Below are 144179 nucleotides of genomic sequence, written 5' to 3' on the forward strand. Positions count from 1 at the left end.
CTGATTTAGCTGCAGCTCAACTCCCTCCCGTAGGTGAACAAATACTTGAGAATATTCGTACTGAAACAAGAACTTGCACCAAAACCCAAAGCAATAAAAGAAAACAAAAATTACAACCTCGTCCACCTTCTTCTCCACCACCACCGTATCAACTTCCTCCACCACAGCAGCAGGTAGAACGAAAAACAAAAAAGAAAAAAAAAAAAAAAAAAAAAACCCAAAAAACGCAGGGCTTAGAAGGGACACGACCTAGAGGTATATTTACTGATGATGCTCTTGATAATTTTAAAGATCCAGGTGATCTAATCGATATTGCTGCAATGGACATGAAACACATCAAAATTATTTAAAAAGTCATGATCGCGACGTATCACCTAATAATTGGATTCTTGTGGTATATTTTGCTGCTAAAAATTTACCGATTAATCTGTAAGATCCAAGATACATTAAATTCATACCGAAAATAAAATAAAGGAGACGAGAACTTGACATATCTACCGATGCTACTGGAAGTAGTTTTTCTCCCCGACTACGCCAGGAGGAAATGTTCTTGTAACTTCATGGCCAAACAATATTCTTGACGATGTGCAACGACTAGAAGTTCTAACAGGAAACAAACGAGCTGGTATTAATTCTACGGAAATAATCAATGATGCAGCTGATATTTGTCAACGATTATTTCAAGGCGGTATCATGAATATCAATGTTTATCGATCACTCATTGATGAAATCATTGATGTCTACTACAGTGATTAGATAATGAATGATAAATACGATGATCATACACAACTCTCAACGTAGACCCGTAGTGGTCAGAGTATAAACTCACGGTTGCCCTTTACAAAGCGTTTTACGGAGATGGACTCGGTAATGATATTCAGGGATTATTCAGAAGGACTGCTCCAAATGCAGCGTCAATCGCAAAACAATTATCAATGAAAGCTATCGACGTTATTGGTGGAAAAGCTCCCGGTGCAATCAGCGACGTTGCTGGTAAAGCATTCTCGTCAATCAATGACAGAATAGCACGATTAATACGACGAAAACCACAACCAGTAAAATTACCAAGCCCCGAAGTTATATCCGCAAATGTTAGTAAAATAATAAATCAAGCTGCAAATAAAAAAAAACTAGCAGCGTTAATAAATCAAGAGATTGGCGTACCGCCTTTAACATCCGTCAAGGCAAAAACAAAAAAAGAAAAGGAAACAATATAAAACGCAAGTCTGATAACGGAAAGTGGTCTTCGTGTTCCATTGACGCCGTCAGAATGATCATGATTTAGATCAACGAAGTTATAATAAAATGTTTAAGTGCATATCCGACCCAGCATTTGACATGGACGCACCAGTTCACAAAGATTAATCTGTGCGTGATTATCAATATTATTCTTATGAGGCACGTGTACCTGACACAGTCGAAGAATAGAATTACAGGTTCATGATACATGTAGATATTTCTTGCCCTCCGAGTTCAAGGTAGAATTTTAAAAGCAGATAATACAAATTACGGAATTGGCGATCGAGTTGGTTTTGTTATCAACTGTGTAATGGTGTTATTTAACAGCGCTACATATATGATTACGGAAAAATTATTGAATCGTGTCTTGAACAAGTCGACGTAGCCACTACGATACTTGGTCTTGCAAGATACTCCGACGATTACACGAGATCAGCCGGCCCAATATTGATGTTCCAAAAGACACAACTGATCAACCAGAAAACAGAAACGTAACAATGAATACAGCTGGAACTGAAGTTGCATCAAGGAATGAAAATTTCAATTTAGGATTTGCCGCGAGTCGATCAATGCAAGGCGATGATGAAGAATTTTCGTACGCAATTCCACTGTCTCATATTTTTGGATTTTGTAGAGACGTTAGAAAGGTTATGTTCGGTGCTAAAAATACAATAGTACTTGTCTGAAAACCCAATGATAACGATGCAATATGGCGTGATGCTGAAGCTGATCCTGGCAAAGTAATACTAACAGAACTGTCGTTATGGATGCCAGTAAAGACTCCATCGCTTGCTTAAGAACAACTATTATTTTCTTTTATGGACACAGGTGGTAAATCATTGTTAACATGGTTTACAATGACCACAGATAGTGCCCCAATTAACACCGCTTACAAAAACACAGCGTGGGAAAGGTCTAAGACTTCCCGGAACACTTCATTAACACCTAAGTCAAATTTTGATTTACTTGATGCTACAGAACAACTAAATATAAAAATATTTAGACGTGTTTTTATGCGTGATCAGTTGCCTCAGCGACCAAGCAACACCTGAACAGGTATTATTAATATTGATAATAGCACTCGTTGGGTAGCATACGCGATTGATACAAGTGGAATTGTTTATTTTGACTTATATGGATTAGCTCTACCACAGGAATTTATCAAGTATGTTACGCCTTGCAAAATCCCGGTTTGGTTGCAAACATAAACACTAACCGATCCACCAATATGTGGCCGTGAAGTAATTGCTGTACTTGACACTGTATCAAAATCAGTGTTGCCACCACACAAATTCGTGCACGATTATACACTAGTAGTGTTTAAAAAGCGTGATTTAGATGCCCGTAGATATATAATGCAAGATATTTACGGAAGAACCCGCGGCGACACTAAGAGTAAAAAAAAAAAGATTCGACGAAATAGGCTTGTCAAATGACTCGACAAGGGATGAACTTGCTGATATCATGAACCTTAATGGAGTTGACAGCGACGAAGATGCTGTTTTTTATGATAAATACGGCGCTTTAGAAACCAGCAATATTAAATACAAGGACATCGTTCGCAGAGTTCTTGGTGCTATCACGGATAATATTCCTGTATTTACCGGTGACGGTAAAATCAGAGACTCAAGCATATCAATCGCGGCTATCAGAAATGAAATTACAAAAAAAACGTTGAAAATCGTTTCAAAAATACCGGCGACACAATGATAGGTGAACATAGCATGAACGGAAATAAAATAGTGGTGTTAAGAGAGCCAACATCCAATGAAGATTCCGCAACAAACAAAATAAGTAATTGTCGTAGATGGTAAACAATACACGTTGCGGGCCGAGTGCGATGTTAATTTAGGCTCGTTTAATAATACTCGTCGTAATTTTCAACAGCTTAAGGAAGTAGCAGAAGATTTCTTTGGAACTCCATATACCGTGCCTGTAAAACTCAGTGGGATCATCAACGACGTTGACGTAAACAAAACAAAACAAAAATCAACGGCATTATCAGCGGTCTTCCCGCTATTGCCGAGCGACTTGATAAAATTAAAATACCACTCAAACAAAATATTAATCTTGTGTATTCGATGCAATGGGGTCTTTTACATGGACACCTCAAAGTAACACTATCAGATACACCGCAAGGTATTTACAGATTCACAGTGTTCTTCGCTGTACAATTTAATGTGTCATCGAGCACGTCTACTGATGTTAATAACGTTAGTGCAATAATAGAAATTGGTTCCAGTGAAATATTCAGAATAACACCTAGCAATCCAAGGTTGACTACAGCGTCATCTACATGGTATGTAGAATTCGTAGTTGATTTCAGTTCATCAAATTAATAATAATGGATGTGCAGACGTTTAGATACAATCATGCGCGTGAAACACTGAGTTCGCTGAGGACCATCGTAGACGAGTATACAATCAAGGTATAAACAAATATCGTTGGTGCTCGGTCATCATCGACGTTGTGGTTAATTCGGTATCCGCGATTGTTGGTGCTGTGGGCATGTCATCGTTATCAGCAACGGTGGTGGCGCCGTTAGCGCTTACTATTTGCGTGAGCGCATCCTCGACAATTCTTAATATTATCGCGAAAAAATATCCGCATGATTGCAAAAGTAAATGACTATCTGCGTATTCTAAATTATCTTCGATGATATCATCAAGCTTTAACGATGGAGTAATATCAGATTCCGAATTTACCGAAGTGATTAAAATATACAACGAAGTAATTGATTTAGATATTCGTGATAATCATAGTGACGGTATTGTTACAGCAGATAGCCACAAATACAGCGCCATTGAGAACCATGATGATATCAGTAAACTCAACCAACCCTGAATTCAATAAAGTTTTTTCCAACAGCGTTTCTAGTAGAGGAAATAGTTCTTGGTCAGTTGCGAGTATAATATAGTTGGCCCAATATTAGATATGGATCATTTGGTGGATTACAGGCGAATAATTCGCTGATATTTGCAAGTAAAAATAAGCCAGATGGTACTCCCGACTGGCAGGTTGTTAGAATACCCAAGGGAAATTATCAAATCTAACAATCAATGATGAATTTCAACGTAGAATAAAATCGACAACGGGACGGGAATCCAAGATAGCTATAACGGTTCATGAACCAACAATCTCGGCCGCGATAGAGATAAATTCTCCCGATTACGCTGTTGATATTTATCAGTCGTCGATTAGAACCGTGTTAGGTTGGCCTGAAGTTTCACCTGAATATTAAGGATCGCCAGAACCAAAACAGTCTGATTTTATCACCGATGAAATGAAATTTATAAAGGAACCAGAGAAGAGAAAACAATTTTGGAATCTATTTCGATCTAGTCGTGAATTAATAAGGGAGATTTTTACTGGTTAAAATTACCGATCCATCATCGTTAGACCGTCCTGTTATAAGAGTGGAAGATATTGATAATTATCAAATAATATTAAACCCGAGTGAAGACAAGAATTTAGCAAATTACAAAATGTATTTATTAATTTTACAGAGTATTATTCTGATGACTTAAAACAAAATATTATTAAAACAATACGACATTTAAATCAGGTTATAGACGATCTTGAACTTATTAATCGACAAATTCGTAATGATATAATAGATTTAGGAACTAGTGATCGTATCTCAGGTTAATATCTAGAATACCAACAAACCTTTCTTGATCATTATAAAATAACTAAAAACACAATAGCCAACATTTGTTATACCATCGTTTGCAATCGACAGAGTCAAGAAATCACTCAGCAATCTAATCAACGAAATCTTTACAAAAATACTCGAGTCATGAAAAAAATAACCCCACCACCAAATATTCTTCGCGCCAACAATGACAAATACGGTGAATTCCGTTATATTTCACAGGGAATTGTAAATATAACCTCAACGATCGCGGTTAACCTTGTATGCGATGAAATTGCTAGCAGCTATCAGACAAATACTGAAATATCAAATCAAGCTCAGCAAGGATATATTCTATTTAAGTTTACACCGCAAGTTTCACCCGGATATTTGATTGTGCAAGAACCAATTAATCCGGTCTATCTAGATGTCATTATCCGATATTATCGTGAATGAATTTCAAATTCGTTGACCAACACGGACACTTACTTGATTTACGCAAAGAAGTGTCAAGTTTATCGTTATATGTGCAATCGTAATGATGAGTAATCATAGCAGTAATCATGGAAAGGGTAATCATGGTGGTAATCATAGTGGTAACTATAGTGGTAATTGTGAAGGTAATCATGACGAAAATCATGGCGCCGTGATTTTCGCCGTTGACTAAAAACACATTCGTTGTCACTGCATCTTGCAGCACTGGGTTTTTTTTACGTGTTTTACGGAGATTTTACCTACATAATTACTATAATTACCATAATAGTTCCATAATTATTGCTATAATTACCACCATGATTACCAATATAATTACTCTTTCCATGAAAACCGCTATGATCATCCATAATTATGCGCGTATAATATGCCTAACAAACCCACATATTTGTCTGACAAGGATGGAAAAAGATATCGACGCGCGCGGAGTTGAAAAGCCAGTAAAAATTGCATCTGAATATTATATCGAGCTAAATCGGTTAAATACAATTTGGACACGCGTGGGTGTATACGAGAGCTACCCAGCGGGATTAACAGGAGTTGCACACGGCGATAATCTTACCAAGCGAGTTCAGTGGAAAAACAAAAATATTAAAAGTATTAAAACACTGAAATCAGTAACGCCACACAGGTGTTAAAAAATTAGCTGCGGAAAACGCAACATAAAAAAATAAAATCCCCGAACTAGAAACCAAAAATACAACGCTAAAAAATACTCTCCGAGCTGGAAACCGAAAATACAACGCTGAAAGATCAATACAATCAATTGACTAACGATTGTGAGCGCGCTTGTGATGAAATTCAGCAACTGACTTATCGTTGTAGCGCGTTGTCCGAAGATAATAAGAAGTTAACCGCGAAGAATGAAAAATTGACGCGGAAAATAAAAATCTAACGCTGAAATTATCACCGAGATATCTCGGAGTCGTTGGATTTCTTTTTTTTTAGGACATCAGTAGTTGTTGGGTTCATATACTAATATGATTTGTCTAAGTTAATATGGTCAATAACGAGATTATCACCAACTGGTCCATTAAATCACGTAAATAAACCGATGAGAAAGATAATTTTTACCACCAATGCCAACCATATAATAATTAAAATTATCAAGCCAGCCTATATTTTCCGTCTGCAGTTAACTACGAGGCGTCTCGCGATGGAACTGTCTGCAATTTCTGATAGTTCCATCGCGAGACGCCTCGTAGTTAATTAATACAGGGTGTTTTACGAATTTGTTCTCCATCATATACAAACAAATGTGTTTAATTAGTGCGCGTAAACTTATTTAAGTAATCGCACGTGATATAATCTTGTTTAGACATATCAAACCCGTATTTGCGCTTGCAATATCTAGATAATTTTCCATATTACTTATCGACAAACGCGCTGCATGTCTGTGTTTGTCCTCGTTTTCCTTTTCGACAGTGTACACATGAGACAGGACCATTGATTCCCCGTCGAATATACTGGCTATAAAACAAGCATAATTCTCTCTTGCATCTGCATTTACAAAGTTCTGTTGATTTAATCATTTTCTATTTGTAAAAGTTTTGCGCAATCATTGTAACTTATTATCAGCATTGCATCTAATTAGAGACAAATTTGTGTAAATGTTTTTTGAGTGCATCACAAGCGCCAAAACAAAAAACAGGGTTTCCAAGATTATCTCGAGTCACTGATGTTGCTGTAGCAAAAAATCCTAAACGTCAATTTGACCTTGACAAAATAACCGCGTTGCCACTGATTAGGATTCCATTAAGACTACCGATTAGGTCCAAGTTATTAAAAGTATCAAAGAAGCTAAGAAAAGATTTTATCATGACGGCTCAGCTCATACTTGGTCAACATTCAGGATCAACGATGAAGTTAACTCCGTCAAACGAGTCATCGATGCTACAATGAACGAAAAACTATCATCAACGATTATTAGTTACTTGCTTGACACAAGCAATATTTCTCGAAAATAAAGTTTGCTCCACTGGCTCCGTCAATGAAATTTTGGACTATCCAAGACAAATATGATCCCGTGTATCATAATCAAACAGCTGCTGTGTTAAGTAAAAAGTCCAAGCTAGGAATGCTGATTGGAATTGACAAACCATATTAAGAACGAGCATATCCTGTAACCGCGATTATTTATGGAATTTATACTATTAATGATCCCAAAATTGATGATTTAGCGTCGATGAGATTGTCAAAGATAAATTGTGTAGCCGACCGAGCAATCGAACATTTTACAAGAGAGATTTTCCGCGATTCAAAACATAATAAAGGCGGAGTTCCAATTCAAATTATTGATCATAACTCGCACGCGTGGACATCCGCAATAACAGTATTTGCGCGAGATCGAACCGTTAGATTTTACCGCGGAAATATGTTTGATTTTATCGCTGACACGAATAAGATTGATTCTGTATCAGTATGGTTATTTCGAAGTTCAATCGATGATGGAGAATGAGATCAATTTGTGCGGCCCAACGGAGAAATGTATCGTTTAGAATCCCTTCACGAAAAAATGAAAAATCTTGCGTGGCGATATACACATGACAACGCCTTGTTGAGCAATTGTTCTACTGTTCCTTCTGTCGCCGCTTATTTTGCCCAGGAAAAGAATTCATGGAAAACAACACGAAGCGAATTGATTGAAGATTTTAGACTTAGTTGTGTTGAATACGGACACGGAGGATTGTGGAACACTAAGTATGATTACAACGACGTTATTTCCGTGGATATAACAGCGTGTTATCCGGAGAGTGTTTTGGGAATTGGAGATTGTCATGAGTATTTTATGCGGTTTGGACACCCCAGTCACTAGATGACCAGAGTGGCAATAAATGGACCATTACCGGAGTTTACATTCACTGGATCTGCTTGTGTCGAGTCATTTGAGGTTGGTGATGGTCTTCATCCTATTTGTTATGTCTGGTTTGTTCGGCATTTTTCAGAAAAAGAATGGGTACCAATAGTTTTGTTACGATTTATGCTTGACAGTAAATACTGTTATTGTTATCGGTCAGCGAAGCAATTATATCATATCGGGTACAGACCGAAGTTTGGTTACCAGTTTCCGATAAACCCGACACCAACAAGGTTATCAGCGAGATCAAAGCAAATTGCCCTTCTCTGATCGAAAATGAATTTACTGAATTTCTTAATAAAACACTCAAAATCAGAAATGAAAACTAGGAAAAAATTGCGAAAGATCTTGGTAGAAAAATAATCGGTAAATTTACTCAAGGTGGAAGTGATCAGCAACGACACTGCAAGATTAATCATGGATGATGCCGAGTTGGATTTTATATTTGCGGATACAGTGAATAAAAATGCATGTATAGGACGGTAAATAGCTTTTTGGCAGATGGATCTAAATTAGGAACAATTGTGAGTTATACCGATGGTGAATCACCTCAGTTTGTTCATTTAAGATATTCGATGCTCGGGTATGTTACGATAAATTTCCTGTCGAAAGTGAATAGATTTCCTGACACCACATTCAGAGTCGCCACGGATTCATTTTATACATCACAAAAATATTCAAACTTACTGTTGAGTGCCGGGATTGATAAATCAAATGATTGGGGTTCGTGGAGAATAAAACAAGAAAAACTACACTGCTACGCAGGATCCACTGATGTTGAAATCAAGGCTAATTATCGCTTATCTGTATCGGTGATATAAACGGCAACGGCTCCCTCTGTGTATGATCCGGTATCCAGACACAAGACTTTATTTCAGCGGACTAGGAGGATGTAAAACAACGCTAGTTATTGAATTATTTCGGTGTTATACAAGTAAAATGATAGTTTTAACACTTACACACAGACTTACAAGAGAAATGAAGGAACGAGAGTGCAATCGTGTACTTATATCTTTTTTCCGATGGAACGGAGACGCATGGACTCCTGAACGAATGGGTGAGAAATATATACCCGCGATTATTATCTGGGATGAGATGTACACCGTTTCATTGGATGTATTGAAAGTTTTTCTTCATTGGATATTAACAAAACACACAGCTGTGATTATGTGTGGAGATCATGGCCAACCACCACCGCTTGTTGGAAAATCTACGCAGATACGTTTGAAGAATTTTATAGATTATTACGAGGAAATTAACAATGATCATAGATCGCTCGGTGAAATATTTAGAAAAAAATAATAGTTAATCAGATTAGAAACAAATGATGATCAGTGTGAGATACTACGTACGGTAATAAAAGAAACTCCCATTGATACATTTTGGAATAGATGGAAACCAAGTGGTAAGAAGAAAGATAGTTCGTGATGAACTTCTGCGGCAAATATTTGAAAAACACAAATATTCTCAAATCTACCAGTGCCGCTATGTTATAGACCAGCAGATACGCGACCGCAAGATGCCAACGTTGATATACCAGGACGGACCGAGAAACAGAATCTTGTACCAAATGATGTTGTCATAGTTGATATCAGTGTTGTTGAGGATGCGCTAAGAATGGATAATCTCCATGGAAGTTAGGATACGCAATGACGATCCATTCATCTCAGAGATTAACTATTACTGATACGCGAGTTTGGATCGTTGATGATCGTATCGAGGGGTCAAATTTAGTTTATCTTGCAGTGTCGCTAGTCAGGAAAATAACTTAGCTGCGGGGAATTGTTGTAAATTTTACAGAAACCGCCGACAGCAATAGTGAAGTTGTTAGCGATGATACAGTAAGAAAAAAATTAGATAGTATAAACAAAGTAAAAAAACAAAAACAATCGCGACTTTGATCTTGATGCTAAATTTATCATGGCGCTAAGACAACAACAGAATATTGATTGTGCCCAGTGTAACACAGTAATTTTGTGGCAGTACTCAAGTAATAATCCAAGACAATTTACCGTGGTTAGAAAAGATAGTCTTGGTCATACACGCTAAAATATGATGCTACCCTGTCTTGAGTGTAATCGGCGTAGGGGTGCTGAACATTACAAAAGTGATTGTGGTGGTAATTGTGTGTCTTCAAGAATTACCTGTAATTGTTCAAGCGTAAATCCGCGTTGAGGAGCAGTTGAATCTAACCTGTAGATTGCAGGTCTACCCGTGGATATAACTACGGTAGAAATCTTACGCGAGATAATAATTCAAATAGGATCAGTCGCTCTTTTTTTTTTGACCACTTTCAAGTTCACAGGTTTCATATAAATATCTTACGGTAACATTGTCTAATACTGGTTGTTTTGAAAATGTATGTCCTTGTACAGGTATATGTCTTTTTTTTGTAATTGCAGGTTTCAAAGCAATTGTTCGAGTAATTTTATTGTTTAATACAGCTATCACACTTGACAATGTTGCAACCCATTCTTGAGATCTTTTGTCGCTCTGAATTATTTCCTTCGCGTATTGATATCCAAACAACCGCTCAGCAAGTGTTCGATTAAATCTTTCAACAATTGTCTAATCGCGATCAATTGCGATATGTCCTCATTGTATTTTGACGTTATTTTGCTTCATCAGTGATGATACAGCATCCTGAAATTCTTTACCAGGATCAACTTTTAGTAGATGTGGCCATCATAAGGGTCCTTGTTGATTAATTCGTTCAAACGCAGAAGCTACTTCAGTTGCTTTTTTAGTTGATAGCGGCTCTGCTTCCTTGTATCTACTTGCAACGTCAATGACGGTTAGTGTGTATTTGTATGTGCGCTGGCGTCTATGTATCTTGACAGTATCGCGTGGTATAAACAAAATATCTCCTTGATGAACTGCATTTGGGGTGCTGCATCAAAATGCGCTTACTCGATTGGAATAGGTGGTGGTATTTAAATTTACCATAATGCATGTCGTGTTAACCATTTCAGCAACAAAACGGGTAAAATTTGCCGCGATGGCGAGTTTTCTAATCGCTGATCTATATTTCCAATATCCTCTTGGACAATAATAAATGGATTCCATTAAAATAATTTATTAATTACCGTCCCTTAATACTAGTTTACCTTTCATCGCGGATCTTACTAACCAACTAGCTAATGATTCTTTGAAGGATTTTTTATATAGAATTTAACGCATGAATTACTTTCACTTCTGCAATATGTGACTGTTGTAAATCTTTATCTCTGTAAGCTAAATAATGAGCGTGACATACTTTATCAATAGCATTTATTGGATATTCACCAGGTCTTGGTTGGTCTTCTTTATCGAGTCGGATATCAAGTCTGGTACCACAATAACTGTATCCTGAGAGCTGTTTTCTCTCCTGGGTACTTAGACGACGGAGTTTCTGGTAACTTTGTTAACGAAGTGGCAATATCACTTTTTTAACACTGTTTGGGTCAGAAACAAATTTAAATTTTTGTGTACACATCGTTTACACTTGCCCATAAGTGCTTGTCATTTGTTTTTATAGTTATAGTTGTTACTGTATCTGTAGGGGTGGATGCTCTACATTTCACACAATATAAATCCATATCATAAGTATATGGATGTAATTGATTTTTCTGCAACAAAAAAGCGAGATCCGGTTAAACATCATCCAGCGCTACTAAATTCTGTCCGAATGATAATATATGGACTGTCCGGATCTGGTAAGACACAACTGTTACTTAATTTGATAATGAGGTGGTTAAAATGGGATAAGTTGTATTTGATAGCTCTGTCAGTTGACGGTCAACGATGTTATGATGTACTCAAGGATTTTAATGAAAACGCAAAATTGTTCAGTGAAGACATAATTGAGTTTAATCGGTGAAGCACTGTCCGTGGATGACCTTGACCTTGATGGCATATATATATATATATATATATATATATATATATATATATATATATATATATATATATATATATATATATAGATATATATTATAGTTACATGGAAATCCTCCTGAATACATTATTTGCATGTGTACCAGTCGATGCGGAGTACAAATCAAATTTGCAAATATTGTAATTGTTCCCATCCTTCATCCATGTACAAGTCGATGCTCAGTATACGATAAAGCCAGATAAATACCTAGGCATCATCTTGTTCACTATAGTTCGTTCCACAAAGAATCACGAAATTTGTGTCATCTGTAAATCAGTAAATTTTCAGGTCAGCATCATTAAATGTAACTTCAAGTATCTAATTCGTTTAACATTAAGTATTCAAAACGAATTATATATGTTTAGCTACATGTAATGAAACTTCCAGTTTAAGGAATTAATGGTATCACATATGCTATTTCTGATTAACAGCAATAAGGAAAATATATCACTAATGCTAAACTGCTTTTCCAAATTTTGTTTTGGAGAGAGAGAGAGAGGCATATGTATTGCATTGCTTTTTTTGTTATTGCACAGATATCAAAATAAAATATGCTCCAATATGAGAAATTTCAGCCCTTCTTCATGCTATTTTGTATTTAATGACCCTACTTAGTTGAAACTGTTATCAAAAAGAGAGAAAACAGTAAAAACATTAAATAGTAAATGGAAAAATATTAACATACTCCTTCAGTTTCAAAGCTTAAATATTCACAATATTTATAACCACACAGACGCCATTTGGGTTAAATCACAAGAATGGTCAGTTAGCAAGCTGTCTAATTTTCTTGGCAAGTACAACAACCTTTCGATTCCCAACAAATAAGATTATCCTTTAAGTAAATTTACACTTCATGTAGTTAGGCAGCATTTGGTTTTAATCTTTGTTCATGCTAGTTGGTACACTTAATTGTACTCACACTTCTGTATGCGAGTACATAGGTATTAATTGACAATGAAATATAGTATTGCCCCTGTACAGGAACAAGATCACAATCATCAGGCAACTAAGCAACACAGAGTACAATTCTTCTGACCCTTCTTCCATATTGGGGCATATTTTATTTGATCTCGAGGTGCAAGAAGAATACTGTGATGGAATACACATATTTGTAATGGTTAACCTTCCAATTCACATATATGTAATCAAATTTAAACAATGTATATTGCTAGTGCAATTTGTTTTTGCGCAATTATATTTGATGCACATGAATTTAATACTCACGATCATGTAAATGTTTTAAAATCTTATCTCGAGTCCTATATTTTTTATACACAATTTCTTCCCCAACATCCCCAAAGTGATAATTATTTATATACATTATTTTCTTGTACTGTGGCAAATATGTATTTTCTTTAACATACAAACAACTACATAATACATGATACGGTGTTGTTTATGTTACCTAATCAATATCCTCAAAATGTGGAAATACAGTAGTCCAACAAGGAGAAAGGGGAGACAACTTATATAATAATAGATGGCTCTATTAGCACATTATGTATATAAATAAAAGTATATGTTTGTTCAGTATATCATCAGATAATCTAACTTTAAAGCTCTCGACAATTTCCAAACATATAAAGAAAGGAAAATATATGTGTATATACATAATGTTTATTGACCAATTGATCACACATGCAATATATTACAGTACAAAATCAAATCCAAAATTGACAGATTACACTATTTGATATTAGAATTTGTCAAAGTTACCAGGCACCAGTTTCACTCAGCATCTCATATTTTCTCTTCAGCCTTTTTATGACCTTTTTAAAGACATGGTTGCTTTTGGTTGTATAAATTTGGATGTTTACTGGATTCAAGCAAGTCTTAACCCTTTTTAAATAAAATATTTACAGGGTATACAAGTTATAAGCTTAATAAATATTTTCAAATCCTTTCTACGATCTATGTCCCTTTCAAAAACCTAAATATTGTCAGAACTGGCTTAAGAAAGATAATGTAAATCTTGATTTGCGAAGAAATGTTTATAAATTTAGTGAAACCAGGGTGAGGCATACATGTTCTGAGAAGTAACTTTCTGATCAAGGAGCAATAAAAAAGGTAATGGAAAGTTGCCACCTCGCCACCAGAAATTGACTGAGGATGAGACATTGGATGAAAACTCAAACTGACCACTGGTGGTGGTACTGGTGACCAATATACAATGACGCACTTTATATTTGATGTTATAATTTATGTTCAGAAATAAAGAATCTTCATAATAATGACTTAAATGTTTACTCATCTCCACTGTTGTTGTGTTGCATGGCTTTGTTGTTTGGTATCTAGTCTCGTAACTTAATACTGCCATGAATTCAAGAGAAAACAAATCAAATTTCAACATTATCACAATGTCTACATGTAAAATTATGTGATTCATATAAAAATAAATTATTTGTGAAGATCATATACATACTGTTCAAGTATCTTATGATTTGTCCAAAAAGTAAATGAACAATTTGTTGATTTTCAATTCCCTAATGACAGATGAAGCTCAGTTCTCACTATCACCCTTGAATCTGTTAAGTAGTGCCACCAATAAATGGGTCCACTAAACAAAGAAAAAGAACACTTGCCACTGCTATAACCATTGTCATACATGGTGAATTGTTCAGGTTTGTCCTTTCAAGTTCATTGGCAAACATTTACATGAAGCAATCATGTTATAACTGGCACTATTTAATGATGAATCGTACATGGTTGGTCTATACCATGTTTAATGGTAAACATTTACACAAAGCACACACTGTATAATCATTATTATTTTATAATTAATCACAAGGTACACAATACCAAATGACTGCAGAAAAGATGTTCAAACTCAAAAAGGTACTCAACAATTCATACAATTTTAATGATTGAGTAGCGGTGAGATCTTAAATTTGCAGGCATCAGTCCAACTAAAAGTGGTGTTATCATGTAACAGTATCAAATTAAACGATTGTGTAGTCTTCCAAGCAGCTATTAATGATAACCAAGTGAAGAGAGTAAGACTGGCAAAAAGTCTGATGTATGACCAGGACATTATTCAGAATCACTACTCAATAACAGCTAGCTGTTAATTAAGTAAAGAGAATAGAACCAACATAAGATCTGTGGCAAACAAATCATTATTCTGAAACACAAATCAATGAGAGCTACAGGTTCATGAAGTGGTAAAACAATACAATTATCCTGGAAGGATGACCATTGAGAGCCAGTGGTTGATGAAGTGAAAAGAAAACTATGTGGAAAAAAATAACCATTCTGAAACACCAATCAATGAGAGCTAGATATTCATGAAGTAATGACAACAGGACCAGTATCTGAGGTCTACCGTAAAAAAACAATTGTTCTGAAACACCACTCATTGAAAGCTAGATGTTAATTAAGTGATGGCAACTAGACCAGCACCAGGTCTGTGGTAAAAGTCATTATTAGGTTCATGAAATGAATAGAATATGACCTGTATCAGGTCTGTGATAAACATCATCATTCTGAAACACAGACCAATGACAGACCGTTGATGAATTATAAATGAGACTTCAAATTACACGTATACTTGCTTTTAGAAGTATAATTGATTGTTTCAGATGTACAGCTTTAAGAGTCTTTGTTAAAACTGGGAATTAGTAATGATGATGATAAATCATAAATGAAGTAAATTTTCATTATGATTATAATTGATAGTTTACTTACAAATTATAATAGAATTAGCAGAAATAATGTAGAAATTATATTAGAATTTGTAGAAATGATGCAGGAATTATAATATAATATTAGTAGAAATTATAATAAAGGATAAGTAAATATGATGATAAACAATAATTATAACCAATCTGTATTATGAATTTAATTACTAATTTATATACAAATTAAAAGTTCTGTAATCAAGGTCATTAACAAATTTATATTTGTCCCAGAGACAGTCAAACAATTTTTAGCACAATTCAAACTCGGGCTTAAGGTTCAAATTTGAAAACATCGTAATTCTTGATTTTCTAATAAATCCGAGACAAATGGAATCATTGATTTTTTATAAATTTGAATACATTGAGTCCTTGATTTTCTAAATTTGAGACAAATGGATTCTTTTATTGTCTGAGAAATTTTAAACAAACGGAATCTCTGATTTTCTAATAAATTTGACACAAATAGATTTCTTGGTTTTCTACACAATTTGACACAAATAGAGAATTATTTATCTAGATATCCTGCATCTCTGAATACTGTAGCTCTTTGTCTGCAAAGGCATGAAGATTTAGAATTTGTGTATACTTAGATAGATATATATATATATATATATATATATATATATATATATATATATATATATATATATATATAATCACTTTCTCATGTCATTTATACAGCCAGCTTTTTCCTCTAGATCTCTTCCTCACCCTGTGGATCATGTCCTGACTTGCAAATCAGAACTGTTTCTTGCCCCACCCTTGAAGTATAGATGGTAAGAGTAGTTACTCTGTGGGGTCAGCAAAGATTTCTGGATCTGTCCTGATGATATAAGCTTACATACCAAATCTAATCAAAATAAAATATAATCTGATCAGAAATTAATGCTCTAAAGTGTTTGAAAGCGCTTGTTGGCAGACGGATGGATGGATGGATGGATGACAAATGACTTTTTATGGACAGAGTACCATATGATAAGCAAATCTTTTGAATTATAAATGTCCAGATAAGGGACTGCAAAAACAAGAGGCACAAGTTGGCAAGATATCACTTGCCTCTCCTTCATAACTTAACAGCTGACCATTTCACTAAGCAGAATTAATTAACATTATACAAACACAATGTAATTAAAGCATTTTAAAATATGTAACATTATACAAACACAATGTAACTAAAGTATTTTAAAATATGTAACATTATACAAACACAATGTAACTAAAGTATTTTAAAATTTTATGTCATGTTGATTTTATCTAATTTACTATTATCAGAAGGAAAATCGGTTCTAAATATAATGACATAATTAATATGAACAGTCATTTGTTAATATTAAAGTCATCCAAGATCTTGATGATATAAATGATGATATAAATGATGATATAAACTCATCTACTGCATTTTATGGAACTGGATGTGAAATATAGTCTCTAGATCTAGAGAGGTAACAAGCTCAACCAGTCAGATGCAAGGTATCTCTGACATTAATATCCACTAATCTCACTGTTTATACCATATGTCTAAGACAATGATATTTCTGTCTTTAAAGTGGTTAAAAGCTCATCCCTTGTCCCTAATCAACTGCAAGTCAGGCTCATACTGGAAGAACACATGGCTTTATGATCAGATGAACTAAAACAATCTTTAGGAATACAATGGCTTCCAAAATAAACATCAACATGTAGTACAATAAGATAAAAGATAAAAGGTATATTAAATTTTAACAAATAAATGTACAATTATGTAAACAATATAAAACAGAAATGATAAAGTACCAGGTAACACATATGTAGATCAATTCTTGATGCTGACCATTGCCCTGTGCTAAAACCAGATATTAATTTTGAAGCAGTTTGCGAAGGGCAAAACAAATAACAAAGACCTGTCGCATTTAATAATCGTGGGAGTTTTATCAATGTTTCAATAAACTGTAAAATCAATATGTCGTGGATCTGTTGCTTCAGTTGAGGAAAAGACTGATACCAAATCAGACCCAAAATATTTTCTTTCCTTCTCTTAAAATATATTACTTTTTTATTTTTGACATGTTTAAAGCAAATGACTTGTCTGTGTTTTAGGCTGGCGAGATAGTGCAGTCTCTACATCTAGTGGTCCAGTGTTTAAGACTTGCCATCACAAATGAATCTTTGGCAAGACACAAGTTTACAATAGTCACGTAAACCAGTACGTAAAAAATACATTGTTTTGTATGAGTAGAGCACAATCCTATATTCTGTCGATATCAATAATAAATACAATTTCACAAATTGACAAATCAACACAAATGTCTACAGCATGTATTCACACTGAACGATGTCAACAGCATGTATTCACATTGAACGAGGTCTACAGCATGTATTCACACTGAGTGAGCTTTGCAGCATGTATTCACACTGAATGAGGTCTACAGCATGTATTTACATTGAGCGAGGTTTACAGCATGTATTCACACTGAACGAGGTCTACAGCATGTATTCACATTGAACGAGGTCTACAGCATGTATTCACATTGAACGAGGCATACAGCATGTATTCACATTAAACTAGGTCTACAGCATGTATTCACACTGAATGAGGTCTACAGCATGTATTCACACTGAATGAGGTATCAGGAGAATTAAAGATTTTACGATTGTTGCAGGACAAATGCCGATAAAATTTGTAAAAGGAAAGAATGCATGCAAAACAACTTCTGAAAGTGACTGATGGAATTGCTGTAGAAGTTAACTCAGGCACAAGTGCAATCATGTATTGATTTTATTTTATATCGTGGACCTCATATACATGATGAGGTGAACAGTAATTGAGGTTTGACAGTATAATGATTGAAACATATAAGTAATGAGGAATCGTGTAAATAAGGTTCTTATTCATGTATATACCTGTTGAAATACAATGTCACAAAATACACAAAATATAATTATTTCTTTAAATTGACATTTTAGATAATTTTGTTTCAGTGTATACCTTTGTTACAAAAATGCATGTATGACACTGAATTTCTAATTTATTCTTTTTCTGTCAGCAATCACCATACTGGGGTTTGTTGGATCCTTGACCAGACACCTTTTTGTAGTATGTACTTTTGTTCTTTTCAAGCAAAGTTTTCACCTAATAGCTCATTTTAGTAGATATTTCAATTCACTTTGTTTTTCTGCCCTACACAAAATGCGCATAATTTCATTTATGTTGCTATAACGTTAAAGGTCAGTGAATTGATCTATACAGAAAACTGCACTTCAGGTTGAACTACAATCAGATAATATGCAGAAAATAATCAAACTGCTCCCCATGATGACTTACAGTTAGTTAATATACATACATATATAAACAAAACAACCAAACTGCTCCAAAACTTGATGTACAATCAGGTAAGATATATACAAAAATAACCAAACTGCTCCCCATGATGACTTACAGTTAGTTAATATACATACATATATAAACAAAACAACCAAACTGCTCCAAAACTTGATGTACAATCAGGTAAGATATATACAAAAACAACCAAACTGCTCCCCATGATGACTTACAAATAGTTACAATACTGCTCCAAAAGTTGATGTACAATAGGGTAACATATATACAAAAAATAGCCAAACTGCTCCACTGGTTGACGTACAATCAAATAACACATGTATATACAGAAAACTAAACTGTTCCCCATTTGACATACAATAAGGTAACATACATTTATGCAGAAAACAAATTGTTCCACAGGTTGATGTAGAATCAGGTAACACAAAAAATATAAGAACTGATCCATAGGCTGCTCTACTATCAGGTAGCGTATATATTCATATATACAATACAAAGAAACTGCTCCACAGGTTGGTCTACCATGAAGTAACATTTGGTTGAAAAGCAAGATGCTGATAAGAACGTAATGATAAATTAATAGCGACATTTCCTTCAAGTCTAACTTAAGGAATTAAAAAATACATTCTTTTTCAATGGAGATTAGATCTGATAATCGTTTTTCCCTCTATTTTCCCCAATCCAAGAGCTGCAGTAATTTATATGATGAAAGTTGAGTAACAAAATCCAATGGTCTGCCACCTCAGTGTGTCCTTGTGAAATGTGCTTGGCTCCCATTTCCTGAATAATGTGCTCAAAATAGCATTCACCCAACACACATTTAATTGAAAATACAAATACATTAGAAATAATGCTGATGCATTGGCATTACTTGTATAGCTTTGTGTTACAACCTTTAGCAATGATGTTATTGATATATGCCTGTCAGTATTAAATGTTGTATTGTTTTCTTAACAGATTCCAATGATCCTGTTAATATTCTGAATGGACTTCTAATAGTAATAACACATTCAAGTAATCATGTTAACATTCTAAATGGACTTCTAACAACACATTCCAGTGATCCAGTCAATATTCTAAATGGACTTCTAATACAAATAACACATTTAAATTATGTTTGTACTCTATATGGACTTCTAATAGTAATAACACATTCAAGTAATCATGTTAACATTCTAAATGGACTTCTAATGCTAACAACAATTTGCAGTTACTCAGTCAATATTCTAAATGGACTTTTAACACTATCACATTCCAGTGATCCACTTAATACCCTAAATGGACTTCCAATTCTAATAACACATTCCATTGATTCAGTCAATACTCTAAATGGACTTCTAATGCTAACACATTCAAGTCATCCACTTAATACTCTAAATGGACTTCCAATGTTAACAACACATTCCAGTGATTCAGTCAATACTCTAAATGGACTTCTAATACTAACACATTCCAGCGAGCCAGTCAATACTGTAAATGGACTTCTAATACATGCACTAACAATATTCCAATAATCCTGTTTATACTCCATATGGACATCTAATACTAATAAGATTATTCAGGTCTATCACTGTTAGTGATGCAAGACTCCCTCATGAATCAGTAGATCTTGCACATCATACAGCCTTTTAGCATAAGCCACTTCTAATGCTTTAAATGCATGATCACCCTTGGGATCCCAACTGTTAGTATCTTTCAAATGTTGAATTACTTTCTTAGCAGTTTCCAGTTCCAAATCATATGTACTAAAAATACTAATAAGATTACTCATTGTCAGTGAGACTCCCTCCTGAATCAGCAGATGACACACATCATACTTCTCTTTGCCATAAGCATTTTCTAATGCTTTGGATAATAATAATAATAATAATAATAATGACCTTATTTAAAGAGGGTAACACAATTAGCTAAAAACTAATCTACCTTGAGGCCCTCATACAAAGGAATTCATTTATTTAAGCTGCATCTCTGAAGCCACTGGATATATTGGGTTTGGAAGAAGGAAATAGAGTGGGCATTTCTAATCTCAGCTGGAATACTATTCCAGAGCAGAGTTCCAGAGTATTGGAAACTTTTTTTAAATAACTCCTTATTTGGTTTGGGAATTTTATACTGTTTGGTTGACATGGATCGCAGGTGGGGAGTATTACCAGGTAGCCTATACTGGAATAGTGATTGTAAATATTCAGGAGCACTATTCTGAGATATCCTGTACATTAATTTGGCTTTTCTCAAACAGATTCGGTCTTTAATAGGTAATATTTTTAACCTACCAACTAAACTTTCCTTGCTTTCTTTCTGGATTGATATTAGCCCAAATGCTCTTTTTTGAAGATGTGCCAGCTTTGCTATGTTTTTATCATTTGAATTACCCCATACTGTACTACAGTAGTCCAAATAGGGTTGTATGTAACTGTTATAAAATAGTTTCCTGTGCCTTTCAGGGAGAAAATGTCTTATCCTACTGAGAAGCCATAAACTTGAATTGACTTTTTTACTGGTATGTTTGATATGTTCAGTCCATGATAGGTTATTATCTACCAGAACACCAAGTAGCCTATCATGACAGACTATTTGCAGATTTGTATCCTTCCATGTCAGACATAGTTCATCACTATCAAGATTTGTCCTTCTTTGCCGTGTTGAGATAAGTAATATTTTAGTTTTACCAGTATTTACCACCATGCCATTACATGTGCACCAGTTTTCCAGTTTGTTTAGGGCATTCTGTAAAGAAATTTCGAGCTCATGCTTTGTGTTTTGGATGTCTGACAATGTTGTGTCATCTGCATAGAGATCTGTAGATGTTATTGAGTCTCTTAGTAAAAGTGGTAGGTCATTAATAAATAAAATGAATAGTAGTGGACCTAGAATTGAGCCTTGTGGTACTCCATATCTAATTGTTTCAGGTTCAGACAGAACGTTATTTATGTAAACATGTTGTGTTCTCTCATTTAAGTACGAAGTAAACCATCTAATTGTTCTTTCATCACACTGGTAGATTTTCAGTTTCTTCAAAAGGATTTCATGATCCACCATGTCAAAAGCTTTCCTGAAATCTACAAATACAGTTCCTATTATTCTACCTTGGTCAAGTGCTTGAAGCCATTTATCAGTTAGGGAGATCAAGGCAGTCTCACAGGAATGGTTCTGTCTAAAGCCTGATTGATTAGGGTGTAACAGCAAGTGTTTGGTTAAATATGACATGAATGAGTCATGGACATGTTTTTCAATCAATTTTGACAAGTTTGGTAGTATTGAAATTGGTCGGTAGTTATCAGCATCATCCTTAGAACCAGATTTGTGAATAGGAGTTACTTTTGCAGTTTTCCATATTTTGGGGACAGATGAGGTTGCAATACTTAAATTAATTATGAATGTTATGCTATCTACAATAGCAAAGGCAGAAGATTTAATGAGTCGTGGACCAATCTGATCAAGTCCTGTAGCTTTCTTGGTATCAAGTTCACTGAGACATTTTTTAACAAAGTTTTTTGACACTGGTGGGATAGAGAAACATACCTCCTTTGAGATTTTACTGCTGCAGAACTTTTTCAGTTCATTAAAGTTGTTTTCTATCACTGGCTCTTTTAACTTTGTGGTAATGTTGATGAAAAAATCATTGAAAACATTTGCAATGTCAGTTTCATCAGTGACTATGGTGTCATTTACCAGAAGTGAGTGAATTTTATTTGTCTGTTTTATGTGCGTTCCTCCAGTGAGTTCATTGAAGACTTTCCAAATGGAGTTTGTGTTGCTCTTTTTGTTTTCAAGCAATGATTGATAATAAGTTTTTTTAGCTTTTTTGATCATACTTGTTATTTTATTTCTCCATACTTTATATTGTGCATGGTTTTCCATAGCCTTGAATTTGTCTCGTGTTTTCATAGCATCTAGGATTTCAGTAGTAAGCCAATTAGGTTGAATATCAGTCTTTACTCGATGTACTTTCAGTGGTGCATGCTTAGATACTACATCCATAAACAAGTCAGTCCACACCCTCATGGCTTCATCTATGTCATCCAAATTTTGGATCATACTCCATGGAACTTTATATAGGTCATTGAGAAATTGTTCTTCATTAAAAGTTTTGAACGATCTGTAAGTGATCGTTTTATGTGTATTTTTCTTATTTTTCTTGCATTTAACCTTTCTTGTCAAAAAAGTAGGATAGTGGTCACTAAGACCAACATTCGGTACATTAACACAAGCCACATTGTCTGGTAGGTTAGTATAAATGTGATCAATAAGAGTGCTTGATTTTTCTGTTACCCTTGTAGGCTCATTTACCAGCTGGTCTAGGCCTAATGATTCAATAAATTCCATCCAGTTGTTCCTTATTTGAGTATTGAGAAGGTCCTTATTTATATCTCCGAGTATATATGTTTCTTTCTCCTGTGCTAGAACATTTTCTATTTGTTTCAAAAAGTTATCATTCCAAAATGCTTTGGAGGAAGGTGGTCTATAAATGAAACCAGCTAGGAAAGATTTTGCATTATTTTGAAAGATTTCCACCCAGATACTCTCAATTTCATGTGACTCCAAGTCAAGTCACCTTTTTACATTTACATCTTCCCTAATGTATACAACAAGACCCCCCCTGCCGTCTCTCTGTCCCTACGAAATGGTTTATTGTAGCCTTGACAGTGAAATAGATCATCATTGTGGTTAGCATTTAATTTGGTTTCAGTGAGTCCTAAAACATGTATATTATTTTCCATGGAAGACAACATTAACTTAATCTGGTCTATCTTTCCCACTATACCTTGTACATTTAAGTGACCTATGTTAAAACCTTTTGTATTTAGTTTCATATCAATTACATGTATGTCATCATGCAATGGGGTACTCACTGAGATTGTCTCCATACTACTTTTGTCATTCTGACATCCTATTTCTATATTTAAATGTTCATATATATTAGCATCTTCAAAGTCACATACAAACCCTGAAAATCCATTTACATTTGCATCTACAATAGTGTCCATTGAATAGTTAGAGTCAAGAGTCCCACTGGGTACATTTAGTTTTTTTGTAAATGATCACACTTGGGATTCCAAATGTTATTATCCTTCAAATGCTGTACTGCTTTCTGAACTGATTCCAGTGATTCTCTTAACGTTATAACACCAGGAAGATTCTGCATTTTTAATGTGACTCCCTCCTGAATCAACATATCACACACATCATTCTTCTCTTTCCTAAAAGCCTTTTCTAATGCTTTAGATGCATCATCACACTTTGCATCCCACCTGTCAGTATCTTTCAACTGTTTTACTGCTGTTTTCACATATTCTATTGATTTCAAAGGCATACAGGAAAGACACTTCATTGTTAGTGAGACTCCCTCCTGCATCAGTAAATTACATGCATCATATTTATGGTTCATATAAGCCTCTTCTAATGCTTTGGATGCATCATTACATTTGGGATCCCAGCTTCCAGTATTTTTCAAATCCAGTATTGCTTTTTGAACAGATTTAAATGATCCTATAAAACTCAGATTCTTCATTGTCAGTGAGACTCCCTCCTGAAGTAGCAGCTGCCACACATCATACAGCCCTTTCCCATAAGCTTTTCCTAATGCTTCAGATGCATAATCAGACTTGTGATCCCAACTGTTAGTGTCTTTCAGATGCTGTATTGCACTCTTAACAGATTCCAATGATTCTCTATCTGTATGAACGTAATTTAAAGAGCCTCTGTATGTAATAACACCAGAAAGATTCTTCATTGTCAGTGACACTCCCTCTTGAATCAGCAGTTGACATACATCATACTGATTTCCCCCATAAGCCTTTGCTAATGCTTCAGATGCATCATCACACTTTGCATCCCAACTGTTGGTGTCTTTCATATGTTCCACTGCTGTTTTCACTAAATCTTGTGATCTCTGTACAATATAAGGAAGATGCTTCATTTTTAATGAGACCCCCTCCTGAAACAGCAAATGAAATAGATCAAAATTAGTTCCTCTAAAAGCCACTTCTAATACTTCAGATGCATCGTCACGTCTAGGATCCCAACAATTAATGTCCTTCAAATGTTGTATCATTTTCTTAACAGATACATCTGATATACGATATTGGTAACATTCAGCAAGGAGTTCATGGTCAGTGAGACTCCCTGAATCAATAGATCACACACATCATACCTGTTGACTTCATCCCTGCAAACATTTTCCAGTGCTTCAGAAGCATAAATACTCTTGGGATCCCAACAGTCAGTGTCTTTCAAATGTTGTATAATTTCTTTAATAGATTCCAGTGATACTCGATATGTATATGTAACACTTGCAAGATTCCTCATTGTTAGCGAGACTCCCTCCTGAATCAGCCAATGGCACACATCATACTCATTGCTCCTATAAGCCATTTCTAATGCTTTAGAAGCATCAGGACACTTTGCATCCCAAATGTCAGCATCTTTTAACTGTTTTACTATTATTTTAGCTAAATCTAGTGAAAACATAGTCACAACAGGAAGACACTGACTTGCACATGAGACCCCTTCTTCAATGAGTAAACCACATACATCAGAGTATTTACACTCATGAGCCTTTATGAATGCATTAGATGCTTCATCACAACTGGGATCCCAACTGTCAGTGTCTTTCAAATGCTGTATTGCTTTCTTTACAGATTCACGTGATACCCAATGTCTACTTGTAATACTAGCAAAATCCTTCATTGTCAGTGAGACTCCCTCCTGAATCAGCAGATCACATACATCAACCTTGTTTTTCATATAGGCTTCTTTTAATGCTTCAGATGCATCATTACACTTCACATCCCAACTGCGAGTGTCCTTCAAATGGTGTATTACTTTCTGAACAGATTCAAATGATACTTTATCTGCGCTTATAACATCAGAAAGATTCTTCATTTTTAGTGAGACTCCCTCCTGGATCAGCAGATGACATACATCAAGCTTACTGCTTCCATACACAGCTTCTAATGTTTCTGATGCACCATTACAATGGGGATCCCAGGAACCAGTGTCTTTCAAATTCTGTATCACTCTGGCAACAGCCTGCTGTGAACTACATTCTGCTACAAAATAAAGCATGTCCAGTGTTACCTTTACTTCATTTTTCAAAAGATAATCTGCCATATCAAATCTCTCTTTACAGTAGGCTATGTACAGTGCTGCAGAAAATGGCAAAGCATTCTTATGTTTCCTGTCTGGAACAAGATACACGTAAGCCTTCCATTCATTACCCTGTTCTAAATGTGGATTCCAGTTTTTATTGAGTTTCAGATGTTCCACCACCTTCATTAACACATTTATAACTCCATCTTGTACAGCAACTATTACATGACTATGACAAAGTGTGATTCCTTTTTGTATTAAAATCTCTATTACATCCTGGTTTCCTTTTAAACAGGCTCTATATAATGCAAGTTTTGCCTCAATACATTCTGGATTGAAAACCTGTCTCCTCTTTAAGTCCTCCAGGATAGTCTGAACTCTGCTAAGGTCACCATGTCTGGCAGCATTACAGAGGCTTGCACGTGTGTAACAGGTATTCATAGTGATTAGCTGGTCTGCAACCTCAAAATGGTGGTAGTAGAGAGCTAATTCCAGTAGTTTCTGCTTCTCAATACACTGCCAACATTTAGAATTGTTATCATGTGTACATTCCAAGAATTCTATGAACTGACTGTACACTAATTTGACTGTATCTTTATCACTTTGTAATACACATTGTAAAAATGTGGTGCACTCTGGTTTTAAAATGTATGGTAAATACCTAAATATCTTAATTTTAGAGAATGACTGAACCATAAAAAATTCCTTGATCCTTTTAACTTTGTTCAACTCATCTTTCAGTTTCAACACAAACTGGTACTGTTTGAAAGCTGGATGTTTCACAACACTCTTTACAAGTCTTTTCTCTACAACATCATGAATCATCCGCTCCACCAGAAGTCCATAGACAGGTACAGGTATAGACACATTCTGGGAGGTATTGTCCTTGGCTGTTGCTGCGTAGGTCCTCGCATATAAATATCCTGAGTCAGCATATTTTACAACCATCTCTGGACAACTATCCCCAAGGACTTGTCCTACGGCTTCGTATATTGTAGCATGTGAGAACTGGATACAGGATTTACTAACATTCTCTCCAGAATGATCCTGACATGATGATACCTTTTTGACATACAGTCCTGTAAAATGTTCATATGATTGTCTCAGTGATATTACTGTTGATTCATTAAATGGAATATTGAGATACTGAGCTATATCCTGCAATACTGGTAAATATTTCTTAGATTCTTTTATTTTTGAAAGTGATAAGTACTCTTCCCCTATTTCTTCATTGCAGAAAAGAAAAGCCAGTGACAGAAAGCTGTCTGCCTTTAAATTCATGATATTGTCAACTAAGAATTTCTCTGGGGATTGGAAGAAATCTGGACCCTGACCAAATAAGTCATCATAACCTGCAAACAGTGAGCAGCCTTCAAAATTTGCTATGCACTGTTCTATTTTATCATCAGTCATGACTTTTTCATTTCTCTCAAGTTCTCTTTTTAAAATACTGATCTTATCTGAATGTTTCAGTTCACCTGAACACAGTGTCAGTGACCTATCACTCTGAAAGAGTTTAAACGATTTAAGCTTTGGAAAAGCCTTTGAGAATATATCATTTCTGATGGTAATGATAACCTGCAATTTTCCTTCATCAACATGATCCTGTATCTTTTTTAGATAAGTATCTATCCACTCCTGCAGACATCTAGAGTCAAGGTCATATTGTCCAAATATATCCTCCAGAACAACAATCTTTACACAATCTGTGTCAACTTTCTCCCACTGTTCTGGCCTAGTGATCACCACACGCTGATCTGTATAGTTATTATTGTCTATCAGGTGATAGGCTGTTGATGTTTTTCCTTCACCAGGATTCCCTTTGATGACAACAGACTTTTTTTCCTGTAGCAGTTTCTCCGCTTTCTTTGTCTGTGATGTTGGAATAAACCCCTTCTTTTTAAATGTATCAAGGTCGTCCTCAGTCTGATCTAAATAGGAAAAGTTTTATTAACTGTCAACTTTATAAAGTCTCAAAAGAAGGACATAACTGTGTCTTTTATCAAGAACCCCTCACATTGATTAGTGTTCAAAATATCTCCAAACAAAATTCATATTTTGGTATGATGTCACACCATCAGAAATTTGTTTCTCAGAATATAAACTAGTCAAAAGGTGAGCAATTGCTCACAAAATATACATCCACATCCCACCCCTGCCCCAAGAAGTTTACAAAATCCGATAACACTTCTGAAAATAGTGCGAATGCAATGACTTGTCAACCTGTGCACTGACGATTGTTATAATCCAAGAAAAGTTCCCAAGAGTAATTGCATTCACACATCTTCTGTAACACATTGCATACAGCTGCCAATCAAACTGGCAGAAACTCAAACAACGAGGGTGGGATGAATGATTACATCTCACTTCTACTTTTACCAGTCTCCAGTATCCATTGTACATATTATCATGCAGACAGTAAACTCAGGCTACAGTTATTTGTACCCCTTTGGCAAAATTGTTTCTTTACATTTGAACTTTTAATAATTTTAAAATTTAAATTTGTAACTTTTAATCAGCCCTATATAGCCGGTATTGTGTTAATATTATATATCAGAGATACCTACCTAGCTACCGTCCCAACCATTCACCAACCTACCTACCTATTGTGGCAGGGTATAAAAGACCAAAAATGCATTCTTTGCAGGGACATCAAAATAAAGGTACTATAATGAGATGATAAACACAAGTGATCATAGCTGTGTTTTTAATCCATTAGTTTTGGTTAAAATCATTGGAAATAAAAATCTCAACAAGATATAATCATTGTATGCTCCTAATAAATAGACTTTAGTGGGTAAAATTCATATTGTAGTGAATGCCAGAGGTAAATAGTTTATGCAGCAATAATTACCTGGATTAGCCACTACATGCCAGGCCCCATATAAAAAGTATCCAGTCTAGTCATCTAATTTCTATACTATTCACAAAAATATATGTATATTTATTTATTATATGCTCATTTTCTTCTCCTGTTAACTTTACATTGTCAGAATCCTGCAGTGTTTATCTATCCTGCACAGCTGAATACTGCACAACACATGTCTACAAATAGTATCATGCATTAGGCATTACTCTGTAAACAAACAGTGTATGCTCATATTGAAAACACTTAGCTTTCATGCATGCCCTATTCCCAGGCAGTGTTGTGGGTTGGTGGTGGTGGTGTGATATCCAACAAGTTTGTTGTAAGGGCCCAAAGTGGGGGGTGTAATTGAACGTGATGCTCCAATAAATCAGCAAAATGAGAATAAACTATACTTTCTATATAAAACAGGTTTGCATCATTCATAACTCACGTCTCTAAAAGTTCAAATAATCAAAGATAGAAGACAATGTTACAGGAGAAGGTTTTATTTACATTGATTTTAATTCATGCCATTATCAAACCAATTTATAAATAATACACTGCTTAAAATAAGTTAAATAATGAGATTCACTAAAAGGCTGATTTAAAATGTACTATTAAAGTAAACTGCTTACTAAGATTAGATTTAAAGTAACACAAATTAAAAATTTTTTTTATAATTTACAGGATGATGATTTGGTTATGAAACATGACATAAAGTTGTTTTATGTACATTTCCACAAATTATATTAAGAAGAGAATCTCAGATGGGAAACGAGTTAATACTGAATTTATTAAACAAGTTTAATAATATCCAGCTTTTGCAAGCTTTGGTTGAGTCTATGGGATGAAAACAAATACTTAACCCAGTTAGTGAAGCATAAAATGTAAGTCCCAGTGACCTTCTTTGGTTTTAAGGGCATAGTCATATGAGACATATCAATTATCAAGTTACATGACTGAACAAAAACAGCGCACAATAAATGAACTTTTAACACAAAAGTTCAACAAAGTCACTGAAGTATAAGATACCAGACACAGAGACTTTAAAATTTATCAAGATGCACCAACTCAAAGTTTTGAAGGTTGGAGAGTATGCATCAAACATGCCAAAAACTCACGTGGTCATCATACAAATGTAAAAACATAATTAGAACCAGTACAAGGTGCAATATGGGTCATGATGAGGGTCCTTAAATTGCTGTTTACTATTCTAGCAAGAACAGTGAAATTCATTAATCTAGTCTAGTCCCCAGGTGGTCAAGTTGTCTAAAGCACTCACCTTTACAGATCACTGACATCTCACCTCCATCCTTGTTGGCTTTAGTCTTGGCTTGACTAATGTGGGTATGTGTGAAAACATGCCAGCAGCTTCCTGTGGGACAATGGTTGTTCCTGGGGTTTTCCCAGGTTCTTCCTTCACGAAATATACTGGCTGCAATGTATAGCTAAAAAATGGTGTTAAAGCCATAAAAAAAATCAATAATCTAGTTTGGTGATTGAAGCATCAACAATAAAAACATTAAAACAAACAAAAGTCAGTTAAATGTCAAATATGGGTAACACAGTTACCCCTCTTTTATGATGAGGGTGAGGAATTCATCAAGAAGCATCCTCTTGCCAAATTTCATGACTCCATGTATAACAGTATTATGCAGCAGATAATCAATGTGGTAATCAGCTAAATGTCAGAATTGAACCTAACCCAGTAATATATTGAATGTAGGTCACAATGACCTTCTTTTGTTGTAAGGGTGTGGTAATAACAGAGATACATACAATCATCATACAATCTCTCATAATCATACTTATGGTTTCCAGACAAACTAACAGCACAAGCAATCCAAAGCAAGAAAACATCATTAATATGCAGATGCCAAATTATACCATAAGCATGCATGGATTTTATCACTTACTGAAGATAACCAAAAACTACTTTCATGTGTGGAAGCTGACAAGGAGGGGAGAGGGCTACAATACCTTAGTCTTATTTCCTAAAGGTGAGTCAAATAGCATAGGAAGGGATTGATTCCCTACAGGCTGAAAAGACTTTCCAGGAACTGAACATAAAACCATTTCTTCTTTTTAACAGCTGAATTCTGAAAACTCACTGATATTCTTCAGTGATAAAAGAATTTAAAATCAGCTGAATTGACAGGACGTCACATTATAACCATTTTCATTTAGGATCATGTAAGCATCAATAAGAGTTTTCGTGAAAATATGACCATGCATTCACTCAAAAGTGTGTGTGTGTGTGTGTGTTTGAGAGAGAGAGAGAGATTTATTTATATTTATATTGTTAACGTAGCTTTAACAATTTTAGCCATATTGCTACAATATATGAAGTGATGCTGTAATGTCTAGCACTGGGGCATCATGTTGCAGACGTGTGGCATCATGTCCCACCCAGTCACATTATCCTATTACCAGGCCAACCAGTCCTAACACTAACCACTTAATGCTGAGTGCCAAGCAAGGTAGCTGCTAGTACCTTTTTTGTAACTCTTTGGTATGACTCGACCGGGGTTTGAACCCAATGCCTCCCGCATCCAACGTAGATGCTCTAACTACGTAGTCACTGGAGCCGTTACGTTCAAGAAAAGGATCAACAACAAGATTTTCAAGCTGAACCCTCTGGTGGCCATATTGGACGTCTGAGTAGCACTATTTTCATTTAGGACCAACTAGGTATTCTAAGAAGTCTTTTAGAAAAAGATTTAATAATTTATTGTGGATTTGCACGAACAAGATTTTCAACATGGTCACTGTGGTGGTCATTTTGGATGACTGAGCAGCACCATTTTATAAAATCATAAGAAGCCTTTTAGTAAAATACCCTTGGTGATATGACCAGACATTCAGGAACAGTGATATCAATTTCATGATGGTTGCTGTGGTAGTCATACTAGATATACAAACAGTACCATTTTCATTTAGGACTAATCAGACATTAGAAGTCTTCTGGCGAAATCTCCATGAAAATCTGATTTTCCATTTAGAAGCTGCAATAACTATTTTCAAAATGGCTGCAGTGGTGGCCATACTGGAAGTATGTAAGGGGGCGTTCACCAGTTATTATGTACTTTTGAGAGAGTGACGTATATAAGGTGAAGTTGTTTGCATTTAAAACATGCACAGTGGAGAGAATGTTGGCATACCTTTATGCTACATTAATGTAATGTGGATGATATTTCTTTGGATATTGTACTTTTGGAAATTGTACATGATTTAAGCACACTGCTAACTAAAATGACTGCTCCCTTGTGCTAAAAAATCAGCCTGAATTAGTCTAAAGTACACTATACAAAGCAGCTATTAAAATAGGGAAAATGAATTTTGCCAGACTAGAAAATACCAGCTTCTGAAAGTGCAATGAATGAATTACCAAATATATAAAATGTAAAAAAAGTTATTGGCTCTTTTTTATACAATTTACCTCTGAAGTTCAAGAAGTGAAAATGACCAAGTAGAGTTAGCACTTTTTTGAAAGGTGCACATCTGAAGTAAGGCCAAGCTGTATACTCTATAACCCATAGTACACCCATCAATCATACATGAAAATAAAGGGAATTAAAGGTTCTTTGAATTATACCTAAGATATACAAGGTCTTTTTTAAATAGCCAGTATAACCAATGAGGAAAGCTGGGGAAATTCTTTATCTTTAAAATTCTAACCCTATGCAAAATATGAAACTGTAGAGCGCCACCTAAGTATCATATTTAATTTAGGACCAACTAGACATCATAAGTGAAAACCCAATTTTGATCAAACCATCTTATTCAGGTTGAGTAGTGATAACAAGATTTTCAACCAGAGCATGGAATGAAATATGTCTGTAAAATTTCATGTCAATCCTCCAAGTATTTTAGAAGTAACATACTTGTGCTAACAGATGGACAAACAATCGTGAAAAGGCTCTTTTGATATATATGACTAGAAAAATTAAAAACTGCAACAAAAGATAGTGGATCCAGCAGTGCTAACAATTATGAATCATGTACTGCCTTAAACTACATAATAATAACTCTAACGAAAAGAGTCAGAGAAACATGATTTGCTGATATGTAGATCATGGCATGAACTTAATATTTTCAAGATATGTCAATCCATCAAAAACGAGGGGATTAGATACAGTACAAATAGTATTATACGTTGCATTAAGCTACAAATAAAATGAACATCAGTTCTCACAAAAATATTGGAAATCAAAGCTATTTGTTCATTTAGGCATCGTCAATTGATGACAATGATATTTATTTATCAAGTTCAATGGCAATCCATAAAAAAAAATTACTTGAATGGACTGACACATTATTTTTACTGAAATAATTTATAACTTTAAGACAAGGTCATTACTTCTTTTTAACATGCGATTGCCAAATCTGCTGCTGTGGTGGCCACATTAAGGGCTGATAAAATTTTGTTTTCACCCACTTTTCCAAGGTAAGTGGTTTCTGAAAATTCACTAGTCCCATCTTATTTTTCACCTGTTCCAAAATCGTAATCACCTGCCAAAATTTGATGAGATGTAATCAAAAGAAATAACAAAAGACAAGTACACTGGTTGAATTTCCACCATGTGCCAGTTTGGGATATTGTTTACAATAACAGCAAAACATCTTTCCTTTGAAGTCAATAAATTCTATCCAGGGATAAGAATCAACCCATGCGCACATGGAACATTTATCAATCACCACCAGTTGTAAATGTATACATAGAAAAGGGTTACATCAAATGTTTAGTACTCCCTTAAGGCATGAATGGCCAAGAAAAGGTAGAAAAAGCTACTAAACCAAGACAATATAGACGTGCTCGACATTTACAAATTTAAAATGCACTTGTCCCGGACTAGCGACTTGAAAATATTTACTTGCCTGACTTTGAAAATGATTTGTCCAGGACGTCAGGCTATGGGATTTGATGAGAACCAATATTGGATGTAAGTTCGGCACTGGGCCCTTTTATGTTGGACAGACTATTAGAATGGTAATATGCATCTCTCAGATCAATTGAAGCAAGATAAGAATCTTGGTAAACCATGGCTAATGCTGTTTTTAATTTCTCCATTTTAAATTGGTAATGTACAATATGTGAATTGAAATGAATATTTTAAACAAATACTTTCTACAAGCCAAATTTGTTCTCTCAACTACTCCCTTACTCAGCAGTTTATCAATTTCTATTTTAATTACAGTGGATTCATTCTCAGAAATTTTTTTTCTGTTTTGGAAAACAAGTTTGGACTGGGCTGCTATTGAGTTTAAGTCTATAATCATTCTAGATAAAATCTATGAATCGGAGGTTATCTTCGGCCAATATATACCACACCGACTAACCTTACCAGCATATCAATTTTCTAACGTACTGCATAGGGCAGGGGAAGAAACTGTGCTCTCATGAATGGGAAAACTGCTACTTACAGATTTTGTGGAAGAAACAACACTGCCTCTGATTGTAAATCTTGACAGGGGTTGTAATGTCTTGTCTTTTTAAGGTTTTGTGGTCCAAGTTGACTGGGTATTCTCTGAGATTTTGATGCGACTACTGGTTATCAGTTTTCACTGTTGGTCCCCCTGTGGGAATCATTGTATTCTTTTAATGGAAACCCTATGCTGATAATGACCATCCAATCAGGTGGAATAGCAATAACAAGATTTTCAAGATGGCAGGTATGGTGGCCATTTTGGATGTGTGTGACACCATTTTCATTTTCATTTGGGATCAACTAGGCATATGAAGTATTTTGAGTAAAACAACCTAATGTGACCATCCATTCAGGAGGAGTGAGAACAAAAATTTCAAGATTACCACCATGACAGCCATAGTGGCTGTCTGAACAGCACCACCTTCATCTAAGACTGACCAGACCTTCAGATGAATGTGTGTATAAGGTTACATGGCAATCCTTTAGGAGGAATAGTGATCACATACTAGTGCTAATGAATGGGTGGATAATGGACCACATATGATCCTATCATCTCTTCTGGTCTATGACCAGTAGAGCAAAAAAGCCTTTGGGATTAGTTGTACTAACAAGATTGTCATACACTACTATAAGCTACAAATACAAAAGGCCATAACCCAAACAAATGCCTGAGCAGAGTGATACACACATATTCAGGTCATGACCATAGTATTGTTCATGTTTTAGGAAATTCATCGAAACATTTATGCAGTTAATGAGGTGCAATTAAGACATGTTTAACAACCAACTCCAAGCAGCTAAAAGGAAACATCACTTGCTAACTTTTTATAATAAGTTTTTGACATGATACACGGAAACTTGAATAAACATGACCAGCTGCTATTTGTCACCCATATACCATTATAATCAAGGTACCATTATAATCAATTACAAACAATGCACATTTGATTGCAAAAACCTCATGATTATGTGTGTGTGTGTGCATGATTTGGATATATAATGCAGGTTTAACAGTTTTTCAGTCATATCGCCATAATAATTGCAGTGTGGCAGTTTATACTCTGTGATTTCTGGAACTGGGGCATCTTATTGCAGACATGTGGCATCATGTCCCACTCAGTCACATTATTCTGACACCAGGCTGACCAGTCCTAACACTAACCTCTTAATGCTGAGTGCCAAGCAAGGCTGCTGCTAGTACCAACTTATAAGTTTTTGGTATGTCTTGGCCACAAGATAGCTACTAGTACAATTTTTGCAAGTCTTTGGTATGACTTGGCAGGGGTTCAAACCTACAACCCCCACATCCGGGCAGTCCCTCATGACTGAATAGAATAATAACAATTTTAAGTCACTATTTGAACTTACATCACAATAGTATATGAAATTAATGGATTAATTAGTTATTAATTAGTGCTGATTGCAAACTAAGTGACAAATGAAAATTGGAAACAGCATCTGCTACCAATCTAGACTACAAGCTTGCCAAAAATCCTTACAAGTAAACTCACAATTATTAAAATCTTTTGTTTAAAGATGTTCTGAAGTCTGTATGAATACAGTCTTTAATTTGGCAAAATACATGGTTGAAGCAAGATATGTAAAATTGTAGAAACTTCACCATCCCAAAATTGTTTTAATATTAAGGAACATCTATTTATTAATGTTGCTGTGTAGCTGTTAATTGCAGTGACACGTAACAGTGAAAATGCGTGCACATCAATGTTTTTTGCCTTTAAAATGTTTTTGGGTATTTTTTGTGGCTGACATACAGAAATATATTATGAGTGAAGTGGAAACATTATGTATTGTTACTTGTAGATTTGCCACTCATGACAATACATTTCCACTTCACTCGAGAAATATTCCCATAAATCAACTAAAATAAAGTAGATATTCTCTATAAATCAATACCAACTGATGGCATTTCATCAAGCACACATTCTTCCAATTTTCCAAGAAAACCTTGTTTTAAACTTATCATAGCAGAGCAAGGTACTAAGTTGAACATATATATTTACTCACCAAGAGGAGCACACTTGGAGTAGTGAACAATATACACACTGGTAGGAAGAATTTATGCTAAAATTATTGGAGTAAATTGCCTTTCACAGACATAAACCAGAACTGTCCTAGTAGTTCTGGACCATCTGCTATAATGTGAATCAACATCATTTTGTATTTTAATATAATATCAGATCACATTTTTGGTGGAACATCACTCAATATAATACTCCCTCACAACATGGTGGGATATCACTCACTATAATACTCCCTCACAACATGGTAGGATATCACTCAATATAATAATCCCTTACAACATGGTGGAACATCACTCACAATAATACTCCCTCACAACATGGGTTACCTTTATGGCTTCAATGAAGAGTATTTAAAAGTGGAAGCACTGCACCAGTCTTCATAAACAATGGCAAGTTAGGTACAGGATATTGATGGTGTAATTACAAAAATCATTAAATCATATAAAAATGTCATTAAACCGTAAAGAACAGATCTCATTTATGTGTGGTTGAGATAGGCTTGTCAAGATGCATCCACAAACCAATTTTCATGCATGTAGCTTAAATGGAGTTTTAAGATAAAACAGGTTGTAAGAAATGAATGAATGTACCAACAAATGAAGAAAATTAATTAACATATTACATGCCCTTCCAACTTTGTTGGTGTGAGGATCATCAAAGAACCCTGCTAACCGCATGGCCAGCCTTTTGCAATGCATTTAATTGGTCACTGCAATTTTAATTTCAGCAAGTAATAATAAAGGTGACTGCAGATTTAAAATATAAACAAGGCACAGTTAGAAATGCCTGGACTCCATTTAAACAGAGATGTTGATCCCTACCAGCTGTAGAGTATACAAACAGTGTATCCAATAAAAATCTCTATCTTTCCAATTAATGCTGCTCTTAGAGATCTTTGGATCAGATTGGATGATTTCTATTATCTGATACTGAACACAGTTTATGTTTGGATCAGACTGGATGATTTCTATTATCTAATACTGAACACAGTTTATGTTTGGATCAGACTGGATGATTTCTATTATCTGATACTAATCATAGTCTATGTTTGGATCAGACTGGATGATTTCTATTATTTGCATGATGCTGAACACAGTTATGTTTGGATCAGATTGGATGATTTCTATTATCTGCATGATGCTGAACACAGTTATGTTTGGATCAGATTGGATGATTTCTATTATCTGCATGATACTGAACACAGTGTATGTTTGGATCAGATTGGATGATTTTCTATTATCTGATACTGAACACAGTTTATGTTTGGATCAGATGGGATGATTTCTATTATCTGCATGATACTAAACACAGTTTATGTTTGGATCAGACTGGATGATTTCTATTATCTGCATGATGCTGAACACAGTTTATGTTTGGATCAGACTGGATGATTTCTATTATCTGATACTGTACACAGTTTATGTTTGGATCATATTGGACGATTTCTATTATCTGCATGATACTGAAAACAGTTATGTTTTGTTCAGATTGGCTAAACTGTCTATACAATGGATTATCCTTATAATACAAGTATCCTTGAGATGTTTTTTTATTCTCACTTGTAATTCCAATTTTAGTCTCAGCTACATATTGTTTGCCACATAGGTGACAGGTGACAACAGAATAAAATTATATATAGTACAATGAAACTTTGAAACTTCTGATGCAAAGTCAATTTAAATTTCAAAAGTAATTTAAATATCTCTTGAATATTTTTGAAAAATTCAGATCCTTGACAAGCCCCGATTTCTGGTAAGACTCTATCGTCTTAAACTATGTAACATAGAAAAGCAAAACCAATAAGTTTCCTCAAATTCAACAAAAGGTTTATTTTCCTATAACACAAAATGAAAATTGCAAAGGAACTTAACAGTATTGTGCGATAAACCCCAACTAATCCTAAATGTTCTATAACAAGCCCAAAAGTATAGAATGCTCAAAACAAATTCAAATAGTCTTAAATGTATGGATGTACCAATAGTCTTGGTTTTATTCCCAGGAATTCAAGACAAGATTATTTCTTCTTTTTAATTATGCAATTTTGCTGCCATAGCAGCCATATTATATGTCAAATTGGCACCATTTTCATTTTAGTACCAGCTAGGCATCATAAGAAGGCTTCTGCTGAAAACCCAATGTGGATACAACTTTCCATTAAAGACGAGTAGTGATACTGTTTTCTGGAAGGATTATGCTGGTCAAATTAGACTGGCTTAAATTTTGCTTAAAACCATCCAGACATCATAATAAAGTCTTTCTTTGAGAACCCCATGTTGATATGACTTTCTGTTCTGGATGAGTAGCAATAACAATATCCTCAATATGTCTGATGTGGTGGTCATATACTGTACGTCAGATTGAGAACATTTTCATTAAGGACAATTAGATTTTTTCTTCAAGTGAAAATTCCATGTGAATATGACCATCCCGGTCGAGATGCAATAACATGATTTTCAAGATGGTGGTTATGTTGGCCATTTTACATGTTTGTGTGACACCAATATTCAATTTATTTAGGGACCAACAAGACCTCATTACAAGTCTTTAAAGTATAAATGTCATGCTGGTGTGGCATCCGTTCAGGAGTAGGGAGAGAATGAGTTTCAAGATCGCACATATGACAGCCATCTGTCTATATCTGTCTGAAGAGCACTATTTTCACTGTAAAGATCCCCCGTCAATACATGTACTCGACTGAGTGGCTAACCCTACATGAATAACACTTTAATCATCAATTTAAAAAATAACAACCTACAAGCAATTATTGGATCACATAGTGTAAGCAAAAATAATTTTGGAGAGGATTAGAGACAATAATGGATTAAGAATGGATTACTGAAGATCTCAGGTAGCATAAAACAATTAACATTAGTTGGATTCTTTCTGCAGGGTTGCTTTGGCTTCAGTGTTTCAAATTTTTTTGAGGTGTTATGCAATGTGTGATTGGAAGTAATTATGAAAGGGAAAAGGACACTGATGGATTACAGTTAGATTAGGCATTACTACAGGGCTTAGGTTGGTTTCAATTCTGTATATGTAAGAAGAGTTTTAGTGAAAACCCAACAGTCATGTGACAATTTGTTAAAGGTGAAGTAGCACTAACAAATTTCAGGATGAACACTTTGGTGGCCATGCTGGATATCTGAGGCACACAATGTTTGTTTAGGACTGACTAAATCTCATGATCAAACTATGTGCAACGGTTCATGACTTTCCTCAAAATAGTTCAGAAGCAGTGTTAACAAATGATGCGCAACAGATGTCATTCACTGGACCATCAGACAATCTCTTCTGAATTGATCTTTAACACTGAGATCTGGATAATGGGGACTGGGTCTTATACCTCTTTAAGATTATGAGGTGTCCACAAAGCAGGTTTGATGAAAGTAAAGTGGAATTTGTCTGATTTAGCATTGCCATCATTAGATGAAAATGGATTAGGACATTGTAGGTGGACAGCTGACACAGACCTAGCTATTAATATTACTACTAATAATAATGTGCTAATGTTCAGCAGATTATCCAAATAGTTTCTAAAACTACTTGTCATTGTGGCCATTGTTAACACAAATGAGGTTTTACATAAGCTCATCTGCCCTTGGTGCCAGTGCTGTCAAATACCAGTGAGCTCAATAAGATAATTATGTATGTCTTTGTTTGGACTTACTTTTAAGTTGTCGCAGGCCATCACTCTCTGGTCTTTTTCTTCTTGTAGGTGATTCTGAAGATACAAAATTGATAATTTTCAGAAATTATAATTTCATTCATTAAATGTTGCTGTTGTTGGGTTTAACGCCATATTTCAGCACACGATAGGCTATGCATGGCAGCCAGTAGTAATGGTGGAGGAAGAACCCGGGAAAACCCCAGAAGAACCACCGACCCACGAGAAGCTACTGGCAAGCTTTCTCACATACCCACATTGGCTGAATCCTAGACTTGAACCCACGCAGACAGAGGTGAGATGGCAGTGATCTGTAACGGAGAGCGCTTTAGACCACTCGGGGCCCCTCATTCATTAAATGCCTATACGATATTTTTATGGAACAAAATAATATTTTCCCCCTAGTTTCACCACCATTTTCATGATAATATTTCATGCGAGTTGTTACTTTGTTTAAATATATATTACAAATCAACTAAAAGAGTACCACAAATAAAGATGAACAGCAAATTCATCACCATACAGCCTGTGTTGATGTTTTTGCAAATTAGTATGCTTTTATGGTAAAATCAGCTGAACAGAGTAAACTCTTAAAATTATGAATTCCATATAAATGAAGAGGTGAATATAAAATATCTAATATCAGATATATCTTGAAAGCAATGAAATAAAACTGGTATATGTATAACTGTACAGTCCATCTGTGAATAAATGTTCAAGACATAACTTAATGGATACGAACTGGAATACATGTCTGTAAAACAGGAATGTCCCCAACTAATATCTTAGATGACAGTTACACATGTCAGATGCTGGATCACAATATAAACTCATATGGGTCTAAAATCATGTGAGCTAAAAACCAACCTTTGTCCATCTCCATGGCAACTGCAGAAAGCTGATATCTGTAATCACTTTCTGCTAATCTGAATGGGTCATCCACCGATAGTAACTATTATATACACAGTACTAAGAGAAAGATAGTGTCTATTATATTCACAGTACTAAGGGCAAGATAGTGACTATTATATACACAGTGCTAAGGGCAAGATAGTGTCTATTATATACACAGTATTAGGGCAAGATAGTGGCTATTATATACACAGTACTAAGGGCAAAAGAATGACTTATATGCACAGTACTAGGACAAGATAGTGACTATTATATACACAATACTACGAGCAAGATAGTGTCTATTATATACACAGTACTAAGGGCAAGATAGTGACTATTATATACACAGTACTAAGGGCAAGATAGTGACTATAATATACACAGTACTAAGGGCAAGATAGTGTCTATTATATACACAGTACTAGGGCAAGATAGTGACTATTATATACACAGTACTAAGGGCATTACCATACAAACATCTAACACAACCCCCACTCCCCAAATATTGTTTTTGTCACATTCCTGAAACACAGGTCTAAATTAAATTCATCCTTCAGTTTAATGAAACTAAGGCAACTTGACTTTTTCTTTTTGAAAGTTTAATAATCCAGACAAGAGAAATGATGCTAAGGTTGTGGAGATGAGATCATCGTATTCCAGGATTCTTAAAGACTGCTGGTCCATTAATTAATCACGTATTTAATATTCTTAGAACTGAAACTGGGTAATTCTCAAACATATGGAACTCACCTAAAATTACTTCTATTCATAAAAAAGGGCTAAATGTCCTAGATGACAGTAAGCTGGCAATCACCAACTTGAAGATTTCATGAAAGCTGTGACCTAATGGACCATTAAATTCTTCTTGATAAACATAACTTATCACTGTTTAGAAACAATCCAAATGATAGACACTAAAATGTCATCAAATTGGGATCACAAATATGGTTTCCCAAGATCAGTCAATCACAACCAAAATTATATAATTAGTATAACTGGATCTCAGTCATTATTAGACCCATCCAAGACCATGCAACAAAAAACCCCACCATATTTCAAGCTTTATCAAACTGGCATCAGAAATATGGTTTTCACATTAGGGCAACAAGATCAGCCAATCCAATGCAGAAACAACTCCTTAATATGCACACATCATATTCATAAAACTTCAAAAAGAGCTTGATGAAATAAGCAAATATTCCAAGTCTGATTAAAACTGGATCAGAAATATGACAACCATAGTGGAAACAAGGTCATCCAATCAGATACAAGATCATCCCAATAACATGCATTGTCTCACTCATTTCTGAATGTAAGGAGCTCATCCTAAGTCTAGATATAAACATATAAACTTAGTTTGATCAAAATTAGATCACAAATCTTAATTATGAATAGTTTTCTTACTGTCTGGTTGGTAACCATGATTTTCTCACCTAATGTTCATGGATTAAGCTATATTCTTAAAATCCTGAATTTTCCTTAACAAAGTTTTGCCTCATCTCAGGAGAAATTTTAAGGATTTCCTCTAATCTGATGAAATCCTCAAATCTTTTTTCAAGAATAATAGATTTTCATATGTGTAATTTAAAAAACCAATGTAAGTTTGCCTCCTTTCCATTATCACTACCTCAGGCAATGATATTGTCTGAAATCTTAAGAATAATAACACAAAATATCAATCTGAGGAGACATTGAGAATTTTTTGGAAACCAGCCTGTCCAAATAAAATTTCACCATCAGACTTTACTGTCAATGCTTCCTGATGACTGCTAGGTCATATGTATTTTGAGATACATATCTGCTAATTAACTCAATAAGATTTTTTTTTAAAAACAGTAGAGTAGAATAAAATACTGTTGTTGGGTGAAATTCTTTAGTGCTTTGAAGAAAAGAAATGGTTTGTATAAATACTTTGTGATTGTGATTCATGAGATCTATGTGAATTCGAAATAATGCGAGATGGGGAAAAATCTGAAAAAGATCACTACAACTGAGATAACTCTAACAGACATGTAGATGATGCAATCAGCATAAAAAAATTCTGGAATAAAAATATCGCTGAAATCAGCGCTGCAAGGCCCAAATAAACTATCAATGACAGAATGTCAACTCAAGCACTTCAATGACAAGGAACGGTGTTAGATTTAATCTTTCTCCGGGTGCCATTAAAGACACAGCTAAGACGTGTGGTATATTTCCTCTTCTTGCAGCTTTACCAGCATTGATAGCTGCAGCAGCCCCAGCTGTTGCAAAAGCAACTGCACTTGTTGCTTTTGGGACTGCCGCTGGGATGGCATTAAAGAAAGCAACAGACCACGGACTAAAGACTTCCAAAAAAGGGCTTGGTCTAAGATTGCTAGGAACCCTCCATTCATGGAATGGTCAATCCGCGAGCAGATCGGGTCCAAGACTGCATGGGACACTTCGCAAAACATGCTTTCCCATATAAAATTTTGATTTACTTGATGCTGCTAAGAAATTATGTATACAAAACTTTAGGTGTTTTTATGCGTGATCAAGTGATCTGCGTCAAATGCAATATAAATCCATTATACTTATTATATTTCTACAACATGGATGTTATTGATTTCTCAGTGACATGAAAGCAAGAGCCAGTCAAACATCATCCAGTGCTATCAAATTCTATTAGAACAATTATCACAGATCCATCTGGGTCTGATAGGACCCAATTGTTACTTAACCTGATAGAGATGGCTCAAGTGGGATAAATTATATTTAGTGGCACCATCCGTAGATGATCAAACATGCTATGACGTGCATAAAGATTTTAATGAAAATGCAAAGTTGCTGGATGACATCAACAATGTGCCATCCATAGATGATCTTGATGGAAGTATTAACAACCTTGTAGTATACGATGATGTGATGCCAGACAAACAATCAAATCCAGCTTGGATATTTTCCCAAGGCAGACACAAAAACACAGATATTATACATGTTACTCAGCCATATGCGCAAATATCTAAAGTGATCTGAGATAACTACAATCTTCTGGTTGTCTTTAATAGTGTTGATATTCACACACTAAGAAACACAGAGGAGATATGGATATGATGGATATGGATACGATTAACTTTAAAAACTTCTTCTCAAAAGCGCAAGCGATTCCTCATGGCTTTATTGCCATAAATGTACATGATCATCAGGTTGATGTATCACATAGGTCTTGACAAAACTGTTGGTTGAGAGACTTGTCATATTTTTCTTTACACACACAGCAGCAGGGAGGGTATGATCAACAGGTTGGTAAATGAGGATGCATAACAATTTTAAAATACAAGTGTCAATAACGCTAACCCAGTTAGAGACCTCAGTCAGTTAGAAATCTCGGTTTAGCGTTACTAACGCTTGCATTTTCATTTTCGTAGGAAGGTTTATTTTCAAAAATGGACTGATCCAGAGAGTGGTCTGTTCACCCTCCCTGCTGCTCCTTTCCACTATACTCAGTGCACAATAAATTTAGTGTAACTCAGTGTATCCCCCAGGGGTGTAAAATTGAGGGCAAAAAAAACCTTGGCGTCAGAACTGGGGGTCAAATAAAAAACATGGGGGTAAAAAATGTACTGACAAATTTTCATCTCACCCGTACTTTTTCAGCATGAAATAGGATATTGCAACTTGCACAACATACTCTCTCTCTTTCTCTCTCTAAAAATACAAATAAACCAACTTGCACAATTAACAAACAAATGCATTAAATGCATTGTCCATTCATAGATAAATGTATAAGTTCATTTTTCTTTTAATTTAAAGTCGTACTTTTAACAGTCTCCTTATAACCATTTTGTAGCAATATTATAGACCAACGCGTTTACATATAAGCCAATACAAAAAGCCAATTAAATCTTTTTAACCAATTGGCTGTTAATTTACTGCCTGTCAGAAAATGTGTACTATCATTGGTTTCATTCTACTTCGTCCTAGAACACATTTATCCAAAAATCAAAAAGGCTAATGATTAATCTTCTTGCTAGTTAGTTACACTTGAACTTTAAGATCTTTCTTTTATTGCAGCAAGTTATAAACCAACAAAATCTGCAATGACCCACTGACTTTGTAATCCAAATAATGCATTTGTCTCAGCAAGTTTAATGATTTCTTTGTTGTGAAAGAATGTCTTGGGTGATAATGTGTTCTCCAGATATCTTGTGGCGAACAAGGGCAGATTTTTAAAAAATTCTTAACAAAAGCATTATTCACTTTTGCGCTCTTCGCAATCATGTGATCAGAAGTCACACCGGTAATCCTAACGGATGTGCCCTATTCCAGTCAAGGGAATTATTTTCTCCATATTTCATTAAAGTTGCAAAACAAAACTCAAACTTTTAAGGTGTCTGAAACTTGTGTTCTGTCAGTATGGAAAGAATGAGATTTACTGCTTGGCCAATGTAATTAAAAACTATAAAAACATAAAAAATAAAAGTGTAAAATCAACTTACCTTGTAATATTTTATCTTTGTCCATTATTTCACCAACCTGGCTCGCTAGCTGTCAACAGTAAAATGATGAAAAATTTATTTGCAATATTCTTCCAAGCACATAGATGACATAATACAAAGACCGCACCAATGTAATTTAAATGCACAAGTTTGCAAATCACAATAAAATTAATTTCCAAATTGTCAAATAACAATATCCAAAATTACTTCTACAACTAACTTTCATGACAAAGCTATTCCTTTGCAAAATATCACTTGTTGCCTAGAAAGACTAAATGTACATTATCAAACATTTTTGTCAAACAATAATTGTTTTTCTCAAATTTGCAGAAATGTGTTTTTTTGCAAAACTTTTATGATCACGTTTTATCATAAGTTATATTTATAAGAAAACATTTTTATTTTAAAAAAGTATACTGGAATTTTCCAAAACACTGGACTTTAGATTTTCATTTCTTTCTGTAATTTCAAAGGATTGCTTTTCTGTTAAGTGCACATCAAGGTTAGAATGCTGAGTTGATAATAGGTGCTTACACATGTACACTCAATGAACTGTTGAATGTGTATATACATATATATCAACACACATTGGATACATTTATTGAATTGTCTGTGACCATGTAGTGGCTGATAATACCTGGTTTTGTTCCCAACTTTGATCTACATTTGCACAATTCAAAGGCTTTTTCCAAGCTGGAACAAATATATTCTTTCAAATTATTTTTGTCCACATTTCCCTGTAGCATGAGAACTCTCTCTCTTGTACTTTTTATGTATTCACAGTCTGATTAGTTTCTTGTTAGTTACTACCTGCTTGTACATGTAGAAACTATATTTTCTGCCCTAGTCAATCATATTCATGCTTATGTGCCTCTTTCCCACCTTTTCCCACAAAGGAAATATTGCTATATATTTTTTTATATCTCTGATATTTTTTCCAAAATTTTGTCAATAAGAAAAAAGTGATAATTCTACACCAGTAAATGTTTTCTCAGCATCTTGAAGGACTGGCATTTCATTCTTCATATAACTCACATGGACCAATGCAAATTCAAGAACCAATCGAAGATAGGATTGAATGTGTGTGTGTTTGTGAGTTGGATTTTTAACATAGCTTTAACAATTGTTCAGTCATAACGCTATGATGTCTGCAGTGTGGCAGTTTATAGGGATGTCTAGCACTGGGGCATCATGCCCCAGATACATTATCCTGACACCAGGCTGACCAGTCCTAACATTAACCTCCTAATGCTGAGCACCTAGCAAGGCAGCTGTCAGTACCATTTTTATAAGTCTTTGGTATGACTCAGCTGAAGATATGACTGAAAAAGTCAGTACAAAATGATATGCACCCCATATACAAGACAACCACTACTTATTTATTTAGGTATATAAAAGCTCCATCAGTGTGTTTCGTATGACTTAAAATTCTACAAGGTTTAAATCGTGGCTATTTCTGGCATCCAAGGCCAGCAAGATTTTCAGAACAATCATAGATAAGAGTCAACTCGGCAAGTTCATATGCACAATCAGCTTGAAGAAGAAGATACTAGGTCAGTCAGATGTTTTGCAAAACGGGATAAGTTTGCCATCAGATTATACTTAAACGACATGTACTTTCACTTCTATATGCACACACCACCATCATGCAAGCTCCTACAATTTGGTTTCAATGCAGCCTCAATATCTGTTTATGGTCATCCAACAAGATCATCAAAAGTATTGTCTCTTTTAGTCAACTTCATTAGCAGCAATAAGAGCAAATCTCAATGACATTTGCCAAAAACGTAATTCTTGAACATTAGGAACAGAAATGGGCTTCTTTCCCTGTTGAGACAGTTAGCATTTAGGGTTAACTGGGACAAGCCTGTTTCAATCCATGTCAGTACATAAAGTAACATGAACATGTTTACAAACTTCAATCTTGTTTGCTTCTCTCAACTGCACTACACACGGATTATTGAGTTTACGGAGTAAACCTCCATCAGGGAGTTGTTCTTATTGAGAGATTTTGCATCTCCTTGGACAACTTAAAGTTGGGGCTTATTTTTTTTCTTCCTCAGAATTCTTTTCATGCATGCCTAGGAATCTACCCTGCACTATGGCAATGATGGCCATAATAACAGTATTTCATTTCTGAAATATAGGAAGGTAGTCCTCATTCTGACAATTCTGTATTGGTGGCCTACTGCTTCAAATAAGAAAAATGAAATCACCTGAGAATAGGGGGAATGAGTCGGTGAACCTTGACTGTTGGAGCTACACTGGGGGCTACCAGGGTATACCAACCAGTGGAGATGCTGCCTTGGTGGAGCACCTGAAGAATTATATGTAACAGTGCACACCTACAGACAATCCCACCGTAAGCTGAAAGCATCAACTATCCTTACCATCTGATCAGGTACCTGTGAGATATTAAAGACAGTCTTGATGTAACTAAATCTATCAAACGTCTTCCCCCACCACCACTGGGGAATTTGCTCTACTACTGAACATTTTTGTGAGGATGACACAACACACTCTGGGCAAACTGTCTGCCAGGATATTCCTATTTTTGGGACATGGTGAACTTGGAGAGTGATCTAATTTGAGGCAACACATCGAAGGAGGTTCCGAACTTCAAGGCAAATGTAGGTAGCATACAAGGATTGCTAGTACTGATGTGCTGAAGTGACAAACAATGATGCCTTGCGAGGTGTAAACACCTCTGTCAGGTTAGAAACACTGTCCACAATCCAAGTTGTTTATATGAAGAGTCACGTCTTCCAGAAACTTACTGCCTGAAGTACCTTACCCCTTTTCTGCAGGTGAGTACTTCACCCTAAATTGATGTATCAGTGTATAGAAAGGATTCGTGTTTGGGAATATATACTAAAACTATGATCCCAATTTAGCCACAAACACAAGTGGCAGTGAAAACTGGATCGCATGGGATGTGAGGTCATAGATGAAGTCTTCAGTTTGTTTGAAGCAGGTACTATGGAAGGCACAAAAACCACAGCTAAGTTCTTATCCCCAAGAAGTGTGAGGTAAAGAGGAGTAGACAAGGATGGCTTGGCCAGAAGAGGTGTTATGAAGGACAGGATTGATCAATCCAGTCCAAAGGAACATGAACTCTTCCAAGGATGATTATGAAATTCATCCCCAGCTATATAGTTTACAGAGTTTATGTATAATATATGAGGATTTATTTATTAACTATTGTTGACTTTTTGGACCAAAACACTACATTGAGAGTACTGAGAACTCATTTGAAGACTGTAGCACTGTGGTATATTCAAGACTATTGATATATCGCCACATTCAATACTCTTTACACATCAAGACATTCAGGACTATTTGAATTCATTTGGAACATTTGATACTTTTGGACTTAATGTAAGATGTATTCAACAAAAAGTAACTAAACTAAACCTAGTGCTACTCTACTTTTTTTTGCTACACACAGGAATAAAAAAAACTTTTCTGTCTCTATAGGGCAAATAGAAAATAAAGGTGCACAGTCTTTTATATACTATTATAAAGGACTTTTATTAAGTTTAAACACCATAGAATCATTGTGTAAGAATCAATCTTCAAAAGTATTTCACGAGAAACACATTTAAATTTTTTCTGATAAAAAGAAGAGTATATAGTGTGTACTGTAACTGTTTCGGAATTGTTTGTGAATGAATGCTAAAATTTAGGTGCCAACCCATCGTATGCAAAATTGTCCATTTTATGGGTCTTTCAAAGAGATCTAAGTCAAAATCTGATTGTTAAGGCATGTAAAATGCCACATTTAATTTTGCAGGATGATAATTGTTGTTATATAATTTTCTGTATTTGGTCCATTAAACATTGTAACAATATATTTCGCCCATCTTTATGAAGAAAGATAATTATGCTACACTAATCAAACTTTGATGCAAGAGGCATTTTGCAGACTATTATTTTACAATTAATTTCTTTTTGAAAACATTTAACTGCCACTAGTTTTAAATATTTGAAAATATTTACACTACCATTACAATCATGACATCACATCTTATGTCATCTTCTAGGTTATTACATCATATACCCCTCATGTTTCTGTTTAGGAGGGTTCATTTGAAGGAATATGCATGTAACTGTATTAATATATATAAATGACTGTTGGCATAAGAAAACAATAACATGAAGTATGATGATCTTCTTCAAATATATAATAATTAATTTTGGATTTTTACCTTATCAGCTTGGACTGTCAGTTTGCTCTTCATTTCCTCCACATCTGCTTCAACCTGGTAGAGAAAATATAAAAGGAGAAAATACATAATTCATATAGCTTTAACATGCTTTTCTTTACATGTTTCGCCAGTAGTGTCCCCTCAGTGTTTCCTTGTCTTCATGATTTTACAAACATTACTAGAAAACTACTGAAATATTCTGCATTCAATTTTCCAAATTTTGATCCATTTTTATGAAATAGGAATACAAAGGAAGAAACACTGAATTTTCATAAAAGGTAAATAATAAAACATTTAAACTCCTCAAAACAAAGTCCACATGTGTTGGGTAAACAACATTTCTTCAAAAAGTCCAAGATGGTTGAACACCAGGAATTTTCTTCATCGAGTTCCACCAAAGTTAATCTTACTCATCATGAGAGAATCAACATACATGCAAAAAAAAAATGTACACAATGGCAGTGTATGCATGCCATCCCGATTTAATTAATATATGTTGTCAGTATATGAAGTATTCCATCTGGAAACCCATGACTACAGGGCAGCTTTGGTTGCCTCTTCCGTCTTTTTGGTACCTTTAATACAGTATCAATATGACTAGGAAGCCAACAGAAAATACTTTTCAGCTGTATGTTCATGTTTCTCTGATGTCTGAGACAGGAATTGGCAATACCTTCTGAGTGAAGCAATTTAAATTTTTCCCAGGAATTGGCAATACCTTCTGAGTGAAGCAATTTAAATTTTTCCCAAGTTAAACAAATGTTCAGTACAGAATATAAAATTATTATGTACTGCTACTGTCGGTGCAAAACAAGTATTCAAAAAGTGCAGAATTCTGATCTGGGACTTGAACAGTATTGATGTATCACAATATTATCTAGGAAGTTTTTGAATGAATTCATTATAGGCCAAAGAAAGTGCTTTTACCCAAAATGTCAACAAGACATTTGTAGTTATATTTAATTATTTTTATAAATGGTTCCTCTCAAATCATCTATGAACAGAACAGTAAATCATTCTATAATCAGAACTTAAAAGAGGAATGAATAATTTTATTGATCACAACCTTATATACCAAACGAAGACACAATAAAATGAGCAGGATGTGATTTCCAGAATATTCAAGTTTCTTTTTCTTAAAATGACACCTGAAATTTTAAATATCAATAATCAACCTATTATAACTTACAAACATGATAAATGCAAGAGAATAATTATGTGGACAAACCATTATTCTCAATTAAGGGCAAAGGTCAATTATACATTACAAATTCAATATGCATATCAATTCCATTAACTCAAAAATATCTATAGTAAAAATGGAAATAATGATGCAAGCTTTCCCCAAGTTGATACAAATGTCAACTATTCCTTTTGTAACAAATGTTTCAAATCAAACATCTTGGGACTATTTCTCTGGCATCAGAATTACCAATAAACATATGTGGACTCGAGATGGAGGAATTGTCTATTATTTATAACCTGTTTCATAGTGTTACATGTTTAGGCTCCTTTAAGCAGTACAAGATAAAAGTGAAGACCACAAGCTTTGTAAAATTTAACAATTTATTTCCCTAGAAAAACAAGTTAAAAATGAGAAAAAGAACTTACAGTTTGAAGAAACAAACCCAAAAATAATTCTAGAATAATCCAAGAATTATAAAATAGAAGTCCTAGTAATAAAATGTTCTAATGAATTTGAATTCGAGTCACGACAAAAATCCAAAATGGAAGGCGACAACATATACTGTAGTTAGTATAGTACTGAAGTGTCAACAGTTCTTTGTTGAACCACAGAAAAAATATTCCAGTGTTTGAATTCTGTAAATTTTGATAACTATCTTTGTCGAAGAATTAATTCTGAGCACAAGTATTTCCAGGTAAAAAATATCTCTTACAGTCCAAATAATTTGAAGAAAAATTGAAATTAAATTCCAAGTGGTCACAATAAAAAATAAAAAAAAACATCTTGACATCTCAGTGTTTAAAGCCCAACTGAATTTATTTTTCAAAACATCACTATTAAATCTGGCTAATGCACAAAACAGACACCCGAATGAGGGTCTACCTACTGGTAAAACCAGAATTTCAAAATAATAGCTACATGTTTCTAGAACAACATATAAGCTATTTACATGTATAATGTCATGTACTCCCATTACATCCCCAGTTTCACTCTATGTATCCCACACTGATAAAGAATTATAAAAAAATGAAAAAATGTTGTTTACTTTAAATCATGAATTAAAGTTAGGAACTAAATCAGCTTTAGATACAAAGTTCTAATATTAGGTTTTCGAAAAACTGAACTGAATTTCTGGAAAATATCAAATCCAGTAAATCAAATTATATTACAATAGATATAATGGAATTAAGAAAATAATTTTAAAAAACTTAAAAATAACAAGCAAACAATTAAATCAAATCAAATATAAATTAAATCAAATATACATAACAATAGTTTTGACAATACTGCTTGTTAATGATACAGGTCAACAGCTGGTAGTATCGGTATGGTCCTTTCCAGATTTGGGTACTTGTATCACTGTTGCTGGTTGCCAATATTGCAGGAAATCACCCTCTTCCCAAATTTTACTTACAATATTTAAGCAGTGTACTGAGAGCCGTATTATGTATTGTTTCAAAGTTGACAGTTGTTGCTGCTCAAGTATCAAAGTGCTTGATCATCACAGTCTTGAAGTTATCCTAGAGTTTGTTATAATATTCTGCCTTAGTAAAATAAACATTCAGAGGAACCATTTCTTTCAGGTCTTTGGTGTGGTGAACGTTTTCAGAATAATTCTCTCGTACGGAATTTGTTTGTAATGTTTTTGCCAAAATAATTAAGATATCTGATTTCCTAAGTGCTTGACAGCTGCTTTTATTTTTGATATTTTATTTAGCAGCTTCCTTGTGGACTGAATAAATAAGTGATGGTGCAGCCTAGAGAGGACCTTGTACAGTATTTATGCATACTGTCAGGATTTTCAATGGAATTTAAATCGTTAGGAATCTTTTCTGAGTGTGTCTTGGCATGCTGACACATTTAGAAATACCATCCTGTAGTATCTCTGCAAACAGATGCCCTGAATGCACTACATATTCAAAAAGATCATCTGTCACATTTGAATCCAATTTCACTGTCCACTCCACCTTGTTCAATCTCCATCTCTGCAAAAGCTCTTAAGGTGTGGGTGCACTTCTTAAATAGGAGTATCTAGAGTAGTTGGTGGGAAATATATTTCTCATCAAGTCCTAATATAGATTCCAAGTAGTCTTATATAATAGTATACAAGCTGACAATGTCAAGTCATGCCTAGAAACAAGAGATAGACCTCTCTTAAGTTAATTCTTAGAAGACATGCAAAGACTGTCACTATTCAGCCTAATTTATTCATGCAAAATATTACAGATATATTTAAATGATAAACCTTATCCTGTGACTGTACATAAGTAATGATATATTCGCATATGTAACGACCAGACATACATACACTTCTCTTCAAGCTTAGCTTACCCTTTGAAGTTCTGTTTCCAATTTGGAGTTGTTCTCTAAGGAACTTTCATAATTCTTCAATAAATCTCGTATGTCTTTGTATTCTTTTTCTAATAATGGAATTTTCTCTTTCTCAATGCTATCCAACCTGCCTTCAATGCATGACAACCTTGCAAAATATTGATCTTTTGCTGTGATACTGTACTCTGCTGTGCAGATCTATAAAATAAAAAGGTTCAAGTATATTCATGATCATGTAGCTTAGTTGCTTATAAACTGTCTTTCTGAATGATTAAAATAAAATTCCCAAAAATAAAGACTCTTTCATTTTCATGTGATTGTTTTCCTAAACATATAAATGTTCTTTATAGGAAATTATTTACAATTGATGAAGTGTCTTGGATATGAAGGAAAAACAATAAGGAAAATACAGATCGACACGGGGGCCCCGAGTGGCCGAGTGGTCTAAAGCACTCTCCGTTATGGATCACTGCCATCTCACCTTTGTCTGCGTAGGTTAAAGTCTCAGATTCAGCCAATGTGGGTATGTGAGAAAGCTTGCCAGTAGCTTCTCGAGGGTCGGTGGTTCTTTCCGGTGTTTTCCTGGGTTCTTCGTCCACCATTAATACTGGCCGCCATGTATAGCCTATCGTGTGCTGAAAAATGGTGTTAAACCCTACAACAACAACAACAACAACAGATCGACACTAAATTAATCTCCTGATTAAAAAAAGGTAGGGTGATGGGTACCTCAAGATACTTTCCAATCACCCACAAAAGTATTTGTGCCTCTGGACACATTAAATGTGCAAGCTGGAGTTTAAACGATGCAGCCTGTCACCAGTTTTAAAAGTTTAACGACACAAGCCATGGGGAAGTAGACTTTGATTTATAAATGTGTCTCATGTCCTTTGTAAGAAACTCCTCACTAATATATCTGAATGAACTCTCACCTAGTTAATGATGAATCAAAGAATTTAGCAATATCTAACCCAATACTACAGAAAAAAATCATTGATACTATCTGCAATTTGAGTTATGTTGTTCGCTAAGTCCACATAGCAGTTGGAATAACATTACATGAATTTGATTTCAATGAATTTAGAAAATCTTTCTGTTGTTAGATGACTGTTAAACAGCTTCATATAATTAATCTCTTGATCCAATTCACATTTTTGCAGCCTTATATCTAAAAGCCCTATAAATAGCCCACTTATCTTTACGTGTATTGCGTCTTGCTTTCTCGAGTATGAAATCACTGCCATGCATGGATAATAAAATATCATCAATCTACTACTCAGAATTTAATCTGTTTCTACATTCTTGGTATGGTAGATGCTGATCAATTTTATGAAATGAGCTTTCAGATAGATGAGCTTGCAGAAAGGCATAACAAAATATTATATACTACCAATGTAAAGCTGGCAAAAAAATGCATTTAAATTGTTCAAATGTTTGATTCAAAACTGATCCAGCGATGGCAAATATTATGTTGAATTAGAAAGTTTGTGAAGTATATTTAGACCTTAATTACCTCCAGTGCAGTTTCACTTATTAGTCTTGCAACTTGATAACTTGGCTTCTTTTTAAATTTTACTTGGTTACAGCAATAATTTATATCTGTCATGAGATACTCTATCAACACATGATGTCTAATAAACAAACTTGTTGTCCACAAGAATCTAAATATTACTTTGTATTTGCATGTACTGACACCTAAAATCATTTCAGTGCGTTTTGTCCCTTTCATCTTGAAAATATATTGCTTGCTGGACGCCAGTTTTGGAAACTTCTTTAAGCATCAATCTGATCATGCAGATGCTTGGTATACAATTTTATGTTCAGTCTTAAGTATATGAGGTATTCCTGTCAAGACAGTCTTGTTCCCAGACCAAACCCACTGAATGTAATATAAAAAAACAGAATCAAATAAAATACCATTAGGGCAGTATCAGGATTCTACTGCAACAATAATATATCCATAACTTTAGCTTTTGTTTCATAGGTCTGTTTTTTAGGGGCCGTTTTCATAAGACCTATGACCAAATCATAAGGGTTGGCAGGTCTGGAAAGGTTTTACTCATAGATCAGTAATAAATAACATTTCCGGTAATGTTTATTTTTGGCATAACACTTCAAGAACCCAGTGAAATTGTTAAATTTCAGAAGTGACAACATGATCATATTATAATAAAATTCATATTTGAACTCTTCCCCAAAATAACAAACATTTTACACACTATTTCTTGTACTTAAAAAAATAAAAATTTCCTGGTACGAGAAAAATACACGTACATATATTTCAAATTTCAAATTTCAGGAACAACGCCACAATCATATTATACTCGAATTCATACACGATCGCTTCCCCAAAATGATAATAAATTTTGTATACACTATTTCACATATATGGAAGAAAAAAAATATTTTTTCATGTGCAAATGAATATACAAAATTTCATGAGCCATGCCACGACCGCGTTATATCCGAACTCGCGTTATCACAGGGCACATTATGGAGGGGAGGCGCACTGTAAATATTAATTTCTTTCAAAATATAAACAAACTGTTGATATAGCTAGGATTTCATTCATGGATTTAAAGGCTTTTAAGGTTATTTCTAGACTCCTACAAATCATATATGTGGAACAATGAGAATGCAGGTTTGAAAGAGGGTAAGCTTTTTGACGGGGCGATCACATGGGTGAGATCAGATAGGTATATTGGACTGGAGCCAGTCAATGAAATGTAGCATAGTTAACAGATTTTGATTCTGGATCTAACTGGTAGCCAGTGAAGGTTACATATCTATTGTTTGCTCAGCTCTCCATACTTCCAAGATAATCCGCACATCTGTGTTTCGAACTTTTTAAAGTTTTTGTAGTAGATACTGAGTCAAACCAGACAGAAGTGAATTACAATAATCCAGTCTTGAAAGTACTAAAGAACACACAAGTGCTTTAGTGGCATCAACTGATAGGAAAACTGGGAATGGGGCTGAAGCGTCTCAGCTTTAAATATGCAGATCTGCATTTGTTCATGACATGTTGGTGTAAGAAGAGTGTCCTGTAGAGAATGACACCTAGATTTCATACCGACGGTATGAATTAAATGTTGATATTGCTGATACTTATTGTTTGTAATTAAAGGATGTGAATGAGAAAGTCTTTATGAGGTGATCAGGATGGCTTCAGTTTTATCATCATTCATCTGCAGCTTGTTACGTGCTATCAATCGGAAATACATCCCTCTACGCCTTAGATAGTAACATCAAATTTAGTTGGGCAGCTAGATTTGTATATTTGAGTGTAGTCAATTGTTTAGACACCTGATGTCAATCAACACCATATCAATTTTTATTAGGATACGTGTTTTGAATACGTTTTATATAACCATTTAGTACTTAAACATTTTAGGAAAAATTAAAAAAGAACAAAATATAGTTAGCTTTGTACATTCATTGCTAGCTTCGTCAACTATCAATATAAAAACTAAACAAAAAAAAATGTGATTTATATCATGTCGAAAGTTCAGCTATTGAATGAAAATCCTGATTTTTAGATTGCCGATTGAGGTACATTTCATGTTGTTGATGTAAGAGTGGATTCATTAATTAGTGGATAGTGTATCATCCTCTTGTCTTTTCCTTTTCAACTTGATTGCTCAGAGAGAAAGAGAAAGAAAGAGAGAGAGAGATGGGGGAAAGAACATAAAGAACAATATAGTGCAACAAAAATATCATGCTTTCTCTGTGTTTTTTTTTTTTAAATTCGGATAGGCTATGAAGGAATACCTCTGCCCGACACCCCCATAAAACGAATGGTTGGCCACTTTCATTCTCGTAACAGTTCTTACTCTTGGTGGGGATGTATCATCCAACATAAAAAAGCTCCGTACATGACAGACTCGTTGATAAACAAATCTGGCCACAAGTTCAAGCTTGATTTTGTGAAACATGAATTTGTTACTGCAGTGATTGCCATTTAAGTAGTAGCACCTAATGAACAGTTGGCATACTTATGAAGGAAATTAATTTCATATTTGGCAAATTCACCATATCGATATTGATACCTCTACACTTCCACACAAGCCCTAATAAACTTTATTCTAATTAAAACTACCCCATTCATATGCATGGTAATTAGCATCAACCTTCTGAGAGATAGCTGCGAGACTGCAACTACTGAAAAGCCATCACATTGTTTACACCAACATCCACTGTTGACAACAGGCTTTCTCGGTTGTGTTAAGGTTTGTTTCACTGATACACTGTTAAAATGATGCAAATCCATTATCTATTGGCCTATAGCAATTGCCATCTCTCTGACATTTACAGTAAATGATTAATGATTGACCGAGATTTGACACCGGTAGATGTCCATGTCCTGTACCTTGTTTGACCATAAATATATGATTCCCGCATACAGAGATAGGTGAAGTCATCTATAAATATATGGCTCCCGCACTAGCTGGGTTAATAGTTACAAATTGATAAGTACCCATCAATCGATCTGTAGACTTTCAAGTTCATATCAACTATGTCCAAATTCCCAACCCAGGATTTTTCTTGACAACCAATTTTTACATTTAATGGAAGCCCTGCTATCCAATTATTTCTGCAAAATGGAAGAGGGTTTTACACTCAAAAAATATTTTAAAAATCCGACAGCACTGGTAAGAACTCAATATTTTCAAACACAGCACTCCCTCATTATAATGTTGCGTGCTATAATAATATGAGCAGGGTCTACCTAAGTGGTAGCAAAATTAAATGCATCACGTACTGCATGATAAGATAGTGTCTCTATAAGACTGCATACTCCAGTGTCCCATAGACAGCTTTATTTATGATGGGGGAGTACTGTATTTTTGAAGAATTTTGTTCTTAAATATGAACTCAATATATCTCAAAAGTAAAATCTATATCAAACCTCATCAATTCTCCTCTTAGCCAGTTCTGTTTTCCCTGTGTTTTGAAGCATCCGATTTTTAAGCAGATTTAATATGTTTCTTTTGAAATTGTTTAGTTCTTTATCTGTCACCTTTGGTTGTGGTCTTTCATGGATGTAGACATTTCTGTCATGACGAACCTGTAATGAATGTCACATTATAACTGTATATATTAAAGTTACATTTAGGCAGTCAAGAAAACAGTTCAAGAATGTTTTAATATCTACATTTAAATAAAATGACATCTTTAAAAGTGATACTCCTATTTTTCTGAAAAGATGAAAGGTTCGATTTTACTAAGGCTGACCATGCATGTACCATGAATGTGGACCATCCCATAAAGATTAAAATTAAAGAGCAAATGATCACATCACTATACAGTATAACGTTTCCTTTAATACTAGTACCTTTGTTTACAAGCATCACTCATGCAGCACTGATGTGTAAAAACACTCTTTCAATTTTTGCAATTTTATGCAGGACCAAAAGCTGTCAATTTATGTACATCAAACTTGCATATCCCTCTTGCTACAAACTAGTCCCTGCAAAAAAATCTAAAATCCTGAAGAGACCTATACAAGCGATTATGTAACAGTTTATTCTGTTTAAATTCCTGTACACATAAATGTGCATATAATTGGTCTAACAAGATTTCACCATTAAAACCCAAAACATATTGCTACAAACATCCCACAATGGGACTGATGTTCCACTTGACAAAACGAATTTCCTTCCTGAATCCAAGGTAAGTCAGTTTTTCTTCCTTTCAACTGCCAAGTCATGAAACCATCTCTAATATTTTTAAGAAGCTCCAGCAATTCCAAATCTGGTAATAAATCTACAGTGAAATCTTTTGTAAAGGACAATTTGATATAAAAGACAAATGTCCATATAGGTATCTTATATAAAAAGGACATGTGTCTAATGTTGATCGGACACATGTTGGTTTAAAATGTATTGCCACTGTGTATAAACAACATTGTTAAAACAGTGGCTAAAATACACGTATATAAATGATGTCAAAACAAATATTAAACTTCCGTCATATAAAATACAACAGCCTACAGAGGACATTTAACTGTCCTTTATATACAGCTTCCACTGCCTTTCTTAAGTCAGAGTTAATATATTCACAAGATAACTGTAAATGTTCTTATTCATACTATTTGACATTGAACTTTATATCATGGACAGAAGATCACTGAACATGTTTGTGACAATATCAAATAACCACATGCTGGGTCTGGTTAATTTAAGTGATTTTTTGAAATCCCGAGCATCACAGTTTGGGTTTGAGACAGAGTGAAAAGGATTCAGAAAAAGATCCACCAACTCTCCTTGCATTCTGATGGAGCTGCCTCGAGAATAGCTCAGCACACCACGCTTTCTCATGAGCTTGCATTTGATAACCACCATGGAGTGGACGTGGTCTTGATAAAATGGGCCTGGTTTACTATTTATGACCCCTACTAGCAGGCTTCAAAGAGATTCAGAGGGAGGGAGAGGCTCCAATTATCCACATCATTATCTCTTTCGGGAGCAATTTGCCTACATTGTGATACTGAAAAAATGTGATCACTTTATTGATGATAAATATTTCCAAGTTCTATGGAAGAAAATATATGCTACACAAGTCCATATCATGTTTGATAGATAATAGTAACATAACGACATAGCCTCTAAAACTGTATCAACCCTTTCCTACCCTTAAACAAATCGAATCCTATTATCCGTGCCTCCCATGACACATGTCATAACCTTGCTCTCCACAGATACAAACACATGGTAAGTGTGTGGTCATGTTGAGAAAAATCCTATTTTTAAAAGACCAGATACAAACACATGGCAAGTGTGTGGTCATATTGAGAAAAAACCCATTTCTGAAACACCAGATACAAACACATGGCAAGTGTGTGGTCATATTGAGAAAAACCCTATTTCTAAAACACCAGATACAAACACATGCCAAGTGTGTGGTCATACTGAGAAAAACCTTATTTCTAAAATACCAGATACAAACACATGGCAAGTGTGAGGTCATATTGAGAAAAAAACCTATTTCTAAAATACCAGATACAAACACATGCCAAGTGTGAGGTCATATTGAGAAAAACCCCATTTCTAAAATACCAGATACAAACACATGGCAAGTGTGTAGTCATATTCAGAAAAACCCTATTTCTAAAATACCAGATAAAAACACATGGCAAGTGTGTGGTCATATTGAGAAAAACCCCATTTCTAAAACACCAGATACAAACACATGGCAAGTGTGTGGTCATATTGAGAAAAAACCCATTTTTAAAACACCAGATACAAACACATGGCAAATGTGTGGTCATATTGATGAAAAACCCCATTTCTAAAATACCAGATACAAACACATGGCAAGTGTGTGGTCATATTGAGAAAAACCCTATTTCTAAAACACCAGATACAAACACATGCCAAGTGTGTGGTCATACTGAGAAAAACCTTATTTCTAAAATACCAGATACAAACACATGGCAAGTGTGAGGTCATATTGAGAAAAAAACCTATTTCTAAAATACCAGATACAAACACATGCCAAGTGTGTGGTCATATTGAGAAAAACCCCATTTCTAAAATACCAGATACAAACACATGGCAAGTGTGTAGTCATATTCAGAAAAACCCTATTTCTAAAATACCAGATAAAAACACATGGCAAGTGTGTGGTCATATTGAGAAAAACCCCATTTCTAAAACACCAGATACAAACACATGGCAAGTGTGTGGTCATATTGAGAAAAAAACCATTTTTAAAACACCAGATACAAACACATGGCAAATGTGTGGTCATATTGATGAAAAACCCCATTTCTAAAATACCAGATACAAACACATGGCAAGTGTGTGGTCATATTGAGAAAAACCCCATTTCTAAAACACCAGATACAAACACATGGCAAGTGTGTGGTCATATTGAGGAAAAAACCCATTTCTAAAATACCAGATACAAACACATGATGTGTGTGGTCATATTGAGAAAAAACCCATTTCTAAAATACCAGATACAAACACATGGCAAGTGTGAGGTCATATTGAGAAAAAATCCATTTCTAAAACACCAGATACGTACAAACACATGGCAAGTGTGAGGTCATATTGAGAAAAACCCCTTTTTTAAAAGACCAGATACAAACACATGGCAAGTGTGTGGTCATATTGAGAAAAACCCCATTTCCAAAACACCAGATGCAAACAAGTGGCAAGTGTGTGGTCATATTGAGAAAAAACCCATTTCTAAAATACCAGATACAAACACATGGCAAGTGTGTGGTCATATTGAGAAAAACCCCATTTCTAAAACACCAGATACAAACACATGGCAAGTGTGAGGTCATATTGAGAAAAAACCCATTTCTAAAATACCAGATACAAACACATGACAAGTGTGTGGTCATATTCAGAAAAAACCCATTTCTAAAATAGCAGATGCAAACAAGTGGCATGACTGTGTGGTGTGGCATGTGTGTGGTCATACAGAGAAAAACCCACTTCTAAAATACCAGATGCAAACACATGACATGTGTGGCACCGTTTTTACTCTTAGCTATAAAGCGATTAAGTTGAAAAAAAGAATTTTGTTAATTCATATATCCATGTTAGCTAATGTAATGTTTAATTGGCAAGAATTAAGCTAAATGTCAAAGTCTTGATGCTATTATACATTTACAGCTTGAAAATAGTGTTACTAATTATAGAATTTTCAAACAGTTAATGTCCATCTCATCAACATATTTTCTCAAGCAGTTCACGGTCTCACATAGCCTGCTTTATACAAATATACATCAAATTGTGTTTTTGTTATTTGCCAAATGAACTATATTGGATCATATCATAGTAACTCCGTACAATGCTTTGATGAAAAGCATTTTATGCTGTAAAGATGGACATTGCAAATGACAGGATCAAATTTGGTTTCCATTGTCCTGTTTCCCAATCTTTTGCGGATGGACTTTTTTCTTTTAAGTCTCTGAAGTCTGTTTGTGTCAATACTGGCCAGTGTCACTGGGGCTACAGATTTTCTCTACATGGCAACCATCCTGCACTTAAAGTTTCGCAGCAGCTGCATGGCCCGATTGATTAGTAAATCTGTCTGAATCGTTCTGTTTCTAGTTGGCAGTATCAATGATGGTTGGGTCTGTTGCTGTGGATAGAACTGTCCTTCCACAGTTTTGCTGTCAGATTTCTAACTTACCCAAGCTAGCTGCACTTCAATGCACAAGTAGCACTCCAATCTCAACTCCTCCCTTAATCTCACCTGTCACTTTTCCCAAATTACACCCGGGTACAGGACCAGAAAATATTGACCTTAACAACACTCCCGATTCTAAATAATGACTCAGCAAGGACAGAAATAACAAGTCAAACCCTCGATAGATGAAATCAACCAAAAACTTTCATCAACACCCACTGAAAAACCATGAATCACAATCAAAATTACCAAAACAAACTTGGATAAGGAAACTGATAACCCCACCCCAACCTACAAAATCAAAAACCCAGAAACCAAGGAATAGAAATAGCAATAGAATCAATCTCTCAAACAGCAACCACACAATTTGACACAAATTTAAAACACAAAAAAAGTAAGGAAACCATTCATTGCAGCCAAACCCCAGGGCCGTAAAAAGACACAAAAACTATAGAACAAGAAGAACAAAGGGAAATGGCAGAACTCTTAGATAGCTTAGATAGTCAATTCTGGAACACAAAAGTTTTAAAAAAAACAAGTGACTAGACAAACATACCTCGGTAAAGGGAATCTACCCATGAAAGAACAAAACAAAGAGATGCAACCCACAACAAACCCACTAACATTGACTAACCATGAGCAAAATCAAACCAAAATAACCATAAACAACACTAATGAAAAGGAATTAAACAGGCAAACCCAAAATCAGAAACCACAGAAACCAAACCATAAATTACCAAACCAATTACCAAAACACCAAACAGATAAACAGGGGACAAAATCAAAGATCAAACCAGACCCAAAACCTACCCCAAAAACAGAGCAAAACCCAAGACATAGGCAAATATTTCACCCCATCAACTTCACAATCTTTAATCTCTAGCAAAAACTCAAAATTCCTAAACTTAAACCTAAATAACATAGCAAGCGAACTCATAAAGGCCCACGAAGGGGAGTTCTCAGTCATCAGACCCAACACAAACTATATAATAATCAGATGCAGCACAATCCAACAAGTAAATAAGTATATGGAAACTGAACAAATCACAAAAATTAGAGTTGCTATAACTAGTTATGCAGCACTAAAAGGAAAGACGGGAGGCAGGAAACCTACACTAACTGCAAACACTAGTACTGAGATCAATCAAAACACAACCCAAAACAGCACAGCAACAGTATGCAAAAAGGTCCTTAGGCTGCCAAGAGAACAACTCAAAAACACCTTGAAGAAGACCTTGCTTATAAACTCAAGAATTCCTGAAAACAGGAAACACCAATTGCTATAATTGAATTCAATACGCCCCCCAAGCCAGTGGTAAGATTAGGTCCCAACAGAAACCTATACAAACTGGAAAACTACAAAAACAAACCACGCTTTTGTGGAAACTGCAAAGGGTGGGGTCACTTCACTAGCTCTTACAAAAACAATTAAAAATGCAACCACTGTGGGAGCACACACAAGGAGCAGTGCAGGAGGAAAGAAATTAATGCACTAACTGTACAGGACCTCACCACCCTAAATCATATGAATGCCCCCTAACTGCTCGTGAATTTGCTATAATACAACATATGGATTCAAACCACACATCATATAAAGAAACAAGACTAAATATCATTCGAAATCCGAAAAAACAACAACAAAAACACAAATTCAGAACTGAACATTAACACGCATGAAACAAAACAGACTCCCCCCCCACACACACACACAAAAGACTAATAGCCAAAATGAGAATAAAGAAACCAGGAAAACTAACATAAGCAAAACGGCACCACCCAAACCAAACACACCCTGTACAATAAATTCTAGTAGGCATTATAATAATAACCAGGCACCCAGATATCAAACAAACCAATTATCCAAATCCACTAGCACACCAGAGGAAAGGAATAATCAAGCCACCAATTCAAACAGGTACTCAAGAAATGTTGTCCTCTGGTTCATTAGTGAATTTGCTAATAGCATTGTACAAAATACAAAGAATGATCATGTCCCAATCGACATGACTCATCAAGTGCTAACCAAATTAATAAACAAATTCTTTCCCAATCAAAACTCGAGATCATAGTAAACCAAACCCAAATCTTAACACTAGTAAATATCAATAATCAATATGTATCCCACTCAACGTAAATGCTTGATAATGTGGCAGCGGAACTGCTGCAGGATCATTAAGAATATCCCCCGAGCTAATCCAAAAAATAAACTCAGACAAACCTAAATCTGACATTATCTGCTTACAAGAAACCCATCTAACTCAGGCCTTTAAGACCACCAGCCCCCAAAATTCCAGGATACTCAACTGTATATACTAAAAATAGAACAAACGGTAAATTAAAAGGGGGACTAGCAACTTATATTACTGACTCACTTCCAAACACCTCAGCAGTTACCCCAGATGAAAACCAAGATGTACCTGAACAAATAGAAATTCAAACCATCATGATTAACACTGGCCAGTATACTATAAAACTGCTAAATTATGTGACCCAGGGGGAGATAATCCAACAGCAATCAATCGCTATACGAAAATGACCACTGACAAAGAAGAAAATCTTATCATATTTTAATGCCCTTAATGTAAGATGGGGAAGAATAACGCAAAACATAAGGGGAAAACTACTTGAAAAATGGACAACCGAATCCATTCTTGTTATCCTTAACAATGGAGCAGGAACAAGATTAGACCCTATCAAAGGTGCACTATCAGCAATCAACCTCACCATAGTCACTCCTAAATTGGCCCAAATCTCAGATTGGGAAGTTGATCAAAGCAGCACCCTTGGAAGCGATCACTCCCCTATCCTACTCACCTGCAATATAATGACACAAACACACCCAACTAACAACATACCTAGGTGGAGGTGTGACAAAGCTGATTGGGATAAATTTAAAACTGCCCACTCTACAATAACTGAAGCAAAATTTTATAATGATAACATTGATCAATACAATCTAAATGTAATGAACGCCCTAACTGAGGCAGCTAAAATAAGTATACCCAGAACAGGAGGACAACAACTTAAGCCCACTGTCCCATGGTGGAATGAAGAATGTAAATTAGCTCAAAAAACTAAAAACAAGGCCCTTAATCGATTTAAACACAATGACTTTAGGATTTACAAAAATAGGAAAAAAGAAATGAAAACAATAATCCAAAATGCAAACGAAAAATCCTGGCAAGCCTTCTGCTCTAGCATAAACTTCAAAACCAACGCAAAACAGGTATGGGACAAGATAAAAGCAATAAAGGGGGAAAGCAAGCAACCAACTCCCAAAATGACTGAAAATCTAACCAACAAAGAAAAGGCAAACTGCTTGGCATCACACTTTGCAAGCAAGAGCAGCAATTCGAACTATACTCAAAAATTCCAAGAGCACCTCCAAAATGTAGAACAAAAGTATCAAAACCTCTTCTCCAACCTAGGATCCAAACAATCTAAATTAAATGAGGACTTCACAGTAGCAGAATGGATTGCTGCACTTGCTACGAAAAAGGCAACCTCACCCGACCAACTTGGCTATGAAATATACAAACACATTCCGGAAAACATAACGGAAATCATACTAGATCTACTTAATAATAGCTGGTGGAAGGGCCAACTACCCAAAGTTGGAAAAAAGCTATCATCATTCCAATACCCAAACCTGGCAAAAACCCAAATGACATCAATGCATATAGACCCATATCTCTAACTGATAACATATGCAAAATAATGGAAACAATGATTAATGACAGACTAAAATACCATCTAGAAAGCAACAATACATTACAGAACACAAAGCGGCTTTCACAACAAAAGATCCACCCTGGACCAATTGTTCAGAGACCTGAAGCAAGCATCAAGCTAGCATTTAATGCAAAACACAAATGCAATAGACATCTAATCGCAGTACTTCTCAATCTAGAAAAAGCATTTGACTTGGTCTGGACAAAAGGTCTTATTGCGAAACTAATTCTAAATGAAATAACTGGCTGCATACATAACTGGATAGCAGACTTCCTAACAGATCAGAAGATACTGACAAAAGTAGGGGATCAATATTCAGATATATATAACCTGGAAAACGATATGCCACAAGGTAGCGTGCTTAGCCCCACTTTATTCAACATCATGGTAAACTACCGTGACACTATAATTAATAAAAATAAGGTAGATCTATTCCAATTTGCTGACGACAGTGGGATTTGGAAAGCAGGCAATCCAAACAGCAAAACAGTCATAGGGCAAATACAAAATAGTCTTAACCAAATAGGTCGGTGGGCAGATAAATGGGGTTTTAAAATATCCAACACTAAAACAGAAGACGTTATGTTCTCGCCACACAATAGAAATACTATAGAATACCCTAAACTGTACATACAAGGGAAAATAATAAAATTTGTCAAAATAGCCAAATTCCTAGGAATGTTCCTTGACGAAAACCTAACATGGAAACACCACATTAAAGAGCTCACCCAAAAATGTAAAGCTGTGATCTAAGTCTATTAAGAAACCTCAGGGGAACTACATGGGGGGCCAACCAAGAAACGCTTTTAACACTGTATAAGGCACTTACAAGAGCAAAAATAGATTATGGATCCTAAGTCTATGCATCAGCTAACCAAACATCACTTAGTAAACTAGATTCCATATAACATAAGGCACTAATCATTTGCACTGGAGCACTAAACTCAACCTCCCTAGAAGAGCTCCAAATACTGACAGGAGAACTACCACTGCAACTAAGAAGAAATGAAAGCATATTAAGATATGCCGCACAAGTTTCAATCCACAAAACAAGCCAACTCACCAGGAAAATTATCCAACAAAGTAACATCCCTTTCATTAAAAAACTGAAACCACAACCACCTGGTGCAACAAAAAAGATCATGAACTAACTAAAGATCTTATCCTACCCACTATACAAGCTGAACAATGCAGTTACGCCAACCCAACACCACGGATTGGAGGTAACCCGAATTGTAACACAATAGCCCTTACTTATGGCAAACAAGACCAGGTACATGATATAAGGACAAAAAGATTAGCCGAGCTAGAAGAAAAATACATAGGGTACACAAAGATATACACTGATGGCTCAAAAATTACAAAACCGTACAAAACTGCTGCGGTAATAGTAATCCCTGAAACCAACAGAATTCAGAGATAGATTGCCTGACACCTGCTCCATTTACACAGCCGAATTCTGGGCCATTATTGAAGCTCTAAAATGGATCCAACTAACAAACACTAGACAAGCAGTTATCATTAGCAACTCCCTTAGCATCATCAACTCGATTAAATCAAACCACTATATCACAAGAAGCAACTTCCTGAAGGAAACCAACCACTTAATTAAACAACTGCTAAATAACAAACATATGATAGAGTTCATGTGGGTGACCTCCCATATCGGACTAGCAGGTAACGATAAAGCAGACCAAGTAGCTAAACAATATCTCCATGAACCTGACTCCATAGCATTATACTACAGTGTCCAAGAATTGTATAGCATCATCAGAATTAAAATTGACAGCAACAATGGGATAGCAGCAAAAAGGGACGCAAGCTATACTTCATACTAAATAAGGTCGCAAGACATACCAACCCACCACAACTCGTTAGAAGTCAGGATCAAAAACTTATCAATAGGATACTAAAAGGCAGCTTTGGGAAATATTTGACAATCAACATAAACTCAAATGGCAAATGCCCACACTGTCCATTCCAAGAAGATTTAGAACATGTTTTTAACACCTGCCACAAGTATGAAACCCAAAGAACTAGGTTTAGGACTAAACAACATAAAATCCATCTAACTTCACAGAGTCCCAGAATGTGCCATGTGTAGTGTTCCAGCTCATGTGTCAACTCTTGGAGTCTTCCTATTTGTGCCAGAGTTCTAATGTTCCAGGTGGCGATGACAATGTTGTCTCTCGCTCTGATTGTATGCATAGTACAAGTAGCACACTTGTCACCTCCGTCCTGGTGGACAACGGCAGGCACGGTCCTTGTTGACCCAGGCGACGACTGATCCAGTATTGTAAGCTCAGATTTGTCCAGCATTATCAGTGTGTCTTGGGCAAAAGTTGTCTGGCGGAGCCCATCCCTCTCCAGACCAAGGAGTTGCCAGAAGGGGATGTAGTACATCGTCCAGCTGCCTTAGAGTCTCCACTCCGGATTTTCTTTTAGGGTTTACTCCTAGATGGAAATCCCTAGGAGAACACCAAACCGAAGATGGGCATATATTATACTATAGTGGAGAGTGTGACAAGTCCATAAATGGAGTAGGCTTCCTTGTAAACAAAGCCATCAAGGGATCTGTGCTGGAATGCTGCCCCATATCTAGAAGAATCTTTTCCATTCGTCTGAAAGTATCTCCCTTTAACATCACAATTATCCAAGTCTATGCTCCAACTACCGATCATGATGATGAAGAAATAGGAGTTTTACAACAAACTACAGGGTACTCTAAACACAGTCAGTAGGAAAGATATCCTCATTGTCCAAGGAGACTGGAATGCCAAAGTTGGCAAAGATGCTCTAAAAGACTGGGAGATAAATTGTGGACCTTCTTGCAATGAGCTTACCAATGAAAGAGGGAGATGGCTGCTCGAGTTCGCAAGCTACAACAACTTGGTACTAGCCAACACCCTGGGACAACATAAAGCTTCACGATGCTGGACATGGTACTCACCAAATGGAATCCATCACAACCAGATCGACTACATACTGGTTCAAAACCGTTACCGATCTGGCATCAAGCAAAAACAAGGACATTCCCTGGTGCTGATGTTGGGAGTGATCATGACCTCGTGATTATGAACTTCTGAGTGAGGCTGAAGAAAATTAACAAGCCAAAGAACATCAGGCTCAAATTCAACCTTGAACAACTGAAGGACTCTAACATCTGCAAGTCATTCCAAGCCACAACTGGAGGAAAATTTGCTCCACTCCTTGTGATGGATGGTGATGTCAATGAGATGACAGACACCTTCAACACAGTCATGACAGCAACTGCCAAGGACATCATTGGCCTCCATTGCCCAAAGAAAACACCCTGGGTTACAGAAGAGATTCTGAAGTTGTGTGATGCCTGAAGAGAACTAAAAAACACCAGACACACAACAGGGGCATTGAAGTACCGAGAAATAAACAAGAATATCAGAAAAATCTTGAGCAAAGCAAAAGAAAATTGGATTGGACAAAAGTGCACAGAAATGGAGAACAGTCTGATAAAGAATAACAGCAAAAAGGCATTCAAAATTGTGAAAGACCTCACCAGACAGAAACAACCAAGAGTCAGTACCATTCAAGACAAAAATGGAAAATGCCTCACAGAAGCGAGTGACACTGCAGAAAGATGGACTGAGTATTGCAAAGAACTCTACAACCATCAGTCCACAGGAGACCCAGAGGTGCTTGAAGTTCCATACTCCTCAAATGATGATGACTTCCCCATTCTCAAAGAGGAGGTGGAGTTAGCAATAAGAGCACTGAAGAATGGGAAGGCAGCTGGAGTAGACAACATCCCAACTGAACTTATCAAGAATGGGGGAGAATCAGTGAAAGAGCTACTAACAAAAATCTGCAATAAGATCTGGCAGACAGGTGAATGGCCAACACAATGGACCCAGTCACTGATTATAACACTTCCCAAAAAAGGCAATCTCCAGCTGTGCTAAAATTACAGAACTATCAGTTTGATCAGCATTGCTAGTAAGGTAATGCTGAAGATCATTTTGAACAGACTGCAACCACAAGCAGAAAAAATAATCGCTGAAGAACAGGCCGGGTTCTGGAGTGGAAGAAGCACAAAAGAACAAATATTCAATATTCGGGTTCTGTGCGAAAATAATCGCAACACCAACAAGACATCTATCATGTGTTCATAGATTTCAAAAAGGCCTTTGACAGAGTGTGGCATGAGGCATTGTGGGCCACAATGAAGAAGTATAACATGGGTAAAAAGCTAACCAATACCATCAAGCTGTTGTACACCAAGGCTACCAGTGCAGTAATTGCCCAAGGTGCTGTTGGGGACTGGTTCCAGACAATAGTGGGAGTGCGTCAAGGCTGTCTCCTGTCACCCACGCTTTTCAACATCTACTTAGAGTGCATCATGAGCGAAGCCCTGGAAAACCACTGTGGGACAGTCAGCATTGGAAGGCGTAACATCACCAACCTCCGCTTTGCAGACGACGTTGATGGGCTGGCAGGCAGTGAAGACGAGCTAGCCACCTTAGTGAAGAACCTGGATGAAACATCTTCCAGATTTGACATGGAGATAAGCGCTGAGAAGACAAAACTGATGACAAATAGTGGCAAACAAATCTCAGCCAAGATTAAAGTCAGAGGACATGAACTGGAAACAGTGAGCCAGTTCAAATATCTTGATTCCATAATTACTGAAGAGGGATCAAGAGCAGAAATTTTGTCAAGAGCAGCACAAACAATGGCAGCTTTGTCAAAGCTAAGACCCATCTGGAGAGACAAGAATATCTGTCTGAAAACTAAATCAGACTATTGCGAACTCTAGTCATCTCAGTCTTTTTGTACTCATGTGAGGCATGGACCCTGACAACAGAATTACAACGAAGAATCCAGTCACTTGAAATGAGATGTTACAGAACCATCCTTGGCATCTCTTACATAGACCACATCACAAATGAAGAAGTGCGTAACACCATCAGGCGCGAAGTAGGCCAATATGAGGACCTCCTCACCACCGTCAAAAAGAGAAAGCTGAGATGGTATGGCCATGTCACTAGAGCCAACAGTCTATCCATAACAGTCCTGCAGGGCAGCGTCCAGGGTGGCAGAAGGAGAGGTAGACAGAGAAAAAAGTGGATGGACATCACAGAATGGACCAGGAAAAGTTTTGCGGAGACACAGGCATTGGCACATGATCGAGACAAGTAGAGGGAACTGGTCAGATGTTCAGCAGCACAGTGCCTCAACGACCACACTAGGTCATGAGACTGATGATGATGATGATGATGATGAACATAAAATAGGGTCCCCACCGACCTATCCAGATTTCCTCAAAGAACAAAACTTAATAAGGGCATTACTTACAAAAATATTATAAACTTCCTCACCAACATTGGGAAAAAAGGGGGGATTTAAACAAAAGTGTATGACCCGCTAAACAATAAATAAATACCATTCAATTAATTACAAACAGGGGATAGGCCAACAAACTAAATGTTAAAGGAACAACAAGACCAGATGTCTTTGACATGTCTTAGCTACCTGAGTATTCAGCAAAGATATCTGTCTTATCAAAATAAATTTAGCCTGAAAATAACATCAAATAAATAACTCTATCCACAAGCTAGGATAATAATCAAAACAAAACAAGTCCAAACCTACCATAAGTAGTAGACAGGCTAACAAACTTAAAATTAGGGAATAAATAAGAACAGATGTCTTCGACAAGTGTTAGCAACCTGAGTATTTGGCAAAGATAACTGACTTATCAAAATAGATTTAGCCTGAAAATAAAATAACATCACATAAATAAAACAAAATAGGAACAATTATCATTACTAGTAGACAGGCTAATAAACTTAAAATTAGGGAATAAATAAGATCAGATGTCTTTGACATGTCTTAGCAACCTGAGTATTCGGCAAAGACATCTGTCTTAATCAAACAGACTCAGCCTGAAAGTATAATAACAACATACTAATAGCTTCATCCCAAAAACTAGGAATATAAATCAAACATAAAGATAGATTAGCAAGTACTTAGCCCAACCCTAAACCCACACATATAGAAACAAATAAACTGCAATAACCTTTAATCTAAATTTTAAAATTAAAAAAAAATATTATTTTTCTAGGGCACCACAATCTTACAACATGAAATTAAGGACAATAATATCTTTTCATACCCAAAGGTGACCACAGATTATCTGCAGTACAACAAATGCAACTGCACTAAGGCACAGACTCTGCTCAAGGCACTAAAAACAATTAGAACACCTAGATGAGACAAAAAAAAAACCAGAATATATAAGGTGGTCTAAAAACCCCAAGACCATCAGGCCCCGCTGCACAAGGCGGCAAAGCCTATCAAGATAGAAAAACTTACTATAGCACCAAAATTAATACCTACAAGGTGGTCCAAACCCCAAGGACCATCAGGCCCAGCTGCACAAAGCAGCATACCATTAAGCCTAGGAAATTTTAAATAACCATACACAAAAGGGTGAACCCAAACCAAGAACCATCTCACCCAAATCATACTCAATAGATAAAGTTTAAATAACCATACGGACTATCACTAAGTGGTCACTGGTGCGGTACTATCTTTAATAAAAATGGCACAGAATGTATCTCCAGAAGTCCATCAAGACGACATTTCATTTACCTTTTTGGCAAGGGAGTCAAAAAATGTATACCCTGGATAAATAAGTGCCTTCCTAGTGAGCAGGCTCCTCCCTGACCAAACCTTCCTCCTCGCCACCGCCGGACATTAAATTAATAAACGTGCATAGCACATATTAAATACATGAAGAGAGAGGCACTTTTTCCTCTCTTCATGAACAATTAATTAACCCTCCACATGGGAATAAAAACCTAAGTGTCCCGATGTGATGTCATAGTGGCGGCCAATCGCTACTGGCGTCATATACTGCTTGGTTGACACCTAGCACAGCTAATGCAGACTGAATTGCTACCTTTAACTCAAGTGTGTGCTGGGTCTATTTCCACTCGAGTATAGCTTTACATTCAGGTCACTAGGGTCTATGAAGCCAGTCATATTGATCCAAGACCAGATGGCTCAATTAAATAGTGCCTTTTATGCACAGTAATGCCTGGGAGATGAGGCTCTAATTCCTTCCCCCGGGATCAATTAAATAGTCCACTTATGGACATTAATCAGACGTACATGCCCATATAGGCAGAAAGGTCTATATTTAAACAATGATGATGATCGGGAGTCTGTTAGCAAGGAACTTGTCTAACTATTGATACATACCAAACAAGATTCCTTTTTCTCAAAAACGATTTCATGAGACAATTGTCTGCATCGAAACTCAATTTTTTATTTGTTCAATTAGTACATCATTGATATTATGATTTCATTGGAAGTAATTGTGAAACTTCTTATCATCCTTGAGGATATCTCTTAGTGCCAGTTCAGAAATTCTCTGAAACTTGCTTGAAACAATGGATCGTATCTGTGAAACCAAGCTCTTCATTTTATGAAGTATTCTTTTAGCTTGGTTGCCTTGCTATCTTTGATCACATTCATGAATGAGTCGGTTAACTTAAGAAACTTTATGTTACATACACAATAATATTTTTAACAGTGTGCGATTGATCAAATGAATTGAGTTCAACCGACATATGACCAGGACCGCTAGATTTTAAGTATGTAGGATTTGCGTGCCGCTTACCTTTCCTTTAATCCACCTCCTTTATTTGATTCGAAAGACATAATTAATGTGATAATACAAAGGAGGCAAGCTTTTAATTCAGTGCAACACTACAACAAATACTTCCACAAGTCAGTTATCAAAACAGGGCCGGCACTTAATTAGGTTCTCAGAGAAATGCTTGCAGACATAGCTGTTATGTTAGATTGATATGTTTCACGTCTAAATACACAACGCATTTATGAGGAACTAAAAAATAGAATTAAAACAAAAATTTCACTTAACAAAAATTATTTTATTTAGGTATTAATGTACTGCCTACACTAGGCATAAGTGACATTTTCATTGATCGAAATTTCCTTGAATATCTTTAATTACAGTATACTAAGAATGTTGTTTGGAAAGAAAATGTAACCACTTAAATGACTTATTATTAAAAGTTGATAAAACAAGCAATATATCAACATTTCAGTTACCAATTTTGATCGCGATTTTCTTCACGCTTTAAGAAATAGGGATCTTTTTTTGTTGTATTTTCTGGTTTAAACAAAATTGGATCCATGCCTGACCCTGCATTATAAGTGGGTCTACGAGTTATCAGGCCACGATTTATCGACGGAGTGGTGATTTCCTTATAAAGTCAACACATGAAGCATCAAAAATAAATTAATGTTAATAAGCATTACAGCGTTATTTTTTAGACACAGATTGGTGAAAAATTCTCCAAAACATAAGCAGAATGACAGAAAACTTTCATGGCTGGAACATCTATCTGACTGATGTGGATGAAGAGACCGCTAATTAAAGAAATCTATGCAATCAGGGAATACTTTGCCTGTTACCAAAGCATGTAAGCAAAATGTTTTTGCTAATGTCATGTGGAACTGATTAAGATTACCTGCATAATAGTCATCTGGATTTGATGTTTTATTTATGAGAGAGAGAGAGAGAGACTTTACCAAAACAGTTAATTATACAGAAGCACTTCAGAACATATTCATCTAATTTTTCTGTATTACGCACAGTTGCAATAGAGAAATGAACAGAAATATAAAGAAGGACACCAATAGTTTCATCTGATGCTCAAGTTTACTTGGTGATGTATTATATAGGCAAATAATTGATGCACAGAATTTACATACAACAAACCAGTATGTTTATCCGGTTCAAGCCAGCATTGAGATTTTGTATAGACGAGTTACTTTTAATATCTACTGGTAAATTGTAAAAGGCAGGAGTTAATTCTGACACAAAGCAGTTCAACAAAGAAGGAGCCAATGATCTAGTGCTGCATTTCTCATTGTTAATAATAAAACATCAGATTATATCTTTGTACGGATTTTTGGAGGAAGACTATTGCCCATTTCAAACAACTAATCTGACTGAGACAAGGAACGGAAAACAATAAACAGATACTACAAACATCTGATACTAGCTGTATTGATTAGTTCCCAATTTGTCTTTCTATCACTGGTTTTTTGCTTACGAGAATCAAACAATGGTTACAGTATGATTCACTTATCTCCGAGTACATTGTTCATTGTCAGTAAAATGGCACAGAAAACAGACTGCTAAAATGTGCTTTTGCATTTTTAAGTTATCAGCCATCAGTTCAAATATGAAATCAACAAATCAGTAGGAAAGCAAGCAAACCATGCTTCTGCTGTGCTAGGTTATTAGTTTGCACATTAGCATTTATCTACAAAAAGTGTACATGTCAACCTATACGTATCTAGTACAACATTTTGTCATTATCTGTGATTATTAAAAAAGGCCATTACTTCCATAATTAGTACAAATTGGTACAGATAAAAATCACAATAAAGATACAAATCTCTCCCAAAATATCAGGTGAGCTGTGTAATGTACATGTGTGTATGTGTGTTTGTGTGTGTGTGTGTGTGTGTGTTTAGTTGTGAGAGAGACTGATGTAGGAAAAAATGGCATAACAATATCGCCACAGTAACAATACCACTTTTGTTGCCACAGCGGCAATATAACTTTTGAAACAATTTTTTTCATTTGTAAATATCTGCCATGGATGTTAATCAAAACTATATTTCCATACTTGAGCTTATTTCAATTTACTCCATCTGCTCCTCTCACCCTCCCTCTTTTGAGCTCCACAACAAGCCATGTAAATATCTTAAAATGTAATAACTGTAGACCTTCTAAATGTAATAACTGTAGACCTTCTAAATGTAATAACTGTAGACCTTCTAAATGTAATAACTGTAGACCTTCTAAAGTACATTTATGTAATCAATGAGGTGCAATAAAGGAAACAAAAAAACGAACTACAAGCAGCGAATTACAGACTTCAAAAATTATCTTTTTATAATTAGTTTTCCATGTGAATTCTGAAACTGTCATTGACTGAATTTACATAACCTGCTGGTATCCATACAATATTACATACCTGTAATATTCTATGACAAAAAGTACACATCTTTAAGAAATACATTCAGTATTAAATATAGAAATGAACCTTTTAAAGAAGCAAGTTTAATTTGAATCTCAATAAAAATGATGGATAAATTAAGTGATGATTAGTGTTAGTTGCAAAACTGAAATATGATAATCGAAAACAGTGTCTGCTGCCGAACTAGATTACAAACTGGCCAAAGCCACAAAAAAGTCATCTTAGAATGTGGATATAAACAAAGTAAAAAACAAAAATCCTTGCAAGTAAATTCACTCATTAAAAATCTACTGCTATCTTCTGAAGTATTTCAGATACACCCGCTCTGTGAAGTTTCTACATTACCGCACCCAACAGTCTCAGTCCACACATGAAATGTGTTAACAAAATATCTGATTACTGCATCAAATTACAGTGTAAAGCATAATAATTACAATGTAAATCTTGTACAACATTGATGTCCCAAAATCACAACAACATTTTTATTTACATAGTTATTCAGCTATTAATTGCACTGACTCAAAATGGAAAAGAGCCATGCAAATAGGTGCATTTTATTCTAAGAAAATATAAAACAAATAAAATCTACCTTTTTTGAGAAGGTAGGTATAGGTTACTGCATTTGTATGGGAAAATATGAGTTTTTCAAATGGAAATACAGCACGACCTTGGGGTACAGTATATCCATCCAACAGAACAAGTTTATATTTTCAAAACAAAACAAGCTAATATTTTCCCATACAAATGCAGTAACCTTTTTATTATGTGCTCATTTTCTTATTCTACCTAAGGCTTAATTATGTAAACAAAAACACACTACACGAAACAAAGTAACTGAATGTATGCTGTATTCCAAACTAAATATACAAGCATATATTATCATTACACAACAACATTATTAATGCGCACATAACTTTGCCCAGATAAATCTGAACTTAGTCATGCGCTAGACATAACATTTGAAAAAAACGGCATTTTGGTCCACTTCAAATTGAAATTTGGAGTTATATTGTGAATAAATGCGTACTGCAACAACTTTTCCATCTGATCTGGAATGAACAGATTTTGGTATTTTCATCGATTCTACGAAATTTAATAATTATGGACTGAATTTATCTGCCAATTCTACATGAAATACATACGACTGAAGCAGCAAGGGAAAAGCGTGTTGACATCTGCAAGTGTGTTTCTGTTCTGCATTTTACGTTTGAAATCATAATGTGGGAAAAATATGAAGTCTTTCAATTGCACTTATCAAAAAGACACTATGGAATTTAATGTGTATTTCATTTTGAGTGCAGTAAGGAGGATTTATCTGCACCTGGAATATAGTCAAAATTATAGTACAATTTCGAAATGTGTAATCAAACTTGAGAACCCATGACATGGCCCATGTAATTTGATCTGCAGAACTAACAAATTATATTCTGAGGTAATTCAGGATGTAAAACTATAAGTATATCTTTTGCCATTCTTATTACTAGCTAAAGACAGTTTATGCCTTGTCACTTGCATGCTGTTTGTAAGGACCCTGTCTGGCATCTATAGCAAGCCTAAATCCGAAATGTTGTATCAAAAAAGATAAAAAAGTTAATACAGAATGTGCCAAAGCAGCTGGAAAGTGGCAGTCCTTGAAACATCTTGCTTAGTTCAATCAAAAACAATTTTAATCAACCAAAACGTAAAGTGTCTACTATGAGAATGTACATGATTTGTTTACAAAGTAGTTCCTAATACACTATTGGGCACATGTAAGTTCAATATGAAGTTGCACACGAGTGCAATACTGTAAAATACTGAATGATTCTGATAATGTAATATTAACTGAGAAAAAAATGAGCACATATAATAAGTGGAAAAATTTCACAAGTGAACTGGAGTGACAATACAATGTTTGCACTTCATTGGTGAAATATTTTATCTATTAAAAATAGATATCCTTCATATCATTATGTATTTTGATTTGCTGAAATAATGGTGATTTTAAAAATATCAAATATAAAAGTTTCCTCGCAACTGCAATATTGTCCTTGCAATTTTTCAAGTGCTATCCATAGATATGTTTCCTGATGGAATGTGCTGGACTGATTCATGAATTCAGGAAACTGTAAACAAGTGCCTCAGTATATCACATTTTGACCATATACTAACCATGGACATATTTGTTTCCAATGTCCCCGAAAAGTTCTTACATGTTTGTTACTTTCACAAGCTCAGTCAGTTTCCAAATGCAGTCTCTTGTCAACACCACTGTTAGTCATTGTCAATAGTTGGCTAAATTTAGATGTAGAAAAACTGAACCTGAAGTAACTCCCAATAAGTCATTCACTTCCCAACCTTCCAAAATTCATGTAACCACATGATGTATATAAGGTAGTGTAAGACTATTTGAGCAGCCATAAATATATGATTAAGTCGACTGATAGTTATATTTATTAAAAATGTGACAAGCGTTAATGTTGTTGGCATTCTGACAGTCTAGTTGATATATATACCTGGTATAACTACACATATATGCATGTGTGTGTGTGTGTGTGTGTATATATATATATATATATATATATATATATATATATATATCGGTATTATGTTAAGTCAGACACTGTCATAAAATGGCTGGTCCGGTGAACTAAATACTGAATAAATTACCAGGTCCACATCAGAAATTACCTCTCCAAGAACCCTAGACCATCTTTATTTTTCAATACCTGCTTACTGAGATAGTTCTTCCAAATTACCATACATTGTAATCAAAAATATACAACACAAGTATAATTTTGGATTATTACAATTTCTGGAAAGTTCCAGCAAACAACTTACTTGAGATGCTGTGATGATGCTATTTTTATAAAATATTAGAAAGCAAAATTTGTGCTTATGGAACACAGATTCACTACCACAGTGTCAGAAATAGACATAAATTAAAAACAAATCTGAATCACATATGGATGGATGCGAGGACATATTGTCAAGGGTAACACTACAGCCTATTCCTTTCCACAATTGTGATACAGCATAAAAAACATTAAGTCATACATTTCATATTTATATGAAATGGTGATGTATAATTGTTTGCGTGCAAGCCACGATCAATTAGAGTTCCAGCTTTCATCTGACTCTTACTTCCCAACAAAACTCATCAGTTCCCAAAAGAAACGAAATTCCATTATTAAGTATTGATATCACGAAATGAAAGGGAACATATAATACAACACTTACTGTTTTGGCACTTTCTTGAAGGCCTCCAAACTGTTGCTGTTGATATTTTCCGGAATCTATTACAAATGTTAAAATAGGACTAATGTCACAATCTGCAGCAGGCTTCGTCTGTGTCCAGTCTACAGCAACAAAATCTAGAAGAACCTCCTTTACTTCATAAAAGCAGAGACCTGCTTTAACCCAATTTTTGCTTTCAGTCTGGTTCATTTTCTCTGTTATTGACTTTTCTGCCTGTGCCATAGTTGTCTTTCTTTGTCCTAAAAAGGAAAACAAACAATAACAACTATAAACTTCAGGAAATTATGTTCAGGCATGCTCTTCTTTTACAACTTATGTGATATTTGTTATATATATATATATATATATATGATTTCTGAAAATGTATATATTTTGTTGGCTGTATATAAATGGGATTTGCAAAATATGACTAGTTGTTGTAGTGAGTCTACATAAGTTTTTCCTTGAACTGTCACTGTGACTCGTGGTGCTTCCCTCAATTTGCCAATTTGCTCTGCATTTCAGTATCTCATTTTAAACAAATGTCTCGAGAGGACTGATACTCTACTGGGCATTAAGAATTTCATGGACTTCAAGATAAGACTATTTCTTCCTTTTAACCACTGAAATTGAAACTAGCTCTGATATGGGTGTGCAGTTTTACTGCTATGCGGGTTTTCCACATACTTTTTTTATCGTGTGGCATGTACCATGGTACTTTTTCATTGTACCGGTATTTTGGCAGTTTCTTAGGACTGTATTCAAATTTCAGAATAATCTTGTTATGAATTTAATGAAATTAACTACATATTTAATTCTGCATGGCAAAATAATATAAACAATTATATTTGTTGCAAAACTGTTATTTGTCACAAATTTTAAATATTACAAGCATAATTCATGATCCTTTAATCATATGTTTGGCATGTGATACAAATATCATGTACAAATGGGATGTTGTGAAAGATATTCGGGTCATATCCAAGTTTTTGGATAAAAAAAGAAAATGTAATTTTTATTTACTGGAGTATATAAAGGTGTTACCTCGTTCGCCCCTGAAGGTTCTATTGTTTCTTTCTTTTCTGTATTGGACCCATAATTTTTATGTCAAGGACACATTTCACATGTCGATTGCTACTTGTATCATTGTAGAACTACATCTATTTTTCTCTAATACCATCCATCAACAATGGTGTATTATTAATGATGTAGACATTACAGAGCTTGGATGTAGGTTACAATTTCATGAGCTTGGATGTAGGTTACAATTTCATGAAGCAAAAATGCGGAACTGTGTTAAAGAATTGATTTTTGAGAAATTTCTTAACAATTGTCAAAGAATAGCCTTTTTAAGTCTCTGTGCAGTATTAATGTGGAAATGACCAAATAATATTCACATTTGGTAACGTCATCGAAATTAACACATTAACTCATTCACCCTTGGAGATTCCTTTAATATCACCTGTAATGGTGGCATGAGACGCATTTTTGTGATTATAACTGAATGCAGTAAAATAAAGCTGTTTTCGAGAGAATTTTGCTTAGCTGGATGCCAAGGTGTATACAAGACATGTCTGGCTACTTGCGCAGGTGCGAAAGGGAAAAATAAGATTTATTGTCCATTGCATATTTAACCTGTGATTTTTGTGTCATGGTCACACTGCACTAAACAAAATCACAAACTAATAAGGTGACTGGCACCATGTTCATTTAGGACCAACAAGGCATTACAAGAAGGCCGTAGGTGAAAACCCCATATCGATATGACCATCTGTCCAGTAGAAGTTGCAAATACTAAACTGTCAAAATGGAACTATGATGGCCACAATGAATATTAGAGCAATAATTTTTATTTATCAGAATAATAAATATAATAAGAAGTCTTCTAATGAAACCCATGTCAATTTGGTTTTCAAATGAGTAGCATATCAAAAGCTTTAAAGCAGCAGCCATGGTGTTCATATTGCTTTCAAATTTTCATTCAGGTCAAACTAGATATCACACAACATACATAAAATCTCATGTTGAAATGACCATTTGGTTAGTTGGTTGTTATGGGTTTTACACCATTTCATCACATGATAGACTTTGGTGGTAAGTGTGTTTGGTGGAGGAAGAATCATTGAAAACCTCCAGAAGAATCATTGACCCACGGAAAGCTACTTGCAAATTTCTTGCATATCCAATATGGCCACACCAGAGTCTCAAACCCACATGGAGAACAAAGGCAAAATATCAGTGATCTGAATAGAGAAGCAGTTTAGAGCACTTGGCCACTCGGAGCCCCCATACTTTAGGACTGTTGGAAATAAGGCCACTGTGGCAGTCATAATGGAGAACAATATCAGCACCATTTTAACTTGGGAGCAACTAGATATTATAAGATGTTATGTATTGAAAACCTCACATCAATGTCTTCATATTCAAATGTTGTTGTTGTTGTTACTGTAGGGTTTAACACCATTTTTCAGCACAAGATAGGCTATACATGGTGGCCAGTATAACTGGTGGAGGTAGAACCCTGGAAAACACCGGGAAGAACCACTGACCCACGAGAAGCTACTGGCAAGCTTTCTGACGTACCCATGTTAGCCAAGCCTGAGACTTGAACCCATGCAGACAGGTGAGATTGCAAAGATCCTGAACGGTGAGCTCTTTAGACTATTCGGCCACTACCGGCCCCCATACTTTAGGACTGGTGTCAACAAGAATTTTAATATGGCCACTGTGGCAGCCTTAATGGAGAACAATATCAGTACCAGTCTAATTTGGGGGCAACTAGATATTATAAGATGTTATGTATTGAAAACCCCACATCAATGTCTTCATATTCAGAAGTAGTAATAAAAACAAAATGGCTGTGATGGTGGCCATATTCTTTAGCAATAACAAGAATCTCAAAATCTCAAATCAGCTGCTACAGCCGACACACTAGATGTCAGACTGGCACATTTTTCCTTTAGGATCAAAAGAAGTCTTTTGATGGCACTATATGCTGATATGACTCTCCATCTTGGAGAAGTAATGATAACAAGATTTTCAAGATGGGTACCATAAGTGATAATGAATTAGCATAATTTCCATTTAGTACAAACTAAATATCATAAGATGTCTTTCGAGGAAATTATAATATCAACATGATCAACCATCTATAACAGGATTATCAAGATGGCCATTGTGGCGGCCATGTTCTGAATCAACTGGCACAATTTTCATTTATAAACAAATAGATATCACAAAGTGTCTTCTGGGGAAAACCTGATGACAATATTTATTTTTGTTCGTGTGGAGTATGCGTAATATAATTTGACCATCTTCCTTCAAACTTTATGATAAATTGAGACTCTTAACATAGATAGTTATGAAGAATGTTAATAATAAGGGCTATTAAGGCATTTTCAGTATCTTTCGACAATTATAACTTAACAGTTTATTAAATTTGTTTCCACTCCAAAGTGTGGATATAAATGTTATGGCAAGCAAGCAATGTGGTTGTTATATATTTCCAGTTATATACATGCCAACCCTGAGAAAGGTATAAGCATAACTTTTTGATAATATAATTAACAAAAAGCATAATCTGAGCATAAAAAGTGTAACCAATATATTGCATACTGTAATTACTACCATGTCGGCCAATTCTGCGCGTCAGGGAATTCTGTGCAACGATACGTCATTTATGTAAACATTGTATCACGTGTTATTTTGGGTCAGAAATCCATTTTGTATCCAAAAAGAACAATCGTACATAAATTAAGAAAAGTGATATTCATAAAGTGTACAAAAATATCCCAAACTGAGACTTGAAATGCACATAAAAATGTGATTTCTAAAAGGCATCGTGAAGACCCACTCCATGACCTTCTTGAATCTGTATTCCAGAAAATTTTATTTACTATGCATCTTTTAGAATGATACAAATAAATACATTAAAAAAAAAGATGAAAATGTGTACCTTCAAACAAAACTTTATTTTAATCCAAGTTTCCAATTTTGCAAGAAGTTGTTCCACACGTACAAAATCGTCTGCTACCTAAAGTCTCTACTTGCCGCTAGAACATAAATTATCAACAATTTCCCGGCGTGTAGGCCGTTTCTAAATTCTGTAGTAATTTTTCCCCATCAACAAGATGTTGTAATCACATTACATCCTATTCATTGTGGTTTCTCTGCCACATAATAGCTTATTTTTCATAAAATATTGAACTTTACTAACTTTTTTACAAGATCGGTTTAGTTTGCTTAATATTTCTTGCCATTTATTGGCATTTCTACATTGAATTTTGCAAAACTAGCTATAAACCTGACCTAATTACTCGACTGAATTGCTGCCATAAACAGTCCAAAGTAATATATTTCATTTCTGTAGCCCGATGGATAAACATTACATCTTTTCAAAGCTATGCGCAGAATAGGCCTACATATCGCGAGTCAGGAAAACAGGGGGGTGGTAGCCTCTGTGTCCAAAATTAATATTATTTTGAACAGAATATTCTGGTGACAATTGCATCTTTTCAAATGGTAAGCATTGCTGTATTTTATTTTTGTCAATCGCTCGAATTCAGTATGCGTTTTGCTTCAATATTGGAAACGAAAACCTTAGGTGCACAGAAATGCCCAACAGCAGTGTACAGTAAACTGTATAATAAATATACATACATGTGTGCTACTAATCCAGAGGGCCCAGAGTGGCCGAGTAGTCTAAAGTGCTCTCCGTCACGGATCACTGCCATCTCACTTCTGTCTGTGTGGGTTCGAGTCTCGGATTCGGCTAATGTAGTTATGTGAGAAAGCCTGCCAGTAGCTTCTCATGGGTTGGTGGTTCTTTCTGGGGTTTTCCCGGGTTCTTCCTCCACCATTAATACTGGCCGCCATGTATGGCCTATCATGTGCCGAAAAATGGCATTAAACCCTACAACAACAACAACAAAAAGAATCTGGTTCTGCAGATCTGATATGTTTTGAATCTTAAAATGATCCATCATAAGCTACATTTGTATATTGTTAATTTAATAGCATTTATTTCATATTGTACCTTTTGCTTGGATCTTGACTTTATACATAATTTATATTTAATCTTGGTGCATTTGGCAATTGCATATTCATATGCGACACACGTCAAACAATTGAATAAAGAATCACATCTATAATTATATTTTGTGTGTGTGATTTGGATTTTTAACGTAGCTTTAATAATTTTTCAGTCATATCACTACAATGTCTGCAGTTTGACAGTTTAAAGTGATGTCTGGCACTGGGGCATCATGCTGCAGACATGTAACATGATGTCCCACCCAGTCACATTATCCTGACACCAGGCCAACCAGTCCTAACACTAACATCTTAATGCTTAGTCCCAAGCGAGGCAGCTGTTAGTACCATTTTTGTACATCTTTGGTATGACTCGGCCATGGATCGAAACCACGACCTCCCGCATCCGAGGTGGACACTCTAACCACCAGGCCACCTGAGCGGTCAGTTATATTTGCAATACTCACTATTAATCTGTGTGAGACATAACTGTTATACCAGTAGTACTGATCACCTCTACTTTTCAGTATATCAAAGTCACTAGACATCATATCAAAATCACTAGACATCATATCAAAATCACTAGACATTGTATTGCTAAACATATCAAAATCACTAGACATATCAAAAGTCATTAAGAACCAGACACAATAAATGGCCAATTAACTTTCAAAAAATAGCAACAAGATACAATGTTAATCATGAAAACAACTTACGGAAATCAGCATGGTTTTAAGCAGTTAGTGACATGGCATGATGGCATAATATACCAGCAGACAAGAGTGACAAAAATCTATACAAGGTGGGGTCAGAAGGCTAGACGCAACAGTAACGGAGTGCCCTAGTTACCTTGATAGATCTATTATGATAGATCTATTAGCCATTTCACTCATAAAATTAAAACTGAGAGAAGATTCTAAACTTTAATTGGAAATTTTTTCAATTTTAAATGATATTTAAAGTAATCATTAAAACAATCAAGTCAATTTATTCTTTTCCACGTCAAGTCTGTTGCTTTGTTTTTGATGAACCCTAATTTCAGTTACTTCCAACCACAAATGCCATTCATGTTTTCCCACCAAGTTTTGAGATGATTGAAAAAGGTTTATTAAACGATTTATCAATTACATCTGAGATAATGCTTCTTATCTCTAAGGTTGAAGAAGGACTATCATTTGACTTGAAAAAAAACTAAATATTCTTGAAATTGCGATCAAAATTCAGGCTCTGATGATTTCTCCAATGACAGTGTTGGAAAAATGTAGAAGCAAGGCAAGCTTTATAAAAATTGAGAAGCCAAAATTAATATGGGCTTATTTTGTTTCCCCTCAATGATCGTTGCTCCAGTTCTATTTTCATTGATTTTGGGCACCCTTTCGTATACGAGTTCATGTCCGGAATTAAAGAATAAGTGGTCTTACACATTAAGAGATCTATCCATCATCAAGTTTCAAGAACTAGATAAATTATTCAATGGAAATTTTTTTTGCCTTGAATGGGAATGTTTAGGCCGCTATGTATTATATTTTTGACAAGTGTGTGAACAGTGGCAGCATTTCTTTAAAGTTAGATTTTACTGCATATATATAATGCAAAAAAATGATCATTTCAGTTATGGGAATAGTGTTATTCATTTTTATAAAATTTATATTTGAATTGTAGTTTATGCAACATTGTGGGCTTGTTGAAATTGGAGTCTGCCATACCTGTAAACTTTTCAAAAAGCCAAGTAAGGAGAATAACAAATAAAATAGTGAGACTTGGACAGAAAATAAGGAGGTTTATACGCGCCATTTTGTATGCGCCAGTTTCAATAAATATTGAGCAATCTTCCAGGTCCAATAAGAATGAAATTCTCAAAGGATGTGCCAGAGGCACCTCCAGAATCTTGGGAGGTGGGGACACATAGTTGTCAGCCATGAAATTTTATGGATGCTGGCCAAAACATGTTTAAAGGTAAAATTGGGGGAGGCGACTACTGCCACTACCCCCAGACCTGCCAACACTGAAAAAATCAAAATCAGGAATTTGCCACCAAATCACTATTAAAAATCAGGAGGCAGAGTAAAAACTCAGGAGGTACAAGACTTAGGTGTATATATCATGATAAAGATGTCTACTTTTGTTTTTGAGTCCACTGTATGTTGCAGATTTGCATTTCTGCAGAAGTTCATCATTTATTTGTCCTTGGGTGCCAAGTTTGCCAACAAGAATATCTTCCAATGTTTGGTCTCGGTACATAATGTGATATTTTATATTATTCTGCAAAAATCGTTTTTCCTTCTTTTCGTGACATTGACATTCAGTCTTTTGACTCCAAAAACAAAAGACTTCTACATTATCCCAAATGCAAGCTATCTGTAGAGTATGGGTTGATTTGTCATGCAGAAATAATGTAATTAAGCAGAAACCACACTTCTTCTTTCAATCACAGTGACACTGACCTGTGACCCCTAAAATCAATCCTTACCAAAAGAGCAAAATTGTCAGAATGTATTACTGAAATGCATGTTGTGTAGTACTGAATTATTAGTGAAAACATTTAATGGGGACAGACAGATGAAAAGACAGGAAGATATCATAATACACTACTCCAAATCAATGATACTGATTTGAAAATATGTACGCATCAACTGACAGTTCCAAACATTTTAAATCTGAAATTACTATCCAAACATGTGACTTGAATTAGGTTATTAACATATGCAGACAAAATTAGAGTGATTCACCTCAGGTGATTCTTTGGGGACTTAATCATGCTGTCAAGTTTTGTTTTGTTAAAGGAAAACATACTGAATTTCATTGGTCAAATGGTCTTCATTTATCTACTTCAGACCATGATAAAACTGATGGCTCTGCATTCTAATATAATGGATTTAGGATGGATTTACTGATGGGCAGCATTAAACTGATATAATCCTTTTGCTTTGATTAGAGTTGTGTCATAGAGAACAATTATATACCTTCAGCCCCACTTGCTGTTTCATAAAGTTGTGGTGCCTCATCCCCACCGCCTTTCGTCTCCTCAGTTTTATCTACTATCACATTGCTTTTATCATCTGTCTTCTCTTTATCTAATTTGCTCTTGCCTGGTATTGGGCTTTTCTGCTGTCGTTGCTTATCTGCCCCTTTCTTCTTCTTCTTTTCTCTTTTTTTTGCATCTGATGGCATCTTAAGTCTAAAAGCAAAAGTCCCAAATTTGATTACTTTTCAGACTGGTATTTGCTTAATAGCCAAAGCAAGGGTAAAAGATCTAGGTCATTAGGGTACTTTCTATTTAAAACTCTTACATTGATGATGACTCCATATGTTATGAGAACAACTATTTCAAGGTTTCCCAAGCTTTTTTATCTTCAAATATCTGACGGCATATTAGTAAGATTTGAAAATAATGTTTTTGTGTAGTGACTTCAGAACATGGTATGCTCTAAACTAGCTTGTATATATATATATATATATATATATATATATATATATATATATATATATATATATATATATATACAGTGGAGCCTCGTTAATCCGGACTCCGTTTATCCGGAAACCTCGCTATCCGGACATAATTCAACGGGAACGGAATTCCTAAACGTTAATTTGCTGTTAATCAAGAAATCCACGTTATGGATCCGGAAACCAAAATCGGGGACCAAAGTGTAAAATTACATTAAAACTTGTCTCGATAATCCAGAAATAATGTCCAAAGATAAGAAAATTCGAAAAATCGTATGTGAAAATACAATCAGAAGAATAATACATAAAACACAGTAGTGAAGCCCTTGCGAATCTATGGCCGCTATCAATAACTAAGTAGCGTGACCATATTGTAACCAGCGATTGTATAAACAATGTCTGTTTTAGCTAGTCGCCAACGGGGGTGTTAATAATTAAATAGTGAAGCCCTTGACAATCTATGGCCACTATCAGTAATCACTGCAGATAGATCCGCCAAAGAATCCTGGCAAACAAAGGTTTCAGACTTCTTCAGGAAACTGACATAATATATGCATGTACAGTAAATGCATGTATATGAACATAGTGTGATATGTTCGATGTGTTAATTGTCTAAACTTCTATTTACTGTATATGTACGTACAAGCACATGTTATAATAATGTGAAATAAACACAAATTAAAAGATGTATTCATTAATTTATTTCAACCATTATTGTATATACAGTACATTACATTTAAAGCTAGCATATACATGTACATATATATGGTGTGATGATATTGTAAAATAAAAAATGTGCATGATTCAATTATCCGGAAAACTCATTAACCCAAACATATTCGCTGGGAACGAATGTGTCCGGATTAACGAGGCTCCACTGTATATATATATGTGTTAGACTGACTGGTTGTGAATATCAATTCTGATATATTTTTTCATGTGTGTGTGTGTGATTTGAAAAAATCAGTCATATCGCTAAATGTCTGCAGTATGACAGTTTACAGTGATGTCTAGCACTGGGGCATCATGCCGCAGACATGTAGCATGATGACCTACCCAGTCACATTATCCTGACACCAGGCCGATCAGTCCTAACACTAACCTCTTAATGCTGAGTGCCAAGCGAGGCAGCTGTTGGTACCATTTTTGTAAGTCTTTGTTATAACTCGGCCGGGATCAAACCCACGACCTCCCGCTTCCAAGGCGGACGCTCTAACCACTAGGCCACCGTAAAGTAAAAAATAAGTATTGTTTTCAGAGTAAGAAAAGGTATATGCAAAAACATTATTTTTGTCAGTGCTCTAATATGCAACACTCATTCCGACTGCGTCAATTATCATCCCAGGCACCAAGTCGAACTACACTGGTGTTCCATCCATATTTCCAACTAAATGTTCACTTAATTCCTCTTCCTCCCATGCTACAGAGTACATCTTATGCTACCAAGTGCTACAGAGTACATCTCACGCTACAGAGTGCTACTGAGTACATCTTATGAAAAAGAGTACTACAGAGTACATCTTATGAAAAAGAGTACTACAGAGTACAAGTTATGAAAAAGAGTACACAGGGGTCAAGCTCCCAGGCAAAGTGGGCGACTAAGTCGCCTATAAAATGAAAACTTTACCTTCTTCTGTTATGAAAGCAAATTCAACTTCGCCCTGTGATTCTTTTAGATGTACATTTGAGTGACTGCAACTTTTGAGATGCTCCCTCGCCTTAGCCGATTATTTCCAGTGTTGATTTACCATATCTCAACCAAAATGTAGACCTCAAGCCATTCAATAGCTTGGGGTAGTTTAAATAGCGGCAATTAAAGGCAAAGTGTTCATGTACAAACCACCATATCATACATTACTTAACTGGCACACAATAGCTAGTGAGATTTTGAAGAGCCCATTGTGCTAATTTGCATAGGAAGAATCAGGAAAAAATCAAGGAGATGCATGTACAAGAACAAAAGTTATTATTGCTTTGAATGAGAATGTTTAAGTTATATGTATTATATTTTTGAAAAGTTTGTGAACAGCAGCAACATTTTGTTGAAATAGGCTTTTATTGCATATATAAAATGCAAAGCATGATCATTTCAGTTGTCAGAATAGTGTTCAAGTGTTAATTCATTTTTTATGCTGATTTAGGAAGCAAAATTCATACAATGCAGAACTCTTGGGGGACAAAGTTTACTTTGTGAAACAATCCAGGGAAGAAAAAAAAATAAGAGGTGGGGGGTGGGGCTATTAATTCTTAACACATACTGCAAACAACACATTGACACACATCAGCTTGGTACTGACAATGATCAGGATTAACTCAGAAAATCAAGCAGGGAAGTTTGAACACCACAACCATCCAACCCCTAGTGAGTGTAATTATGAACACTAATAACACTTGCATTACCTTCAAACCCCTTTGAACCCTATTGAATTTATATTTGAATTATTGTTGTTGTTGTTGTTGTTGTAGGGTTTAACGCCATTTCTCAAGACAAGATAGGCTATACATGCCGGCCAGTATAGATGGTGGAGGAAGAACCCGGGAAAACCCCAGAAAGAACCACCGACCCACGAAATCTACTAGCAAGCGTTTTCATGTACCCAATTTGGCCAAGCCCGAGCCTCAAACCCACGCAGACAGAGGTGATGGCAGTGATCCGTAACAGTGAGCGCTTTACACCATTCGGCCACTCAGGGCCCCTATTTGAATTATAATGATAGCAATGTTGTGTGACAATATTAGGAAAATGGTAGGCATGTGGAAATTGTAGTCTGGGCTTGTGGAATTTCAGTCAAGGCTTATAAATTTATTTATGCCACCAGTTCGATGCCTGTGTCAAAAATATGTTTTCTTTGAGTACTGGCCACTGCCATTAAATTGAAATTAAATTTATTACTGATATGAATAATGATGTGGGACAATAGTCAGGATTATAAGATATATTCATTCCTCTATCTCTTTCTGCAATGTAATCCACATTTTTCTGCTTTCTCTATTGTTTGTTTGCTTTTCTCTACGATTATATGTTATTTGTTGTTGTATGATGTAATTGATCTTAGTCATAAATCAAGTTTACGGTCTTCATGACCAGTGACATATATTTTTGTTAAAAACAATACACAGCTAATATTTCACTACCAGTAAAGATTAAATATTAGGATCATTCTTAATGGAGGTAAACATGTTTATCTGGATCTGATTCTAGGACAATGGCATTTCACTTGGAATTTCCTAAACTTGTTGATATCCTTCAATGTTTTAGAAACTAAGTTAGCTGACCACTATCCTGACTCTAATGTTGTGTCTTCGCTTTTTACATTAATGTTGTCTACTCGAAAAATTACTCATTCCTATCTATCACTCCAGGTGGAATCAGTCTTATTGGTGTGTTCAGTTTTTATTTTAGGTGGATTCAATTATTTAAATTATTGACTGGAATTACAAGGTGCTCAATAATATTTCTGGGACCAAAACTTTAATGTGAAGTTATGGTGAATTCAGTCAAGAACATTTTGGATTATATCATTGTGATACATCAAAAGACTATTGACACAATGCCATGTTCCAGGGCAATGGCACATCTGCACATTCAAGACTACTGCCACATCAGCCCATTAAATATTGGAACTTATTTTGGAACAAAACAAGAATTCTATTGGAACTCTATTTGGAATTGTGATAGAACATTTAGGACTATTTGGGATTTAATTCACAGCACCACTGATTCCTTTTTTAAATTTTCACTTTGGATTCATGGGAAGGAAATAAGTTATTTGTTGAATTTTCCAAATCTTGTTGGATTTTTGCTCTTTTCTGTTACTTAGTTTAAGCCCCTAGAGTTATAACACACACACTCTCTCTCTCTCAAATAAATAAGTTGCAATCAGATTTTCAGATCTTATTTTCCAGCAAAGTAGCACATCACATCAACAATTATCATTTTTGCTGATTGTATTTTTGTTTTGCTTTGGCATAAATAATGTGACTGGGTTATCTTTGTGTGCTATGTGCCTGAGTAGTGATTTGTTCTTCAAAATTATAGAAGGCCTCTATACATGTAGCTCCTGTTGTCACAGTGCAATACTCCTGTATGGAACCATTTATGTTGCTAGTTCTGCATGCTTGGTACATATAGCTTTAGACCTGGCATTTTGAAAGCAAGTAGAAGAGGCTATCTGTTACATGACTATGTATGAAATGTCACAAAACTACATAGTATACACTGTTTATTTACAATGACCTTTTGTACAATATACAGGACCACTCCAGTGGCGTAGTGGTTAGAGCGTCTGCCTTGGATGCGGGAGGTCGTGGGATCGATCCCCAGTCGAGTCATACCAAAGACTTACAAAAATGGTACTAACAGCTGCCTCGCTTGGCATTCATCATTAAGAGGTTAGTGTTAGGACTGGTCGGCCTGGTGTCAGGATAATGTGATTGGGTGGGACATTGTGTTACATGTCTGCAGCATGATGCCCCAGTGCTAGACATCACTATAAACTGTCACACTGCAGACATTGTAGTGATACGACTGAAAAATTGTTAAAGCTACATTTAAAAAAATCCAAATCCAAATCACACAATATACAGGCTTAAGCAGTATGATTCATGTGACAACAAATCTCTAACCATTCTAAGTTGTGCAGAAACTATTTTTCTTCTTTCAGTGACCTTAACCTTTACCTTTTAATCCCTTTTTAATCCCCAAATGAAAGCGATCCACAAACTGCAGAAAGTGGACAAATTATTGAAAAGAAATCAATTTTGTTCTTCAACCAAAGTAACTTTGGCCTTGAAAGTTTCAGCATATCTCAACGGAGCTCTTCCCTACCAGAAATGGAAGCCATCTACAAAGTTTGATAACTGCTGATGGTGGATAACTAGGGCTGTTGTGTGGAAATGAAATTGTTTATATGGGAGAGTGAGAGACAAACATCACAACAAACAACTCACTGCTTTATAGAGGCATACAAAACTTGGACATTTTCCATGCAAAATTAGAGAATTATATTCCATGAAGCAGGGTTACCTCTTACCGAGTGGATTAACTCTTTAACGTCTTAACAGACGGACAGACATCACATACAATACATTCTACCTTATAGCAGGCACATAACAATTAAACTGTCTCATTTTTGGAGAAAAATTACAAAACAAAGCCTTGTTACCTTTTACTTAGGGTATTAAGTCTGTTGCATCCTAAAAGATGGACAGATTGGCAGACATCACAACACAATACACTCTGTCTTATAACAGGCATATAGGGGACCCCCCCACAAAAAAGAAGTGTGTTACCAGTCAGCCTACTGTCCCTGTTTTTATATGCCAACCATAACATTTTTCCCAAATGTAAAAAAGTAAAACTGAAAACAAAACTCCCAAAATTGATTTGTTCATCTAAGTAAGCCCAGTATTTAAAGCACTTAGTCAATTATATATACTAATCATCATAATATACATAATGTTCTACCTACCATAATTTTAAAAAAAAGTTTAATACTAACATATAAGTTTAATACTAACATATAAGTTTTTTTGCCTAACAATTACACTGTGTCATTTTCAGTGCAAAATTACAAATCAATTATATTCCATGAAACCTTGTTACCTTTTTACCAAGTGTATTTATACTTTAACATCTTGGTAGACCGACATACTTCACAACACAATAGGCCCTGTTTTATAGAATGGCAGCAGGCATATAACAATGGAAGATTTTCCCTGAAAAAAAATTACAAAACAATTAAATTCCATAAAGCTTTGTTACCTTTTACCAAGTGTATTAAATCTGTTACATCTTAACAGATGGACAGATTGGCAGACAGACATCACAGCATAATAAACTCTGCCTTATCACAAGCATTTAAAAATCACACCAACATTTTCAGTGAAAATGAGATAATTTTATTCCATAATGCCTTTTTAGATTTCATCTTGTATCTAAACTCAGTTGCATCTTTTTTAACATAAGGTGATGGGTAAAAAGTCAATTTCTCCATCATTCTAACAGTTTTGGGAATATTTTGACCAGAAAATTAATAATATTAATTTCTGAAGACTTTTTAACATTTTTATTTAAAAGTACACAAAATCCATACAAGAAAGCACACCTTATCAGCCAAAGTGAGAAACTGATACACCAGAGTAATATACTAAATTCATGACTTTATTAATGAGTTTGATATTATAAAATAATGTTTTAAATATTGACACATTCTGGTACACACTAAAGGTTAAAGCTATCAAATTTTGTGCTAAGCAAATCATTGCTAATGTCATTAATTACCAATAAAAATAAAATAAAGAGTTGTGAACAGAATAGTAAGAAGGTTGAAAGTGGGGTTTGAAAAGTTTTAAAGTTATCACCAAAGGATAGGGAGAGATGGGACAAAATGGCAGCTGCATAACTGACCTGGTCTTGTCACATAATGAAAATGTATCTAGTCTGTACATTTGAGATCTTGATTGTCAAGTTAGGTCCCATGACTGAGCAACAAGGCATAAGTTCAGACCCAGAAAAAAGGCTTGATGTTAATTCAAATTGTCATAACAAGTCAGTGAACATTTTGTAAGTTTTAGGGTGTGTCCCTGGAGCAAACATTTGTCCCTTTCAAACTTCTCCCCCCAGAAATCATATATGCAACACTGTGTGTGTGTGTGTGTGTGAGCAGGGAAGGGTTGTAAATTGCTTTGTACAAACAGTAGATTTACTGTTGACTTTTGTATATGTACCTAATACTAACAAAAGATCTCATGTTGAATGTTGTACATGCACATAATGATACAGAGATTTTGACTGTACAGATCATTAGATTTATCAATTGCAGCTATTGGCTTTTTCAAAACAAAAGAAAAAACAGTGGCATTGGAAGTGAACAGACCACTTGCTGGAAGGTCCATTTCTGAAAACTAAGGCTTCCTATGAAAAATGAAAAAGGGCAAAGATATCACTGCTGGAAGGTTTATTTTTGAAAACTAAGGCTTCCTACGATAACGAAAGTCAATAACATCAAACTGTCGTTTACCCGTCTGGACACTTATTTGAAGTCGCGCCTCCTCTGCTGCTATAATTATCAACCAAATATTTTATCAAAGCCTATACGATATCGCAATCGAGGATCGTGTAAATTTATTGTTATAAATCCGTGTGGAGTAGCTTGTGGTTTTGAAAAGAAGTTTCTAAATCTAATTATGTCCATATCCCCACTACACCAAGTCTGATGAATATTTCGCAGAGTATGTGTATCATCTCCATTAAATACAACTAAAATATTACAGTTATCTCTAATCACTTTTGGTATTTGTGTATACTGTTGAGTTACATAAATTATATCTGGATTTTTACGCCTACCACGAGAACATATTCTAGCTGGATTTGATTGTTTGTCCAGCATTATGCCATCATATACAACTAAATTATTAATAAATCCATCTAATTCATCAACACTTGGCGCTTCATCAATATCAGTTATAAAATTAATAATGTTGTCACCATCTTCATTTAACAATTTTGCATTTTCATTACAATCTTTAAGTACATAATAACATCTCTGATCATCGACTGATGGTGCAACTAAACACAACTTGTAACACTTTAACCATCTCATTATAAGATTAAGCAGTAATTGTGTTTTACCAGACCCAGATGGATCTATTATAATCATTCTGATAGAATTTGGGAATGCTGAAATGTTTTACTGGCTCTTGCTTTCGTTTCACTAAGAAATCAATTACATCCATAATAAATGAATTTACGTTGTAGAGATAAAACTCCAACCACTGATTTAGTCACAGTTACAACAAAAGATGGAAAAATAGCATATGGTGGAAGCTGTGCAATATGTAACAGAATTTGTTTTTAGTTTTTACCCAAAATTCAACGTAAAGACGGTGGTGATATTGCTACATTAATGTCAAAATTTCCAGGAACTCTATAGGCTAAATACCCAGGAGAAAAACATCTTCCAGGATACATTGTTCTTGTGATCCTGAAACCCGACTTGATAACCAAGATCAACCAAAACCTGGTAAATATCCAGTAAATAAAAATGATAAAGCGTGTCATGTTCATGATGTTGCATATAAAAGCAATGATTTACCAGAGACATATTGATGATGTGGAATTAATTCATGCATTAGATTCCATAAAAGATTTATCTTTTCAAGAGAAATTAGCTAGATTGATACTAAAATCTGCAATGAAAGGTAAACTAGTATTCGGAGCCGGTAATTAATCAACCAATTATTAAAATAATGTAGTCAATTTATTGTAGCCCAAGGGGATACTGGAGAGGTAGAGCAGCAATTAGTAAACTTGCTGATGCAGCAAATACTACATGTTCTGCCGCCACAAATTGGCTAGCACAACAGGCAATTATGGCAAATTTTATCTACCACCACCTAAACGAATTCAGCATGCACGTTTTGATGTCAGCACTCCTTATGAAGTTCATCAAGCAGATATTTGTTTTTACCACATGATACTATTAAAATTGGTAGACGTCAAATAACATACAAATACGCGTTGACTGTCGTTGATGTTGCAAGTAGGCAAAAAGAATCATAGCCGATATCAGCTAAAACAGCTGCTGAAGTTATATCTGCTTTGGAGCGAATTTATCAACGAGGACCCTTACGATGGCCACAGCTATTACAAGTTGATCCTGGCAAAGAATTTCTTGGTGCAGTATCATCTCTGATGAAAAAACAGAAATCAGAAGAGGACATACTGCAATTCATCGTGATCAAGCAATTGCTGAACGATTTAATCGAACACTCACTGAGCGGTTATTTGGATATCAGTATGCAGAGGAAATAATTCAAGACATGAGATCTCGCGAATGGGTTACAAGATTACCAAATGTGATAGCTGCATTAAATAATGAAATTACTAGAACAACTGCCATGAAACCTATTAATGCGATTACAAAAAATCATATACCTAAAAAACGAAATGATTCTTCAAAACAAAAAGTATTAGGTAATGTTACTGTCAGGTATTTATATGAACCGTGAACTTGAAGGCGGTGAAAAAAGAGCAACTGATCCTATCTGAAGTGTAACAATACATAAAATATCTAGTGTGATAAGAGTGTGATAAGATCTACTGGTAGACCTGCAATCTACAGATAAAATTCAACTGCTCCTCAACGTGGGTTTGCATGCAAACAGTTACAAGTAATTCCTGAAGACACACAATTACCACCTCATTCACTTAACTTCGGTTACATTATAGACAGATCAGTATTACATTTTTGACGTGTATGACCAAACTTACTATTAATTCTGTCTACAGTAAACTGTCTTGGATTATTACTCGAGTATCGCCACAACATTACTGTATTACAATGATTATATTGCTGTTGTTGTTGTTGTTGTAGTGTTTAATGCCATTTTTCAGCACACGATAGGCTATACATGGCGGCCAGTATTAATGGTGGAGGAAGAACCCGGGAAAATCCCGGTGAGAACCACCGACCCACGAGAAGCTACTGGCAAGCTTTCTCACATACCCACATTGGCTGAATCCGAGACTCGAACCCACGCAGACAGAGGTGAGATGGCAGTGATCCGTAACGGAGAGCGCTTTAGACCACTCGGCCACTCGTTGTTTTAGCATCATTATAAATTCAGCATCAAGGTCAAACTGTTTATAGTTAACTAATTCTTTTCTTATTATATCATTGTCAATAACATCGCCAGTGGTTTCTGTAACTTCTATAATAACCCTCCGCAACTGAGATATTTTTCTAACTCTAGACACTGCAAGATAAACTAAATTTGACTATTCGATACGATCATCGATGATCCACACTCGCGTATCAGATATATTTAACCCCTGAGATGAATGAATCTTGATTGCGTATCCTAGCGTCCACGGAGATTTGTCAGTAGATAACGCGCTCTCAACAACATTGACAGGAACTAAAACAATATTATTTGACACAATATTTTTTTTCTCTGACAATCCTGGTATATCAACGTCGATATTCTGTTGTCGTGTATCAACCGATCGATAACAAAATGGTATGGGTAGATTTGAAAACTTTTCTTTATGTAACATAAATAATTGTTGTTGAAGTGTATCACGAACCATCTTTCTACTTGCAACTATCAAATCATTTGGTCTCCACAAATTCCATAATTTGCTCATAGGAGTTTCTGAAATTACTTCACGCATTATTTCACACTGACCTTTATTCGACTGTAGTCTGATTAATTTCGTAAACTCCCTTAATTCTGAATAAAGTGCTCTATGATCATCGGTTATTTCCTCATAACAGTCTACAAAATTCTTTAACCATTTATGTGGAGACAATCCAACAAAAGGTGGTGGTTGACCATGATCGCCACACATTATTATAGCAGTATGTTTTGTTAATAACCAATCAAGAAATTTTTTTAATGTATCTTTAGATACTGTACATATTTCATCCCAAACAATTATCCTTGGAATATATTTCTCTCCCATTCAATCAGGAGTCCATGCTTCTCCTTTCCATCGAAAAAAGCTGTGATAAGTGCACGATTTAATATTTCTTTCGCTCATTTCTCTTGCGAGTCCGTGTGTAGGGGTTAAAATGATGTGACCAGAATGGCACTAATACTGGCATCCCATGCACCTTTCATGCTTAACGAACGTTCCAAACAAACAAACGGGTTGGTATAGTCAGACTATAATTGAGCCAGTTTTGCCCAGTACTTTGAAGTGCTGGAAATTTTATTTGATTTATAATGTTCAGAAAAAAAATGGGGAAAAAAACCCGCCTAATCTAATTTTAAAACACACATCACAGTCCTTTTCAATCAAAAACAATATTTTATTTCACAATCCATTTTCTTTTATTACTAATTTGTGTCTAAATCGCTTTTCTTGCTAGTATTTAAAAGCGTATTAAAAATTACTTTCATAAATCATAAAGTTGTTTGTTTTCAGTTAGAACTAACTAATCATGAAATAACTTCTTGTTTACTGGCATTTTAGTGAGCCTGGAAAGGTTACTCGTACATCCAGGGTCTACTATGCAAATGGCGGTGCTTATGAAACTGTTTATCAGTGTATTACAATGAATCATTTTCTAGATGAGAGGTGTTCTTTATGTATGGTAATATGTATAATGTACTTATCTAGGACGTGTCTTTCAGCATTTAGCAAGTGAATTTTGTTACCTGCATTGTGTATTGGAACACGCTGACTCACAATGTTTTGACACCATGTGATAAACAGATACGGTATGTTCTTGTGCAAATTTGATGTGTTAGTTATAGCAGTATAATGAAAGTACCTTGTATTATGTATAATTCCACCAGGACATGGTCAGTTTATTCCATAATTCCAATCATTTGCTGTGCACTCGCTGTCAATACCACAGGAGTCTGACTTTTTATCAATAAAGTACGGCAAAATTTCTGACAACATGAAATCACCTTATCCATATTATAAATGAACATTACCGATAAGGTGATTTCATGTTGTCAGAGATTTCGCCGTACTTTATTGATAAAACATCAGACTCCTGTGTCAATACATACTAATCCGCCATCTGCACCCTTTTGGTCAATGAGCACTATGGGATCTGATTGGCTATTGGTCACATGACTTGTTTCTATAAACAGCACAACATACATGACATGCTTCACAAAGGAATAGACCGACTGGTGTGTTGCGGCCAGATTGACCCTGGAGCTCGCAGAATCCATATCAGACAAGAACGGAAATGTCCAGACTACCTACATGAAATAATAGATCTAATGGATCTAAACAGCCCTTCTTAGTGCTAAAGAGTGAAGATCAATATTGCCTTTAAGGTTTTCATTTTGGAATCAGAAAACCTTATTTGATAATATCTTTATTTAATATCCTAATTTGACCTGTTTTGTTACCGCCATCAAATTATTTTTCTTCTATTCTTTCTTATGTGTGATATAAACTCTTCATAAGTCATTTCGACTTTACCAGTTGGAATTTATACTCTGTACACTAAATTCCAACTTTAGAATGAATCATTTTCAAAATTTCTAACTTAGTAGATTTGAACAATTTCACAGATGGCTTATACATTATTGGCATTTGTATTGTCCATTTATACAACAGGACTTGATTTGAAATAAGTACTAGCAGTTTTTTCGGGAGTACACGACATCCATGGCCGGCTTGCCAAGTTCCTTGCCTCTGCTGCCTCTCTCGAACATCGTCCATTGACGGAGATGTGGAACTATTTCCACCCATCTAAAGCTTGGTGTCCCGATGTGACGTCATAGTGGCGACCAATCACTACAGGTGTCATATACTGCTTTGGTTGATACCCTTGTTCAGTTCTGGCAGACCGTAATTAGTCTTGGACACGAGTGTGTGTTGGGTCCATTCACACTCATGTATGCCCTACATTCATCTCGTTAGAGACTTTAGCCTTCGGGTATTAGTCCCACAATCTGACGGCTCAATTAATTAGTGATCTATGATCACAGTAATGCTCAGGGGATGAGGCTCTAATTACTTTCCCCGGGATCAATTAAATAGTTCGTTTATGGACATAAACCAGACGCACATGCCCTTATTGAGCAAAAAGCGTTTATAATCCAAATGATGATGATGATGATATATGCTTCACTGTTATCTTGTCCAGCATTCAGAGCAGACAAAAGTAAAGCATGGGTGACATTGTACACATTTCATCTACTCTATAATATCTTAAGCTATGTTGGATAAACAGTCAAGTTGCAATGGCTAGTTCCAATGCAATTTTATATGCTTGCTTTATTATTCATGAGGTGACATCTGCTACCGTATTGGTTGATATTATTTCACCTGTGGTGAATTATCACCGAGATTAACCTTTGTAAGTGAAGGCAAGAGATCACTGCGATATATATAATCCTGGGAAACATGCAAATTGTTCCCTCAGGAACTGATATATAAGTATATTAATGTTAAGTCGCTACTAAACCGCCACTCTTCACCTTCATTAACAGGCGAACTCATGCTGTACCTTCATCTTATGATACTCACCACCTTCAACACCCGAGGGCTAATACTTCACCTTCACCTTATTCACTGCCCCAATTTAAGCAACTCTTTCTTGTACTTCCATGACGTGAATTCTATGTGATATAAATCATTACAAATATATTCTTAAATCCACTCAGAGAAAGGTGGAGAAGGTGCAATTATATTTGAAGCTCCATTGCACCTTCCCCCACGGGAATCGATCACCTTTGTCTCCCGTGATTCTCTGGTTTACATAAGTCTGGTATTAAATTTTAAATGTTTAAGTATACGTAACTGTATTGACATTCAGTAACTGCATGTTCACCTGCTCTTGTACTTAAGGTAATTTACAAATAAATAATTTCGATGTTGATTATATATGGTCTTTTATTATTCTTTCTCATCAAAAGCTAGACAGGAGGACCAAAAATATTGTAGCCAGGATACGATGTTACAATTGGTGGCAGCGAAGTGGGATTATAAATCCTGTATTCTAGTGGTCAGAAAGAATTTTAATCTGATATTTGTCTAATTTGCTATAAGGTAAAGCAGCCAGACCGTATTTTATTCCTATTTTATTTATACATATTTCACCACGATAGATGCTTCAGGTGAAGTTGTATTTAACCCAAACTCGCTCCCATCTTCAGATGAGATAGATGAAAGAAATAGCAATGATTATTCATTTGTCGACAAAGAACACGATAGGTAGCCATTGGTCGTGACTGGACTGGACTAAATAGTGAATTGATCTTGATGAAAGATGAAATATGTTAGTTTTGCCACATAGCACCATATGTTTATGTTCACCTACCACTAACCTAGTGCCACCTTTTATGTTATGTGTTTAGGCTCGAATAAACAGTAACAAAAGAAAGAGTGGAAACAAGCTTTGAAAAATTGAACAAATAATTTATTTCCCTGGAAAAAACTCATAAAAAAATGAAAAAAATAAGAACTTACGGTTTTAAGAATCAAATCCAAAAATAATCCAAGAATAATCCACAAATAAAATTTAAGAAGTCCTAATAATGAAATGTTCTAATTAATTCAAGTTCGAGTCCCGGCAAAGAATCCAAGATGGAAGGCGATGACGTAAGCCGTAGCCTATAAAGTGCTGTCAAACACTTCCTTATAGAAACACAAGAAATAACACTCCAGTGTTGCAAATCCGAATAAAATTTGTAAGAAATGTCTTTGTTCAAGAATTCTGTATGAGCACTAAAATATTTCCAGAGAAACGGATTAATCTTTAATAATCCAAATGATCTGAACAAAAATTAACATGTAAATCAAAAACTGGCGACAACAGAATAATGACTTGACATCAAGTGTTTTAAGCCCCGACTGACTAAATTGTCTAGAGACAACGGTATAAAACCTGAAAACAGCGCAAAACAGATGCATGGATGAGGGTCATGTGATCACATTCTAGAAAATCTTGGAAGGAATCTACAAACCTACAAGTCTAATAGCACGTAAACTATTACAGCCTTGATTTCACGATTATCATTCACACAAAAAATGAATTTAAAAAAGTTATTGTTTACTTGATCCCAATCAAGGCCAGGAACTAAGTCAAAAATAGAAATAGTGTTTCTAATATTAGGTATTTGGGAATAGATTCAGGTCAAACTGAATTTTCTGTAAAATATCAAGATTCTTATTAAACAAAATTACATTATATTGACATGTAATGAAATTAAAGAATAAAAAGATTTTAAACTTACAAACAATTAAATTAAATTGAATATACATAACACCACCCAATGTCGTTCATACTGAACTATAGTTGTAACCATTCAATAATATGCACACCAGCACTGCAATATTTCATGTGACAATAAGCAACATCAATCTCTGCACTACTACCAGAATATCGTAATATATATTGTGCTAAACTTGTGACAGTGCATCTCTGTAGTAGCATTTGAAGCATGATCATATACATGAATAAAAGTATCCAGAGTGAAGACTGGTTCTTTTGTGTATTAATATCCAGCCAGATATTAATTACCAGACTGGTTCCCCGTAACTGCAAGGGAAACCACCAGTCCCCGTGAAGAAATATCAGAACCATTGTGTCACGTTTGGCTGCCCGCGATTACGTAAGTCAGGAACAATGGAATGGGTTAGCGCAATTAGTATGTCGACCCTGCACTGAGGTGGCGATTTGTGTTTGTACAAGAACCGCTCCGTTAGATGTTAAAACTCACATGTATACTTTGAAAGCTTTGTTCTAAGAACAAAGGACCCTCGATGCTGTTGTAAATCTCTCCGCTTTGACAGATGGCCTGAGGCTCGTCTGTTAATCTGAACCAACTGGGGGTAGAATTGATATCCAATCAGAACTGAGGAAGGGTGGGGCCATCAATTTGAACCAGGATTTAACAGTCATTTGGGCGGATAACGAATTAGTGATTGTAAGCCATTGTACTGGTCAAGAGATTATACTCACTCCGAGGGAGCCACTCGTGATTTGGTGGGAAAACACTTAGTACATTCTAAGGACAGAAAGCTTCGTAAAGGTCAATGAGTTATTTGCTCGATTGTTGCAGAATGTTATGGCATTGTAATTGTAATTATGTGCAGTATGTATATTTACTTACTAGAATCGTTAGTACGTAGAATTACCTTTGTATTGTTTAATTTACATGCGTACTTGAGAAATGAACTATGATTATGTAGATTGCTAGCTCGTCAGAATAATATAGTAATTCGCTATTTAGTTACTTCGTGGTAAACTAGTGTATTTATTTATGTGATATTCTAGATTTTGCAATTGTTGAATTAAATTGTAACTTTGGAAATGGTTGCAGTGTGTAAATTTAAATAATATGGATATTTGAATATTTGTGTACACTTGTGGGAGTGTAATGTACAGAAATGCGTCGGATTGTTGTGATATTGTTGAGAATAATGAGATTAAGAATATGTGTATATATTGATGTGACGCAATTTAGTGATTTCTGTATGATAAGTAGGATACCGCTCTTACTGCAACGTTGTTTCTATAAAAACGTGTGGGTTTTTCGATGTGCACGAATGCGTGACCAAAGATGTAGATACCCTTTATCTGATGATTGATTGATTGTTGATGTAGTGTGCGGCGAGATGGCTAACACAAATTCTAACGTCCTTGTGTTTTTCGTAGGAAGCTTTTGGGGACAGACTACCAGGTAGTCAAGTCCCGAGTCTCAGAGAGACAGGATAAAAGCAGGCGGAGAACAAGCCTCGTTGCTGGAGAAAGAGAGAGAAAAGGAGGAGAAGAAAAGGAGACAAAAGGGGAAGAGGAAAGGAAGAATCGGAGTACGGAGAACACCGGATGGAGGAAAGGAATTGGCGGAGTAAACACAGATGAGTAGAAACCAAGTACAGGGGAAAGCCATCTCACACTATAATCACGTGATGAAATAGGTTGTCACATGGTCGAGAGGAATAAGATTGGTTGAGAAATTAATATCGTTTAATTTGTATTAAATTGTTATTTTTTTAATTTCACCTTCGTGTTCTTAATAATTTAATTGTTGGTATTGCTGACTGGGGCTCGGAGCTTTACCTCTCTCTATCACTAATTTCACTTCCTACAAAAACGAGCCAGGGTGGGAATTCCACAGTAATTCAAACAAATATTGGGAGCATCCCACCCCAACGCATAACAGTGAGTCACATAGAACTTCACACATTGTTTGGCTGCTATGGTTACATAAAATGATAAGTGGCTCATATGTTTAACATTCAAATTTTTGGTACAAATTCAGGCATGAAAGGTACTCTATAGATTTAATGTCAGTACGAATAAAACCTCCACATCCAATAGGCAAAACAAAAACCAAATGGCAGACAAAATATTAAACATAACCAATTGGCTTTATTAAAGACTCTCATCTTAAAATATTAAGATTTCAGGAGTTAAATAATCATAAAGACTTGGTAAGGTTAACAGCAAAAACACATGCTGCATCTGCAAATGATATATTCAGGTAATGGGAAACCAAGCCACACCTTTAAACACCAAGACAGCAATAAAACATTACATACAAAGACATATGGACAAAATGGGAGACTGTATCATATTGTGTATTGTATCATCACTCCTGTATCATAATAACATATTAAATTGCCACCCAGGAATCATAAGAATCTTCTCGTGACCAATCAAGTGATGAATAGCTCCATACTGAATGCAGCCCACCTCAACAATGCCATTGGAGTGTTAAGTGTACAAGAGTTCCCTATCAAGCAACTCAATTTCTGTACTACAGAAATTTTACTCACAATAATTTCTTTTGTTTAATTGCTCTGAGCTCTGAATGTAGTAAACCATAATTTTAATGTAATAAAGATCAACAACAGCTATATCAAAATGGATGCCATTTCAACAGAACTTCTGATAGGTTCATTGAAAGAAGCAGTATTGCTGACCTTGGTTATGTGTTTCGTTAAATAACTTCTTAAACGCTGCCTCTTGGAGAATGACCTAATGGTGGTGACATTTTGCCTCCAGCTCTAGACTGCCCTCCATGATAATGTGACTGAGGCAGTTCAAAGCTGGATGAGTAAATCCTAATGTTTTGGAATTCTAGGAACCAATAAATGAATTGTGAGTTCGCTAGTGAGATTTTCAACCAATCCACAGCTTTCCACTATACTAAAAACAAGAAAAGTGCCAGGACCAAATGGGTAGTTCAAGACGTAGCAGGTATTTCAACCAATCAGGTGTGACTTAACAAGATCATCTTGCATTTGAGCCCAGATTGAAATTGCCTTAAGTGACCTGGTGTCTAACATTTAGTCAGAATATTTTTGTACCCTATGGAATAGATATTGCAGTATGCATGCAATGTGTCTGTGTAATATTAACAATGGAATCTGCAGATACTAAACATGCAAGATGAACACACACTAATACTTATTCTGTAAGTTTACTTGGTCTTATAAATAAATAAATATGCAATAGAAATATTATCAATAAACAAACATGAGAAAATATAAACATTTTATGTTGCTAATATTCAAAATAAATTATAGACTAAAGTGTCACAATGCTGTGTACAGACCGGTTTTGGAAACATGGAGTCCCAAGAACATTAGTGTTTTCTGGGAGTGAAGCCATGAAGTTAAAGACAGTGTCTTAGTGCATGTTTGTTTTGGGGATTTTCAATGTAGCTTTAACAATTTTAGTCAAATCGCCATGATCAGTCAAAGTGGCAGTTTATAGTGATGTCTACCACTGGGGCATGTCCCACTCAGTCATATTATACTGACACCATGCCGACTAGTCCTAACACTAACTTCTTAATGTTGAGTACCAAGCAAGGCAGCTGCTAGCACCATTTTTATACGTCTCTGTTATGACTTGGCTGGGTCTTAACCTGCAACCTCCTGAACTCGAGGTGTGGATGCTCTAACCACGTAGGCCACCAGAGTAGTCAAGTTAACAAGAAATATATTCTCTGAAATCTTAAACTACTGGGTCACTTGAGTCAACATACAATGTCATCATTGCACAAAACCTTCATCTTGTTCAGATGCCATGGTTATCCCTCTCAGTAGGTGTCAAACTCTTTCTGCTGTGTTTACCTGGAAATAAATAATAAGCAAACCCTGGTGAATACAACATATCTGGTTGACAAAGAATCTGCAGTGCACAAAAAATTGTCTGGTAATATATGAATGCCATGAGCTTCACACAATACTGTACATCATATAAAATTATAGGAGTATAATGCATCCTTTCTTTCCATGCTATAAATGTTTAACAAAATCTATATGTAAAAACTATCATTACATCAACAGAAACTTCTTATTTCAGACCTGCCAACCTGACGAGTTCATCTCAGTAAGGCAGTTGATGTTTTTCCCGTAAGTTTAACCAGTTTTCATTAAGGTGTAACAAAATGTCATAAACTGCTACTGTAAAACTGGAAAATGTAATTAAAATTTCAGTTTATTTGTCCTACATTTTGCAGCTGAGTATACAAGCTATAAACAGGCGTGCTACTTTAGCAATTAACAGTGTCGGTCGATCTCTGCTATTTGAAACATGCAGCGAGGATAAACATTATGTTCAACTATGCTTGTAAAATATACATATACTTTACCTACTACTAGTACAGTTGCACAAACTTAAGTTCCAAGCCCTATGCAGCTCAATGGTTTGTTAAGGTCTCTCAACTTTACATAATTCTTGGATTTTTTTTCTTCTCCATTTCACATGACGACAGCAATCATATCTCCTGCCACGAGTCCAGCAAATGTAATTGTGCCCCTTCTGGATTTTATTCACAAGAAACTGAATATTTTTATTCTTCTGTGTTGATTATTAACTTTTTCAAGAGGTTTATTTTCCCTTTCGTCTTAAACATGCATCGCTTACTGGATGCCATTAAAAATAAAATATAATCAACAGTTTTATCAAGCAACCGTTTCACATGAAAAAATATGTACAGTTTAAAGCAGCTAAGGAATTAAAGTAAAGTTAGTCTGGTTCACTGACAAGCAAAAGCTATCGAAAAATGATCATTGCCGAAAAATCTGGAAAATTTGTTCATTAATTTTTTATTTGGTTCCGGGTTTCAAATTAGAATCAGTTGAAATTAGTGAACCAGAATCAACAGTTTGATCATGCAGATGCTTCGCATGAATAAATAGGTGCAGTTTAAAGTGCCTATGGAATTAAAACAAAGTTAGTCTGGTTCACTGACTAATTTCAACTAATTCTAATATAAAACCCGGATCCAAATCAAACATTGATGAACAAATCTTCCAGATTTTTCGGCAATGATCATTTTTCCATAGTTTTTGCTTGTATGTCGTAAGTCCGTATTTTAAGGGTAATTTTTGTAAGACTTATGGCAAAATCGTAAGGGTTGGCAGGTCTGTTATTTCAGCAACTTTTTCATGAAATATATTTATGTACTGAAATATAATTACCTAAATTGACTTCCATGACTTGCCACAATACAAATATCCATACTCATTATTAAATATCCCCCAACAACACCACCACAACCAACTCAAATCCTCTGACTATGACCCAGAGGTCATGTCCAAAAACCTGTTACATGTATTATGTTGCCTCCTCCTTCAAAATGCATGTTCAAATTCTTGTAAAAAGAAATTTAAACTGTCATGATGCTTGCCAATCCTGAAAGAACAAATGCTGCTAATGTAATGAAAGCACAATTACTGCTAATGTAATGAAAACAGAATTACTACTAATGTAATGAAAGCACAAATACTGCTAATGTAATGAAAGCACAAATACTGCTAATGTAATGAAAGCACAATTACTGCTAATGTAATGAAAGCACAATTACTCCTAATGTAATGAAAGCACAATTACTGATAATTTAATGAAAGCACAGTTACTGCTAATACAATGAAAGCACAATTACTGCTAATGTAATGAAAGCACAATTACTGCTAATACAATGAAAGCACAATTACTGCTAATGTAATGAAAGCACAATTACTGATAATTTAATGAAAGCACAATTACTGATAATGTTATGAAAGCACAATTACTGCTAAAGTAATGAAAGAACAGTTACTGCTAATGTAATGAAAGCACAATTACTGATAATTTAATGAAAGCACAATTACTGATAATGTTATGAAAGCACAATTACTGCTAAAGTAATGAAAGAACAATTACTGCTAATGTAATGAAAGCACAATTACTGATAATGTGATGAAAGTGCAATTACTTCTAATGTAATGAAAGCACAATTACTGATAATGTGATGAAAGTGCAATTACTTCTAATGTAATGAAAGCACAATTACTGATAATGTAATGAAAGTGCAATTACTTCTAATGTAATGAAAGCACAATTACTGATAATGTAATGAAAGTGCAATTACTTCTAATGTAATGAAAGCACAATTACTCCTAATGTAATGAAAGCACAATTACTGATAATGTAATGAAAGTGCAATTACTTCTAATGTAATGAAAGCACAATTACTGATAATGTGATGAAAGTGCAATTACTTCTAATGTAATGAAAGCACAATTACTGATAATGTGATGAAAGTGCAATTACTTCTAATGTAATGAAAGCACAATTACTGATAATGTGATGAAAGTGCAATTACTTCTAATGTAATGAAAGCACAATTACTGATAATGTAATGAAAGTGCAATTACTTCTAATGTAATGAAAGAACAATTACTGCTAATGTAATGAAAGCACAATTACTGATAATGTGATGAAAGTGCAATTACTGATAATGTGATGAAAGTGCAATTACTTCTAATGTAATGAAAGCACAATTACTGATAATGTGATGAAAGTGCAATTACTGATAATGTGATGAAAGTGCAATTACTGATAATGTGATGAAAGTGCAATTACTTCTAATGTAATTGGCTAAAAAGTGTAACCTGAGCATGAAAAGTGTGATATATAAGCCATATTTACAGTACACTGTATGAAACATGTATGTTTACTATTTGCTACTAGTCTAGTCTGTACCTGCACAAATGGTAGATATCCATGTGGGTTAGAACCATAATACAAATCCATGTGGATTAGAACCATAATACAAACACAAAACATACTGACAAATTATTAATATTCAACATTCATTTTAACTAGTCTATGACTGAACAAATGTGAAAGGCATGTTAAAAATCCAAATCACACAGATCACACACAACTAGTCTGTATTTCAAACTTTCGCTAAATAATTGTGAAATTCACAAACTCTGCAATAAGCATGACAATGTGCTCACTCTGAGAGCTGTCATATTCTTCTTTTATTAAGTTGTAAAATGGGTGTTGATTTTTCCTTTTCTGATCTCACATGTTTTTAAGTTTGAAAAGATCCATCTGCCCTAATACTTTTCAGTCATATAACATCCACCAGTCACACTATTAATTATTCCTCTGACCCTTCCCACCCCATTTTTGATATTTGGGAATTTATGCTGGGGTGTAGGTTCAGAGTCATTTGCCCATCAAAGTTGGAATTCACTGCAGTGTTGGCATAGGCTAGCCATTTACTAGCCGCTTTAACACATTTAACAACCTTACATCAAGCAAAACCTGCATGCAATCAGTAGATGATTTATTTTCTGAACAATTGCGGGTATAAAATTCGCTGCGTTGTAAATCTGCTGACAGATGAGACGTAACTACAGTGATGATTAAACTGAACTTGATCTTGAACTCACCCTTGGCATTGCTTGTCACCTAACTACTCCATTCTCACAACCAGCATGTTCATGATCAGTGTCCAATAGTCACATAATATCTACATTAACCCATTCCCAGTGTTGTTGTAAATCAAACTTAAAATATAAATGAAAGTCACATGATGTTTATAGAAAAACAAAAGAACACAAACTGAGCAACAAGCAAGGCAGCTGCTAGTACCATTTTTATAAGTCATTGGTATGACTCAGCAGGGGTTCTAACCCGCAGCCTCCTGCGTCTGAGGCAGACACTCAAATTTTAGTTACGTGTGCTTAGATCATGTACAATCTCCACATAGTACAATTACCAAAGGCATTTCTGCCACAGTACATGAAAGTAGCATATATGTATGCCAACATTTTCTCAAATGTGCATGTTGCAAATGTAAACAACTTCACCTTACACATGTCACTCTCTCACAAGTTCATAATATATGTAGGGACCCACTTCCCACTTTTTTCCTTCTTACTTGTAACAATTAATATCATACATGGTAATAATTTTTATGCTCGTTGACTTCAGAGGTAAATTGTATATAAAGGAGCTCACAACTTTTTTTATGGTGAGTTCCAGGTCAAATTTTATCAACACTGTAGTTTCGTCTCGTCTGTAGTGTCAGCGGATTAAATATATAACGAATGCTATACTTGCAATTTTTATTCCTATCAATTTCATGCATGTATATCTCGATGAAAGGTCGTTCACATTTGCTAGGCCGGCTAGTAAGCGGCTACCCTAAGCCGACGCCTAATGGTGTTGGCGAATTCCAACTTTTCGATAGGCAATGGTCTCTGACCCTACACCAGAACAGAAATGTCCAAATATCAAAAGGGGGGTGAGAAGGGTCAGAGGAAACTTAGATTAATGTTAGATATAAAAGATGTCATCTAATTTAACAGAAGAATATCAAAAATCGTAATTATTTAATGGATTTACCACAACTCGGTCATATAAATATCTTTATGAATTTAATTGAGAATTTTTAGGGCACCTCGCTTTACGGGTCACTTTAGTACTAATATTAGTACCCCTACTCCAACCTCGTGGACGGGGTACTAACATTGGTACTAATATTGGTACCTCAACCACAACAAATCAAGTTGAGGCTACGACATCGTAGCTAGGGTAACTTACGAATACCCAGCACTTTAGCAGTCCCTAAAATTGGAAATCAGAATCATTCAAATGCACTACACATTGATTAATGATGCAGTAAGTAAATTTACAAGTAAATATAATGAAACTTGTTTGATGTTTTCTTGGTAGTAACGCAGCAATAGGACTCACGAGCCTAACATGAAAATGGCGGGTCGTCAAATCGAAAGTAAACACTCGGTCCAGGTTGAATTCTCATTCACTCAACTATTTAAGAACGAGTTCCATTTGCATTCAACATAAGTTTCTAAAAGTTGTTTTCTTCCTATACTAAACGATAACTAAACTTACACTCCTGTCTAGGTAATCTTTGGACGCCAAGAAATACATGACGTCAGACTTTCCAAAATTCTTCTTCTTTCAACGTCCCTGTTGTTTGCAAACATTCGGTCCCTCTCGTAAAGGGGGCGCTCGCCAGTTAGTATGTACTTTTGAGAGAGTGACATATGTCAGGTGAAATTGTTTGCATTTGAAACATGCACAGTGGAGAGAGTGTTGGCATACCTGTATGCTAATTTGATGTAATGTGGCTGACATTTCTTTGGATACTGTACTTACGGAAATTGCACATGATCAAAGCACACTGCTAACTAAAGTGACTGCTCCCTCGTGCTATAAAAATCACTCTGAATTATAGTCTGACAATACATCCCCGTTTGTTTGTACCCCCTGCCGATTTCAATAACGAAAATGTTTAATGTGATAAAATGTGCACAGAACAATTTCTAACCTGACTGTGACCAGAATAGCACAAATACGGACATCCCCTGCACCTTTCATGCTTAACGGTCTTTCCATAATAACACGGCACCATAACGAGTACACTATGGGCTAGTTTATTTCCATCAGACAACATAATGACGTAGTTCATCCTGTTCGGTACAGTGGAGAGAGTGTCGGCATAGTTCTATTCTACTTTAATGCAATGTGGCTGACATTTCTTTAGATATTGTACTTTTGGAAATTGTATATGATCTAAGCTCACTCCTAACTATAATGACTGCTCCCTTGTGCTAAAAAAAAAATCAGCCTGAATTAGTCTAAAGTACACTTTCCGTATCAGCTATTTAAATAGGGAAAATGAATTTTGCCAGACTAGACAATACCAGTTTTTGAAAGTGCAAAGAATGAATTACCAAATATATAAAATGTAAAAAAAAGTTATCGGCTCTTTTTTATACAATTTATCCAGTGCTGTCCAACCTTTTTGACGCCATGGACCACTGAAAAATGTTTTTCTTGAAGCCGAGGGCCGCAGCAGAAAACTGAAAAGCAACGACTATATAGCTACTCGAGCTCTGGATGGCTATTTAAAATCAACCCGCTGGCCGCATGCGGTCCGCGGGCCGCGGGTTGGACAGCACTGAATTTACCTCTGAGGTTCAGGAAGTGAAAATGACCAAGTGGAGCTAGCACTTTGTGAGAGGTGCACATCTAAAGTAAGGCCAAGCTGTATACTCTATAACCCATATTACACCCAGCAATCATACACCAAAATAAAGGGAATTAAAGGTTCTTTGAACTATACCTAAGATATGCAAGGTCTTATTTAAATAGCCAGTATAACCAGTGAGGAAAGCGGGAGAAATTCTTTTTTTTTTTTTAAATTATATGGAAAATACGATACTGTAGAGCGCCAGCATAGCGTTAAGAGTTTGGAATTATATCCCTTTGCACACATGAAAATAGAAATTAAACTGCTTGTTAAATCCACGTGAAAGGCAACTTTGTTGCTGTCATTCTTTTCCTTTGTTTGATTCGACATTGTAAAAATCGGAAGCAGACGACTTATGTATGTACATCTGTAGTTGAGCAAACACCACTTTGGTGAAAATGGAATTGTCCAGGAACTGGAAATGGATCTCAAGCATATCCGTATTTTATATTGAAAACTTCCGTTATGCTTGAAACGCGCAGATGATGACGGTGTTAGGGCCACTTTACTCACAGTCACGTTAGAAATTATAAATCAGTGAATGAACTGACTAAGTTCCTTGCACTTTTTATCACATTAAAGGTTTCCATTATTGAAATCCGTGGGGGCGGTGGGGTAAAAACGAGTTGGTATAGTCCGACTATAGTCTAAACTTCATTATCTTTACCACTTATTAAAATTGGGTAAATGAATTTTGCTTAACTAGACAATACTAGCTTCAGAAAGTGCAATGAATGAATTACCAAATATATAAAATGTATATAAAAAAAAAGTTATCGGCCCTTTTTCTACAAATAACCTCTTAAGTCCAGGAAGTAAAAATGATCAAAGTGGAGCTAGCAGTTTTTTAAGGATGCACATCTGGAGTAAAGCCAAGCTGTATAATCTATAATCCATATTACACTCATCAATCATACACCAAAATAAAGGGAATTAAAGGGTCTTTGAAGAATATTTAAGATACTTAAGGTCTTTTGTAAATAACCAGTATAATCTGAGGAGATTATTCTCCTTTAAAATTCAAATGCAAAATACAAAACTATAGAGCACAACCAAATTACTCGAAATAATGGAGAACGAGTCGACTCTGCCTGGATCCGTTTCGGACTCGAGTGGATTCGGCCCTGAATTGGTTCGGCCTACTGTTCTTACGGGATCGATTTCGACCCGGAACCGTTTTGGCCTCACTGCATTTAGAATATCATTTTAAAAAAAAAAATTGTGATATAATACATGCAAGTAAAATATCACACTCGTGTATTACTCTTAATGAAGGATATAAAACATGATTTTATTAAGTAATGATGCTATATACTGGTACATTCACATATACAAGGCGGCCACATAAATCCCCCAAATGAACCTGTACTTTTGTTTGCTGTATTCCAACAAAGTTTTGTTGCTTTAATTGAATACTCGCTAGAAAGGGACGCTCAGCCCTACTCATCACAAGGAATACAATATGTATATTAAATCGTCCTGTCTTTTAAATGCGTTTGTCTATTGTGCTAGCCAATTTAATAATGACTTATCTGAAGAGACACTCATTTTAAGACAGGATCATGCAAATAACTTATCAGGTCATTATTTCAATTTAATTTTTAATGACAATTTGAATAAATTAATAAAAACATATACACGTATCCATGAGTAGCATTTACAACAACTCAGAACTGTAATCTCGTTGTTCATGTACCCATCCCACAATTCTATTAGTCTCTCTTACAGTCGTCTAAACGTCGCAAGCTCACTCGCAGGCCTTAAGCTTAAACCCTCCAAGTGTCACTTGTTTGCACACGAAGTGGCATTCTTAGGGCATATCGTGTCTGAAGAGGGAATTAAAACTGACCCTGAAACAATCGAGGTAGTGAAATCTTGGACTACACCAACGAATGTGAAAGAGCTTCGCAGCTTCCTGGGACTTTGTTCCTACTATAGGAGATTCATAAAAGACTTTGTCAATCGCTAGTTGTTTACGTAAACTGACAGAGTCAGGAAGGCATTTAAATGGACTAAGGAGTGCGGAGACGGGTTTGAAATGCTAAAGGCTAAGTTAACAACAGCACCAATACTCACATACCATGACATGACAAAACAATTAATTTTGGATACTGATGCTAGTGAAAATGGAATAGGTGCAGTAATTTCCCAGGTTCACAAAGGTCGCGAAAAAGTCGTGGCATATGGAAGTAGGACACTGTCAAAATCAGAACAATCCTATTGTGTGAATCGGAAAGAATTACTTGCTATAGTGTACTTTGTGAAGCATTTCAAGCCATAATTGTATGGGAAACGATTTCACATTCGAACTGATCACAGTGCATTGCGTTGGCTCATGACGTTAAAGGACCCATAAGGTGAACTGGCCAGATGGCTTGAGATGCTAGCTCAGTATGACTTTGAAATCCTTACCGACCAGGTTTGAGTCATAGAAATGCGGGTGCATTTTCAAGAAAGCCATGCCGACAATGCGGGAGACAAACGAATGTTGAAAACATTGGAAACGGCAATGAGAAAAACGCACTACAAACAGTTGCTTTGAGTACGTTGTGTTCCAAATATCATAATAACGGTATGTATACATCGGCAGATACTGTATCAAAGCTGCTGAAATCTCAGCAAGGCGATAATGACCTATCTATAGTTAGAAAGTGGGTGACTGGTGGCGTAAGACCATGCTGGAATGAGGTGTCAGGCCAAAGCAATGAAGTAAAAAGTCTATGTGCTCAATGGGACTTACTTGAGTTTCACAATGGACTGTTGTGTCGGAGATACCAAACGTCTAATGGTAAAGCGGGACTCAACAAGCAATTGTCCCCTATGAAGTCAGGAAAAGTGTATTAAAATTTTCTCATGATAGTAAAACTGGAGACCACATAGGGATTTCAAAAACCCTTAATAAAATCAGACAAGGATAATATTGGGTTGGATTACAACATGATGTTAGGGGCTAGTGTAATACATGTGAAGTATGTGAAAGGAAAAAGTCTCCAGATAAGAAAAGAAGAGCCCCGATGCAACTCTGTAAGTCAGGACTTCTATGGTAATTTAAATAATATATTGGGAGCACCCCTCTCCAACCCTACTAAACGGCACACTGGAAGTCAGGAAGTCCAATGGATATAATAGCACTGAATATTATGGGACCGTAGCCAGAAACGTCACTTGGAAAAAAACATATTCTAGTAATTGGAGAATATTTTACTACATGGACCGAGGCATTTGCACTGCCAAATCAGGAGGCCATAGCCGTAGCCAATGTACTTGTTGAAGAGATAATCTGCAAATTTGGCGTGCCACGTCAAATTCATTCGGATAAAGGGACACAATTCGAATCGGAAAATTTTCCAAGAAATGTGCACGTTATTGGGTATCGAAAAGACAAGGACAACTGCTTACCACGCACAGAGCGATGGAATGGTTGAAAGGTTCAACAGAACACTCGTTGTGATGCTTTCCGCATATGTAAATGAACATCAGGACAACTGGGATGAACACTTGCCATATTTAAACGGGTGATTTAACAATGGCTTATCGCGCAGCTGTCCAAGAGTCTACGCATTTCACTCCAAACTTCTTGATGTTGGGTAGGGAAATGACCGTTCCACTTGATATTCAATTTGGACGGCAACCATAAACATGTTATTGAAATAAACGGGTTGAAAACCATTTGGAGACAATACGTTTAGCTCATCAATTTGCAAGGAACCACCTAAATCAAAGTATGTTACGCCAGAAGAGATTCTACGACAGTCGATTGAGATGGGAACAGTTCAAACCAGGTGACCTGGTTTGGGTTTACACTCTGTAAAGGAAAACAGGACTGTTAAGTACATTGTAGTCTTGGTGGAAGGGATCATTTCATGTTGTTAAACGACTCAATGATGTGACATACCTCGTAAAGTGTGGATACAGGGGAAAATCGCAAGTGATTCATGTGGACAGAATTAAATCCTGTAAAGTCCGAGATAGCAACGATAATGGGAATATGTATCAAAGTGATGATGGTATCGATGAGTAAGACAACGCTAGCTCCACAATCGCGATGATCCATCCAGAGTTAAGGATCTACCTTGGCTTTACCCTATGGAAAGTACCGCGTCGTTACACCCGTTACCAACGACACAAAGTGGACGCTAAAAAAAAGGCGACGCCCGAATTGGTGGAAAGAATTTACGTTTTAGAGAGAAACTTTAAATCCAAAATTCTATGAGACACTATAAACATCAATTGTGCAAATTTAAAAAAATAAAAGTGTCGAAAGTGAAAACCTACCGGGTAAACTAAAATAGGACTTATCTGAAATATTCGGCTGGATGTACAGTGTGCGACTATGCATTTAGTACTCTTGAATTATACAATACAATACAGCTTAATTATGCAATAAAAAAGAACTTTAATCGCAACTATTTTTCTTTTATAATATCTAGTCATCTTAATACAATTTTGAAGCTTTAAAAATCTTAAAAAAAATTACAGTTTTAGTATCAAGACACTTATTCTGAGGCCTGCGTAATTTGTAGCAAGGTATCTTTGCTGACTTTGTAAACAGTTCCCAAAGCTAGCATGATAAGTGATGGAGATAACACTAGGTCAATGTTTGTCTAATGGCACCGTAAAATGGAGAAACGATGGCTAATGACAGAGGCTGGCTTGTGCATATTCTTTGGAGAATGATATTGTTATAGCCTTAAGAAGTAAGGTTAATGGCCTTGTCATCTTGGAAAAGATTGTAACATGTCACTGTCAGGAAATGTTATGGGGGGATAGAAAAATCTGATAAAATCTAGACGTTAGGTCAGTATACGAGAGTCCATGGTAATATCAAAACCGGGTTTCATGCTACACTGTATATCAATCGGCATTTTCGTGTTCTGTAATGTCGACAAAGAAGCACGGATCTGACGGAAATGATCTATCAATAATGTTCTGACCATATTCCATTGGTAACGACTAGGGCAATACATGTCGATAGATACGTACTCTGGGTAACTTTAATTTTGAAATATGATAATCGGAAGGTTCTCGGCCTTTCATTTTCTTTCTAGAGAAAAATAAAACCTTACGAAACTGTCAAAACTTTATTTTTATCATCGTGGTCGAACAGAAATTAAAATAGATTAGCCATTAATTAAAAAGAAGCATCTCTGACACAATAAAGCTACATTCATAATATTGCCAAATATCTCACCGACCCCCAAATCACACTCACAAGGGCTAGCATCGGTGCTTAAAGGTCACTGGACACCTATTTTGTTCGAACATGTGATATCATTATAGTCATAAGAAAACGCATTTGTTATGTATGCACACTATAAAAATGCTTAATTAGACTTAAAAATCCACTTTTTTAAATGAAAGAATTATTAGGCAATTACTATAAACAATCAGTAGCTTCCGCGTGCCAAAACTGGATATGACATACAATTATCCACTCTATTCAATCTAGCAATTCAAGTGTTAAATTCCCCAACTGTCTATGTGATATATCTTAATATCGTGCTTTTGTACACAAAATATGGTGCACTGTGTTGCAAATGGATGTAACCAAAAGAGTGATGATGATACAAAAGGGTTCTTTCTTTATCCGAAAGACCCTGTTTACCACAAAAAAATATGGATTGGAGCTGTGGGATCGAATAGGGTGAGGGATGGGAAAGCCCTAAATCCTCATAAATCCCGTAGAAAGCTCTATGGTGCATATGAGAAGGGGTAGGGGTAGAAAGAGCGTAAGGAATATATATCAAATAACAGATTACAGAAATATTACTGCAAATGTAAAATATTAATGTTTAAAATAATCATAATATTGTTTGAGCGTGCAGAATGCAGACTTTGATCAAATTCTTTATTTAGCACTAATATAACCAATATGAGCTCAAAAGGATTTTAAAAAAAACAAAACATAAGTTATTACTTTTGGACGTTTATCATCTATACGTGTACAAGTCTGTAGACTCAGTCACACACACACACACACACACACACACACACACATATATATATATATATATATATATATATATATATATATATATATATATATATATATATATATCTTGGACACGATAAAATAATTATGTATTTTCCTGTCCAAGAACTTATGGTGAAATTTGTTTTCATCAAAGTATATGTCCCAAGACCTAAGAAATGAAATAATTCTGTGTTGAATTTGTGCTCCCCCTGCACAGTACAATAAAATATATAAACAAAACACTTATTTGAAAATAAAATGAAAGAAACTAACCTTGCATTGTTGTCAGTTATTCTTTCTTTTTTCAACATGCGAAATTTATTAAAGAACAAATATATCCACGAACTCCGTATAAGTAACAGATGCAGGCTGGCATATGCATCCTTACTGTACTGTGTATCGCTTATGTCAGATAACAAAATCGCAAATGAGACGGGATTGTCACCCGATTGTTCGAATCCACCTGCCTTTCAGGCATGATACGTTATAAGGTGTAAAATGAACACGATTGTATTATATCAAGGTTATCTATACAACGGTATCTCGCAAATAACAATCATTATTTGAAAATACATTCACTATGAGTGCAAATGATAATATTTTCGCTAGCATATGTAACAAAAGTATTAAAGCAAGTTATTGCTGTGTATACTATTTATCCTAAAAACACTAATGAACGTTTTCATCAATTATGATTACATAGCAAACAAATAAATAGAGCCTCAGGTGAAGAATAAACACAACTGGCAACGAGCAATAAACTCATTGCTTAAACGTACCGACAGGATATCAGATACAAAGGATATTTTATTACAAGGCAAGCCAACCTCGGAAGCTGAGTTTGGATTCTTGTAAGTGTGCCGAATTTTTTTGTCAAGTCGGCTGACATAAGGAAGACAAATTTGGTTCCTTTGGTTTCTTTTAAGTGTGCCGATTTTTTACAATGGCGGCCGACATAGGGATTCCTTTTATTTACCAGTATTAAAGGAAGTTTTGAAAACAAATTGAAACAATGAATCAGTTTTGAAAGCGACACAATATAGTGTTTGGCTCGAATAAACAGTAACACAAGAAAGAGTGAAACTAACAAGCTTAGAAAAATATAATAATTTATTTCCATGGAAAAATTCTGGAAAAATAAACAAGTAACATAAAATAGAGCATATATGGGGTTGGCTGACCAAGACTGGTTAATAATGTAAGTTATGTTTTAGGATAAAGAAGTTTTTGAGAGCTTATCGTAGTTGTAAGTAAAAAAAAAATAGAGACGTTGTTTTATTGATGGAATTTCAGTCCTTTAACAATCTTGAGTTTGGACCACTCATTACTAAAATTAGCACCTGACTCTTTGGTGCGGAATTGAAAGCACTTGTTTCAAACACATGCAGGTCCAGAAAATGCAGTGGCTCATATCCTTTCCTCAACAGAGAAGCTGACATCCAGGTTTCATCTATACTGATAAATATAGGTTTGGTCAGGAGTACTCAGACATTTTAAGTTATTGAATTATTAATATCATGCTGTTTGCATAGGTTTAGTATGGGAACTGAATTAGTACCGTGAGTCCTACAGTACACTTGCAGGCATTAAAAAGAGGTAACTAGGAGTAAACCACCTGCATATTTGATCATGTACTCAAATTATCCTTCTTGTTGGGGGCCAGTTGTCTGTTGCTGAAAAAGTTGTTTTATAACTTGGGTATTTTGTATTAGGGGTGAGGGTGTCCACCAAAAAGAACGGTTCCGAAACAAAAACTGCCCCGCGAGCGGATGAAACAGACGTCAAACGACATTGAAGAGAACTCAAAAGAGTGAAAGACAAAAGCATACCATTCTAAGTCAGTATCACGCTTAATAAGGATATATACCAATGCAGGGCAAAAACTCTTGTATGACCTTCGAATGTACTTTATGGATTAGCACTCCTGATTTTCTGACTGCCCAATAAATAGTTCAATAGGACATTTCAAAATAATCAAAGAACATTTTTAGATGTGTGCATGTTCCGTGGCGCCCTTGACGTCATTCATAAGATGATAATTAAAGGAATATCCAGTACAACTTACCTGAGGCACTATATATTTTAGTTGTCTATGACTAAATATGTGTGAATAGACTAAAAGGGGATATAATTAGCAAAACCTACTTGACTTACAGGTTGTTTATGAGTACATTCTCATGATATGGACAAGAACTAGATGAACATTAATCAAAGCATGCTTACTGTCCACTTTAAAAGTTAAATTGTGCAAGTCGCGATTCAACTTGTTCGCGTCAATCTGTCTACCGAATTTGGCAAATTTAGGATGAAATAGAGATAGACAGGTATATATCCATAATAAATTCTATCCATCAACATGTAGTATGTATTGGGCAAATTGTGTATTGAGGGTTCTACTATTGTGTACTTACTGTCCGTTAGTACTACATTTACATAGTATAAACAGGGAGGGTCAAATTTTATTTCTAAGGGCAGCTGTCAAATATATTATACATATAGGTCAATAGATGTCATTAAGCGCCCATCCAATAGGTGTCCTTAATCCCTCATCCAACAGGTGTCCTTAATCCCCCATCCAATAGGTGTCCTTAATCTCCCATGCAATAGTGTCCTTAATCCCCCATTCAATAGGTATCCTTAATCCCATTCTAATAGGTGTCCTTAATCCCCCATCCAATAGGTGTTCTTAATCCCCCATCCAATAGGTGTCCTTAATCCCCCATCCAATAGGTGTCCTTAATTCCCCATCCAATAGGTACCTTTAATCGTCCATCTAATAGGTGTCCTTAATCCCCATCCAATAGGTGTACTTAATCCCCCAGCCAATAGGTGTCCTTAATCCACCATCCAATATGTGCAGAATTAGGAAAGTATTCAGACATTCCACACTGGACTAGGACTTATTTACGTCAACAGTTGGTGTGAGTTATAGTTCACTAGGGTGAAGTTCACCTTGAAGAAAACTCTCCGGGAAGTCATGCATCCTCTTGGCAACTGTACCGATGTCTTGTAATTAATAAATACTTATTATGAGTTGAATACAAATACGCCATATGGATTAAACGTATTTGTATATGTTATCATTAGGAAGCAAATATCCAGTGATGCACTGTTATCCTTCTTTCTATCCAGGTTAAAATGCAGAATAAATGCCGACGTTAGCCGATTGAATCTTGTTCACTTCAATGGTAAATGGAGCTTACCTGGATTCTTCTTCTCCCAAAATAGCTTTGAAGTAGCCATTGCTATCAGCCTGTAACAAATCATAACTACCTAGCAAATACTTTACCTGTTTCACAATACCTTACCTTCCCAGTTAATACGCATCCTCATATTGTATATCCCATCGTTAATTCAATGCGTACTCCTTTGACTTTCTTTATACTATTCTGTTTAACTCCTTTTATACTCCACGTCTGAATGCTACATATTAATTTCATGCATTTGTATTTGTTTTTCCAATTTTCCTTCAGTGTTAATTTCCCTCTCCATTTTGTCAATCATATGTATACATAATATTAATTTCATGTCTTACGCAGCACATGATAACATAATTCTCATCTCGTTTCTAGTTGTCCTTGCTGTACATACCTTTCATATTAATTGCAAATGCATCTATCGCTCTCCTTTTCATAATATATTTTCTGGGTACATGCCTGCACATATGATATTTGTGACATATATGTGAAAATAACAACAAAAAAGGTATAGATACATACTGGAGTTATTCATTAATAACAAATAACATTACAATCGCAATCATTATTTAGAACCACTTAGACCAACAAGGTGTTCTCCGACATTGTTTTCTTACATAGCTGATGGTGCCACCAATGTCAGGAAAAAAGGCGGAGAACCGATTCCTGGTGTACATGGTGTACATCACCACCACAATAAAACAATATCATGATATTAAAAACAACAACAACAGCACAAACACCACGTTCACCAATAATAATAATAATAATAAGAAGAAGAAGAACAAGAAGAAGAAGAAGAAAAAGAATTTACCTTGTATAAAAAAATTTTGATGGCGCACTAGGTTAGCTTTTCTTATACTTATTGCTTTCGCTCCTTTCTGTTACTTTAAGACCATAGAGTTGTAACACTTCTACACCCTAACTTGAAATATAAAATGATGCTAATTGTTGATACTGGTTCCATGTTCCATTACTGACACCTTTCTTTGATATTTTCACACATCATAACATAATTTGGACTTATTCAAGCGTGATCATGATCTGTGCATTTTTTAGTCATAAAACACTCCACAAAATGCAATTGTTTACTGTTCACGTATTCATTTCCTTACAAATCTATGACTAAGTACCACCCACCCACCCACCACCGCAATTGTTAATGCTTTTGTAATGGAGAGTTAGATGTTCCAAATGCACTAAGAGTCGTGAGTCAGGGATTCTACAGAAATCATATTCGATCTCCAAGACAAAATGTAAAAAACACAGTAATATGGTATTCCATGGCGACAAAATAATTGTACGGCCTGTAATGTAGAACATATATATATATATATATCATCTACGGCATACATTTATGATTTATTGTACATTATTGTATCATACATTTATGAATTATGTATCATATTTGTGTTAAAATAGATACAAATTCAAATAAACGGAAATAATAAATAAATACTTCCTTCATGTTATCATACTTTCATTCAAGCTCATATCAAGGAATGTACACCAGAAAATGATTTAAAAAATAAAGATAAAAATAAGAAATAAAACAACTAGATTTTTCATACTGGCTGAAACAAAAAATAAAGCTGAAACATTTCTTAACACTATAAACACATTTCAGAATCATGGCATGACTTATTCTAACATAACAAGGATGATGACACTATTTGCATATCAAATGCTTGAAAAATGAGGTTTGGAGGAACAGATCATCCTACTTCTTTCATGCAGCATTATTATAAATCAATCTTTGAAAAGTAATAAATTACAAATTGCAACATGCTGAACGTTTTACGAATTTGTTGGCATTTTTCTCTCCGTGTAATGCTATTTAAATGAGCCGTCCGTGCCAGAAAAGAGAGAGGGGGAGAGAGAGAGATTTACATTATGCTTTATTTTCCAATATCACTTTCCTGTATATTGACAAGTGAACGTGTTGGAATCTGTTCGTAGCAAGAGTTATTTTCAACCGAAGGAGACGATCCAGCAAATTTAGTAGTTATCATAAAGTACTTATCGACAGTTCTCTCTCTCTCTCTTCTTGAAGTATGCAAGATATGCAATATATACTCAATGCTGAATTAGAGACTCTAAAATTTTGTTCAAATCAATGGTTGGTAAGTCACAACCAAGCAAAAGCTGAAGTAGTGTTTTTCAGCAGAAAGAATAACCCACTGTTTACCAAACTGAAGTTCCAAAATGAATTAATTGCATTTGTTACCAGTCATAAACATTTACGCCATACACTTTGTGATTCATGCACATGGAGTCAACATATTGAAAATATACTTAAAAAACATCCAACTTAATAAATATTTTAAGATGCCTCAAATACAATCTGAGTAGAAACTCCTTAGATATACATTACTTAACATATATTAGGTTTATATCAGAATATGCAGATTTCGTTTGGGACGGATGTTCAAAAGGGGACTCAGATAAATTAGAGAGATTTCAGATAGAGGCTGCTAGGAGATCCATAGGTCTAACCGGAAGTGCCCACTCACGCAATATTTATGAAAAATGCAGATGCCCCGATCTCAAAAAGAAGAACATCTCACAAGCTCTGCGCCGTTACCGACTCAATAAGGAATAAGTAATTAGTAAATTATTCCGATTCAAGCATTTTCACATAAAACTGGTTACTTATTCCTTATTCCACACTGAATAAAGAATAGGTTACCACTTACTCATTGCCGATTCAAAATGCGACAAATGTGATCGGCCTTCAGTCATAGCTAGTGACTCTCGTTGACTCCTATAATATGATGAGACGAAATAATTAGTCTACCTCAGTCAGTGTTGAGACAAAACGATTAGTCTACCCCAGTCAGAGACTTACGAGTGTACTTATTGTCAAGCTGGATACAAGCAAGTGATCGACTACATTAAAATTTTAAACTACATGAACCTTTCCATAAATTATTTTATCTAAACCCCTTTTAGATATATTCTAGTCACGGATCTTCTCCAACAGATGGAAATGTTACGAAAATAATCGTCGAACCGACTGCGAAATATAGCTATATAAATATACCTTTCAATTCCACATATGAAATATCCCATCTTTAAATGATTTTTACATAGACACATCTTTCAGATTATATTTCATGTGGGTTTTTTTCGACTACAAAAGAAGAACACACGTCGTGACAACTTGGCACAGACTTATCAATTTACCGGCTAGGCAAAGCAAGTGCATAGTGATCCGATCATATCAAACATTTGAACCCACGGAATCCCTACTTAGAGCATAATGATTTCAGCCAGAATCAGCCATTTTCTTGCTAGGGATCTGTTCCAAGAGTAGAAAACGTTTTGTTTTTTTAAAACGTCTAACCGATTTCGAGAAATAGGGGTGATATCGATATGAGGAGCCAAATAGGAAAAAGAGTAATAACATAATTTTCTAGATGGTTGACCACTCCGGTGTCTTCAGTGGATAGAGCGTCCGCCTCGGATGAGGGAGGTCGCGGGTTTGATTCCAGGCCAAGTCATACTATAAACTGCCACACTGCAGACACCATGTGTGTGTGTGTGTGTGTGTGTGTGCGTGTGTGTTTGTGTGTGTTTTGGATTTTTAACGGAGCTTTAACAATCTGAGACATATCGCTGCTATATCTGCTGTGTGTCAGTTTATAGTGATGTCTAGCACTGGGGCATCATGCAGCAGACACGAGACATCATGTCCGACCCAGTTACAGTATCCTGACACCTGGTCGACCAGTCCTAACACTAACCTTTAATGCTGGTCGCCAAGTGAAGTGTTTCCTATATACCATTTTTCAGAAGTCTTTGGTATGACTCGGCCGGTGCAGACAAAGTAGCGATATGACTAAAATTGGTAAAGCAACGTGACAAATCCAAATAACACACACAAGAAGGTTGCCGTTGTGGCCATGTTGGATATTAGATCGGATTCATTTTATTTATGACCAGCTACAAATGATTAGAAGCCTTCCGGTGAAAATCCCTACGTTGATATGATTTTCCTTTTAAAAGATTAGAAGATTGTCAATATGACTGCAAAGGCAGCCTTTTGGACGTCCGATAGGCACCATTCTCATTTAAGAAGAACTGGACGACATAAGAAGTCATTTAGTGCAAACTCCATATTGATATGACCAAGCGACTTCTTATGATGTAAGATGATATGAATACTGATTCAAAAAGACTAAAAATAACAAGATTTTTAAGATTGTTCTTGTGGCGTATAATTTGCATGTTTGAGCAGAAGCATTCTCATTTAAGATGAAGATGAATGTCTGTGTAAAGTTTCATGGCAATCGTCAAGGTAATGTAGTTTGAAAGTAGTAGCGATCAAAACATTTGCTAGCTGACAGATGGACGATGCACAACATGCCATTCCTTAAACTCTCCATGTCAATGACCACTCAAGAAAAGAAACGAACAACGCCGCAAAGGGGTCATCAGGCGGGATGGAACACAGAGCTACAGATTTCCTGTGTTGTTCAATTATTTGTTTTCTCGTGGGTCAGTGGTTATTTCCGGGGTTTTCCTGGGTTCTTCCTCCACCATTAATACTGACCGCCATGTATAGCCTATCGTGTGCTGAAAAATCGCGTTAGACCCCACAACAACAACAACAACAACACATATTTGTTTGTCTCCTCTACATTTGATTTTCATGTGAGAAACACGGAATATACTACAAACAATGTAATCACAAGATGAATTTGTTTTATTTATGACACCTAATGTGTAGACTAAAATTATACATTGTTGTCACAAAATGTGTCAACATCAGCGTAGAGCAGACGACAAGATGTTAGTAAATTTCAGTGTATGTTGTTGTCTGTAATTAAACCGTAATGTCAAGTAGCTGAAGGGTCTTATTCGGCATGTTATAAATATAATTCAAAAACGTGATGATGTTGCATTTCCAGGGACTACATACCGAAACCTAATGCTGAATTTGTATAACCTCATTACTGTCCCTGTGTCCAATCTCCATATGACCCCATTATGACATCCGTAACGCCTTCAGTGGTAATAAAAAGTATAAATATACAGCAAATGGTGACATTTATGAAAAATAATCCTAAAATGGCCATCCAAAGAGTTTTACCCAATAGACAAACATTTTAAAAATAATATATACTTCATAATGCAACTAAATTTAAAACAGTCATAAACCAATAATTATATAACATTACTATTGTCAAAGCGGAATTTCACTAAATATATTAAGTAACAATAGTAGTGAATGGGGCCACTTTAGCGACATTGGGAATTAGGTGGCGCTATACAGTTTCGCATTTTGCATAGGTTAGGAATTTAAAGAAAAAGAATGTCCCCGGCTTTCCTCACTGGTTATACTGGCTATTTAAAAAAGACCTTGTATATCTTAGGTATAATGCAAAGAACCTTTAATTCCCTTTATTTTGGTGTATGATTGATGGGTGTACTATGGGTTATAGAGTATACAGCTTGGCCTTACTTCAAATGTGCACCTTTCAAAAACGTGCTAGCTCTACTTGGTCATTTTCACTTCCTGAACTTCAGAGGTAAATTGTACAAAAAAGAGCCGATAACTTTTTTTACATTTTATATATTTGGTAATTCATTCATTGCACTTTCAGAAGCTGGTATTGTCTAGTCTGGCAAAATTCATTTTCCCTATTTTAATAGCTGCTATGTATAGTGTACTTTAGACTAATTCAGACTGATTTTTTAACACAAGGGAGCAGTCATTTTAGTTAGCAGTGTGCTTAAATCATGTAAAATTTCCAAAAGTACAATATCCAAAAGAAATATCATCCACGTTACATTAATGTAGCATAGAGGTATGCAAACATTCTCTCCACTGTGCATGTTTTAAATGCGAACTACTTCACCTTACATACGTCACTCTCTCAAAAGTACATATTATCTGGTGAGCGCCACCTTAGCATTAAAAACCACCCTGGGCCACTTTGGCGACAATGGGAAATTTAACATAACGTAAACCCCTGGGCCACTTTAGCGACAATGGGAAATTAACATGGGAATAGATTTTGGGTCTGTTGAGCGACAAGGGAAATTAACATGGGGAATAAATCGTGGGTCTGTTGAGCGACAAGGGAAATTTAACATGGGAGAAAAAAAGCAATTCTAGGGACAAGGGGAATTTAACATGGGATTTTTTTTGTTTTTTTTTTCTAAAATAAAAAAAAATAAGAAAAGGGGTAGGCAATTGAAAGTCGATCTCTTTTCGAGAAATGTGGGTGGCCCTGAAAAGGGCCTTTGGGTTTATATATGCCCTTAACATGAAGGGCATCTGTGACTTCTTCTTGTCCTTAGGCTTCGTCTCACTGTAGGACCGTAAATCAGCACTCTTTTGAGGCATCCTTGCCTCTCCACGTAAATCCTACGTATCCATAGGTTGCTGGCGGTCCTATGGACAACTGTCCATTCGGATCGGACATACATTGGTATGTCCGTCCTGAACATCATTGTTGACACAAGGGTGGAAGATTCAACGTCAGTCCACATGCTGAGGCGACGAGAACAGGTAAATCAATGCAGTGAACTGCGCTTATTTATAGGTAGAGGAAGGATTAAAACGGATTGAGTTCATTGACCAATCCAAACACGCGTTACAAAATTCAGTCAGCTCGCATCCAATCCGAAGAGAACAGTCTGTGACGTCACGTGGTCTATATAGATTCGCTAGTGCCTGTGCGCTGTCAATCCATGCGACAGTTATTCAACATGACGGAAACACAGAAAACGATCAATTGGGGTGCACCAGCAGTGGAGACCACCCAAGGGAACCCGGACTTACTTTCAGAAGAGGTGAAATGGGATTTTGTGGATTTTCTTACCTCGCAAGAATTTGTTCCGGAACCTACGTCACCTTCATTACCACACGTGGAGAATTTTAGACAGAGACAGAAAGAAGAATTGGAGAAATTTATACAACGACAAAAGGAAGCGGAACAAGCTTTTCTTTTACAGCAACAACAGCAAGAAGAGGTAAGAAAAAAGCAACAACAACAAGAAGAAGCAGCAGCAAAGAAACAAGAGGGTGAAAATCAAACGGTCACGGTACTGTTAGACATTTTAGCGGAGTTAAGAAGTCTGAAACAAATGTATCAGACTTCTTTATCACGACCGAAGAGAATACGACCTTCCCGAGCTAAGCACGCCAACCCTGTGACTAAGCCTACCGTACCACCCTTAGTGATTTCAACCCAATCATCATCATCAGAAGTAGGCCTCGGCAGTGGCAAAGGCTTAAGCCAGTTAAAGTTGATTGCTTAAACTCACCCCTACACCAAAAACCAAAGGCCCTTTTCAGGGCCACCCACTTCTCTCGAAAAGAGATAGACTTTCAATTGCCAATAACTCAAAAAAAAATTTTTTTTACCCCTATAGTACGTGTATATGAGTGCGTGAGTGTAGCTTCTTATTTAAAATCAAAACTCAAAGACACTTACCTTTTTATACCTAATTTATTCTTTTATCCATTGTTACAATCCAATTCACAATTCACAACAGAGCACTTTAAAAAGTACATTCACTTCTTCTGTCTCACTGTTTAGTCTCTCTGTTTTTTTAAATTTCTTCACCATCACAGTCTTTTCCTCCTCTTCCTCCTCACTTTCTTCCCTTCTTCTTTTCTTCTCCTGTTTCTTTTTCTTCACCTGTCTGCTATCTTCCTCCTCTTCTTCCTCTGAAGAATCCCTCTCTTCTTCTGACTCCTCTTGTTTCTTTTTTGGGCAATCTGGAGACCAATGTCCTTTTTCTTGACAATAATAACAGGTATCTTGACGTTTGTCTCTTTTAACCCCTGTTTTTCTTTTTTGACGGTCTGGACACTCTGAAGACCAATGCCCTTTCTTTTGACAGATATAGCAAGTATCTTCCCATTATCTCGAAAAGAAGGAGAGTAGTCCGAAGGCTGGTCTGAAGAAAATTTTCTAATGACCCCTCGCAAAGCTCTGATGAAACGTTCGATTTGGCTAGTCTCTTCCATCGTTGTGCTCGGTTTGAGAGTGAAATGAATAGTGAAAGGACAAGACACACACCCTTTTATACACGCTGGTCTGCCATGACTATAAATTAGTCTATGGTGTTTAAACTTTAGTCATTTGACGTTTTGCACTCAAGATGAAACGATCCAATTCATTTGAGAAGAAAGAAGAAGAAAGTAAGAGGCAGAAACGTGATCTATCGCCTCGTACCAGGGCTGAAGTCTTGGCACAAATTCATGCCAGTGATTTTGAAGAGGACATGAGTGAACCAGAATCCAAACCCTCTAAACAAAGTTCACCACCCTTAGTCAACCCTGAAAAGTACTATTTCATTCGAGAGACGGAAAAGCGCTCCTCTAGAAAATTTAGAACCACGGCTTACAAATACACGGTGAAGTTTAAAGATTTCAAGGCTGAAGTACCGTTAGAGAAAGCAGAAGGGTTCATCACCGGGATGTGGGATTCTTTGCTCACCACACTCAAGCGACAATGTCAACCCAAAGAAGACGATCGCTTGAGACTTTCCATACAACACGACGGTTTGAAATCCCCTGTTTGGATCGAGTTTAGCAGCCCTGCAGAATTGACTGCTTCCAAAGTTATGGACAAGATTCAACACGTACAACAATCCAATGACCAGTTTGACATCACCGATGGAAAAGCCACACTGGACATGACCTACGTCTCTCCTCCTCAAGGGACTGGCCGCAAAAAAGTCTTATTGGTGAACGACATTCGCAGCACCAAAAAGAGTCTCGTCCGAATTCACAACCCTCAAGACCAGATGTGTTTAGCCAGGGCTATCGTGGTGAGACGAACCTATGCTAACAAGAATGACACGGTAGAATGGAAAAGAACCTGGAAAACTATTCAACGATCCGACCGAGCCAAACAACGAAGTGAAGCAGAACTCCTGTTGCAACAAGCCGGCCTGTCCACAGACACACCCTGTGGCATTCCTGAAATGCAAACATTGCAAGATGTCCTAGCTCCACGCTACACCTTGAAAGTGCACCCTCAAGAAATGCGCGGGCCTCTGTTGTTTCGAGGGAAAGACTTTAAGGATGGAAAATACATTCATGTCTATTATCATGATGACCATTTCGATACCATTACCAGTATCACCGGATTCCTGGGATACAGATATTACTGTGAGAAATGTGACCATGGTTATAACAATCGAGAGCAACACAAGCATTGCGGATCGAAATGCTCAGGATGTTTGGCCTCTCCACCCTGTCTGAACGAAGGGCAAGAACCAGTGCCTTGTCCTGCTTGCCTGCGCACGTTTGTCAGCCCTGCCTGTTACCAACAACATCTGAAGACGCAAGGTTCACAGCAGAAATGTACTTGTCAACTCCTGAGATTGTGCCCTACGTGTGGACAAGGCATACGTGCCAACAGTGCCAAGGCACACGTATGTTCAGGAAAGAAAAAATGTCACATTTGTCACCGAATCGTGGACTTGGAACACCAATGCTACGTGCAAAAATACCAACCCCAACCAGAGAAAGAGGATGGTCACAAGAAGAAAGGCAATTTCATCTTTTTCGATTTCGAATGCATGCAAGAGACTGGCATTCACATTCCTAATTTCTGCGTGGCTCATCGAGCGTGCGAGAAGTGCATTCAAGAACCTATCTTCAGTCATTGCCCTCACTGCAGCAAGATTCCTGGAGGACGTGAAAAAATCTTTCGGGGACCGAACACGCTAGCCGATTTTGCCCAATGGGTCTTAGACCCCATCGACAAGACGTGGAGCCAAGAGGACATCGAACGTTACCGAGATTGTCATCGTCATGCCACGGTGATGTCTCACAATTTCTCTGGATACGATGGACAGTTTCTTTTGAGATACTATACGGAACAAGGCACCGAGCGTCCTAAAGTGACTTTGAATGGAGCCAAAATCATTTTCATGCAAGTGGGACAAGTACAGTTTAAAGATTCGATGAGTTACTTGGCCATGCCTTTGAGCCGAATGCCTAAAACATTTGGAATGACAGAAATCGCTAAAGGGTACTTTCCACACTTTTTCAATACGGAAGCCAATCAACACGCCGTTCTACCCCATTTACCTGAGGCTCACTATTACGACCCTGCCAACATGCGCACCGAACAACGAGAAGCTTTCTACGTTTGGTACCAGGCTCACGTCTCGGACCCTTTCGACTTTCAGGAAGGAATGTTAAAGTATTGTCGTTCCGACGTGGACATTTTACGACGATGCTGTGGAAAATTTCGAGAACTGTTCATGGAACACGGAGGGGTCGATCCTTTGAAAGAAGCTTGCACCATTGCCAAAGCGTGTTCCTTAGTGTACCGGCAACGATTCATGCCTGAAAACACTGTGGCTGTCATCAGTCCTCAAACGACCAACTATGTCAAACGTCAATACTCGGTCAAAGCCCTACGCTGGTTACATTACTTGTGCGACAAGGAAGACAAATGGATTCAGCATGCCCGCAAGGAGGTGGCGAAAAGACCATCGGAACGCATTCGGTCGATGGCTGGGACTTAGAAAACCCCAAGATCGTGTACGAGTTTAACGGTTGCATATTTCACGAATGTCCCGTCTTTTACCCTGACCGCGGCACTAAAAATCAGTTTTTACAACGAACCATGGAAGACTTGTACCAGGCCACTTGTCAGCGACGTCTAAAGTTAGAACAGGTAGGATACCAAGTGGTGGAAATGTGGGAACACGAATACGATCACCGTTTGAAAACTGATCCCGAATTTAAACGCCTCGTGGAAAGTTACCACTTCATGGACCCCTTGAACCCAAGGGATAGTTTGTACGGAGGAAGGACCAATGCCACCTGTTTGCTGTACCAAGCCGACGAAGAGAAAGGAGAAGAAATCAAATACTTGGACGTGTGTTTGCTGTATCCCTACGTATGCAAATATTGTCGCTTTCCTGCAGGGCACCCACAATTGTTCACGGAACACATCGACCTGAAAAACATTCGATAATTCGAAGGCTTGATCAAGTGCAAAGTTTTGCCTCCCAAGGACTTGTACCATCCCGTCTTACCTCACCATTGCCAAGGCAAACTGATGTTTCCTTTGTGCCGTACTTGTGCCGAAACGTGCAACCAAGATCAGCCTTGTCAGAACACCCAGGAAGAACGGGCTTTGACGGGAACCTGGGTCAGAGTAGAATTGTTTAAAGCTCTGGACATGGGATATCAACTGTTAGAAGTGTACGAAATTTGTCACTTTCCCAAGAAACAACAATACCACAAGGGTGACCCCACGCAGAAAGGCAATTTCGCTGACTACGAGGATGCCTTTTTGAAACTGAAACAAGAAGCCAGTGGCTATCCTTCCTGGTGTCACACTCCCGAAGACCAAAAGACATTCAAAGAGAAATACTGGGCACAAGAAAGCATTACTTTAGATCACATCGAGAAAAACGAAGGCAGGCGATCGTTTGCCAAAGTGATGTTAAATTGCTTGTGGGGTAAAATGGCACAACGTCCGTGTTTACCCAAGACGGAGTATTTGACAGAACCTTCCCGCTACTTTCAGATGAGTCACGACAAAACCAAATTCATGAAACACGTGGACGTCGTTCGCGAGGATTTGATCTTGGTCAATTGCGAAGAAGATCTGGACTTTGTACAAGACGACCCTTTTGGAAATGTCATCATTGCGGCTTACGTGACAGCTCATGCTCGCTTAAAATTGTACTAAGCTTTAGAACTGTTAGGGAACGCGTCCATGTTAATTGACACGGACAGTTGCATTTACATCCATCACCCGAGTCAACAGCACCCTGACATCGAAGGAGACCGTTTAGGAGCCTGGACAGACGAGCATCCCGACGACAAGATTCTAAGTTTCGTCAGTGGCGGTCCAAAAAATTACGGCTACGAATACCGGGACCCACAAGGAGAAGTGCACACGAAGTGTAAAGTGAAAGGATTGACTCTGAATTATAGTACCAGTCGTGTGGTCAACTTTGGGGTATTGAAAGAAGCCTTGCAATCTGGAGAGGATGAACACTTTAAAGTGACCACCTATCAACCCAGCAAGATTGTACGTTTACCCACTCACCACATCGTCAGTCGACCCTTGGAAAAAGTCTATCAAATCGTGTACCAGAAGCGAGTGCGTCTTCCCAATCATTTCACCTTGCCGTATGGACACGCCGGTATAGGTCTGTATATAAAAAGGAACCCTAGGCAAGATCGATAGTTCATTGTGACTACCAAGACCAAGCGAACAAGATGAATACTTTCAGAGAAACACAAAACAAGTTCAGACAGGCACAATTCAAGTTTGAGGCTTCTGAAGTGGAATGCGATTGTGAGCCTTGCGATGGGAACGATGCTGTACGCTGTGACCTTAGTGATGCCGTAAAGCATCATGGGAACTTTGTTCTCACTACCCCTATCATGGAAAGTGATGCTGTGCGTGTCAAACCTGAGGTATGCGAAAGCGATGCCGCTCGTCCTCTTGGACACTTTACTGGGTTTCGTTTTAAAAGTGGATGTTCACCTTCACGTTTACCCCCCTACGGATGTCATCCAGCCCTGAGCAAACTCCTGTCCATGTCACCCAACCCTCATCGAAACGAACCTGTGAAAGACGAATATTCGTTCCCTGTACGTTTGTCGGAATACTTCGACTTTGAAAATCGTCTTCAATCGTTCAAAGGAAAATGGCTTAAGTATCTGGGAGGACCGACCCCCGAAGAATTAGCCAGAGCCGGATTTTTCTACTTGGGCGAAGGGGATAGAGTCAAGTGCTTCAGTTGCGGTGTGTCACTTCACCACTGGGAACCGCAAGATTCGGCCTACCTAGAACATGCTCGATGGTCACCGAATTGTCATTACTTACCCTTAGTGGGACCGAGACATTGAAGTAACTTACCATGTCGTTGACGAAGAAGAAGAAACCAGATTGGTTAGGAGTCAAATGTTGGACATCACCGAGACCAGTATTTAAACTTCATTTCAAAAACGATCTTGAATCATTACCTAAAGAACTGCAAGAGAAGATTTACAAGGAAGTTTGGCAAGGGTTTGCCAGAGTGAAATCTCAATGGGTGACTGTAGAACTTTTGTGCCGAGAAATTCACAAGAGGAAAGTGAAAAAAGTCAACCAGTGTGTTAGATTTCTCTGGGTCAAGTGTGCATGCGTCCTATTATATTACTCTAGACCGTTTACATCAAAAAAGTTCAATGAGATTCTTGGACGTTACCCTGAACGACAGTGGCCAGAAATTACTCACTATGTGGATTACTTTTGCTCTAGGAGAAGATTGTGAATTGTACGGACTGACCTGTTCATGGATACTTTGCAAGAGAACATTCGTGCTTTGCCTGTGGAGTTGAGAGAACGCATTTACCGAGAGCTGGTCAAAATACAAGTCAAACGTAAAGAACAATTGCATCCGTTACGTCACCAGATCTTTAACCACTGGTACTATTGCTTCCGAAATAAAGAGACTATAAAATCAGGAATCCATTCCACGGCTTATGTCGCAAGTGATTGAACAGATTCCGTGGAAGGAACACAATGACCATACTCAAACCGTGGATCATTACCATCAATTATTAGAAGAACTGTATCCATTCAATTTGGGTCGACAAGTGGTGTGTGTCTTAGTGACTTGTTTTCTGGGATTTCGTTTACCAGCCGATTCCTTGTGGACTCTTTACGAACAGTACTTACCACCCCAATGGCCTTAAATGGTCACGAAAGACTCCTTTTGCTCAAAGTCTTGCGTTTTCATCTGGATACTTCTCGACCTCAACAGGAAAAAAAGATTCGTCAACTTTTAGCTACCGAAGACGTGTATGACGATGTGTGTGTAGCTTGTGACTTACACCCCCATTGGACAGATGTCCGTGACTGGAAAAAAGGGGGTTTTGAGGCTTGGACTCAAGAAGTGGCCCAGTATGCACGAGAGTTGTTCAAGGAAAAAAGTTACTTTTCAACCTGTGTTAGTGACAGTGCCAGAAGAACCCGTCACCCAGAACAGGAATGTCGTGGACATGCCTGAAAGACCCTTTCGGGAGGACACTTGTGTGACCTTACCCCCTATAGAACTGGTCAGAACATTACCCAAAACATGTTGTACAGACACTTGTGTTTATTCCACGTTGATGGTTATCATGTGCCTTTTATCCTTGTACTTAAGCCTTTGGCTTTTATGTATTCTTGTCTTTCGTGTTCATGTTTAAAACATTCAATAAACGTGTCCTGAGAAAAGTATATAAACTCTCGTCTTGTTTGTTTTCGTGTCACAAGTGACATTCCTGACACTATGGCTACCTTCTGCTGTCTCTGCTCCCTCTTCCTCTACTGTCAAAGTCATCAACGAACACTTAGATCGTGGCATTTGGGAGGCTTTGTATCTTCGCCATCCCTTTAACATGCTCATTGCTGGACCTAGCGGTTCAGGCAAAACCGAATTCGGCAAACGTTTGATCGAACATAAACATCATTTGATCGATCGACCACCTCAACGCATCGTGTGGTGTTACAAAGAGTGCCAATCGGCGTACAGGCTCTTGCGAGAAAGTCAAGGCGATTCCATCGTGTTTGTGGAAGGCATTCCTAAAGAAGACGACGGCATCGTCTCTGACTCCCGTCAAACCCATTTGGTCATTTTCGACGACATGTTAGGAGAAGACGAAGAAGAAATTAAACTGTGGTTCACGCGCAAAGGGCATCGCCGTAATGCCTGTGTCGTTTACATCACTCAAAATTTGTTTCAATAAAGTAAAGAACATCGCACCATCAGTCTCAATGCGCATTACGTGGTTTTGTTTAAAAGCCCTCGAGATAAATCGCAAGTGCAAGTCTTAGCCAAACAGTTAGGAACGCCTTGGCTGACTCAGGCGTACGACGATGCCACTCAAACTCCACACGCCTATTTACTCGTCGATTTGAAACCTACGACCCCCCGATGATTTGCGATTTCGTACCTACTTGTTTCACCACTGGTGCCAAGACCGAGGGCCTGTCCTGTACAAGTCTCCGTCCTCGACTTAACTTCATTCCACAAAAAAATCTATAAAAACCTCAGACCCTTTCTCTCTGTCTCACACAACGTCAACATGACGTCCCTTCAGTCACATCTTCCCGTCAAATTGATTCGTGCCTTGTATGGCATCAGTCGAGAAAAAAATCCACAAATACGAGCTCGTGTCTTAGAAGCTAGTCTCAAAGAAGTCTTACGATGGTTCACGGTGACGGCACGTCAATTACTACAAGGGATCATTCAGATTCCTCATCAAACCAAACGCTTTTTGATCGAAACGAAGTCGCTTTGACCCAACTGGCCGATCCCCGCATCGACACTCAAACCAAAAAACAAATCATTTTGAAACCTGGAGGGAGCGGTACTCTAGGAGGGATCATCATTCGCTCTCTCTTAAGATGGGATCCTAATGCCCCCAAAGTTCTCCCCAAGAAAAAGTCAAACGAAGCTCCAAGAAGAAGAAAAAGACCAGGTCCCAAGGAGACCCGTGTCTCCAAGAACTTCTCCAGTGGCGGGACCCTCCTCTTACCAGACACCACCCCGGAAAAAGAAAAGAAGCCCCCAGAAAAAGAAACAGAGAAAAAGCCCCCAGAAAAAGAAAAGTACACAGAAGAAAATTAGTCGCAAGAGAGGCACTTCGGCCAGGAAGCAACCTTACACTCGCAAGCCACAACCTGCCACGGCGGTGACCGCGTCTCCGGTAACCTCAGGTTCATTCACTTCTCCGTTGATGTCACCAAGAACTGAAGAGTACTTGGAGACGTTGATCACACCAAGAACTTCTCCGTTGATGACCCCAAGAACTTCTCCAGTGGCAGGACCCTCCAATTTAGTGGCAGTGGCTGCTGCTCACAAAGTACCTTCTCCCAAAATCAAAGTCCAAGAAAGATCGGGCATGTTACAAAGTTTACTGGATTTGTCCAAGCAAGAACTGACTTGATTTAGTCTGTTACGTACTCCTGCACGACGTGTCATGCCTGTCCTCAAATTGATACGACGTAAAGACAATCAGTGGCGACGCGTTCCAGTATAAAAAAGGTGTGTGACCAAGTAGGGTATCAGCGTTTTGGTGCTCCTGAAGATGTCGCCCTCCAGAAAACATCCCTCTTCTAAACAACCCCAAGGAAAGAAAAGGAAAAGACTGCCTCCACGTTTAGTCAAACACGGGGACATGTTATCTGTCCTGTCCAAAGCTTCTCCACCCCTACGATAAAAAACCCCATTCAGTCAGCTTCCAAAGAGGTCATCGATACCGTGTGCGAATGTTGTTTGAACGTCTTGAAAGGCACGATCTCTTTGTCCAAACACCAGAAACAATGCTTAGGCAAACATCGCCACGTTCTTCGCCAAATGGTTCAAAAGAAATCCCCCTTCGTCAAAAGAAGAAGGTGTTGGTCCAACGTGGAGGCATTTTACCCCTCTTGTTAGACCCATTGCTGAAAGGAGTCTCGGGAACCATGTTGGTAGGACTGATGGGAGCAGGATAAAAAGGCCCTCTGAAGTCCCAAGATCTCAGAATCGACCCTTGACAACCCCATGGAAGGACGAAAACTAGCTTTAGTGCCTTACAAACGATGGATGGAATACCATCGTTGGCAAGAACAACGCACCCCGCATTTACCTCCTAATCCCCATTTCAGCGAAATGTCCCAGTTACAACACGAATTGCATTCCTTGATGGATCGCCAAGATTTGTCCGAAACAGAAAAATCGCAAAAGTACAGTCAACTCTTGCAACGACTACTACTCTTTCACCAGAAAGCTTTAGACGAAACAGCTTTACCCACTCTGAAATATTTTAAGACCTTGATGAAAAGTCCATCACCATCACCAGTACCACCACCACCACTACCAGTGACCAAGACAGACAAAGGAGAAGAAGAAGAAGGGTTTCAAACTCCACCAGAAAAAGTACGCAAGTTAACAACACCACCTACCTCCAGAATTGGATGGACTAAAAAGATGATGACCACCCCTTCTTCATCACAAGAGAAAAAGAAAGTGAAGACAGAAGTGAAGACAGAAGTGAAACAAGAACCGATATCCCCTGTTCCGACATCCTCCTCTACGACACCTACTGCTGGTCGGACACGAAAAGCATTGCAATCCAAGAAAGTACCCCAAGAGAAAAAGAGTAGCATCTTCCAAGAGTGGGTGCCTTATTAACACACAAACACAAAATGGAAAAAGTGTTAGCCTGCATTTACTACGATCCCTCCCATCCTGCAGGTTATGCAGGAGTTCAAAAATTGTATCGTGCTGCCAAAACTCGACTGAAAAGTCTCCGTTTACCTCAAGTGCAACGATGGTTACAAGAACAAGCTACCTACACTTTACACAAACCCATTTGACGCAAGTTTTCCAGAAGTCGCACCCGAGTGGAAGGCATCGATCATCAATGGGAAGCCGATTTAGCCGATGTCTCTCATTTGGCCAGCTACAATCGCGGCTACAAATATTTGTTTTGTGTCATCGACGTCTTTTCCAAATTTGCCTGGGTCGTACCCTTGATTTCCAAATCGAGCAGCGAGTTAGTGCAAGCCCTGCAACGAGTGTTGAAACAAAGCGGTCGTCACCCTCTTCGATGGGAAACGGACAAAGGCACCGAATTTCTGAACCAAGCTTTCCAAAAAGAATTAAAGAAACGTGACATTCATTTTTTTACCACCGAGAATCCCGAAGCCAAAGCCAGCATTGTGGAACGTTTTCAACACACTTTAAAAGAACGTATGTGGAAACATTTTACGCATCACCACACTCTGAAGTACATCGACATCTTACCGCACCTGGTGCAAGCGTACAACCAATCTTACCATCGAAGCATCGGACGTGCCCCACAAGAAGTGACTCCCGAGAACGAAGTGCTGTTGTTTGAGCGCCTGTTTGGTACGTCCCCGAAGAGGGCTGCCCCCAAGAAAAGTGGAGTGTTGACCGTAGGAGATTGGGTACGCATTGGCAAAACCAAACGCACTTTCGACAAAGGTTACTTACCTAACTGGACGACCGAATTGTTTCGTGTCACTAGACGAGTGCATGGCCGTGACCCTGCCGTCTATAAATTGGAAGACATGAACGGAGAAGTGCTCAAAGGAACGTTTTATTTGCCCGAGTTACAACGTGTCACCAAAAAAGAAGACGACGTGTACGACATCGAAAGCATTCTCGAACGCAGAACCCGTAAAGTGGGTAAACGACGTGTCAAAGAAGTCAAAGTACGTTGGAAAGGATATCCACCCAGTTTTGATTCTTGGATCGACGCTTCGCAAGTCATCGACTATAAAAAGAAGTGACCATCATGCCCTTTCACACAGACGCAGCTACGTCGACCACTCCTTCACCTAGTTCTTCTCTGCAAGATTTACAAAAACAACCTTTGTGGGTGTGGTGTGGAGAACGTGTGCCTAAAACGCAAATCGTCTTTTTCTGCCAAATCTTCGTGGTGTATTGTGTCATCGGGGCAGCCATTGCCAATTTGAGTTTGCAACAAGGAGACAAGCAATTGTGGACCATTTTATTGAGCAGTTGCATCGGTTACCTGCTTCCCAATCCCTGCCTGAAATTCCCCTCGAATGGGAACAACGGGAACCTTGTGTCCAGTGCCAGTGTCAGTCACCACTCCAATAACAACAACAACCCTATTTTGGGCGGAGACATGCCTCTGACGTCCAGTAACCCCTCGGACAGCCACAGAACTCTGGAATTATGAGTCACCAAACCCAATTTTACTCAACCTTACCCAGTGACAGTTCCTTGGAGGTGTTTCCCATGAACACGTTGTGCTGTTACACGGCCAAATTACCTCAGACCATCCCATTAGATCACGAAGCCCGTTGGGAAGTGGCTTTAGTAGAAATCATTCACCCGACCCAAGTCCTCAATGTTCTTCCGAATCAATTTTTTTGATGTGGAAGGTCATGACAAACAATTGCAACAGTACTTGGATACCTATGGCAAATATGACAAGAAAACCCCTGGCACAAAAAATCAAAAGTACACCACCTATCACTTGTTCGTTCCCCCAGGCTATTATTTTAGTGGTCAACATTTGGTGAGCACCATAACCTCCAGGTTTATTGTCGTGTTTCTGAAAGCTTTGGAAAGTGTCAAAAAAAAGTGTCACCATGGAATACCACAAAGTAGCTCGTCGCTTCTTGATGAAATTTGACGGGAGTAAAATCGTGTCCATTTTATTTTGTCCTGAATTGTTTGACATGTTGGGCGGAGACATGGACATGAGAAAGGCCATGCTCAAGAAAAACGAATTACCAATCATTTACGACAACGAGTCTTTTAGCAAGTTATTTCGTGCCCCGGTAGAACTGAACCAAGGACTGAATTTGATGTTTGTGTACTCCGATGTGGTGGAGTACAACGTGGTGGGACACACCTCCGTGCCGTTACTGCGTGTCATTCCTTTCAAAGTGGATTCTGCCACGACCGCTGACGAGGAAGGTGGAAACACTTACCATGTTCACCGCGAATTTGTACATCCTCACTATTTGCCTGTCAGTAAGTCTTATTTGGACACGGTCAACATTGCTATAAAAGGAGATCTGGGACAAAATATTCCATTCACCAAAGGAAAAGTCACGGTGAAACTCCATTTTCGAAAACGGTTCTCTCACGACTCGTAAGTCATGTATCCAGTATACCGGGGGGTTGCTCGACAGCGAGGACACGGTTTAGGAGATATGTTAAAATCGGCCTTTCGTTCGGTGGCCCCGGTGTTGAAACCGATGGCGACACGCGGATTGCACGCCTTGAAAGATGCGGCACTGACGCAAGGCAAAGAATTTCTCCAAAATGTCATCATCGACAAACAAAATCCTAAAGAAGCCTTCATGAGGGCAGGCATAAATGTCTTGCTGAAAACGGGCAAAGACCTTTTGGGCCGACGAGACACACCTATAAATGCCCTGCACGCCACCGAGTCAGGCATTCAGCAAGGACAAGGCAGAAAGAGACGACGAAGAAGACACCCTTTCACCAGACTTTACACGTCTAAAGCTAGAAAGGCCAAGAAAAGAAGAACCGTTCGAGACTTAGACGTTTTCTATTATTGAGAAAGAGAAAAAAATGATGCACCGAGAGTCTTGCGCCTGTTCCAAGTCGGAACTGGATCTGTATGCCATGCCCCCCCCCCCCCAACCATCATAACCATGCAAGAATCCCAATGGGTGGAATTTCATCCCGTCTCCTCTTTGACGGATTCCGCTCCCATCGAGTTTGAAATCAAAGGACAACCCGATGATTACATCGATCTGAATAGCAGTTACCTGTATTTGAAAATGAAAGTGATGAAAACGGACAACACCAATCCAGGAGACGATGCTAGAGTTGCTCATGTCAACAATTTCATGCATTCCTTGTTCAGCGAAGTGGACTTGTACTTGAATGACAAACTGGTCAGCAGCAACATGGATATTTACCCATATCGTGCCTACCTGGAAAATCTCTTGACGTACGGAAAAGAAGCCAAGAATACTGATCTGGATGCTTGCATGGTATGGAAACCTGACACGGCAGATGTAGGCACGTTTAGCGACACAGTCCTGACAGAAGATGACAATCCTCACAATGTGGGGTTTAACGACCGTCGTAAGAAAATTCTGCAAGGGCGAAGTTTAGAACTGATGGATCGTTTGCATTTGGACATGTGGTTACAAGAAAAGTATTTGCTGAACGGGGTGGATATCCGTCTGAGACTGAATCGTAGCAGTGCCGCTTTCCATTTGATGGCCCATGCCAATGAATACAAAACTATCATTCAAGAAGCCCGACTTTACGTGCGTCGTGTGGAAGTGTTACCTAAAGTGGGAAACGACGTCAGTCAGACGTTGAGCAGAACGAAAGCCAAGTATCCGATACGACGCGTAGAAGTGAAAACGTTCACCATTCCCGCTGGACAGCGATCTATGATCGAAGATCATCTGTTCCAAGGACAGTTACCCATGCGTTTGATTGTTGGTATCGTCAGGAATTCAGCCTTCAACGGAACCCACGATCAAAATCCTTTTGAGTTTCAACATTACACTGTGTCCAAGATCGAAGTCAGTCGCGACGGCAAGACCATGTGTACCCAACCCTTTGAGCCCAACTTTGGTGTCGCGAAGAATTATTTGAGATCGTACTTGTCCCTGTACGAAGCCACGGGACAGTTAGGAACCAACACCAGTCACGGTATTTTGTACGACGATTATGCAGGAGGCTATGCGTTGTGGGGTTTTGATTTCACTCCAGACCAAGGCAGCGACGAGGGACATTTCCACCCTATAAAATCGGGTCAGCTTCGTGTGGAACTTCAGTTAGCAAATCCACCTCCAGATCACACAGTGAACGTCCTCCTGTATGCAGAATTTGACAATACCATAGAAATCAACAGTTTGAGAGAAGTCATTCTAGATTATTAGAAGCTATGGAAGACTGTTATCCCTCTTTACCTAGTGGAGAAACTTTGGAGATGGAATGTGAGGAGACCGGGGAAGAAGAATCTCAAGACAAAGACGAAGAAGTTATCATGATGAAGTCAAGATGGTCAGAACAACAAGCCCATTTAGTCTCCTGTTTTGCCAAACACTTGGTCGAAAAAATAACGGAATTGATCAAGAAAGATTGCTATGGATGTCAAAACGATCATCCCAGTCAAATTCAACACGATAAATGCCTAATGCTGAGTCAAGAAGAAAAATTGAACGAGTATCTGGACGAAGCTTGGAGTCTCATCTCGGACGAAGTCGTGTTGCATCAGTGGTATAAAGACTTGCGTGAACATTCTTGTCCACCATTAACCACTCAAGAGATCCATCGTATCGAAGCTCTCCTGAATCAGAGTGGGGAGACGAAGCGAAGAAACGGTTATTTGTCAGACATTTTCAAGCAAAAAGTCAGGATCGAATTGATGACTTATTATTACCTGTGAAGAAGAAAAAAAAAACATGGATACCTGGGAACTTTATTACCTTTTGAACCACAGTTCGTATACAGCTTCTTGGAATCCTGTCGTCTGTGCTAAAGATGAACTCCCTCATCGCAAACCTCAAACCATCAAGCTTATGTGATCAACACGGACGACAGTCATCTCCCAGGAACCCACTGGGTAGCCGTCTACTTTCCTCAAGAAGGATGTGTGGAATATTTCGATTCGTATGGATTGCCACCTTTGGAAGACGATATCATCGACTTTATGAGAAGAAATGCTCAGACCACCCGATTCAATAATGTGAAATTACAAGGCACAGATTCCTTGGTGTGTGGACAATATTGTGTGCATTTTCTGCATCATCGCAGCCTGGGCTATTCCTTAGAACATTTAGTG

The 144179-nt window shown here is 36.5% G+C and overlaps 1 protein-coding gene and 1 long non-coding RNA gene across 2 annotated transcripts; both read right to left on the reverse strand.

The window, feature by feature from the left end:
- Positions 1-28078: 28078 nt before the first annotated feature.
- LOC149792065 (uncharacterized) lies at positions 28079-45611 on the reverse strand. Its single transcript, XR_016423261.1, has 3 exons — positions 45561-45611; positions 40210-40263; positions 28079-28154 (listed from the first exon to the last, which is right to left on the reverse strand). It is a non-coding gene; the product is annotated as an uncharacterized LOC149792065 (long non-coding RNA).
- A 2161-nt stretch (positions 45612-47772) lies between these two features.
- On the reverse strand, positions 47773-107158 carry LOC149792066 (uncharacterized). Its single transcript, XM_089969523.1, has 7 exons — positions 106430-107158; positions 87442-87656; positions 79451-79707; positions 58195-58353; positions 53286-53483; positions 49769-49822; positions 47773-47877 (listed from the first exon to the last, which is right to left on the reverse strand). The coding sequence occupies exons 2-7, from the start codon at positions 87647-87649 to the stop codon at positions 47773-47775; spliced, it is 981 nt and encodes a 326-aa protein (XP_089825649.1). The 5' UTR covers positions 87650-87656; positions 106430-107158.
- Between the last annotated feature and the right edge of the window lie 37021 nt (positions 107159-144179).

The sequence above is a fragment of the Sinohyriopsis cumingii genome, chromosome 9 (genome assembly GCF_028554795.1).
Source record: "Sinohyriopsis cumingii isolate HCF-2022 chromosome 9, ASM2855479v2, whole genome shotgun sequence".
NCBI classification, from domain to species: Eukaryota; Metazoa; Mollusca; class Bivalvia; order Unionida; family Unionidae; genus Sinohyriopsis; species Sinohyriopsis cumingii.

What these genes read in the sequence shown, in the direction of transcription:
- LOC149792066 (XM_089969523.1), bottom strand. Translation starts at nt 87,649, where the DNA reads ATGCCATCAGATGCAAAAAAAAGAGAAAAGAAGAAGAAGAAAGGGGCA. An exon ending in AACAGCAAGTGGGGCTGAAG is followed by an intron (nt 79,708 to 87,441) that starts GTATATAATTGT and finishes TTTCCTTTTTAG; the next exon opens with GACAAAGAAAGACAACTATG. An exon ending in CTAAGAGGAGAATTGATGAG is followed by an intron (nt 53,484 to 58,194) that starts GTTTGATATAGA and finishes TTTATTTTATAG; the next exon opens with ATCTGCACAGCAGAGTACAG.